A 142477-nucleotide genomic window follows, 5' to 3' on the forward strand; every position below is an offset into this window, starting at 1 on the left:
AGAACTCTGGGGGGATGTTTGTCCACAGCCTCCACCACCAACACCTCATCCTCCAACAGCACTGTGTCGGACTGCCGGACGGGCTTGCTCAGACCCCTGCGGTGTGCCTCCTGCTCCAGGGAGGCTGGCGCCTTTGAGAGTCCTGCTGCATTCCGCAAAAAACTGGTGGGGGGATGCCTGCCCTGTACCCCACTATCCTCCTCAGCCCCGCTGCGAGCCTTACAGAGTTGTGTGAGTGGCTGCAACCCCAAAGCCAGTCAGGGTGGCAGCTCTACCTGCAGTTATTGTAGCAGCGACCCTATAGTGGTGACCTTCAACCCCCGCCGTAGCGGCAAGCCCCCCGGATTGGGCAGGGGTGTAGGGGCAGGGCACCCCATGGGAGTATTCCCCGCTGATGATGATGATTACAGTGTGCGCACAATCTGGCCCGAGGAGCTGTCGAAGAAGATGACCAGGTCTAAAACCCAACAGAACCACCAGAGCTGTGCCGGGATGGGAGTGGGGAAGACATGTGCCGGTCAGAACCAGAACAGCAGCAACGGAACCAGCCCTGTCATCCTGGACTGTAGGAACCTGTTGGAGTTCACCCGGAATCAGATAACAGACCACGCTGGCCGCCGCCGGCTTCAGCAAGGCAAGATGGCCGTCCTGGATTTCATTGGGTCTGGGTCTGGGTCTGGGCGAGATCCGGGCCGGGACTCCCTGAAGAGGCTCTGGAACAAAGGTGGGGAGACAGGGATGGTGGATGGCATGGGGCAGGAAGACGATATGGCATACCCTCGCACCCCCTCCCCCCGCTCCCCCTCTCCCCAATCCCCTTCTTCCTTCTCAACAGCACCGTCAGCTCCCAGCACTCTCCTCAAACCCAAACCCAGACAGAGAGATGCAGAGGGACGGCATTCCCTCCCCTCCGCTCAGTCCCTCCACCTGGTCCTAAACTCACTCAACAGAGAGCAGGACGAGGAGAACGGCAGAGGTAAGGATGTCCAACACTCTTTTTTTGTTTAAGTCTTTTAGTCTATACTAAATGACCAAAAGTATGTGGACACCTGCTCGTCTAACATCTCATTCCAAAATCATGGAATGATTTGGTCCTCCCCTTTGCTGGTATAACACCCTCCACTCTTCTGGGAAGGCTTTCCACTAGATGTTGGAACATTGCTGCGGGGACTTGCTTCCATTCAGCCACAAGAGCATTTGTGAGATCGGCACTAATGTTGGGCGATTAGGCCTGGCTTGCAGTCGCCATTCCAATTAATCCTAAAGGTGTTTGATAGAGTTGAGGTCAGGGCTCTGTGCAGGCCAGTCAAGTTCTTCCACATTGATCTCAACAAACCATTTCTGTATGGACCTCGCTTTGTGCACAGGGGCATTGTCATCCTGAAACAGAATCGTCTAGAATATCATTGTATGCTGTAGAGTTAAAATTACCCCTCACCGGAACTAAGGGGCCTAGCCCGAACCATGAAAAACATCCCCAGACCATTACTGCTCCTCCACCAAACTTTACAGTTGGTCCTATGCATTCGGGCATCCACCAAACCCAGATTTGTCCGTCGGACTGCCAGATGGTGAAGCGTGATTCATCACTCCAGAGAACGCATTTCCACTGCTCCAGAGTCCAATGGCGGCGAGCTTTACACAACTCCAGCCGATGCTTGGCATTGCGCATGGTGATCTTAGGCTTGTATGCAGCTGCTCTGCTATGGAAACCCATTTTATGAAGCTTCCGATTAACAGTTTTGGTGCAGACGTTGCTTCCAAAGGCAGTTTGGAACTCGGTAGAGAGTGTTGCAACCGAGGACAGGCGATTTTTATGGGCTACACGCTTTAGCACTCGCCGGTCCCGTTCTGTGAGCTTGTGTGGCCTACCACTTCGCGGCTGAGCCGTTGTTGCTCCTAGACGTTTCCACTTCACAATAACAGCACTTAGAGTTGACCGGGGCAGCTCTAGCAGGGCAGAAATTTGACGAACTGACTTGTTGGAAAGGTGGCATCCTATGACGGTGCCACGTTGGAAGTCACTGAGCTCGTCAGTAAGGCCATTCTACTGCCAATGTTTGTTTATGGAGATTGCATGGCTGTGTGCTCGATTTTATACACCTGTCAGCAATGGGTGTGGCTGAAATAGCCGAATACACTAATTTGAAGGGGTGTCCACATACTTTTGTACATATAGTGTACTTCTGCTGGTTTTGGACTGTTGTACATTTTTGACAGAAAGTTATGGACACTTAGATAGTTACAGTAAAAAAAAAATCCCCAATGGAGAAACCAGCTTTCATGTCTGACTGCAGCAATTACCATTTGTTTCTGTAAATCTCTTTCCTCCTATTCTTATTCTCATTACTGTCTCTTTCTTCTACCTTTTCCCTGCTTCTCTTTCTTTTAAATCCCCTGCCTTTCCATGCCTATCTCTCTTTATATGTTACGGTATTCTAACATGTTGGGGATTTTAAAGGAACCCGGGGAGAATGACTGTTAATTATAGCCTAGGCTCTGGAGAGAGAAAAAGACAGAGGAGAGAAATGGAGAAGAGTGCTGAGAAGAGGGGGAGATTAGAATAGCTGAGTTTATGTTCTTTTTTCCTAAGGGAAATGGGGTCACTGACACTGAACCCTGTCAGTGGGAGATTAAGCTGTTCTCATTTAAATGATGAAGACCCAAAAAGCTATGATATGTTCTCTATTCTTATTAGTTACATAACTGAAGCCTCCTCCCACTCCGTTAAGAGTTCAGGATGTGTTGATGACATACAGTATAGAATGAAGAATGTAGTGTCAGACATCTTTTCATGTCTGTACCTTTCCCTCTTCCTGAAAGGAGAATATGTATGAAATTATATAAGTATTTTAGCAGTTCCTCAGAGCTGCGTACTTCTTTGCTCTGCGTGTGTAAAGTGAACAGCAATGATACTCATGCTCAAACAAGCACTATAAATTAGATTAATTGTACACTTTCATTGCCTCTCCTTCATTCACACATCTCTTCATAACGCTTTCTGTCTCCAATGCTTGATCTATTTTTGTATGCTTCAGGGTGAATGCATGTCAGCCAGTGATCCAAATCAAATGAAATTGTATTTTCTAACAGCAATCTCTCACTGTATCTGCTCTCCCAGTGCACCTCACTCTGCCGCTCTCCTCCTCGCTCCCGGCCTCCCTGTCAGATGAGAGTGGGATGACCCCTGACGTGGAGAACGCGGTGGTCAGCCCCATCCTGCCCTTCCTCTTCCTGGGCAACGAGAGGGACGCCCAGGACCTGGACCTACTGATGCGTCTCAACATCGGCTACGTGGTCAACGTCACCACACACCTGCCCCTCTACCACCTCGGCTCCTGCCTGGTGCGCTACAAACGGCTGCCGGCTACCGACAATAGCAAGCAGAACCTGCGTCAGTACTTTGAAGAGGTGTTTGAGTTCATTGGTGAGTTGAACAGTATTTACCTTCATGTTCTACTGCACTCTCTATCCCCGTTCCTGTCTTTCAGTCTTTTTCTCTGTCTGAGCTTGAAGTATTTTAGCAGTGAGATAAGGTAAGGATCATGATGATTTATATGTTACGTTTTTCCTCTGATCTCAATCTCCTATTTCAACGTTTTTGACTGGAGAGACAGTTGGGGAGCTATAAATGGATCAAAAGGGAAGATGGGAGAACTGGAAAGTCAGTTAGGGAGCTATAAATGGATCAAAGGGAAGATGGGAGAACTGGAGAGTCAGATCCAGAAAAAGCTGTGTAGTAGATGAATTCCAGCGATCATCCTTGACGGGCATCTGATAGCAACCTCTTTTTATCCACAGAGGAGGCTCACCAGAGTGGGCGAGGAGTGTTGGTGCACTGTCAAGCGGGCGTGTCCCGCTCGGCAACCATCGTCATCGCCTACCTGATGAAGCACACCCTCATGACCATGACTGATGCCTACAAGTACGTGCGGGGCCGTCGTCCTGTGGTGTCTCCCAACCTCAACTTCATGGGTCAGCTACTGGAGTTTGAGAGGGACCTCAACTCCGGGGTCACTCCTCGCATCCTGACCCCCAAACTCAGCGGCCTGGAGACCCAGGTCTGAGAGTGGGAGACGGATTAGAGGGACAGAATGGAGGGCTGGAGGAAACCCGCATTGGGCCAGCCATAGTTTTGTGTAGGAGAAATTAAAGGTAGAATGATGAAGAGGGAAACGCTGATTGACAGATTGGCATAGATGATGAATTGATGATTGAAATAGTGCACTTTTATAGATTATGGGAGAAATTATTTGATTGGTTATTTTATAAATAGGCTCATTTCTGGCCAACCCGATCCTCATCCAATACCATATGTAATTTTGCCAATTTTTATATAATGCTTAGATATCTGGCAGATAGGGGGGCAGATAGCCTAACGGTTAAGAGCGTTGGGCCAGTAACCAAAAGTTCGCCGATTAGAATCCCAGAGCCGACTCTGTGAAAAATATGCCGATGTGCCCTTGATCAAGGCACTTAACCCTAATTGCCCATGTAAGTCGCTCTGGATAAGAGCGTCTGCTAAATGACTAAAATGTTTAAATGTAAATATGATCTCCCAGGATCCACTGTAATCAGATGGCTCAATTGATGCTTGTGATATATACTGTAGCATTACAGATGTTAAGGAAGTGCAATGAGTCCTGGTCTAACACAAGGCCATCTGTTAGTCCTGGTCTAACACAAGGCCATCTGTTAGTCCTGGTCTAACACAAGGCCATTTACAAAATCAATAACGCATGCAGAACCAGAACAGAAACAACTATAGTGACACCCCACCATTCAACTATAGTGACACCCCACCATTCAACTATAGTGACACCCCACCATTAAACTATGATAACGCCACTATACATAGCTCCAGAAAGGTCATTCCAATGCACTTTACCCATCAAAATGTTTGGTCGTTTAAACTATTGCCTCTCAACTGAAGTGACACAGTCCCAGACGACAGCTGATCTTACCATATTGTTGGTTTAGTTCTATTTTTCCTCACTGGGTCATAAATGTCAATGTTATTTTTTTTCACTCTCTTGAGAGTTGTGCAATAGAGCAATGTGTGACTGGTGGAGGAGTGAGCGGATTTAATCGTGCCAATTCTTAGAGAAATGGGGTGAAATCAGAAGCCTACAACACTGTGGATGAAACCAGAGCTGGTGTCAATAGAAGGATGGTCAAGAGCAACAGCAACGATACACAGACGCCGTTGAACAGATTCTGCAGACTGTTATTGAACGGGACTTAGTCATGGATCTATCCATGTTGTCTTTCCAACAGACAATTGTTGGAAAGATATTAGAAGATGAACCCTACACTCTTAGAAAAAAAGGTTCCAAAATGGTTCTTCGGCTCTCCCCCCCCAACCCTTTTTGGTTCCAGTTTAAAAAAACGTTTGGTTCTAGGTACATAGAACCCAAAAGGGTTCTACCCGGAACCAAGAGGGTTCTACCTGCAACCAAAAAGTGTTCTTCAAAGGGTTATCCTATGGGGACAGCCGAAGAACCCTTTAAGGTTCCAGATAGCACCTTTTTTTCTAAGAGTGTACATTGGTGTGTGCTTAAATTAAGACAAAACTGCACCAAAATGTTATTTGAGTGTCCTCCTCATTTGTGGATATATGTTTACCGTTACAGAGGATTTAGTTGTATTTATATGTTTTGACATTTATTTTACATTGTTTGTTACTGCTTAAATTCAACTTTAAAAAATATACATTCAATACATATGTGTTAAAATGTAACATGAATTACTGAGAAGGAAGACAACAGAGACAATATAGAAAATACTCTTGATCATTTCTTGTAATTGTGAAACATACAGTAGTAATGAAAATCAGACTTGAAAGATGAGACAGAAAGGCGGCAGAGAGACAATCCTTGTCAACTTGTCTCCATTTCATTCATGGCCTAGATAAAAAAATATATATATACTTTTTTTTACCAGTTTATTGATTTATATTGAATGAATTACATCCAGTGATTGCCAAACCGAGGACTTTGAGGTCCATAGCCAAACTATTTGGTTGTGTATGAAAATGTAATACAAAGTTCAACTATCCTAGTCTTTAGATAGTATCCATGTTTCAAAGTTCAACTATCCTAGTCTTTAGATAGTATCCATGTTTCAAAGTTCAACTATCCTAGTCTTTAGATAGTATCCATGTTTCAAAGTTCAACTATCCTAATCTTTAGATAGTATCCATGTTTCAAAGTTCAACTATCCTAGTCTTTAGATAGTATCCATGTTTCAAAGTTCAACTATCCTAGTCTTTAGATAGTATCCATGTTTCAAAGTTCAACTATCCTAGTCTTTAGATAGTATCCATGTTTCAAAGTTCAACTATCCTAGTCTTTAGATAGTATCCATGTTTCAAAGTTCAACTATCCTAGTCTTTAGATAGTATCCATGTTTCAAAGTTCAACTATCCTAGTCTTTAGATAGTATCCATGTTTCAAAGTTCAACTATCCTAGTCTTTAGATAGTATCCATGTTTCAAAGTTCAACTATCCTAGTCTAGATAGTATCCATGCCTTTATCTGCCTTGTCTGTCTGCCTGTTTATCTGCTCATCTATCTTTATCTATCCATCCATTCATCCATCCTGGTCTTCAGTTCATTAGTTCTTCCTGATCCGTTTATTTCCTCAAGCTGCTTTCAGCTATACCATGTTTCTGTATATCAGGGCTCTCCAACCATGTTCCTGGAGAGCTACCCTCCTGTAGGTTTTCGCTCCAACCCCAGTTGTAACTAACCTGATTCAGTTTTTTTACCAGATAATTATTAGAATCAGGTGCGCTAGATTAGGGTTGTAGCGAAAACCTACCGGACGGTAGCTCTCCAGGAACAGGGTTGGAGATCCCAGCTGTATACCATGTTATACCATGCTCAGGATAACAGAAAGAGGCAATCCTTTGTAGCAGACTTAAAATGATGCCCCTCATACTCTTATCTTCTGACGTGAAGCCTTATCCCTTCTTTAACCCTCCAGTGTCTGCTCTGTGCTCCTATCTGCCTCTATAGGTTTGAATCTCTTTTACTACACTACTATGCATTGTTCTTTTAGAAATATTGATTTGATCTGTAAAAACAATAACAAAGCTTTATCATTGAGTACACTGTGAATCACACTCTTCCTGCATATTGGTTATAGTTCTCAGCCTTGGTCCTTAAATCCAACTTTAATTTAATACGGAGGGTTGTCAGTCGCCACTGAGTTCCTGTCTATCAGACTATGCCTTGGTTCCTTTTCACACATTTTACATTTACTGATCATTATTGCAAATTATGATCTATTAAGGTGCTGCTATGTATGACATTTGGATATAGATTATATTGATGATCTCTAGGTGTTCACACACACTATTTTCTGATTATTTGACCCCTATAGATGGTTGTTTCATTTGATTTGGGTGCAGTAAGACCTAGTTCGTCCCCATCCTCAAGACATACCAAAGGGTTCAGTTTGATGAGGGTGATCTGAGATTGGTTAGACAAAACCTAACTCATGGGTGGGTGTTGCTGCTGTAAAAAACAACAGAACAACAATATGTGTATTTAAATCTTGAACTTTTGTACTTGAGATTATGGCTTTCATAATACATTTACATCATTTAGCAGACTCTCTTATCCAGAGCGACTTACAAATTGGTGCATTCAATTTATGATAGCCAGTGGGACAACCACTATTTTTTCCTTCTTTTTTTTAATGGGGGGGGGGGGGGGGGGGTAGAAGGATTACTTTATACTATTCCAGGTATTCCTTAAAGAGGTAGGCTCAACCTGAATCATTTTATGCCATTAGTGTTTTGCTGTAAAGGCATAATTTCCCCCAACACATTTTGGTCGAAAACTGCCAGTAGCCCTTTTTCCAAATGTATTTGTTAAGAAATGCTAGAAATCTGAAATCTTAAAACCAAGAATGCCTTTGGTTAAGCTGTGTATAGTTTGGTCTTCCAAAGCAATGTAACATCCATTCATATTCATTTTGCAGTTAAATAGTTTGTCTCTAAATACGTAATTGATTCTGGGATTTTTTTCCCTGCCTACTTCGTACTGATGTGTTGATCTATATTTTTCTACATTTCTGTGTGTTCATGGTGTACACAGATTTGTGTGTACGTGCATCTGAGTGAGATCTTGACTGTGGATCTCAGTTTTGTATGAGTAAATGGTTCATCAGTGCTTCTTCCAGTAATCTATCTTTACCAGGTATTTCTGAAACAATGACCTCCAGCTGCGCTTAGTCTTGCTCTGTATTATTCAATCGCTCACCAGACCTCACTGAAGGTGTGCTGTGTGTCAACACACCATACTCTGCTGTGACCTCCACAATGACTTTGTCTTCCTGCAGTTATTTTAAAGTTGATCTGAATTACATCTTTCTAATGGGATCTATTGTGAATGAGCCTTGTTAAAGGGATGCAGGGTTTATGCAAAGCGGGCGGCCACACAATTCAGAAGCTTCCCTGTGGAAAAATGATTAGTCATACATTAGGTCAAGAAAAGAAAAGCAAGCTGTATAGACGTCACTTTAATCTCTGATTGCTTCTTGAACATTCTCCCTGTAGTTCGCACAAGGCAAAGGACTTAATACAGAACTTGTCATGTGATGAGTAAAGAATCTTCCATTTGTAGTTTGCACATGAAAAGAAGCAAACAATTTAAACAAAGATTTGTTGTATGATTTCCTTGGAACTTGTTGTAAATCTGTGAATTGATGATTTGTGTGATTTTACATCTATTCATGTATGTATTTAAGGATGGTTTTCTATTGTTCTCTAATTTCCTGTTCCAAATATTGACAACAAGGATGATGCTGATAACCGTCTGATGGACAGATTAAATATATCCTCCTTTATAAATGAGGAGGGTAAGAACTGTGCGTAAGATGTGGAAAACCTATCAGAACTGTTCTGTAGTGTTCTTACCCTGTTGCTCTGCTTCCTTGGGAGATCAAACGGTTAGTTCCGCCAGCCTCTGTTGACTTTGCTGTAACCCTCCCACTTTTCCAACCCGTTGAACAATTGATTCTCATGAACAGATAATACTATTTTCATATTGTAGTAATGGGTCCCCTTCCATGTATGTACAGTTTTATCTTCCTGTAACTTTGATCAGTGATTCTTTGTATGGAGTGCAATGTGATTAATATGATGCTGCTATGTTAGACAGGCGTGATCAGAGTGATCTGGACATGCATGTTCTCAACCCTGCTTATATTTCCTCTGATCAAGCCAGATTGCAGTGTACCTGCTCAAAGCCACGGTGCATGAGAATGGATGTGGCATGAGGTATTCTAGCGGATAAGAGCGTTGGGCCAGTAACCAAAAGGTCGCTGGTTCAATTCCCCCGAGCTGACGAGATGAAAAGTCTATGGATGTGCCCTTGAGCAAGGCACTTAACTCTAATTTCTCCTGTAAATTGCTCTGCATAAGAGCGTCTGCTAAATGACTCAAATGTAAATGTGTTGATCTATATCAGTATGACCGTGTGCACACAAACTGTTTGGTTTTCATCCTGTTCATAATTGATGGCTCAGGGGGAGAATCTTTATGTTTGAGAACATTCTTCTGTCCTACAACTTACTGTGATAAAGAAACTGTGATATTGCTGTTCAGCAACAATAATAATCAGTGATATTAATACCAACAATGTTAATGAATAGTTGATTACAGGATTACAATGCTGTATGTTATGAGTATCTTCTACCCAATGTACATAAAGGACAATTAAAAGGGAGAGGATGATGATTCCGCACACATGATTGCACCCCAAAAACATGTGCAGGACAAAAACAGATGGCCGGAACATAAAACCATCCACTGTGTTTCATTTCTGGTAAATATGAAAAACCAGAACCGTTTATTGGAATACATTTTTTTTTTTTTTTTACATAAAACCATGTGAATCTGTTGTGACAATACTTTCTAGTATTACTTTTTATGTATGAATGGCACACACTTGAAAAATCCTTATCTATACTGAACATAAATATAAACGCAACATGCAACAATTTCATTGATTTTACTGAGTTACAGTTCATATAAGGAAATCAGTCAATTTAAAAAAATTAATTAGGCCCTAATCTATGGATTTCACATGACTGGGCAGGGTCGTAGCCATGGGTGGGCCTGGGAGGGCATAGGCCCACCCACTTTGGAGCAAGGCACACCCACTTGGGAACCAGGCCCAGCCAATCAGAATTAGTTTTTCCCCACAAAAGGGATTTATTACAGACAGAAATACTACTCAGTTTCATCAGCTGTCCGGGTGGCTGGTCTCAGATGATCCCACAGGTGAAGAAGCCAGATGTGGAGGTCCTGGGCTGGCGTGGTTACACATGGTCTGCGGTTGTGAGGCCGGTTGGTGGTACTGCCAAATTCTCTAAAATGACGTTGGAGAAATTATGGTAGAGAAATGAATCAGTGTAGATGACGGGGCGGAGACAGGTTAAAGAAGGATTTTCAAGCCTTGAGACAATTGATACATTTACATTTTAGTCATTTAGCAGACGCTCTTATCCAGAGCGACTTACAGTTAGTGAGTGCATAAATTTTCATACTGGCCCACCGTGGGAATTGAACCCACAACCCTGGCGTTGCAAATGCCATGCTCTACCAACTGAGCTACAGAGGGCTGACACATGGATTGTGTATGTGTGCCATTCAGCGGGTGAATGGGCAAGACAAAATATTTAAGTGCCTTTGAACGGGGTATGGTAGTAGGTGCTAGGCGCACCAGTTTGTGTCAAGAACTGCAATGCTGCTGGGTATTTCATGCTCAACTGTCCTGTGTGTATCAAGAATGGTCCACAACCAAGGACATCCAGCCAACTTGACACAACTGTGGGAAGCATTGGAGTCAACATGAGCCAGCATTCCTGTGGAACGCTTTTGACACCTTATAGTCCATGCCCGACGAATTAAGGCTGTTCTGGGGGCAAAAGGGGGTGCAACTCAATATTAGGAGGGTGTTCCTAATATTTTGTACACTCAGTGTCTATATTGTGGACTTTGTTGACTGGAAATGTGCACATGTGATATGTGTGTGCTGTAAGGTGAAATCAACACCAAACATTTTTTTATCAATATAACGGCACATTAGTGAGTGATACTCTGAAGAAGCACAGAGGCTGCTTCTCTCTAACAATCGACTGTTGGACATTCAAGCCATGAATGCCAGTTTGGAAATGATTGAACAGTTACATTATACAGTCAGTGGGACTGTCAAATTGCCATTGATGATTCAGATTTTCACTGAACCCGGATACACCCTGTTCACCATTACATAAGTGTTGGTTGGGAGGCAGGGTGGTGTGATTAGGCACCCTGGGGGCAGATCAATCAGCAGCCCCACTCTGCGACTCACATCCACTGCATGTCGTCTGTGTGACAACAGCCTCTCCAGCCAACAATACTAGACAGGTACAGGCATAGTGAAACTGGGAAACACTTGATGTTGCCTTGCCAAGGACCTCTGTCCTTGGTGAAACTTTGGTTGCATACAAACTGATGATGTCAGGGAAGAGAGGGAGGGGGCTGTGGCAGGTTTCAGTGAGCAAAAAGAACAGGGCGAGGGGAGGGAGGGCCATAGACCAGCAAGGAATCAAGGGGTAGAGAAATTATACTGATACAGGTGTACCTCAATGCAGTTAACATGAAAGTGTTAAAACTAAAATGGCCTTAGAGGGAGGGAGTTTTATTCAGGTGTGTACAATGTGTGTGTTAAAACGAAAGAGCAAGAGTGGTGAAGCTTGAGGCAGTAGGCTATATGTTCACAATCCATATCATGAGAAAAGAGGAGTCAATTTTGCAGTAATCTTTGACATTCAAACTGAACTTAGCCTATGACCTTATAGATGCAGATATGTTTTCCTCTATAGGCTGTTGCTATACTGATGTGTTATAGCTAATTTCCTCTAAAAAAGTACGATATATTATTATGAAGCTGCCCTTATTATGTCTATATCCATCCATCGAACCATATAGTCAAATACAATTCTGCAATCAGAACAATGTAAATGTGAATGTAAATGTTATACAACTAAGCTAAACGAAATTAGGTTGTCTGTCATTTGTAAATACCATGAAATATTTTTACAATAAGCCAACTGCTTTGAGAATTTGACTGTTTGTGGCCCCATATTTCAAACCCTCGTGACAGATGTCTTAGGCCTATGGGTGTGGTTTACCTTCTACGTTGTTGGCATAGATCCATAACTTGCATGCAAATGCAGACCTGTGGAGAACTCACCTGCGGAGCCTCTCCTGCATGCAAATCGGTTTTCTTCAAGCTCAATGAATTATACCTCTATTTATTGAACACAATGCCGACCAAAGCTAAGAATTCATATAATTATTTTGATTGAACGCAATGGGAACGGTAGGAAAGAATATGGGCAATTTTGTTTTTCCTTTTCCTACCAAAGGATAAATGAGGCGCCATTCTTTTCTTGAATCTTTGGAGGTTGACTAGCCTATGAACACCCGTGCGGCTTGCTCGATTATTGTACTTTGCTGGTGTTCATTTTCAAATTAAATGTTTAATATTAGTTTATTATGTATTCGACTTCTTAGAAGACGCCTACTGTAGGCCTAGTCCACAGCCATCACTAAAGGAGCAGAAAAGCGATGATGGATCTTCAATACCGTTTTTTTCTCTAACGTTACTCATACTCACGTCTTCTCTGCCTGAGCCTACAGTACTTTTGTAAGTTACTTCTGACCTTAGTCTTGTTATAAAATGAACAACAGTATGCTAATGTTTGGTTGTAATGGAAAGCTTATTTTAGCAAATAATGTAGGTCTAAATTTTATTGTCTTTAGGATATTATTCCAAATGTATTCATTATAACCTCTCATTTTTGTGTGATTGTTGATCTTTTGGGGGGTTCATGATAGCACACATAAATTCACAATAGCAAAATGTAGACAAAACTATGTGGGTTAATATCCTTGAAATGAGTATTACATGGAAAGTGTTATGTCTCTAGAGCTGGATGTTTGTTAGTATATTTTCACCAACTTTGAGAGGAATAGGAAACATGGTATACCTTCAGCTTTCCATATCAATGTTGTGTTGAAAGGTACATGATGTAAATATCTTGGGCTGTGTGATGCTCTGAGTCTTTGGCCAAGCACAGATAACAAGCCTCTCTGGAGCATCACCTAGGAGACCGACCCTCAGAGACCTGCAGTTGCTTCTAGTTCTGACTGGCTGTATCCCCCTATTGGTCTCACATTAATTAAACAAAGTACCTAATTTTTATAAATATTTATGCTCTTCATTTAGCCAGTTTATATGCTCATATTTCTTTACCAGTGAGTTGCTAACCTTCCCCCCTCTCTCTCCTCTATATTTCTCTCTCTCTTTTTCTCTTCATTCTTTCTATTCATGTCCTACTGCATACAGCACCCAATGGCCCGATGCAATGGAACGATCTTGTGCCTCTGCCTCATGCCCTGTGTGATGATGGGACATCTCCTGGTTTATATCATGGTGTCCATATTTGTCTCCATATCCTATTCCCCTCCCCACCTACCTGTCCACTTTGTTGCCCCAGGGGCCTCTGCCAACTCTGGGGCACTGGCCTCCCATCCCCTGGGCCCCTTCTGGAACGTTCGCCTGGAGGACAGTGCTTTGTGGAACCAGCTTCAGCATCTCTGGGACCGGCACCATAACCCCATTTTGAGGGGCAACTCAACTGCAGGTATGATCACAAGGCTTATCACTGAGCTCACTGAGCCACCAGAGATGGCGGTCTCCTCAGACTGTGGCCCAGACAAGTGCTGGCTTCCTCACCTACCTGACTTCAACACCCTGCCAGAGCAGATGAGGGCTTTTGTCCAGTCCATGCATTGCAGGGTGTACCCCTTCCTCATGGATCAGCCCAGAGTGTGTGCTGGCAATGAGAGCACTGGGCCAGAGACCCCTATGCTCCTAATGGCCATCAAATCCCAGGTGGGTAACTTTGAGAACAGGCAGGCCATCCGTGAAACATGGGGGAGAAGTGGCTGGGTGAAGGGGGAGCTGGGGGGGAGGGGTGGGCTGGTGCGCACAGTCTTTCTGCTGGGTAGACAGGACTCGACAACGGGCCCTCACCCAGACCTTGGTGGCCTCCTGATGCTGGAGAGCCAGCAGTATGGGGACATCCTGCAGTGGGACTTCAGGGACACTTTCTTTAACCTGACCCTGAAAGATCTGCTCTTCTGGCATTGGCTTCAGAACCACTGTCCAGGGGCAGAGTTTGTCTTCAAGGGTGATGATGATGTTTTTGTTAGGACAAGTGCCCTCCTGGACTACCTGCATAAACAGAGGGAGGAGGACGGCATGTGGAGAGCAGATAGGAACAAAACTGAGAAGATAAAGGATTTATTTGTGGGGGATGTAATTCAGAATGCAATGCCAAACCGACAGCCAACCACCAAATACTATATCTCAGAGAGTTTTTACAAAGGTGCGTACCCACCATATGCTGGTGGAGGAGGGGTGGTGTACTCTGGTGCACTTGCCATGCGTCTCAGACAAGTGTCAGAGAGGGTGCGTCTTTTCCCCATCGATGATGTATATCTGGGCATGTGCCTCCATAGACTTGGGGTGGCCCCCATCCATCACCCTGGATTTTATACCTTTGATCTCCCAGAAACAGAGAGGGAGAAGCCTTGTGCTTACAGCTCTGTGCTGCTGGTTCATAAGCGAAACCCTAAAGAGATGCTCACGCTATGGAGGTGGCTGCAGACTCCACCCTCACCATGCTGAAGAAACCATCAAAGGGTGAGGCACCAGACCACGGCCATTAGGCGGTAATGTAAAGTACTCAAGTAAAAATACTTTAAAGTACTACTTAAGTTGTTTTTTTGGAGAATCTGTACTTTACTTTACTATTTATACTTTTGACAACTTATACTTTTACTCCACTACATTCCTAAAGAAAATAATGTACTTTTTACTCCATACATTTTCCCTGACACCCAAAAGTACTTGTTACATTTTGAATGTTTAGCAGGACAGGAAAATGGTCCAATTCACACACTTATCAAGTGAACATCCTTGGTCATCCTACTGCCTCTGATCTGGTGGACTCACTAAACACACATGCTTTGTTTGTAAATTATGTCTGAGTGTTGGAGTATGCCCCTGGCTATCCATCAATAAAAAAAACAGAAAATCGTTTTGCCTAATATAAGGAATTTGAAAATATTTATTGTTTTACTTTTCATAATAAGTATATTTGAGCATTTACTTTTGATACTTAAGTATATTTAAAACCAAATACTTTTAGACTTTTATTCAAGTAGTATTTTACTGGGTGACTTTTCTAAATGACTGGGTCATTGTCTATTAAGGTATCTTTACTTTTACTCAAGAATGACAATTGGGTACTTTTTCCACCACTGCCATTAGGGCGTAGCTTCAATCCTCTGTATTTAAGTTAGTTAATTTACTTGTCATCAAGCCATTTAAGTCTGTTACATTCCAATTCCAATAAAATCAATTCAACTGTCAGTTGAATTTTAGCTTAATGTTCAAATAAATAATTGTATTTTACATGTAGATAGAAACACATTTATGTGAAATTGAGAGGTAGATGTTGTGAAGAGTTATTATAGGCTATTTACAGTTTAAACCATACGGTATTTGTGCTGGCTATTCTCAAGTGGCATGTTTGTTATGTATATGAAAAAACAACCTTGTAATAACAGAATCAGATTTTGTATGACACACTGTATCATCAATCATGAGACTTGCAAATGAATGAATCTGGGAAAAAATGATCATTAAAACAATTTATTGTTTTGCCTCATTTACCATCTCTTCTATTAGACTATGCCATTCTTTTAGATCACATTGACTTTTTATTTTCAACAAAACATTGGCCTAGTTCACTCTACTTAACTGTGTCCAAAAAAATGTCACAGTGTGAAGTTGGTATTTTCACAACTGTAGGCTATCTTCAAAAAACCACATAATAAATATAACTCAAAAATATAACCTGCAGATAGACTAATTCAACACAATCCAGTGAAAAAGTATTCACTTCATGTACTTCAGATGGAAGTAGCAAGGGTCGGTTTTCTCACACAGTTCTTGCAACAACATAAAATCTTTGTTGTGATGTGACGTTTCATTTGACCCCGGAAATAAATCTAAAAGGTCATTCTGAAAAACAGTCGTCCATTCGTTTCGAGTGCGATTGGTGATTTGTTCACACGTAAGTAAAGACTTGCTTAAAACATTTGTTGCAGCTTGCCCCAAGATGGGGTTTTACGAGCAATGCTTTTGACTGTAGTTTAACGTTTTTCCCTCTAGCCAGCAAACGTTTTTAAATCTTAATCGTCTACTGACTGTCAACAATCGCTGGCACGTTAGCTTGGCTAGCGAATATTAGCTGTTGCACACGGACAGGTAAAGTTAGAGGTATATTTGTTTTACTAGCTAGCAAGCACTTTTACAGTACATAACAAGGAAGATGGGTTCGTCGAAGAAACACAAGGAAAAGGGCCGTGATAAGGAGAAGGATGCCGAAGAGCGTGGTCACCGCGAACACAAAAAACACCGTCACAAGGACCGGGAGAGGGACAAGGAACGAGATGGCAACCGAGAGCGGGAGAAAAGGAAACGGTCCAGATCGAAGGAAAGGAGTGGACGGGGTTCCGAGAGAGAAGGTCGCAGTAAAGGGGAGAGGAGTACTGGGGAGCCTCGCGTAAAGAAAGAAAAAGTGGAGTCTGGATATGAGGAGAACACAGGTAAATACATCAGTCAGCCACATATCCACATACACAAACATTCATAGGTACATCCAATCAGTGCGCAATACACTCAAATATAGTCTGACCTATTGCATATATGACATCGAAGATGCAAGGTTTTCTCCTGTGTTTTTCACTTCAATTGTTATTTTCCTCTAGAAATTGCACCACAGTCTGCAAGTGGAGATGCCTCGCTTACCATTGAAGAAACAAAGTAAGTGACAGACACAGACATTGAATGATGGAGCACTGATGATGGTCAATTCTGAATAACTCTCTTCCCTGGTTTTCTTTCTTTCTAACAGCAAGCTGAGGGCCAAGCTTGGTCTGAAGCCTCTGGAAATGACTGACACCACTAAAGGTGAGGTAAACTTGAGCCATGTCAAGTCTCTGACTAGAACTAGATGACCATGTCTATAGTAGTGAGGTCATGTGAGACTTGCTGATTGTAATTTTACTGACTCACCCCTCCCTGTCTGTTGCCCCAGAGCTCGGCACGAAGGAGCAGCCAATGGTTGCAGAGACTATCAACCCAGTGTACATTAAACAGCAGAAAGAGATGAGGGAGAAACTGGCAGCTCTGAAGGAAAAGAGGCTCCTCAATAAGAAACTGGGGTAAGGTCTAACGACAGGAAGGCTGTACGTACTACATCTTGGACTATTGTGGTTAGTGATCCAATTCATTTTATTTTTCTCTTCCTCTCCTGCTGTGGTTTTCAGGAAAGTGAAGACCTTAGCAGAAGAAGACTGGCTGGACGACACTGTTGCCTGGGTTGAGAGGAGCCGGAAGATGGCCAAAGAGAAAGAACTGGCAGAGAAGAGAGTGAGTAGGGAGGGAACCATGGGGGAAGGAGGAGGGCTGTGAGAGGAAGGGAGGTGTTTGTGTGTATAAGTTATGTTGTTATTTTGTACTCAGTTTTTGATTGGTTCCTTTATTTCCTTTCTTTCCCTATAGGCCAAACTTCTGCAGGAGATGGATGAGGAGTTTGGTGTGAGCAATCTGGTGGAGGAGGAGTTTGGACAGGCCAAGAAGGTAAAATCTTCTCTCGTGTGTTGAATATCTCAACTGCTCAATTTAGGATTGTCTTCTGGTTTGTGTGTGATTGCAGGCTAGATATAAACCGCATTCAGGCAATCTGCCAGTACGCCCCCCAATCCCCCCCTCCCCTCCATGGAGTTTGAGACCTGTGACACCACTGCCCCTAAGGGAGGCACTTTATGTCTTGATTCTGTGCAGACTGAGTCGTCAAGCGATCTGACGTGAGAGAATGCCTCTAGGTCTTATGTTCTTCTGCTTGTCTTTGTTATAGGCCGCGTACAGTTCTCGGGACCTAAAGGGTCTCACTGTGCAGCACAAGATGGAGTCATTTAATGAAGGGGAGACTGTCATTCTCACACTGGAAGACAAAGGTGATAGCAGGTTGAAATGTTACCAATAACAGAGAAATATATTAATGAAGACCATGCTTAAAACAGACCCACATCATAAACAGTGGTACATGCCCACCCACACATTGCCCTTTTGTGTCTCTTTCAGGTGTGCTTGATGAAGAGGGGGGCGATGTTCTTGTAAATGTGGGTCTAGTGGACAAAGAAAAGGCTGAGAAAAATGTGGAGTTGAAGAAGAAAAAGCCTGATTACAAAGCCTACGAAGAGGATGAGAGTGTGGATGACATGGTTACGGTAAGGGCGAGAGTGTGGATGACATGGTAACGGTATGGACGAGAGTGTGGATTAAATGGTTACGGTAAGAAAGGAAAAGTGTCCAAACTTAGTTTGTCGTCATTTCTGAAATACTGTCATGTCTTTCTCACTGCTTAATTCAATCTCACTGTCCATTGTCCACCTCTGCAGTTCAAGCCGCGCACTGTGCTGGGCAAGTATGATGAGGAGATTGATGGAGAGAAGAAGAAGAGTTTCCAGCTGAGCAAAGGGGGCTGTGCCGAGGGGGAACGGGAACGGGAGCTCCAGGCCATCAGGGAGACCCTGAGGAACCAGGCCCAGTCCCTGGAGATGCCTGCTCTCGCTATTGCCTCAGAGTACTACACACCCCAGGAGATGGTGAGGACTGAGGAGGTGCTCTGAAGAGGGCATTGGAGGCTGTCTTTTGGATATGTTTGCTCTTGTCTCAGATTTAATGTGTGAATGGGTTTTCTTTTGAATGTTAAGTCTGTGTGTGTGTATGTGTGTGTGTGTTTTGGAGAATTGTTAACACACTAGGAGTTATCATTAATTGTTGTCATTATTCACAGACAGGTTCTTACTTTTTGTTGTTATTACAGGTGGGCTTTAAGAAGACCAAGCAGCGCATCAGGAAGATCAGGAAGAAGGAGAAGGCATTGCCTGATGATCTCCAATTAGATGACACACGCAACACCGACTTTGGCTCCAGGTTCTGCTCGCCTCAGCTTCGCTTCAATCTGAATGATTAGCCTTTTTTTTTTAGCTTTAGTCTGAGACTTTCTTTGTCTCTCTCCATCAGGGCTCGGGGTCGGGGTCGCAAGCAGTTGGCTGAGGAGGGCCAGGAAGAGGTGAAGGAGCGTGTCATCATACCGGGACTAGATGTACCCCAACAGTCAGATGACATCAGGATGGCGGACATGGACATCAGTGATGATGGTGAGGGAGATATCTGTTAGTGGTTTAGTGATGAGCTAAATAAATGAATGGTTCACTCATGCCTGTTTTTCTTCAATATTATGACAACACTTACACTTTATTCTTCCTTCAGAGGACTTCACCCCCCCTGAGCCGGCTGTGCTGGAGGAGGACGAGGCAGAGCAGGAGCTGCAGAAGCAGCTGGAGAAACAGCGAAAGCTCAAACAGAAACAGCTGCTCAAAAACTCTGAGGAAAAGGTGTGGGCTCTACGATGCTAGAATATCACTGTGGCCAAAGATCCTATCCAGTGCATTGATCTCTCCTTTGACAACGGAAAACAGCAAGATTGAGTGGATTACTATAGAATCTGTTGTGATATTTAATCACCAATAAATGTTTAAACATTGTTCTCATTGTCCTGCCCCTCAGGTGGCAGAGCAGGTCCGAGGGCTTGCAAGAGGGGACGACAGTGACGATGAAGACGACAACAACAAGCTGAACATTGTGTTCAACGCCACCTCTGAGTTCTGCAGAACTCTGGGTGACATCCCCACCTACGGCCTGTCAGGAAACAGAGAGGACCAGGAGGACATCATGGTGGGTACAGTGCAAGAGACAGGCTATCGCTAACTGTTTATTTAAAAAATATATATACATCATTAGAATTGGCACATGACCACCTCATAAACAAGGAAGCGATTCCAATTGTATTCTAGTGTGCTCAGTAGAGAGAATTGAAATATCCATGAGCTCTGTGTGTTTGCACTTGAACACTTGGTTTGAGTCTCTTGTATCAACTGTATTCTACTGTTCTAGGATTTCGAGCAGGAGGCGGAGAGAGATGGCGCTGGAGGTTCAGACTCTGACGGGGATGAGAATGTTGGCTGGAGCATCGTCAACGTGGATGAGGAACAGAAGCAGCCTGATGTGAGTCATCCTCCTGCCTTGTAGTCTCATCCATATTCCCATGCATTTAGCAGTAGTGCTGATTTTGGAGTCCCCTAGTGGGTAATATAGAGAATAACATACCATGACCCATAAGAATACGCAAGGCTTTTTCCCCCCTGAACTACTGAAGTGAAAATGTGTCCGCTGGATGTGCTTGACTTGCCTCTTGCTTCTATCTCCTAGTTCGCCACAGCCTCGACCACCATCCTGGATGAAGAACCCATTGTCAACTCTGGGCTGGCTGCTGCCTTGGCACTCTGCAAGAATAAGGGTAAGAGATTGGGGGTGGACAGCCCCACTTTGACAGTATTTGTTTAGAAAAGGACTGTCATGTTTTTGATATATTCTTCTTGTCTCCCTCGTTTCCATAGTTTCTTTCATGCTCTCATACTCTCCTTGTCTCCCTTAGGTCTCTTGGACACTCAAATGCAGAAGATATCCCGTGTCCGTGCTCCTACCGGTGCCCTGCCCAATGATAACTACAGCATTGAGGACAAGATGTGAGCTACCTGTACTTTGTGTGCTTATATGCTGGTTAAATAATCACCACTTTCTCACAGACATTGCAGAAGTTACAACATAAATAAAATGGCATGTATTTAGTAATTTACTGTTTTTTTTAGCTCAATGCCAGGGTTGTGTATGTAACATGTAATCCTAAGTGTAATGTATGAAAACCTGTTAGCATCTCCATCGTTAACCGTCTATCCTTGTTTCTCCAACTCTAGGACTATAGATGACAAGTACAGTCGGAGGGAGGAATATAGAGGCTTCACCCAGGACTTCAAGGAGAAGGACGCCTACAAGCCAGATGTCAAGATTGAGTATGTGGATGAATCTGGACGGAAGCTCACTCCTAAAGAGGTACATTGTTATTTAATCTTCCCTTAAAATCATTGACATGCAGAATGATGATTGTGAATGTGTCAACTGCTGTTTTTAGTGTAGGTAAATGGTGCTCATTGAGAATATTGACACTAATCCTATTCTTTCTCTAGGCTTTCCGGCAGCTCTCACATCGGTTCCATGGGAAGGGGTCTGGCAAGATGAAGACTGAGAGGAGGATGAAAAAGCTGGAAGAGGAAGCGGTATGTCTAACTTCGCTCACTCAAATATTATTTTACGTTGTTTGTTTTGTACTCAAATCTAAATAACTTTTTTTTTTTTTTTTTATTCAAATCTTGGATTATCTGATACTTTCCATCACATATGGCTTTCAATTGAATAACATTTATTTTCAGGCCTTACTAGAAAATTCATGTTGCAGGGCTTGCCCAATTTGAGTTCTTGAGGATATGACCTAGCAAGCCTCTAGTCTAGTCAGTGGTTTCACCGAGTGTGTATTTAAATACCTCTCCCCCCCCCCACCTGTGTCTCTTTATCAGCTGTTAAAGAAGATGAGCAGTAGTGATACCCCTCTAGGAACGGTTGCTTTGCTTCAGGAGAAACAGAAGTCACAGAAAACCCCCTACATCGTTCTGAGTGGGAGTGGGAAGAGCATGAATGCGTGAGTATTTTACAAACCTCTTATTTTTCCTTTCTTTCACCCTGTCTTGTATGTATTTCTAGTCTAATTACAGTGACACTTTTTTTGATTGATTAGACCCGGGATGGGCAACTGGCGGACCTCTTTTTGTAGCCCCCCTTTTTGTAGTTACTCAGTCGGGGTCTCAACTTACTGTTGAGAATAAGAATAGTAGAATACACAAGGTGAAATTTCGAGATTATTTGTGCATCAGCAGTTTTTCCTCTTATGTCGGTCACTGACATACTCAATTTGCCCGTGTCTGCAAAAAAAAATTTAAATTGGTAAATTAGTCTAGCGGCCAGTTATCTAAACTTGTAGGACTCATGGTTGAATTACCGACCGGGGGGCCCCCATTGATTCTGTTAGTCTCACCCCACTCAGATATGATATTAAAAACTGCAAACCTTTCTCTCCCCGCCCATGGCAAAATGTGTGAAATTGCAGGAAATTAACTCTAAAATGCCAATTCTTACAACAAAATGTCACTTGGGGCCCCCAAAAGGCTGGCTGACTGCATGTGTGGGTGTGGATGTGGATATGCAGACCCGCGAGCCACTGCGGCCCCTCATTTGCATTTTACATTTTAGTCATTTAGCAGATGCTCTTATCCAGAGCGATTTACAGTTAGTGAATGCATACATGTTTTTGTTTTTCAAACTGCCCCCCCGTGGGAAACAAACCCACATCCCTGCTGGCCAAACCCTCCCCTACCTTGGACGACTTGTGCGCCGCTCATGAGTTCTGATTGGGTTAAATGTATCCCCCTTTTCTTTTTTTTTGTGTGGCCCCACCCCATCAGTTTCCAATCTGTGGATTACACAGAGCAAGGTTGCAAGTAACAGCTCAGAATATTTCATTTCAATGTTTAATTTTAAGGAGAATGTGAACTGCATAGAGTATGTACCTAGTTATTCTTCACACTACTGTCTGTTTCCCTCTTAATGTTTTGTCTGTAATCCTCCTCTTTCCCCAGAAACAACATCACCAAATAGATGTGGTTGAGAAGAGGGATCTAACCAGTGCCGTGCACCATTACACAGACACTCATACAAACACAGACACAAACTGATGTTTTAAGTTTATTTTCCTTATTGAATAAAATCAAGTAGCTACCTATTACTGTTGTGTGTGTGTAAAGAAAGTAGTTGTTGCTTTTGACCCTGGATTTATGTCTACAATGATTATCATTTACATACATTAAAGATTTGACATGACTTTGTCTGGTTCCTTTTTTATTTCCACCATTTGTTTGCATCATGTGAATGCTTGCAGCTGATGGCAAGTTAAACTGTTAAAATGTCAAGGTACATACCTGACTATTAGTGCTTTTTGAGTTTGGATTCGGTTAGATTATTTTTAAAAATCACGGTTTTTGGTTTCTATCATTTTTTTAACACATTAAATGCATTATGAAATTGCACTAAAATTATTAGCTTTTTAATGGAAATCCCAAAAGAGTGAACATTCATTCAATTGCCAAAACACTGAAAATAGTCCATTGACTCGGACAGGTCCACATAGAAAAATAGGAAATTACTATGAAATTAAATATTTAAGTTCTGTGTTTTATTTAATGACATTGGTTGTGTTTGTAAATCCAATGTGGAGTGCGCTCTGGGTGTTCGTAAATTAAGAGCGTTTCGCTCTGAGTATTCAGCGCGCACACTGACGCTCTGGCGGAGGAGTAGGGTTGATCTGAGCGTTCTGACCTCACGACGGCACCCAAGCTAACGTTGGCTAGCTTGCTAGCTACTTCCAGACACATTACATTTACATTTTAGTCATTTAGCAGACGCTCTTATCCAGAGCGACTTACAGTTAGTGAATACATATTTGTATATATTTTTTTATACTGGCCCCCCGTGGGAATCGAACCCACAACCCTGGCGTTGCAAACGCCATGCTCTATCAACTGAGCTACATCCCTGCCGGCCATTCCCTCCCCTACCCTGGACGACGCTGGGCCAATTGTGCGCCGCCCCATGAGTCTCCCGGTCGTGGATACGAACCAGGATCTCTAGTGGCACAGTTACCACTGCGATGCAGTGCCTTAGACCACTGCGCCACTCAGGAGTAGCACATGCGAGAACACCTCACTGACCATTTTACTCGCCCTAGCAGAGCTGGTTATGATGTTTTTATGTTATCTAGAGCGTTGGTAACTGCTGTTGGCAACAATTTAATTAAACTTTTTTGCCGATGTTTACGGACACAGGCCATATTCAACGGATGTTGAGCGTTCGTAAATTCATCAGTTATTCTGCGCTCTGGCACACTCAGACGAGCGCTCTGGAATCGGAGTAGACAGCCAGCGCGAATTTATAATTGTTTGTTCCTTAAAGTCATCATCTCATTTTTGCTCAGGCAGTAGCAGAGCGCATTATTCTGGTTCAACTGTCTCGCCTAAGTGAAATGGCTGACAACACTGTCAGCCAATCCGATGTCTAGCCAATCTCAACTAGCGGAAGCCACTAAAAGCCACCAATGGGAATGCGAGACAGTCTTAACTAACTGTACCCAACCACCATCGCCCGTTTAACGAGTGGTCCAATCATATTCGCCCTTTGATTTTAGCCCCGGCCCCAACTCGAATTTTTTTAAACATACGGATCATTGTTTATATCACACGGAGAGAGAGTTATGGAGTAAGTATCTTTTATAAGCTTGCATAAAATCTACTGTAATGTTATTGCTACAACTGTGAAGTTGTAAGAATGTACAAGCGAATTGTAAACATTATACAGTGCAATCTCTGGTTACATCTACCTATGCACGTAGCATTGATTTCGGCATCGCCGCGGTAGCTACCAGTAGAATCAGCCACCAATTGTCTGCATTTTCAATAGTAGCTATTTTAATGCATACTATCGCTTACATTCGTGCTTTGTTGTATGGTATATGACGTCTATGAAGTTGTAATAAAGTTGTGAAATCGTGTGTACGTGATGAAGGCTACAGTACAGTAACGTTAGCATTATTTTCGGTTCCAGTGTATGGCACAGTTTTATCCAACATGTATGTAGCAGTATCAGTCATGTATTAGCTAATACATGTATTATGTTAGCTAGTTTAATGGTGTGAAAATCGTGATATTTGCCTTACAATTCAATCTACACATGCATATGGGAATGCAAAGTATTGCAATGTTAGGTAGGCTATTACATTCCCTTGACATTCTGCAAGCATGAATACTTTACAATAATGGAAGATATGCATTGTGTTAATCTTACTATTTGCCCATGTAGATCTGACATGCATTGAACACTACACAACTTTACATGCATGTTTTCCATAAATGCAATGTGTGCTTATACGCCTATGCATTCTTTGTCCTATAACTACATAACTTTAAATCTAATAGCTGTCAATCACCATTCATGCTGCGGCTTGGCTGTAGATTTGCTCTCATGGTGCTAAGAATCCTTAGTACTGTAGCTGAGAGAGCTTGAGAGGATCTGCAGAGAAGAATGGGAGAAACTCCCTACATACAGGTGTGCCAAGCTTGTAGCTTCATACCCAAGAAGACTCGAGGCTGTAATCGCTGCCAAAGGTGCTTCAGCATAGTACTGAGTAAAGGGCCTGAATACTTATGTAAATGTTATATTTACGTTTGTTATTTTTAATACATTTGCAAAAAAATCTAAAAACCTGTTTTTGCTTTGTCATTATGGGGTATTGTGTGTAGATTGATGAGGGGGTAAAAAACAATTTAATTAATTTTAGAATAATACTTTCCGAATGCACTGTATGTAAAAAGACCCCTCTAAATGAAAATAAATATATAATAATTTGTGTGAGGGCAGGGGCAATAGGGGGGATGGGAAATGAATAGACAATGTATGAAATTGAAATATGAACTGTTAAAAAAAAAGTAATGTGTTGTAGAATAAAATGACTCTTATTTTTGTCTACTACAAAAGGGACAGTTTCACCTTAACTTGTATGTTTTAGAATATGGACTAAATTACATCACCTTAACTTGCACAGTAGGTATAAATAGGACATACAGACAGTGTGGCAATTGTGCTGTGATGGTGTGGGGCACACATTATCCTGTCATTTCTTTCACTGTTGTTTTCCACATTTTGTACAGGTGTGGCATTACATTTACATTTTAGTCATTTAGCAGACACTCTTATCCAGAGCGACTTTACAGTTTAGTGAGTGCATACATTTTTAATTTTTTTTCTGGTGTGAGCTGATGTTCAATGTTCCCCTCCTGTGAAAATGTGCAGTATTTATCCTTGCAGACTTTAATAAATTGGTTTTTAATTAATTACATTCGTGTCCAGTTTTCGGTCACAAGGCACCTGTCACTAATTTATAGTGATCCCCTGTTGGACACCATAATGCAAAACCATTTAAACAATATAGCTGCAAGCAGCCATGCCCGGGGTTCAAGCTTAATCTACATTTATTTTGTAATTAACAGTTCCTAGGACTGTGTAAGGACAATGTAGCACATGGCTACTTAGTTATACATTGTTTACATTTGGATGGGTGTGTTCTTGCTCATTGTTTCCCCTCCCACTTTCTCCTTATTTGGCAAAGCCCCCCTTCCTCAACAGAGAAGATTGAGCAGGTTCTTCGGGCACTGATGTTGGGCAATTAGTCCTGGCTCGCAGTCGGCGTTCCAAACTTTACAGTTGGCTCTAACATTCGGGCAGGTAGCGTTCTCCTGGCATCCGCCAAACTCATTTTTGTCCTTCAGACTGCCAGATGGTGAAGCTTGATTCATCACTCCAGAGAACGCGTTTCCACTACTCCAGAGTGCAATGGCGGCGAGCTTTACACCACTCCAGCCAACGCTTGGCATTGCACATGGTGATCTTAGGCTTGTGTGCGGCTGCTCGGCCATGGAAACCTATTTCATGAAGCTCCCGATGAACAGTTCTTGTGCTGACGTTGCTTCCAGAGGCAGTTTGGAACTCGGTGAGTGTTGCAACTGAGGACAGACAATTTTTACGCGCTACACGCTTCAGCACTCAATGGTCCCGTTCTGTGAGCTTGTGTGGCCTACCACTTCGCGGCTGAGCTGTTGTTGCTCCTAGACGTTTCCACTTCACAATAACAACACTTACAGTTGACCGAGGCAGCTCTAGCAGGGCATACATTTGATGAACTGACTTGTTGGAAAGGTGGCATCCTATGACGGTGCCACGTTGAAAGTCACTGAGCTCTCCAGTACAGGCCATTCTACTGTCAATGTTTGTCTATGGAGATTGCATGGCTGTTAGCTCGATTTTATACACCTGTCAGCATAGGGTGTGGCTGAAATAGCTGAATCCACTAATTTGAAGGGGTGTCCACATACTTTTTAAAAATGGTCCTCACAATGGGCCTCAGGAACTCGCCACAGTATTTTTGTGCATTCAAATGGCCATTGATCAAATGCAATTGTGTTCGTTGTCTGTAGCTTATGCCTGCCCATACCATAACCCCACCGCCGCCATGAGAAACTATTCACAATGTTGACATCAGCAAACCGCTCGCCCACACGACGCCTTGTCCAAGAGATTTACATGGTTACCAAAACGTAATGTCAAGGTAAGCCTACACGAAACAGCCCTTATTTTAAGTGTTTCTAAAATCCCCTATGGGATTTCAAACCATTTCCCTGTTTGACCGCTAGGTTTATGGGTATTATGACACCTCCACTGAGGGGCTCTACTGAACCTCAGTGATTCTTGAGCTTGGACACTGCAGTTGGAAATGACGCAACGCGGGCAGCTGATGGTAATAGAGCTCTCCAGCTTGTAGTCCTAAAACCCGGAAATAAGTTATCTCCAGTTCGTTCAGCCATCCCTATGGGGAATAGGGAAAGAATAGGATTTTGGAATAAATGCCTAAAATAAGGTATGAGGTTAACACAGGTTTAGGAGATCTTATACGTTTTGTTGTATGAGATAATAGCAGTTAACATGACCTTTTATGAATTATGAAGCCTTTGTGATTTGTGTTTATTATTACATAAATTCTTAAATTCACAAAGTGACCATTTGCTGATGAAGATTATCTCACAGAACAAAACGTATAAGATCTCCTAAGCCTGTGTGTTACCACATATCTTATTTTCGGCGTTTATCCAAAAACGCCATTCATTTTCCTCATAGGCTTTGTCCAAGGAACCATGCCGGAGTTAGTGCCTACAAAAAGATGCCATTACTATGTAGTGTAGCAGGTCGTAACATAGCAGGCGTAAAAGTGTATCCACAGAATTTCTAAACCCAGAGGCGCAACATCGCGAAACAGACCGGGCGGGGTTTGGGGTTTGAGAAGCGAAAAATATTCCTTAGTTGTTCATTTTCTAAAGGCACAACCTAGATTCGAGCCAATGTCTTAAGTAGTGAACATGTTCTTACTCCAACCTCGTAATAGTGACAAACTGACACGTTTTAATTTTCGTCAAAAACAACTTTATATGGAAGGAGTGCTTTTGATTTGACGGCCTGCACATGTGCAGTTCGGCGCGAGACGACCATTAGACCCGATGAGGTGTTTCTACCATGAGCTTTGCTAGCCAACGTTGCCATGACATCGGCTACAAGTGTGATCGGATTTCTATTGGAGAAGCAGTTTTAGCCTATCTTAATACTGTACTGTCTTTGGTGTATCCATCTCTGTCTGAGCCGGAAAAGAACATGCGCAATGGATTATAGTAATAATATCATAATAATATAATTATAGTCATTGTAGTTACTTACCATGTTTCTGAGCTGAATATTTGCTTAATGAAAACTCCCTTTAGCCCAGCGTCCCATATAGTTCTTTACTTCATTTCTCTTGTGAATGATTTGATTTCGCAATAGAGAAATGGCAAGTTTTTCAATTAGTAGTTTAATAACAGAGAAAACAAGTAATTTCGGTTAATCGCTCAGCACTACTGACTGGACTTCTAACCAGTCTAAAAATAAGTCTGGTTGACAAAAAACGTCTGTTGGGATAGGGTAACCATAGAAGAAAAGTATGCAATTAGATATAAACTTATCTGAAGAAGCAGGAACATCTCTGAAAGAAGTGGAGAAAACCCCCAACACTGAGCCCCCTGGAGGAAGTTTGTGAATGACCTAGTATGCTCCCCAAAGAGCAAAAGGTTAATGTCAAGTTATTAAAATTGTATAACAAATCATTTTGTTGATAAAACGATTTCGAAGGCTCGGCTCTACTGATACATTTAAGTTGTATTTGTTGTCATTTGCTGTCATTCTCAGGGGTGTATAAGCAATATGGCTTGAAAGCAGATTAAAACATTGAAATTCTATTGAGATCAATTTTATAAATTATTATTAAAAGTAGACTTACATTATACAATATGGGAAAGTGGAAAATTCACATTTATGAACCAGTTTTTTTTTGTTGAACTTTATGAGTTATAACATGAAGTGACGGAAGCGGAAATAGCATAACGGCGGGATAAGGAAGTGATATTGGAATTTGTCAAAACTTACATTGATTGCATACACAACCAGTGAGGTAGTTGCTGTCTTCGTGGTTGGAAAGGGGCACGACCCGTATACGATCAGAAACAAGGTAATAAACCAATCTTGATCTTGCTTTATTGAAGAGAAACGATTAAAAAACAACATACGTATACTATTGTAATTGTTGTAAACGTCTACGCTTGCTCTAAATCTCAGATTGGTGGCACAGGAGGAGGAGACCGCGGTGCAGGGTAGGATAACGTTAGGTAGCTAGCTGGCACACAATTAGCTTTACATTAGTAAACATTTAATAGCCATGTGAGTTTAAATTAAATTGTGATCCAAACATTTACGTAGCTAGAAGCTAGTTATTTCTGACTCAAGCTAGCTAACATCAGTTATCACACCCATTTGTTAGCTAGCTATGTTAGCTGCCTAGGTTGTTTTGCTTACTAGTTAGCTAACTCACGAAGTTGTTGGGCGCGCAGTTTCAGACTTCCAAAATAGTGCGCCTGCTGACTATTTAGCAAGCTAGCAATATAGCTTTGCATGCATTTATGTAGATATTGGTCCTGGGCCCGGTTTCTCCGCGCTGTTTCCCATAACCATCGTTATTAACGTTGCACTTAAACGCTCGTAATCGAATGCCTGCCTTAGACCACTCGTAAAACAGCTAAGTCTGTCATTAGATGCTTTTTTTGCCCTCCCGCGTCACTTTATGTACAGTTCTCCGCTAAACAGCCCAATATTGGACTAAAAGAGCATGGCCGGTTCTATGCATAAGCTGTCGCTTAAAGGCGTCCGCATGCTTCCCAGCCAAAACAGTTCTTCTTCGATGGGGTTTAACGGAGGTTGGCATCCAATGTTAATGGTGCATTACCGCCACCAGCTGGACGGGGTATTGAATAACAAACGAAAAAACCATTGCGGGAAAGGGGGATAACGACATCATACAAAGTAAAACACGTCAACTAAGAAAACCCAAACCACTTCTTCAATCACAGTCCACTCCAAAATACATCCCTACACAGGCTCAGGGGCCGGTGATGGCAATACATTCACCGACAGGATCTTTTGCACTGCCTCGGCTGTGAAATCACGAAGACCCAAAAAACATTCAGCGGCTTTCACAATGATTCCAATTTTCTTAGACTTCTTCTCCACTTGTGCTATACAGTTTATGACCATTGCAATAAATAATACAAAGTCCACCTTTTTAACATGTAGCATTTCACTATCCCTCCGTTGATGAGAACCCTTCACTGGTCATGGTGGCTCTACTACCATTGTTTCATCTCTGCCACTCGTTCCTTCCAATCTTCACTGCCTCCAGATAGGAAACACGTTGGACACTCCTTACCCTTGCCACCTCATTCTCCTTCACCCTAACAGGGCACTCCGGGAATTCAGGCGCATGTTCACCCCCACAGTTGCAGCATTTCACTTAATCTGGCATACAATACTCTTCCCTTCTGCACATATGACATGCTAAATGGCATATTATATTATATATATTACCAAATCTTTCACATTGACACTGAAGGGAGAGACTCTTCATCAAAGAACAGTAGCATTTATGAAGTGAATTTCTTTTCTCCTTCCACCATACAGGTCAGTCGACGTGCACCAACCACTCCATCGATCTCTTCAGTTATATCCTCTGCCTTTATTTCTTGTCACCCCAGAAATAACCCCCTTGATAGGTGCCTGGCAATGAAAATTCATACAGGAAACATTCCACTCTGATATCTTTGAGTCTTAAAACACAATTCTTCTGCTCTGCAGACACACACAAAAATCAAAATAAGACCACTTCTTGTGACTATCACCGACTCCACACTTTCCTCCAACACATTCCAGATTTTCCTCGAGGCGTTAGACGGATATCCCAAGTAGCATTGATCCAAAACCCTCACTCCGACTAAAAACCAGTCTAGTGGTTTCCTATTTTTCACCACAGCTTTACTTCTCGTTTCCCTTTTTGTTTGCCATGGTAACACATTAATTCTCACTTTCTGTACTATTAGCTTCACCCGACTCACTAGCAGTTTCAAAGAAAACCTCAGTTTCCGCCATCTTCTCCACGATCAACGTCTTCCAGTCAAAACAGTTTGGAGGAGTTCGTGCATTTATTATGATGACATTTTGTGACATTTTTGTTTGTTTTGGACTTCAGTAAGGTTTTTTTGCACTGTTCGGCCACACAAGTTTTTTCTTGAGGTTAGCTGAAGTCTACGCCCCTTCGTCAGTCATTGGTCAACAGCAGGGATTCTTAAAGTCTGTCATTCAATGAGAGATGCCTCGTTTTCATGCCAAAAACCCCCCCGGAAATATAAAATTTACCTAAGTATTCAGACCCTTTACTCAGTGCTTTGTTGAAGCACCTTTGGCAGCGATTACAGCCTCGAGTCTTCTTGGGTATGATGCTACAAGCTTGGCACTCCTGTATTTGGGGAGTTTCTCCCATTCTTCTCTGCAGATCCTCTCAAGCTCTGTCAGGTTGGATGGGGAGCGTTGCTGCACAGCCATTTTCAGGTCTCTCTAGAGATGTTCACGTCCAGGCTCTGGCTAGGCCACTCAAGGACATTCAGAGACTGGTCCCGAAGCCACTCCTGCGTTGTCTTGGCTATGTGCTTAGGGTCATTCTCCTGTTGGAAGGTGAACCTTCGCCCCAGTCTGAGGTCCTGAGCGCTCTGGGGCAGGTTTTCATTGAGGATCTCGCTGTACTTTGCTCCGTTCATCTTTCCCTCGATCCTCACTAGTCTCCCAGTCCCTTCCGCTGAAAAAAATCCACGCAGCATGATGCTGCCACCACCATGCTTCACCGTAGGGATGGTGCCAGGTTTCCTCCAGACGTGACGCTTAGCATTCAGGCCAAAGAGTTCAATCTTGGTTTCATCAGACCAGAGAATCTTGTTTCTCATGGTCTGAGAGTCTTTTAGGTGCCTTTTGGCAAACTCCAAGCGGGCTGTCATGTGCCTTTTACTGAGGAGTGGCTTCCGTCTGGCCACTTTACCATAAATGCCTGATTGGTGGAGTGCTGCAGAGATGGTTGTCCTTCTGGAAGGTTCTCCCATCTCCACAGAGGAACTCTGGAGCTCTGTGACCATCTGGTTCTTGGTCACCTACCTGACCAAGGCCCTTCTCCCCCGATTGCTCCGTTTTGGCAGGCGTCGGCCAGCTCTAGGAAGAGTCTTGGTGGTTCCAAACTTCTTCCATTTAAAAAATGATGGAGGCCACTGTGTTCTTGGGGACCTTCAATGCTGCAGACATTTTTTTGGTACCCTTCCCCAGATCTGTGCCTCGACACAATCCTATCTCGGAGCTCTACGGACAATTGCTTCGACCTCATGGCCTGGTGTTTGCTCTGACATGCGCTGTCAACTGTGGGACCTTATCTAGACAGGTGTGTGTGCCTTTCCAAATCATGTCCAATCAATTGAATTTACCACAGGTGGACTCCAATCAAGTTGTAGAAACATCAAGGATGATCAATGGAAACAGGATGCACCTGAGCTCAATTTCGAGGCTCATAGCAAAGGGTCTGAATACTTATGTAGATAAGGTATGTTTTTTTTTTTATTTGTAATAAATTAGCAAACATTTCTAAACCTCTTTTCGCTTTGTCATTATTGGGTATTGTGTGTAAATGAGGGGGGGGAAAGTAATTTCATCAATTTTAGAATAAGGCTGTAACGTAACAATGTTGAAAAAGTCAAGGGGTCTGAATACTTTCCGAATACACTGTATTATAATGACATTTTGGGACGTTTTGGTGTTTGGCTAGGATTTTGTAGGCTGTTCGGGCACACATTTTTCTCAAGGCCAGCTGAAGTTCTGGAGCTGAATCTACACCCCTTTGTCCGTGATTGGTCAACTGTAGGGGTGACGCAAGTTTCTTCTTCTTGTCGATTCAGCCCGAAAATCCGTGTGGATTCAACATGGTGAATGACAACATGGAGCATCGATTGACCGAGGAGGTACAGAAGTACCTTCACCACTACAATTCTAGTCATTAATTATATAAAGACCAGCATGTAAATGCAAATTCATGGAGGGAGATTGCGGAGACACTGGGGTCCGACCCAACCACTAGTTTGAAAAAGTGGGGTAGGGTTCGCGACAAGTTCAAGGCAAAGAAAATAAACAAGGGCCGCGGCGGAAATGCCGGTGTAAAAGCTATTCCAGAAATGTTGCTGCTGGCTTGTTCGGCATGGGAAGACTGAAAAGCAACATGCCATCTTCACCAAAGAATGAGGTATGTTATTGTATTTTCTATTGTAGTCGACGAAAAGAGTAGCCATGTTTTGCAAACAATAGCTAGCGCTAGCTACTTGGCTGGCTAGTGGCTAGCTAGCTTAGCTGCATACGTGTGCAGAGAAAGCAAGCTAACTAAAGTAAAGATATTTACAACTTTTGATCAAACATTATTGTCAGAGAAAGAAAATCATAAGCTTCCCACATTGGTAACACCAAAGTCAAAGTTTGGTAGCAAGGTCCAGCAAGTCAAATTGTTGCAAACGTTTGAGCAGAGTTGAGTAGCTAGGCCAGGCCTCCTCAACTCTGCTCAAACGTTTGCTACATTATATGGTCTATTGTAGTCTCTGTTTAATGATATTTTATGTGAATTGGTCATTTTGGATATGTGTACTGAATAGCCCTCTACTTTTTTATTTTTCAAGGCTCAAACATCAGTGAATGGAGACAGCACCTGGTTCTGTTCTCTGCGCCACAGCACTGCCTGTTCACTGGCCCGAAGCATTACCTCTGCCCCCAGTACTGACATCGGCCCCCAGCCCATCTCCCACACTGAGCTGCAGTGCAGAATTAGAAACAATCTCCATGCAGGACCTGGGAAGCTCTATCCTGGGCCCATCTGCAAGACCTACTCCACTGGCTTGCTCCTCAGCGATGCCACAGAGCAGCAGCAGTAGAAGCAGGGGTGTGAGAAGGGAGAAAAGAGCTGAAGACTCAGCCCTTGACACATCGTCTGAGACCAGCCACCCGGACAGCTGATGAAACTGAGGAGTAATTATGTCTGTAATAAAGCCCTTTTGAGGGGGGAAAACTAATTCTGATTGGCTGGGCCTGGCTCCTAAGTGGGTGTGCCTTCCCAAGCCCACCCATGGCAGCGCCCCTGCCCAGTCATGTGAAATCAATAGATTAGGGCCTAATGAATTTATTTACATTGATTTGATTTCCTTATGTAAACTGTAAAATTGTTGCATGTTGCGTTTTATATTTTTGTTCAGTATAGATAAATAGTAAACAAAACATACAATTTTCCAGGAACCATTAAAAAAAAACAAGTGAAATGGATTCCAACATTCTAGTATCAACATACGTGGATAAGGGCGCATGAGTTTCTCATGTAGTGGGAAAGCTGGAAACATAAGGACTTGGCGTAAATTGAGGGTCTTCTGCAGCAGTTTGAACACAAAATAACTCTTGAAACACTCCACCATAGCTCTCTCGGCCGTATGGCCCTACATCCACCATTGTGAACCTGTAGCAGGCATCTTCTGTCTCCATATCTCGCCTATTATGTGTTGCTAGGTACATAAATCTAGTAGATCCCGGGCAATTCACACAACTTCCATTTTCTCACCAGTCAAGTGTCTCTGTGTACACTATTTTATTATTTCTTGTTTGGCTGTAGATGGCTATTACCAGCTCATCGCCCTCTACTGTCCCGGAGTAATATTGACACCCCCCCCCCCCCCCCGTTTGTTTTTCAAGCGAATAGGTAGCATGCGAGTGCACTCGTTCAGTTCACCTAGCCACCAGCCGAACTGAAGCATGCTGACACCTTTAGGGCCCCCGGCCGCTATGAGACCCCTGCTAGGAACTCAGTCTGGGTCTCAACATTTGGTTGTGCATCACCAGTTTCTCTCTTGTTATGTCAGTCACCCAATAACCATTTCAGCTAACAATTTGTTTGTTTGTTGGTAGTTAGTCTAGCCATCGATCTAAACTTATAGTAATCATTAGTCATTCTCACTATCATATTAACGTGGCATGTCATTGAAAAATGTGTAGAATTGCAGGAAATAAACTTTAAAACTAAAATGTTTCAAGCCAACCCCCCCCCCCCCCCCCAAAAACCAAATCTTGCTTAGGGCCCCCAAAAGGCTAGAGCTGGCCATGTAAAGGAGCCTAACGTTACACCTTAGTCCAAGGACCTTACATGTTCTGTTTTAAAGGGTGAATTGTCTCTGGAAGCCAAAACATCAAAATACTCCATCTAAACTCCATCTAAAGTCTCCCGAGTGGCGCAGTGGTCCTGGTTCGAATCCAGCCTCTGTCATAGCCGGCCGCGACCGGGAGACCCATGGGGCGGCGCACAATTGGCCCAGCGTCGTCCAGGGTAGGGGAGGGAATGGCCGGCAGGGATGTAGCTCAGTTGGTAGAGCATGGCGTTTGCAACGCCAGGGTTGTGGGTTCGATTCCCACGGGGGGCCAGTATGAAATAATAATAATAATAATGTATGCACTCACTAACTGTAAGTCGCTCTGGATAAGAGCGTCTGCTAAATGACTAAAATGTAAATGTAAACGTGAATCGATTCTCAATTGTGATATGGTTCTATTAACACAATTCCCTCTACTTTCATATCACATCAAAGTAATTTCACAAATGCAAAATACACACTTTACTGTACACTGTTTTAACCTGTTTTACAGTTGCAGCCTACAGTTTTTTTTTTTTTTTCCAGTGACGTTTGGGGCGTCTGTCTTCCGTTTACACACAGGTGTTTGGAGATGCAGCTAGCTAATTAGCACAGGTAGTCCACTCGGTCTTCCGTCTGTTTTTCGTAAACAAGCGCTGTAACATGGAAATATGGCTGTATGGGAACCCTATAAAGGTGTGTATCAATTTAACCTTTTTTTTTTTTTTTAGAAAATTATTTCTCACCGATATGAAAGAGAAGGTCCTTATGCTTCCAAAACCGTACCGCAAGCGATGCGTGTTCATGTTCAGACCGAGCGTCGCGGATCTTAACAAAACTCCCTACAGAACTCCTTTGTCCAATGACTCTTGTGTGTAATGTAATGGAACTGACAGTCATGATCAAGGCTACGCTAAACATAGAATCACGTGGTTTATTTGTATCTCTGACCACGTTAACTTCAGAACAAAGTTGACCACAAACACAAACTCTTCGCAATTGATGCAAACAAACGGCGTATAAAAATATGCTTAAAATGAACCGAAATGACTGCTTTAAAATAAACAGTAGGCTATAGGCCTATTTTAATCATATTGAAATACATTTAATGTTCAATTAATTTAGTTATATTTTGCTACTTGTAGACTACTGTCTAATTCATTTCATGGGGGAGAAGCCAGACTAACGTGCGCAATGATGTGCCAAATCGGTGATTCAGTGCATTTTTAGTGGGTAAGCGTTAGAATAAGCCGCTTCAATATTTGCAACCTTAGGTGGTAGGTAACCCTCTTGGAGCTGATCCGTCGTCAGTATTGTGAAAATTGTAATGTTAAGGTAAGATTTGAATGGAGAAGGCTGATCCGAGAGCAGCGCTCCCTTTCTTTCGATCCTATCAATATCGACAGACGCTCCAACAAAACACTGCGATCTCTGCGTGGTGTTTTGGGAAACTCGTTACATCGGCCATTGTAGGAAATATGCATCGTTAAAACACTCGTAAGCTTAAGTTCCATTGCTATCGGGAAACCGGGCCCTGGGCAAGTTTAGGAAAATATGCTATATTTATTTGTATATTTACCATAATTTAGGTAAAGAACGTGGAAAGCGTTTGGTTTCAGTTTTGAAGTTGATAATGTCACTTTGGGGTCATAGGGCACTCCAGTCCCAAATACTGTATGTTCTAAACAAATTGTGACACTGCTGTGAATCATATTTAGCTGATGTTTTTAGTAAATTGCTTCATGTTCTATTCAGTTCCCTGTGTGAAGGTACTTAAGGTGATCACTGACAGAAAGCAGCCATGTCGTCAACATCCCAGAAACACAAGGAGTTTGTGGCAGAACCCATGGGGGAGAAGCCAGTCAATGCACTTGCTGGCATTGGAGAGGTGCTTGGCAAGAGACTGGAGGAGAAGGGCTTCGACAAGGTGATGCAGAGTATACTTAACTTTGTTGGAACTTTCATAATGGAACTTTATTTTGTGAATGTTTACATTATAGTCATTTCATATACCACATCACAGTCATAGTAAGTATAGCAAAGTCAGTGCTAGCAAGAAAAGATAATGCATTGTTGTGCAACTTTTACCTAGTGGTTAGTGTATTATCATTCATGTTCTCTTTTTCCTTCTCCATTCTCACTTGCATACATCCACAGGCTTACGTGGTCCTGGGTCAGTTCCTGGTGCTGAAGAAGGATGAGGAGCTATTCCGGGACTGGCTGAAAGAATCATGCGGGGCCAATGTCAAACAGCAGGGTGATTGCTATGGCTGCCTGCGTGAGTGGTGCGATTCTTTCCTGTAGAGAAGCGTTTTTCTTCGGTTTTGGTTGTTCCATTTTATATATCCCAAACATCTATTTACTTCTATGGTCTCACATTAACTTGCACCTCATATGGGCACACTGCACATGAGGCAGTTAAGCAAATTCGTACATCGTAACACCTGGTTATTTTAAACAATAGTCACAATTCAGAGACCTATAGATGCTTAAAAATTAGTAAGACATACTTTGCTGCAGTCATCCATGAGGTTGTTTCACCCAATTGTGTAGATCCGTAATGCTGACCTTTTCTATGATTAATATCTTTGGCCGCACAGAAGCCTTGGGATGAGTTCATTTTTGTTTTTGTGCACTTTATGTTTCACTTTTTGTTCTCTGTCAAAGGAAAACACTTTTTATCATTACGTTCCCTTCATAAAAAAGGTATAACTAATGCCTGTACTTATCTCCAACTCTGACAGTTTGCCCCTGCATTTATTTAAACGAACTTGTCCCTAAATTAATTAATAGCATTTTAAACCATTTTAGACACCACAGAGCTTTAACATCTGTAAGATGTTGCGCTGTTAATTTTTACAACCGAGTTCACATGAAATAATTTTAAGATTTATATTTGTAATTGCCCCATGTTATCTTATGTGTTTGTTTGAAGAGATGTTGAAGAAATGCCTTAACGTTGTAATGCAAAAACATTTATCTGCAATGTTCCTTGAGTTGTGGAGCAGTGCATGCGGATTAAGAAGCTAGCTACCACAAATCACCTTATTTTCAATCTTCACACAAATGAAAACCTAAAGTAAACCCACAGTAAGGAGCACTGTTGTTCCAGGAATTAATTTATGAGCATACTTGTGTTGCTGTCTAATGTTTAATCGTCGAAGGATGGTTTTACTGAAACACTGGTTCATGTTTTTGCATATTGACTGTGAAAGCATGTTAGTTTTTATATTTTTATTTTGAAATTAACAGAAACAACTGCAAGATCTGGACAATTCTGAGTTTGTTTTGTTTTTGAGAAAAAATAAATAATAAAATGACATGCAAAAATATTTTTGTGACAGGAGTGTTTATTTTAATCTTTGATTCCCAAGTCCCCTTTTATTCAAAGCTCTTAATTCGTTTTGGTAAGAAATAGGAACAGTAAAGGTTTAAGTAACACTGATCTAGAAAGAGTAATACAATTTCTGAACTTGATCAGATAAGCAACCTAAAAGACTGGTCGCGAAAATAATCCCATAACAGCAATTTTTATGTGTTATTTATTAAATGTACTGCTTATTTTTGTTATTGTCATATAGCCTTATTAGACATCCACTTGACAAATTAAACCACTTATCATTTATCAAAACAGCATTGATCATTGTTATTGGAAACCCCTCTCTTCATAGGCCGCTGATCTTGTTAAGGCGGCTGACCACCTCTTGTACATCCAGTGCCAGTGGAATTATTTGGATCAGTGTGTATTGACTTGTCCTCTTACTGTCCTACTGGTCCACAGTGGCAAATACACCTCACGCACATTTCTGCAACAAAGCTTAAAAAAGTCACATACAGGACTGTCAAGACATCTCATACACACAAAAAAAACTATTTAACAAAGGCAGATTAGGCAATTCATATTTACTGTAAAGTGTGTATTAAAAGTTCAAAATAATTACAATTAATGTGTAGTTGTCACCCCTCTCTCTTCGTCACCCATTAGCCTATTGAGTTCATTTGAAAAATGAGCTAGGACTATGAGCTGTTTACATATTGTATGTATATCCACTTTTATGTTGTGCTACAGTTCATGATTCTATAAGCTTTGTTGATGTGTTTTAGATGTGTATACTGTATGTATACTCATGACTCCATATATATTTAAATGGTTATGTTTATGTAGATCTACATTAAATGTATATGTTGGTTGAAAATTAACAAATCAGTTTTATCCCAAAAAGAAGGGCGCTAATTGGTCTTGATTTTATTTAGGAGAATATGTACATCTGCAGCCTTTCATAAGCTAAAGCAGGCTACATGGATAAGTTATATTTAGCTTTGTGTATGTGGTGAATGCATGTACATACACTGAGTATACAAAACATTAAGAACACCTGCTCTTTCCATGACGTAAACTGACCAGGTGAATCCAGGTGAAAGCTATGATCCCTTATTGATGTCACTTGTTAAATCCACTTCAATCAGTGTAGATGAAGGGGAGGAGACAGGTTAAAGAAGGATTTTTAAGCCTTGAGACATGGATTGTGTATGTGTGCCATTCAGATGGTGAAAGGGCAAGACAAAATGTAAGTGCCTTTGAACGGGGTATGGTAGTAGGTGCCAGGCGCACCAGTTTGTGTCTCAATATTAGGAAGGTGTTCCTAATGTTTGGTATACTCAGTTTACATTATGTTCTATCTGGACAGTGTAATTCACAACCATCCTGTGGTTTGTCTCAAAGGAGTGCACAGAAGAACTTCTTCTCCCTGAATGGGTTCTCCGAGGTGGGCACAGGGGTGATGAGGGGGTCCTCAATGGCGTGGGCATCACAGTATGCCATCAGGTCTGCAGCCGCCTTTGATACCTGAGGGTGGCAAGTAGTGGGAATCAAGACTGGAAATGAGGGTGTGGGTATTTACCAAAGACTTACAAAGGCAAGTGCAACGTGCCCCCTCAGTTTCAATGAGCAGGATGCCTCTGGCAAGGCTTACCTTGATCCTGCAAAAACTGGCTTCAATCTTCAATTGCTCCACCAGCTTCCTGGCTTGGCCGACACTCATGGTGCTGTTCACTGGGGTGTCTCCTTTCATCCTGTCAAGAGAGCCAATGAAACATATGGCACATGAGTCACACAAACACATTCAATCATTTTGTTTTAGAAAAAAATACACCTTACCCTGACAACTGAAAAGGCAGGTGTATTGCATGACATTAAACAATTGCACTGCATTCATTCTAGGTAACTTACATTTGTATGGATTTTTATTAATGAAAATATACACTGAGTATACAAAACATTAAGAACACCTGTTCTTTCCATGACAGACTGACCAGGTGAATCCAGGTGAAAGCTACTATATGATCCCTTATTGATGTCACTTGTTAAATCCACTTCAATCAGTGTATATGAAGGGGAGAAGACAGGTTAAATGATTTTTAAGCCCTGAGACAATTGAGAAATGGATTGTGTATGTGTGCCATTCAGAGGGTGAATGGGCAAGACACAAAATGTAAGTGCCTTTGAACCGGGTAGTAGGTGCCAGGCGCACCAGTTTGTGTCAAGAACTGCAACACTGCTGGGTTTTTCACACTCAACAGTTTCCTGTGTGTATCAAGAATGGTCCACCACTCAAAGGACATCCAGCCAACTTGGCACAACTCTGGAAAGCATTGGAGTCAACATGGGGCCAACAACTCAATATTAGGAAGATGTTCCTAATGTTTGGTATACTCAGTGTACATTTTCATGAATCACGAACGGCATCCAATTCCACTAAATTTGACACACTTTTAGCTCATTCACTTCAATCTTCCTCTGCTCTCCTCCCTCCCCTCCTCTGTCTGTCTCTCTCTATCTCTAGGGACCAATGGTGTAATTTACTACTTACTTGTTAAAAGCTCTCTGTCCAAGAAAAACAATACCTCACTTTGATATAAATACATCTATAAGGTATAGGACCATTCATACTCTAAACATTGATTATTAGTGGTCTCTGTGTTTAATTGTGTCGGTCTACAATTGATTTGCCTTCTTACGGATAGTCAGCCTGTCAGTTAAAATGTTTTTATGCACTGGCTAGAAGAGAAGTACAATACACTTATGTCCAGAGGCCAGGTATGATTTTCTCCACTATGCCATACCATGCCACTCTAGCTGTAATCTATTAATAACATAAAAGAGGTTACATTCTAATAATTACATCATCAATAGGTTTCTTATATGTTCAAGCAGACCGCATTATGATCCTCAATGGCAGACAGAAATCTCTAGAGCTTGTAGAAGGTATAGAAGAAAGACCTTATTCTTGCTGAAAACAAATAGTTTTAGGTCAGGCTAATAGGATGATGATGACACATTTTCTAGATCTATTTGATATGGCCAGCTTTTTATGGGACCTCGTTTGATGGGAATTCACTATTTGAATGACTCATGTAACCAAAAACCTGGGAGAAATACACAGATATACAGTTGCCTCAGCACACACAGATCCACCCGATGTGTGTGAATATCATCAAATCACATCAAATATGCAAGGGATACAAAGCAAACCACTGCCTGCTTAATACAGATCAAGTTGAAGTGACAGCATAGAGAAGGTTCAACAGAAAATAAATAAATAATGAACAAGAAGTGTGAGGAGAAATGGATAACCGGAGAAAGAGAGAGGCAACAAGACCAGTCCATATAGGAGTCTATTTCTACCATTCTGGTCCTCTCTCTCTCCTCTTAATATTCCTTTCCTTCATCAGCTCCTTCTCATCTTCTACCTTACCCTTGTTGTATTCCTCTTCAGGTGCTTTCTCTCCCTCCTCTTCTCTCCCTCTCGCTCTCTCACCCTCTATCTGCCTGTGTTTGTGATTTGAGTGTAGCTGAACCCCACCCCTCATAGACAGTGTATGCTACACTGTTCTGTACAGTCCAGTGCACTGCAATTCTGCTACAATGAACATCAGACTCCTGGTACATGCATAAGAACCCCCTATGCAGTGAGTGGAACCTTCCAGGCAAAGGGAGGAGGGCTCCATTGGAATCGTTTTTCTTCTGAGAGCTGGATCATACCATCTCTACATGAAAATAGAGGGTAATTAGGCAGATATGGAATCTCACCAAAAAATTCATTGTCATAAGAAAATATGAGCATGCTGTTTTATGTTTTGTGTCCAAAGGCCAAATATAATATTCACTATCTTTGATATGCACTGTTGGAATTTATATTATGTTTGTTATTTGCATCAGTTACCCCCCTCCCTCTCTCCTCTGTTGCCATGGGAACTGCTGCAGTCTCTGGCTCCTTGTCTTTTACATTCTGTCATCATACTGCCCTCAATGGTTTCTCCCACCTTGGCAAGATACAGTATCTTTGTAGTTCCCCCAACCATTGCTGCCCATCACTTACCCCCTCTTGTCTCCACTCTCTCTCCCTTCCCCCATCACGCCCTCTAATGTTACAGTCTCTCTCTCTCTCTCTCTCTCTCTCTCTCTCTCTCTCTCTCTCTCTCTCTCTCTCTCTCTCTCTCTCTCTCTCTCTCTCTCTCTCTCTCTCTCTCTCTCTCTCTCTCTCTCTTCTCTCTCTCTTTCTCTCTTCTCTCTTCTCTCTCTCTGCCTCTCTTCTCTCTGTCTCTCTCCCTCTCGCTTCTCTCTCCCCAGACATCTTGATTTAAACTGGAGAGAATAGAAGATGTGAAAAAGGACAATGGCATGATAATGACATGGATAAAATCTCTTATCATAATGGGAAATTCAGTTGAATCATTTTGAGTAATTATGAACATATTAATAATCATTTCTTTCCACAATAGGAAGCAATGAGATTGTAGCATAGGCTATGGTTTTAACCACATCATTTCCCCTGATCTAATATATGCTATCTATCTTATTTGAAATGTCTACACCAATTCCCATAGATAAAACCTTTCATGGTTACAGATGGAGGTTTGACATCATGTTCTCAACGTCAACCTCTCTGTGCACCCTTTACTAATGAACGCGTTGCTTTGGTCTTGAGGTTTGTCCTGTCGTCCGTGTCGTAGTTGCAGTTTTTCCTGTAGTTTTTGCTTTTTAGGAAGTAGCTAGCTAGTTAGAGTAAATATAATTGTGTATATCCATAAATATTTTAAGATTTTTCACTTTTACTGATCACAATTACGTGTATGTTAATTGTTCATGTATAGTGCTGCAGCTTTGCTATAGACGAAAAGGTGAGTATGAGGGTGTTGCAATTTTGGACGCATTCTAGCCAAGCACTTGCACTTGTCTTGGGCGAGTTAGCCAGTTGTTAGCATGTAGCTAGCTAGTTAGCTAACGTTAGCTTGCTACCTTTGCAGGTGTTTTGCTATAAAGGTAGTTACATGTCAACTGAATCCCAGATAATATAAAATAAATGACATTCTGTTGAAATATATGGGTAACAACCACTGTCATTCGTCATCATTTTGAAATGTTGTTATCCTCATAATGTTTTAGCTAGCTAACTATCTAGTAGCAGATGAGCCTTCTATTAACGTTATTATAAAGGTAAAAGTGCTCAGGCCAGCAGCATTGCTAACTAACGTTAGGAGGCTGTACTTTATTTTTTTGTCATATTGATGGATTAAGTCCTTCAAGCTTTTACAGTTTCCTCTGTCATGCATATAACTAATTGCTCTCTCACATGTCCATTGGCAGTAAAGAAAAAACTCGTAAAACTCATTGTTTGAGACACTATAAATAGTTATATGAAGCAGAATGATTTCTATCTTGTGAGTGATGTACATTTGAATGGTGCCTTTGTATTCAGTATTCATCTGCATTAAAGTCTCAATGCTTTTCTCTCCTATTTTACAGCTTGCTACAGAAATATTAAAGGCCCAGTCAACAGCTCATTATCAGATTTGACTTGCAGTAGACAAAGAACGTTAAGTAATTAATGTCATATTAAGGGGATGTGACAAATATATATATATATTATTTTGCAAGTGTTTTCTTATGGATGAGCAGGCCAATGTTGGAATTGTTGAGTTGGCTTCCTCCAATTAAAAGGGAGCCATAGCCCTCAAAAGAAAAACTATTTTTTTCCAAGGAAGGAGAGAGAAAGAGAGAGAGAGAGAGAGAGAGAGAGAGAGAGAGAGGGGCTTTTGGCAGGAGCCACAGGAATAAGGCAGTGAGTTCTCAGGGAGTGGTGTGGAACGTCAGGACCAGAGACAGGAGTCAGGAAGAGTCAGTGCTAGGTCAGTCGCCATGGGTGGTGTAACGGGACCAGTTTTCCTGTGGCTGCAGGATGTGTTAGGGGTAACTCTCCTCAGAGCCCGCAGGACTCTACTGCAGGCTGCCATCCTCTTCTGCGTTCTAGTGCTGCTGGTCTGGGTAGCCATCTTCCTCTATGGCAGCTTCTACTACTCCTATATGCCCACCGTCAGCTTTTCTACACCAGTGCACTACCGCTACAGGTACTGAGAGACATCATGGAAAGTTTGTTTTGTGGCTTTTTGTCTTCAAATTGGAAGTTAAATCCACTCTTTACTCTCCTTTCACTCACACTTTGAATGGTTTATTTTAAAAATAAATCATTGCTTTTGCATGAGCATTTAGCTACACTTAACAAAATACTCATATGCTGTTGCACCTGATTTTTGTTTTGAGCTATTAGTACCATGTCAATGTAAAAAGTGTAGGCCCATAACATGTCACACTTTTTTTCCTTACCACTGTTTGTTCTAGTACCGATTGTGATGCCTCCAATTCAGTCCTCTGCTCTTTCCCCGTGGCTAACATCTCGCTGCTAAAGAATGGCAAAGACCAGGTATGCTCTTCACATATTAACCATTATTTTCCTCACCCCCTCTATCCTGAGCTAGATTCTAATATAATTTCAATATGCTAAGAAATTATCGCTGTAGTCAGGTATGCTCACTGTCTCTCTTACCGTATTCTACCCCTTATTGTCTTTCCTAGGTTATGATCTATGGTCAGCCATATCGAATCTCTTTAGAGCTGGAAATGCCTGAGTCGCCAGTCAACGAACAGCTTGGCATGTTCATGATTAAGATGTCTTGCTACACCAAGGACGGCCAGACAGTTGCAGCTGTGGCGCGCTCTGTGAGTGCTAAAGTGCTATGTTGATTCTGTTTGTCCTCCTACTAGACCAATCTCTCTTCTGAGCCTCTACAAACATTTCAGTGCTTGGTGGCACATAACTGGATTCTCGACGTAGCTCACTGTAATATATCTACTGCTGTGTTTATCATTCTTAGTATATCGTTTTGGTATATATACGCATAGATTGCATTTGGATTACTGATACAGTGTTATTTGGGTTGTTAACTGGATTCGTTCTGACGTTTAAGATGTATTATTTCTAGTTTTTGATTATTATGTGTGTACTTGTTTGACATTTTGGCTGCACTGTTATGAGCTAGTAACACAAGCATTTCGCTGCACCCGTTATAACATCTGCTAAACTGTGTACGCAACAAATACACTTTTATTTGATTCCTTGAGTGTCCTCCAACATAACATTTCCTCTAATACTTCACAATGTTAGAATTGAACATGGACATTTTTGTTATTTGATGATTGTGTGGCCCTTATATTCTCTACCAGGCTATGCTGCACTACCGCTCTGGTCTCCTGCAGACCTTGAATACTCTACTGTTCTCTCCTCTCCTGCTGACTGGGATGACGGAGCAGAAGCAGCTCGTTGAGGTTGAACTCTTCTCAGACTACAAGGCCAATTCTGTAAGTGTTGCCTGTACATATCAAATCAATTTTCCTCTCCCACAGAGCTTGCACTTAGTTCTTGTCATGCTGTCTGCTCTGGGCCTGCCTACTGAATCAGATCGTCATGATCCTGTGATCACAATTTGCATGTTATCTGAATCATTTCATTTTTATTTGATGTAATTTGATTTACCAAGCATACTTCCCTTTCAGCAGCATTTGATGTTCATGTGCTTTCAATTAAACCATACATGGACGGAACTAATTTATTAAGAAGCAGTCCAAACAAATACAACCTGAGTAAAATGTCCTCTTTCAAAGTGAGAATGAGTTGCCCATCTTATTGGACTTTTAATAATCTCGCAAGCCAGACCACTTAGTCTCGCATTTGTTCAGTTCTGCAAGACTGGCCAAGTCAGACTTTTTTAGGTAATAAGGTCAAAATATTTGTCACTCACTACAGTATCAACCCACTGTTGGTGCGGTCATTGAGATCCAGTCTCGGCGGGTGCAGATCTATTCAGCTCAACTCAGGATCCATGCTTTCTTCACTGGCATCAGGTATAGACCTCCTCCCAATCGTATCAATTATTTCTGTTTCAAATCCAGATTATTTGAGGCCAATTATCAGAATAAATAGAATGTCATTCGTTTTCTTACTGTTGTATCTTCCGTTCTTTTGTTTTCATCCTATTCCCCATCCATCCTTCTCTTTCTCCTTTCTCTGAACCCTTTGTCTTAATAGATACCTCCTATACAATTTCCCATTGACGTCTGCAGTGATCGGCGTGGCCAGCAACTTTGCCTTCCTCAGTGTCATTGTGCTTTTCGGATACCTGCAGTTTATATGGGGGGGACTTTGGCCTCCTGAGCAGGTCAGGGTAAGATGTTGTCTCATTTTCTCCACTGTCATAGGATGTTCCCCATCTATACAGTGGGCGGCAGGTAGCTTAGTGGTTAAGAGCGTTGTGCCAGTAACCGAAAGGTTGCTGGTTCTAATCCCCGAGCCGACTAGGTGAAAAATCTGTCGATGTGCCCTTGAGCAACGCACTTAACCCTAATTGCTCCTGTAAGTCGCTCTGGATAAGAGCGTCTGCTAAATGACAAAAATGTAAAATGTAAATGTAATATATATCTACATTAAAATATCTGCTTGGAGCTGATCCTCAAAACTTCAACTGTGTTTTGTTTGGTTTATCATGTCCGTAGGTTATGATGGGAGACACGACTCGCCTGCAGCGGAGAAGAGAAGAGGCTCGGAAGCGCATGTCCTTCTCACAGAGTGAGTTTGTTCTACTCTACAACACGCATCACACCCATTGTGTAAAACAGACATAACATGGTTAATCTGAATGTGTTTTAGCTCAAATGCCTCAGAAAGATAATGACCGTGTGGCTGAGCAGTTGGAAGAACCTAGACAACAAGCATCAGCAATAAAGAAAGGTGAGGGTATTAGGCTTTCTATAAATATTGGGGCCAATGTGTGACATTGTGGTCAAAATTTCAAAATAGTTTAGAGGAATACAATTGAATGTAAGCAAATTGGCCCATAACTCCACCTATACAACAACATAGGCCTAGGACTATACATCCTTTAAGCAGGGTTCATACAGACATTGGCAAGTCAAATTCAAGGAATTTCAGGGATTTTTTCAAGCATTTAATTGTCATTTTCAAGGACCTCAATGTCATACAATTGTATAATTTATATAACTGATTTTTTTGTTGCCTATGTGGGCGACGCAGGCACTGGAAGTAGTTTGGGGGTGGGGGTGCTGCAATTTTTCTCTTCAACCGGTGGGGGGAGTTTTGCCCGCTGCAGACGGCTAGTCCGCTATTACAGGACTATTACATTTTTTACATTCAGATTTAGATTATGTCGTCCTCATAATAACCGCAATTGGTTTTACTGCAACAAGAGTAGCGCAACACTCTTCAATTGAAATAGTGGGAAACAAATGAAAGTGGCCACATCTCTCACATAAACTGATCAAAAATGAAATTGCAGATAATTATAAGGGAGCAGGGGAACTTATACATTGGCTACAATAATTACAAGGACTTTTCAAGCAGAATTTCTGAGCTCTAAATTCAAGTAAGCTACTTCAAGCCCCTTGTATTGTTTAGAATTGCAGGTGTAACATGGAAAACAAAATGTATTTGTCATGTTATTTTATTTTCCAGATCATATTGTGAATAAGTCCACTAGGATATGTAATTTGTTTTCATTATATCCAGAATAATTAATAGGTATAGCGTTGGGTGTTGCGCAATAGTATATCCTATACAGTTGAGCACAGTAGACTGTGTCCAATCCGAGGCAAAAAGTATGAAAACATGAACTGATTACCTTGATGCTTTTTCTGTTAAATCTAACTAGACACTGCTGTAAATCGAGCTGACCACCACAACAGATTATCAACATCAATTCGCTAGGGAAATTAGAGCCAACGTGGATCCAGGCACAACTGTCTTCACCGGTGTAACGAATGAGACACCATTTTTCCAGCACTTGGGCTATCACAACAGCCGTTCATCACTTGACTCTCATTTGGAAAATGTGCATCCATCAAGTATTATGCATAATTATTGAAGAACCACGCTGCTCCTGAGTGGCGCAGCGGTCTAAGGCACTGCATCTCAGTGCTTGAGGCGTCACTACAAACCCCCTGGTTCGATTCCAGGCTGTATCACAACCAGCCGTGATTGGGAGTGCCATAGGGCGGCGCACAATTGGCCCAGCGTCGTCCGGGTTTGGCCGGTGTAGGCCGTCATTGTAAATAAGAATTTGTTCTTAACTGACTTGCCTAGTTAAATAAAGGTAAAATTAAATTAATTAATAAAAAATGACAGTATCTATTTAGGTTTTAAGTATCAAGGTAAGATGACTATTTTGGCTAGAAGCATTCAATTTTGCAATTGCATACATCATTTTGGATTTGTGTGCCCATGAAAACTGTTTTCACCCTGTAGCTGAAGGAGACACAATGTTACATAGTTACACTGCATTTCTGAGATCTCTATACAAAAAACTGTCCAAAAGCTAGATCCAGGATTCCAGTTCAATGTCTAATTTAACTGATTAATGCTTAATACAGTGCCTTCGGAAAGTATTCAGACCCCTTGACTTTTCCCACATTTTGTTACATTACAGCCTTATTCTCAAATGGATTCAATTGGTCTACACACAATACCCTATAATGACAAAGCATAAACAGGTTTTTAGACATTTTTGCTAATTTATAAAAAAAATAAAAAAAACTGATATAACATTTACATACAGTGGGGAAAAAAAGTATTTAGTCAGCCACCAATTGTGCAAGTTCTCCCACTTAAAAAGATGAGAGAGGCCTGTAATTTTCATCATAGGTACATGTCAACTATGACAGACAAAATGAGGAAAAAAAATCCAGAAAATCACATTGTAGGATTTTTAATGAATTTATTTTCAAATTATGGTGGAAAATAAGTATTTGGTCAATAACAAAAGTTTCTCAATACTTTGTTATATACCCTTTGTTGGCAATGACACAGGTCAAACGTTTTCTGTAAGTCTTCACAAGGTTTTCACACACTGTTGCTGGTATTTTGGCCCATTCCTCCATGCAGATCTCCTCTAGAGCAGTGATGTTTTGGGGCTGTCGCTGGGCAACACAGACTTTCAACTCCCTCCAAAGATTTTCTATGGGGTTGAGATCTGGAGACTGGCTAGGCCACTCCAGGACCTTGAAATGCTTCTTACGAAGCCACTCCTTCGTTGCCCGGGCGGTGTGTTTGGGATCATTGTCATGCTGAAAGACCCAGCCACGTTTCATCTTCAATGCCCTTGCTGATGGAAGGAGGTTTTCACTCAAAATCTCACGATACATGGCCCCATTCATTCTTTCCTTTACACGGATCAGTCGTCCTGGTCCCTTTGCAGAAAAACAGCCCCAAAGCATGATGTTTCCACCCCCATGCTTCACAGTAGGTATGGTGTTCTTTGGATGCAACTCAGCATTCTTTGTCCTCCAAACACGACGAGTTGAGTTTTTACCAAAAAGTTATATTTTGGTTTCATCTGACCATATGACATTCTCCCAATCCTCTTCTGGATCATCCAAATGCACTCTAGCAAACTTCAGACGGGCCTGGACATGTACTGGCTTAAGCAGGGGGACACGTCTGGCACTGCAGAATTTGAGTCCCTGGCGGCGTAGTGTGTTACTGATGGTAGGCTTTGTTACTTTGGTCCCAGCTCTCTGCAGGTCATTCACTAGGTCCCCCCGTGTGGTTCTGGGATTTTTGCTCACCGTTCTTGTGATCATTTTGACCCCACGGGGTAGGATCTTGCATGGAGCCCAAGATCGAGGGAGATTATCAGTGGTCTTGTATGTCTTCCATTTCCTAATAATTGCTCCCACAGTTGATTTCTTCAAACCAAGCTGCTTACCTATTGCAGATTCAGTCTTCCCAGCCTGGTGCAGGTCTACAATTTTGTTTCTGGTGTCCTTTGACAGCTCTTTGGTCTTGGCCATAGTGGAGTTTGGAGTGTGACTGTTTGAGGTTGTGGACAGGTGTCTTTTATACTGATAACAAGTTCAAACAGGTGCCATTAATACAGGTAATGACTGGAGAACAGAGGAGCCTCTTAATGAAGAAGTTACAGGTCTGTGAGAGCCAGAAATCTTGCTTGTTTGTAGGTGACCAAATACTTATTTTCCACCATAATTTGCAAATAAATTCATTAAAAATCCTACAATGTGATTTTCTGGATTTTTTTTTCTCAATTTGTCTGTCATAGTTGACGTGTTCCTATGATGAAAATTACAGGCCTCTCTCATCTTTTTAAGTGGGAGAACTTGCACAATTGGTGGCTGACTAAATACTTTTTTCCCCCACTGTAAGTATTCAAACCCTTTACTCAGTACTTTGTTGAAGCACCTTTGGCAGTGATTACAGCCTTGAGTCTTCTTGGGTATGACGCTACAAGCTTGGCACACCTGTATTAGGGGAGTTTCTCCCATTCTTCTCTGCAGATCCTCTCAAGCTCTGCCATGTTGGATGAGGAGCATTGCTGCACAGCTATTTTCAGGTCTCTCCAGAGATATTCGATAGGGTTCAAGTCCAGGCTCTGACTGGGCCACTCAAGGACATTCAGAGACTTGTCCCGAAGCCACTACTGCATTGTCTTGGCTGTGTGCTTAGGGTCGTTGTCCTGTTGGAAGGTGAACCTTCGCCCCAGTCTGAGGTCCTGAGCACTCTGGAGCAAGTTTTCATCAAGGATCTCTCTGTACTTTGCTCCGTTCATCTTTGCCTCGATCCTGACTAGTCTCCCAGTCCCTGCCGCTGAAAAACATCCCCACAGCATGATGCTGCCATCACGCTTCACCGTAGGGATGGTGCCAGGTTTCCTCCAGACGTGACCCTTGGCATTCAGGCCAAAGAGTTCAACCTTGGTTTCATCAGACCAGAGAATCTTGTTTCTCATGGTCTGAGAATCTTTAGGTGCCTTTTGACAAACTCCAACCGGGCTGTCATGTCCCTTTTACTGAGGAGTGGCTTCCGTCTGGCCACTCTACCATAAAGGCCTGATTGGTGGAGTGCTGCAGAGATGGTTGTCCTTCTGGAAGGTTCTCTCATCTCCACAGAGGAACTCTAGAGCTCTGTCAGAGTGACCATCGGGTTCTTGGTCACCTCCCTGACCAAGGCCCGTCTCCCTCGATTGCGCAGTTTGGCTGGGCAAACAGCTCTATGTAAAGTCTTGGTGGTTCCAAACTTCTTCCATTTAAGAATGATGGAGGCCACTATGTTCTTGGGGACCTTCAATGCTGCAGACATATTTTGGGACCCTTCCCCAGATCTATGCCTCGACACAATCCTGTCTTGGAGCTCTACGGACAATTCCTTCGACCTCATGGCTTGGTTTTTGCTCTGACATACACTGTCAACTGTGTGACCTTATAGACAGGTGTGGGCCTTTCCAAATCATGTCCAATCAATTGAATTTACCACAGGTGGACTCCAATCAAGTTGTAGAAACATCTCAAGGATAATCAATGGAAACAGGATGCACCTGAGGAAAAAATAATAATTAAATCCATTTTAGAATAAGGCTGTAACGTAACAATGTGGAAAAAGTCAAGGGGTCTGAATACTTTCCGAATACACTGTATTATAATGACATTTTGGGACGTTTTGGTGTTTGGCTAGGATTTTGTAGGCTGTTTGGGCACACATTTTTCTCAAAGCCAGCTGAAGTTTTGGAGCCAAATCTACACCCCTTCGTCCGTGATTGGTCAACTGTAGGGTTCTGAATACTTTCCAAAGGCACTGTATATGATATAACGACAACTTACACTGGCATAAATGCAAGGACAGAAAAGTAATGTTTTATGTTACACGATTTTGGACAATTCCGTCAAGACACCAACCATGATAAAGGGTTAAACATATGTTTTAAATCAACTCCTGGTTTTTATTGAATATAGCTATGATCCCCCCTTATATCTTAATGTAATTACATGAAAAAAATTGGCAGACTATTTTCAATGACTTATCAACAGCTGTAACAAGTTGTCCAGTGTAGGAAATCCTCACTGATAACCTAGTTTATAGAAAGATCCATTAGAATGTGTGAGTAAAAGTGTATACACAAGCTATACACAACAGTATATTAAATCAACTGATCTTGATTTAATTTATACTGACTCGTCTCACAATGTGTTAGATTACTAGTTTGGGCAGACTTTGTGTTGTTGTGGATTTGTAGGCCTACTTGAAGAGTGGTTATGGATTATGATGACAGGTTATTTTTATGTTTTGTGTAACATCATGCTATTAATGTTACCATACTGTCTTTTGCTCAGCAAAGTTGCTGTTTACATTATATTCTTGCATTCTGTCTCTACTACAGTTGTAACGGCTGTTTGTTTTTGTAGTGGAGCTGGAAACACCAGATGTGATTGGTTCCCTGAAGGAGCCCTCTGGTTTGCCAGAGAATCAAACAGGTAAGACTCTTTCAGACGAGGATTGTTGACGCTCTGCCTTTTTCCTGAACTACTTGAGTTATTTGTAATAACCTTTCGCTGTTATAATCATTTATTCAGTCTAACTCTACCTCCCTGTGTTAGCTATAGGGTCGTCATCAGATGTGCCTCCGAAGGCTCCTCAGATTAACGAGACCGATGCAAGTGAGGAGGAGCCTGCTGATCCGCAGGATAAAGGTGCAGGAGCAGTCCTGTGGGAGGGACACCAGGTACCTCAGCCAGGGGAATCTACGCTGCGTCAGAGACAGGGACCCTGGATGAGTCTGTGAACCATGGATCATCGCTCAGACATTAAAACGCTCACAGGTCCCTCAATGTGCCTTTCACTGACAGGCAAAGAGAGAGAGAGATTGATGTATGGACAGAAGCAGAAAGATTGACAGACTGACTCCTACAAACTCCCTGCACTCAGACGCATCTGCAAATATTCCATATAGCCTATCCTTTTATTTAGCATGTAATATAATAATAATCATATAATGTAATAATATATGCCATTTAGCAGAGGCTTTTATCCAAAGCGACTTTGGAACATGGCATGATAGCTATGCTCTTTGATTTTTCAAAGATCAACTAGTGTCAAGGTTATAAGCCTCCTTCAGTTAGGCAAATATTTGTAGGATTTAGCTCAATCCTGACTTGCATGTCTTTCAGAGCAATGAAAAGAATCACTCCGGTCTTTAAGCACTTATTTAATTCCCTAGCCTGCATCATTGTAGCAGAGACAGTTGTTCAGCCTTTTTGTTTTACGAATGAGTCTTAAGGAATGTGATTGAGCAGGTACACAAGCATAGTTGAGAATGCCTTTTGTGCCTGTGATTGAAGCCTATGGTTACCATAAGAATCAGAGAGCCCTGAGCTGCTGAATGAGGACCCTGCAGATTACACTGTTACACATTTAATGTTTCTCCAGAGTTATTCATCTTAAACGCAAGGAACATGCATTATGTTTACGCCTTTGCAGAAGGTTATTGGATGATTTTCCTTGAGCCACTTAGAGCTGTTACAGGGACCACCACATGTTGAATTGAATTTATTTGGGCCGAAACATATACAGCAAGATGTACATTGTATTCCCAAAGGATAGCACTTAAAAGTATTTATTAAAGCACTTTTTTCCAAAGTGGACCTCAATATTACTTTGTTTTTAAATACATGTATTTTTTCTGTTTTAGATAACTAATGAGAATTGTGTCAGTATATGAATGATCAGAAAGAATGAAGTCAATTTATACAAATTTCAAACCGAAAAATATATTTGACGCAACTGATTAATGCTCTGGTTGTTTACTACTTTTAGTTTTATCGACTTTGATATCAAATCAGTCATAGTTTTGTTTATTTAATTACAGTGCATTATCATGTTTTTCTTTACCTGCAATTGTGTACATGCAATGATTGCTTTTATGTTATTTATGCTTTAATGCCCAGGTTTTTAAAAAATGCTGTGCACAAAATGTGAATACATTCAATATTTTGTTGTTAATCAGGTAAAATGGTGTATGCTGATGATAACAAATCTGAGGTTATTTTCCGGTGAAGTGGTTCTTTAAGAGTTAATAGTGTCCTAGTAGTAGGTAGTGAATTTTTCACTGAAATATAACAATGCAGTGACAGTGCTCTGTAACGTCCTGGTATTTGATGTGAAATGTGTTTATGACAGGGTTTTCTTTGTGCCAAGTTCACACCAATGTTGAAATAAGCAGCCTCTGACTTTCAGTATCACAACAGCCCTATTATACACTGAACAAAAATATGAACGCAGCATGTGAAGTGTTGGTCCCATGTTTCATGAGCTGAAATAAAAGATCCCAGAAATGTTCCTTATGCACAAAAGGCGTATTTCTCTAAAATGTTGTGTAGAAATTTGTTTACATCCGTGTTAGTGAGCATTTCTCCGTTGCCAAGATAATCCATCCACCTGAGAGGTGTGGCATATCAAGAAGCTGATTAAACAGCATGATCATTACACAGGTGCACCTTGGGCTGGGGACAATAAAAGGCCACCCTAAAATGTGCATGGGGGGTAGAAGGATTACTGTTAGGTAGGGTTTCAAGTGTCTCCGGAAGGTGGTCAGTTACTCCGCTGTCCTGGCGTCCTGGGGGAGCTTGTTCCACCATTGGGGTGCCAGAGCAGCGAATAGCTTTGACTGGGCTGAGCGGGACCTGTACTTCCGCTAGCAGGCCAGAGGTGGAGGAACGTAGTGCCCAGGTAAAGAAAAACATGATAATGCACATGAACTGTAATTAAATTAACAAAACTATGACTGATTTGATATCAAAGTTGATAAAACTAAAAGTAGTAAACAACCAGAGCATTCATCAGTTGCGTCAAATATATTATTTGGTTTGAAATGTGTATAAATTGACTTCATTCTTTCTGATCATTCATATACAGTGGGGGAAAAAAGTATTTAGTCAGCCACCAATTGTGCAAGTTCTCCCACTTAAAAAGATGAGAGAGGCCTGTAATTTTCATCATAGGTACAAGTCAACTATGACAGACAAAATTAGAAAAATCACATTGTAGGATTTTTAATGAATTTATTTGCAAATTATGGTGGAAAATAAGTATTTGGTCAATAACAAAAGTTATATACCCTTTGTTGGCAATGACACAGGTCAAACGTTTTCTGTAAGTCTTCACAAGGTTTTCACACACTGTTGCTGGTATTTTGGCCCATTCCTCCATGCAGATCTCCTCTAGAGCAGTGATGTTTTGGGGCTGTCGCTGGGCAACACAGACTTTCAACTCCCTCCAAAGATTTTCTATGGGGTTGAGATCTGGAGACTGGCTAGGCCACTCCAGGACCTTGAAATGCTTCTTACGAAGCCACTCCTTCGTTGCCCGGGCGGTGTGTTTGGGATCATTGTCATGCTGAAAGACCCAGCCACGTTTCATCTTCAATGCCCTTGCTGATGGAAGGAGGTTTTCACTCAAAATCTCACGATACATGGCCCCATTCATTCTTTCCTTTACACGGATCAGTCGTCCTGGTCCCTTTGCAGAAAAACAGCCCCAAAGCATGATGTTTCCACCCCCATGCTTCACAGTAGGTATGGTGTTCTTTGGATGCAACTCAGCATTCTTTGTCCTCCAAACACGACGAGTTGAGTTTTTACCAAAAAGTTCTATTTTGGTTTCATCTGACCATATGACATTCTCCCAATCCTCTTCTGGATCATCCAAATGCACTCTAGCAAACTTCAGACGGGCCTGGACATGTACTGGCTTAAGCAGGGGGACACGTCTGACACTGCAGGATTTGAGTCCCTGGCGGCGTAGTGTGTTACTGATGGTAGGCTTTGTTACTTTGGTCCCAGCTCTCTGCAGGTCATTCACTAGGTCCCCCCGTGTGGTTCTGGGATTTTTGCTCACCGTTCTTGTGATCATTTTGACCCCACAGGGTGAGATCACTTTTTTCGTATACTTTTCAACAAAATTCTTCCAATTGTAACTTAACATATCCTTCTTTGCTCGTTGAAACATTTGTATGGACAAGGGGTACCTGATCCTAGATCAGCATCCCTACTCTGAGATGCTTTGTACATATGGGCCCTGGTCCCAGATCTGTTTGTGCTCTTGCCAACTCCATCTCCCATTGTAAAGCCATTTTTTTTTTTGAGTAGTCAACAGTTTTACATTATGACCAATCGATAGGTTACATGAAATATACTGAACAAAATATAAACGCAACATGCAACAATTTCAAAGATTTTACAGAGTTACAGTTCATATGAGTTCATACAGTTCATATGAAGCACAGGTCCCGCTCAGCCCAGTCAAAACTGTTCGCTGCTCTGGCACCCCAATGGTGGAACAAGCTCCCTCACGACGCCAGGACAGCGGAGTCACTCACCACCTTCCGGAGACATTTGAAACCCCACCTCTTTAAGGAACACCTGGGATAGGATAAAGTAATCCTTCTAACCCCCCCTTACCCCACACCCCCCTCCAAAAAATTATAATTGTAAAGTGGTTATCCCACTGGCTATAAGGTGAATGCACCAATTTGTAAGTCGCTCTGGATAAGAGCGTCTGCTAAATGACGTAAATGTAAATGTAAATATGAGGACATCACACCAGTTTTTTTTTTTTTTACTGCACACTGAGATCAGTGTGAGATCCAACATCAGAGGACCACACACAAACAAATAATACAGACATTGAAGAAATATATCATGAAAATCTGTGAGAACTGGTTTTTCACAACGTTTGAGAAATAAGTGTCCATGACGTCATTACCAGAGGGTCGTGAGCAAAGCGAGTTCGAATCCATTGCAAATGCTCAGACAGCGGGGCCGTAAAGCTACATTGCATGCTACGAACGTCCTTGCTAACTAGCCACAGACGATAAACGCAAATTTGCTGTACATATAGAAGTAACAATACCCAGTATTATTGGAGTTAGATATTCGCGTTAAGTGGGTGTTCGGTTCCTGACTATGTCAACAGCCGACGATTCACGTTACTACAACGGTACGTTGAGGTTAGCTAGCTAACGTTAGCTGTTTAGCTAGTTGCTAGCTATCTAGCTAACGTTAACGAAAGTAGCTAACCAGCTACCTGTAAACAACAATGCTCTTCCTTGTCAGCGATTTTTCTTTCGTAATACGAAATGTGTTCTGAATTGGATAACTAGGGGTTGACACTATTTATAAATTACTTAACTTGTCAGCTTAATAGGTAGCTAACAAGTTAGTTACATAAAGAAGTTAGCGAGCTAGCAATAGAAAGTAGATAGCTAGCTGTGGTTTAACTTTAGAAGCTAGTTAACTAGCACGTTTATTGGTAACGTTAGCACATTGTTTTACTCTGGACCCATGGCGCGCATGCTAGTACATTTACTATGACAACACATCTAACTGGCTAGTTGGCTAACATTACCACCTATTGCTATTGTGTTATAGACGTAGGTAACTAATTACTGTACCCTACATCAACGTTGAGTAATTTCGTAGCTAGCTCTCTAGTTACATCACAGCATTGAAAGTTGGCTGAAAACGTGTCTGCGTATTACAGCGAGAATGGATTATCTGGGCGATTCCACGCCAGGAAGGGCCGAAAATAAATAATAAATACATAACCTGAGGGATAGGGCTGGAGAAATGTAACGACTCTCAAATTCATAAACAGAAATAACGAATGATCATCCATGATATCAAATTGATAGTTTTAACCATGTTTTGAGGCTATATAGGGTTTGTTTACATTGACTTTGTTTACATTGGAGTGAAACAATCTTATTTTGGATTATGATGGGCTACAACAGTTACCTTTAATAAAACACAATTTCTCACCACCATGCTAGAGTGGCTAATGATACAGTACTTCCTGATGTTGCGCACTATGTTCAGCCAGGGGTAATGGTGGTGGAAAAGTGTGTTTTATTAACCCTTTACACTCGTGGGAATTGGCCTATATGGATAGGGCTAAATTGAAATGTTTCTTACAGAAGAAATATGAAAATGCATAACCATGGTAGCAATTGAAAGGGAACGGTTTGGAGATTATGGGAAAATTATTAGACCAAAGGTGAGGACACAACAGTTCACCTGACACGACTGAATCCAAACATTACACTGTTGATTTTATGTGCATTTTACATTTACTGTACTTTTTGCCGTGTTTGTTGATGAATAAATCTGAAAATACTCTGGATACATTCAGTAACATGATAAGAAGGTGAATGCACCAATTTGTAAGTCGCTCTGGATAAGAGCATCTACTAAATGACGTAAATGTAAATGTAAGAATATTCCTGGAAAATGTGGGATAGTTGCAACAAAAGGCAACAAAGTGACAAGGGTTTGAGTGAGAGGACTAACTGGTGTCTCCAAGTGCCCACACACCTCCAGTGTGCACAGTTCCTAAGTCATTTCAATGCACTTTTATGGCTCAAAGAATAGTCTTCAACTAGAATGTTTTTTTTTTTTTTAGCTTTCCTAGCTGTGCGGTTGAGGAACTAGAGCAAGCACACTTGTAGTTTTGTTTACAGCACAACTCTGCATCCCTGCCATCACACAATTACTGTTGTTTACGCAATCCAAAAACGGTCCATTATAAATCGCAATCTGGGTCAGGTGTTGTGAAAGCTTGTTCATTTGAAAGCTTGTTCTATTGCCAACATGACTAGCTAAGTTATACAATACGATATTACAGTGTTAGGCTTTCACAACGAGGTGCTCAAGTTCAGAACGGCTGTCAGTCAAAACCATACAGCGCTGTGAAGTGCAGAGCTCTGACGTCATGTATAGCATGTTATCATACAGCCACTGCGTTCCAATTTAGGTGTTTATCAGTGCCCAAATCTGCCATTTTCAACTTGTATATGGGTACGAGTGTAAAGGGCTACGACAGTACGCATATTTCCCCCGTTTTTTTAGGCCGGCGGGCCATTAAATCAAGGAAACGGACGCCTTTGCAGCCTGCTTTATAATTTGTTATGTACAAACCCGTCGCTGGGCGACGTGAGTGTATTACCGGCTGTGCAGATTAGGGTAAACGTACCCATTACGCCCAGTTCCATCTTTGAATTACAATAAAAAACAAAAAATGTTCTGTTGTTTGTTTCAACCGATTCAACTGGTTGTTATGTCCATACATTTTGATTCTAAGCTAATCAGATGTTTTATTAAGTTATTGATCGTTTTTTGTAAATTCCCACTAGTGGCCAATTTCAAAGCTGCAAAAAACCTTGGTGTTGAGGCGACCCTCAAACACATTTTTCAGATTTTTTGTACCTTCTCAGATAAGTGAGCATACTTTATGTAAAATTAAGAAATTAATTTGCTGATATATGCACATGATGGCATATTTCATGGACATTAATTACTATCTCTTGCCAATTGAAAATATGGGTTTTTCATGCTATCAATCGTGTGTGGCTGCATGTCACAGTCACACAGTAGCAACATACCTTGGTGAACTACAACAAGGTAATAGATTTCAGGCATTCACAGCTTACATTTCTTAATGCATTTTATGTTATTTTACTGTTAAATTAACCTTGCATTGTTAAACATAAATGCAATTTTTGTAAATTTGACATTTATCTCAGGTGGGTTTAAAGGGTACAGTAGCACAAAAAGCACTCCTATACAGAATGTAAATGACAAATAAATATTGTTCAATATGATCAATACTAACTTTGCATAATATTGTAGTCTATAGTGTATGTTTATACCCCAAACCATTGTTTTCCAAATATTTAATGAGTAGACTTTGCTATTCTGCTATTTCTTTGGGGACTATCTGTTGATCCATGTAGTTAATATGTTATTCAATGCAGTTGTATGGGCTAATAGCAGTAAGGCCAAATACAGTACCAGACAAAAGTTTGGACCTACTCAATCCAGGATTTTTCTTTATTTTTACTATTTTCTACATTGTAGAATAATAGTGAAGACATCAAAACTATGAAATAACACATGTGGAATCATGTAGTAAGCAAAAAAGTGTTAAACAAATCAAAATACAGTGAGGGAAAAAAGTATTTGATCCCCTGCTGATTTTGTACGTTTGCCCACTGACAAAGACATGATCAGTCTATAATTTGAATGGTAGGTTTATTTGAACAGTGAGAGACAGAATAACAACAAAATAATCCAGAAAAACGCATGTCAAAAATGTTATAAATTGATTTGCATTTTAATGAGGGAAATAAGTATTTGACCCCTCTGCAAAACATGACTTAGTACTTGGTGGCAAAACCCTTGTTGGCAATCACAGAGGTCAGACGTTTCTTGTAGTTGGCCACCAGGTTTGCACACATCTCAGGAGGGATTTTTTCCCACTCCTCTTTGCAGATCTTCTCCAAGTCATTAAGGTTTCAAGGCTGACGTTTGGCAACTTGAACCTTCAGCTCCCTCCACAGATTTTCTATGGGATTAAGAATAGAATATGCCATTTAGCAGACGCTTTTATCCAAAGCGACTTACAGTCGTGCGTGCATACATAGGTCTGGAGACTGGCTAGGCCACTCCAGGACCTTAATGTGCTTCTTCTTGAGCCACTCCTTTGTTGCCTTGGCCGTGTGTTTTGGGTCATTGTCATGCTGGAATACCCATCCACAACCCATTTTCAATGCCCTGGCTGAGGGAAGGAGGTTCTCACCCAAGATTTGACGGTACATGGCCCCGTCCATCGTCCCTTTGATGCAGTGAAGTTGTCCTGTCCCCTTAGCAGAAAAACACCCCCAAAGCATAATGTTTCCACCTCCATTTGTGACGTGGGGATGGTGTTCTTGGGGTCATAGGCAGCATTCCTCCTCCTCCAAACACGGCGAGTTGAGTTGATGCCAAAGAGCTCGATTTTGGTCTCATCTGACCACAACACTTTCACCCAGTTCTCCTCTGAATCATTCAGATGTTCATTGGCAAACTTCAGACGGGCATGTATATGTGCTTTCTTGAGCAGGGGGACCTTGCGGGCGCTGCAGGATTTCAGTCCTTCACGGTGTAGTGTGTTACCAATTGTTTTCTTGGTGACTATGGTCCCAGCTGCCTTGAGATCATTGACAAGATCCTCCCGTGTAGTTCTGGACTGATTCCTCACCATTCTCATGATCATTGCAACTCCACGAGGTGAGATCTTGCATGGAGCCCCAGGCCGATGGAGATTGACAGTTCTTTTGTGTTTCTTCCATTTGCGAATAATCGCACCAACTGTTGTCACCTTCTCACCAAGCTGCTTGGCGATGGTCTTGTAGCCCATTCCAGCCTTGTGTAGGTCTACAGTCTTGTCCCTGACATCCTTGGAGAGCTCTTTGGTCTTGGCCATAGTGGAGAGTTTGGAATCTGATTGATTGATTGCTTCTGTGGACAGGTGTCTTTTATACAGGTAACAAACTGAGATTATGAGCACTCCCTTTAAGAGTGTGCTCCAAATCTCAGCTCGTTACCTGTATAAAAGACACCTGGGAGCCAGAAATCTTTCTGATTGAGAGGGGGTCAAATACTTATTTCCCTCATTAAAATGCAAATCAATTTATAACATTTTTGACATGCGTTTTTCTGGCTTTTATTGTTGTTATTCTGTCTCTCACTGTTCAAATAAACCTACCATTAAAATTATAGACTGATCATTTCTTTGTCAGTGGGCAAACATTCAAAATCAGCAGGGGATCAAATACTTTTTTCAAATACTGTATATTTTATATTTGAGATTCTTCAAAGTAGCCACCCTTTGCTTTGATGACAGCTTTGTACACTCTTGGCATTCTCTCAACCAGCTTCATGAGGTAGTCACCTGGAATGCATTTCAATTAACAGGTGTGCCTTGTTAAAAGTTAATTTGTGGAATTTCTTTCCTTCTTAATGTGTTTGAGCCAATCAGTTGTGTTGTGACATGGTAGGGTTGGTATACAGAAGACAACCCTATTTGGTAAAAGACCAAGTCCATATTATGTCAAGAACAGCTCAAATTAGCAAAGAGAAACGACAGTCCATCATTACTTTAAGACATGAAGGTCAGTCAATACGGAAAATGTCAAGAACTTTGAAAGTTTCTTCAAGTGCAGTCGCAAAAACCATCAAGCGCTATGATGAAACTGGCTCTCATGAGGACCGCAAAAGATCTACAAAGAAACCACTACTAAAAGGACACCAATAAGAAGAAGAGACTTGCTTGGGCCAAGAAACACGAGCATGGGTCTGATGATATTTGCCAATTGATTTCTGCTGCCGGAGCGGCATCTGTTAATGGGAAAGCTGTTTTGACTTTGTGGCTGTGTTATCTAGTGGAAATTGGGTCAAGCGGCCAAAAATACAAAAATATAAACGCAACATGTAAAGTGTTGGTCCCATGTTTCATGAGCTGAAATAAAAGATCCCCAAAATATTCCATACACACAAAAAACGTATTTCTCTCAAATGTTGTGCACAAATTTGTTTACATCCCTGTTAGTGATCATTTCTCCTTTGCCAAGAAAATACATCCACCTGACAAGTGTGGCATATCAAGAAGCTGATTAAACAGCATGATCATTACACAGGTGCACCTTGTGCTGGGGACAATAAAAGGCCACTCTAAAATGTGCAGTTTTGTCACACAACACAAAGCCACAGATGTTTCAAGTTTTGAGGGAGTGTGCAATTGGCATGCTGACTGCAGGAATGTCCAACAGAGCTGATGCCAGAGAATTCAATGTTCATTTCTCTACCATAAGCCGCCTCCAACGTCATTTTAGAGAATTTGGCAGTACGTCAACTGGCCACACAACCGCAGACCACGTGCTACCACGCCAGCCCGTGACCTCCACATCCGGCTTCTTCACCTGCGGGATCATATGAGACCAGCCACCCAGACAGCTGATGAAACTAAGGAGTATTTCTGTCTGTAATAAAGCCCTTTTGTGTGTAAAACTCATTCTGATTGGCTGGGCCTGGCTCCACAGTGGGTGGGCCTATGCCCTCCCAGGACCGCCCATGGCCAGTCATGTGAAATCCATAGATTGACTGATTTCCTTATGAACTGTAACTCAGTAAAATCATTGAAATTGTTGCGTGTTACGTTTATATTTTTGTTCAGTATAGAAATCGCTCTGTAATTTCCTGGTTGCTAAAATTCAGTTTGTGAGAGAAAAAAAACAGCCTAGTGCTGTTGCAATTCACCTAGCTTCCACATAGGGGATACATTCTCTGTGTAGCACCTTTTAACAATATGTCTAAAAATAAGCAAAATCCAAAAGGTACTTTTGAGATATTAATATTTTTTATGTTGAATACATTTGTGACAATGTATTTCATAATCTATATATACTCCATATTTTAGAGCACACTATAAGGACTATAGTGACACCACGATGTTGTCTGTATCATGTATGGATCATAGGCTCCCTAGTGGCGCAGCGGTCTAAGGCACTGCATCAGTGCTTGAGGCGTCACTACAGACCCCCTGGTTCGATTCCAGGCTGTATCACAACCAGCCGTGATTGGGAGTCCCATAGGGTGGCGCACAATTGGCCCAGCATCGTCCGGGTTTGGCCGGTGTAGGCCGTCATTGTAAATAATAATTTGTTCTTAACTGACTTGCCTAGTTAAATAAAGGTTAAAAAAAAAACAGGAGGCCTAAAATGACCACTTTCTTCATGATTTTCTCAAATTGTTTTTTGATACAAATGTAAAAAGCATATCAAACATCCTTCCTCCCAATGAGGTTTCTATGTGAGAAATGCCAGAACAATTCGAGATACCCAAAATATTTTCGGCCCTTCCTGGTGTGGAATCGCCCAGCTAGCGCTCCTTCCAAACATGCATGATATCAAATGAAGATGACAGACCAGATCTGGGCCATTACTAGGCTAATAACTGCTGTAGCTTGGTTGAATTCCTTTTTCTGTGAACTCAAAGCTCACTATAGTGACTCTTTGTCCATCAGATCACGATGACAGAGTTGGAGGACAAAAGGTTCGCAACCGCAAAGGCAGGGGACCTTTCAGGGCCCCTATGTATAGTGACCAAGGGCCAGTAGGTCTAGGGCCAAGACCAAGACATCGTGGTAGCCAAAGAGGCGGCGGCGGCCCGGGACCCAGAGCGAGATTTGACGATGAAGATGGCGACGTGGCAATGACAGACAGCAACTCCCAAGATGGATCCTCTCAACACAGATTGTGAGTTTGTCATGCTGAAGAGGGAGAGTATTTCACTGAACATGTTTATAGGTTTGATCTATGAAGTTATCCTTTAAACCTCCTCATGGTTTTTGCCCTGCCAGTAACCCTTATGGAAGGCCAAGTCGCCGTGGTGACGACCGCTTTGACCGGGGCCGCAGAGGTGGTGGAGGAGGAGGTCACAGGGGTCGTGGGAATAACAAAGGAGGGGATGGAGTTGGAGGTGGCCGCAAGAACTGGTTCAAGATGTCTGTGAGTCCACGTTGTAAAATAATTGGGTGGCTTTACAGATCTACTAAGCTGTCATTGATTGCATTGTACTTAGTCAATGCTAAATTGTGACTCTTACAGGTCCCCTATGGAAAGAAATACGACAAAGACTGGCTGATAACGGCACTGCAGAATATCTGCTCCATGCCCTTCACCCCAGTACATGTAAGTGACTGCTGCCTAGTGGCTTTTTTTGTTAGTCAAGCTAGTCCAGAAATAGACTGAGCAGTGTTTCCCCATTATGCATTTAGCAGTGGTGACGCTAAAATATATGTTTTATTTACCTCTGCCACCACTGCTGAAATAAATCCTAGGGGAAACACTGGACTTTGTTCTCTTGTCCCCTGAAATAGCTTCATTTGATTGGCATTCTCTTTTTTCACCTCTGTTTTCCAAAGTACCACGTAGAGGGAAACCGAGCAGAGTTCTTTATTGATGATTCCACCACTGCGAATGCCTTGTTTAAGGTATCACGGAAGATCACAGACAAAGAGGGCTACAAGGTACTATTTTTTCTCTCTCCACAAAACAGACCTTAGGTGGTTTTATCAAATGGTGTTAAGCGGGATATTTCTGGCAGACTGGGCACCAGACATTAACACATTAATAACGCCAGCAGAAGTTTTCGATTAAGCAACAAGGCTGGCGCCAGAGTTAATAGTTTGATGATGGCAGTCAATATGGATCGGACCGTCAATAGGACCTTGAGAAGGGGTCACGGTAAGGCTGTGGTTAATGATTAGGGCTTCAGAAAGGGCTTTCAATAGGAATTCAAGGACATAACCATTTCCCCCTGGGGATAGTTATTAGAAAACATGCCATTCACTCCTCCAACCTCCATCTTGTCCAGGTGACGGTACTGATGAATCCCTGTCCTCCACCCTCCTTTCTTCAGTCTGAACTAAAGCCAGCTGATCTGGAGCACCTGAAGGTAAGACAAGGAGACCGGCTCTTAACGAATAGGAGGAGGAGTGATCGTTTTAATAACATTATTGTATTGGTATCTGAGCCATCAGCAAGGTTATTACTTTTTATTTCCTTCAACTCTACTTAGTAATTGCTCCTATTCTTTCAAGTACCCGCTAATGATAATAGTGCAACATTCATTATTTAGTTTCATGTATAGAGAGGTGTATGGACTGAATCCGTAAAACTGTTTTTCCCTCATTAGCAATGCATGGCTAAACGTTTTGATGTCTCTCAACAAGCCCTGGACTTGAACAACATCCGGATAGACCCAGGTACACGGCAAGAGCAGTTAGTCACATCAGACGTTTTTCAATGTTGTATTTGCATTATATGACATGTATTCTGGTAGTGCCGTCCAACACTCCTATGCTTCCCTGATTTTCACAGACCTGGTATCGCAGAACATTGATGTGACTTTGAACAGAAAGAACTCCATGCGTGCTGTTATTAAGATCATTGAGGAGAACATTCCAGAGGTATGGATGTGGTCCTTCCTTGTAGCTGAATAATGATAGAATATGGATGCCTTCTTCCCCACTGATCCCTTCTCATTTGCTTCCACAGCTTGTTTGTCTGAACCTCAGCAACAACAAGCTGTTTAGGCTGGATGACCTGTCGGAGCTGGTCAACAAGGTTCCCAACCTGAAAACACTCAACCTTTCTCATAACGAGGTGAGGAGACTGGGTCTGGTTGTGGCACAATGGGACCTAACCCCAGCACTGACCTTTACTGGGACTGCACAGTCTCCTCTTACTTTTCAGTTATCCACATAATGAATTTAGTCAATTGACTGGGACAAGGAGTTTTCTCTCTGTGTCCCATCTTGAGAGTAACACCTGGCTGTTTTATTGGATTTTCATTCCAGTTAAAGACAGAGCGGGAGCTGGACAGGATCAAGGGTCTTAAACTGGTGGAGTTATGGCTGGAGAGGAACCCCCTTTGCGACTATTTCAAGGACCAGGCTTCTTACATCAGGTCAGTCTGTGCTCAGGATGGCTGGGTGGGTAATGGTAGGCTGTTGACAGTGTGTCGTGAGATGGATGGCTGGGTGGGTAATGGTAGGCTGTTGACAGTGTGTCGTGAGATGGATGGCTGGGTGGGTAATGGTAGGCTGTTGACAGTGTGTCGTGAGATGGATGGCTGGGTGGGTAATGGTAGGCTGTTGACAGTGTGTCGTGAGATGGATGGCTGGGTGGGTAATGGTAGGCTGTTGACAGTGTGTCGTGAGATGGATGGCTGGGTGGGTAATGGTAGGCTGTTGACGGTGTATTGTGAGATAGATGGGAGGGGGGATAGTTTAGCATTCTATTCCCTGTATTTCAGGGGGGAACTTGAATGTATTCAGAAAACTCCTACTCTGTGGGACATCACGTTATTTATGGATTATATGAGCCGGGAAGGACATGTTTGGTCTGGTACTACTGAATAGTAACACAACGCTCAACTTGGAAGGATCCGGAATTGACTTGTTGATCACCATGCTATCAGAGAGTCACTGAGCCCTCCCACATTACTACAATAACATAGGTGGTGAATAAGTTAAGACTTGACATGATCGGTTCTTAGACAAGAATGTATTGTTCTATGTTGAAATCGCTCAAATAGCCTACTCAATGCTTGTGGGGAAGCACCTCAGTTCAAATGTAAAGCCACATTTATGATTATTTTAATTTAAGGTGCATGCCATATGTGCCCAAGTTGACATGATCGAACCATTAACCTCTTCACGCCATATAGTTCAACATTAACTAGCCAACAAACACATGGTTTTAGTTGAGGATAATGGCTGTGTTTATCATTTCAATTATTTCTACATCCCTGCCCCCTTCTAGATGCAGGTTTAACTGTCTGTCTGTGTACTGTCTTTTTTTTTTGTCTCTCTCTCTCATCTGATCTCACTCTTTCCCTCTCTGAAACTCTGCAGCTGATCTTTCCCCCATTTGTTTTCTGCAGTGAAGATGACCCTGTGCCCCCTACAGACACCTCTGTATTCATTTCTTAAACAAAATCCTGATCATTTAAATGTCAAGAGCCATTACCTCGAGCATACATAAAACTTGGCATGGATAATACTGAACACAGCATTGTGATTGAGACCCATACTTTGGGAAGAGCTTGGATTACTAAAATGGCATTGTGGAAAATAAATCCTTTTGTAGCTCAGTTGGTAGAGCATGGCGCTTGTAACGCCAGGGTAGTGGGTTCGATTCCCGGGACCACCCATAGGTATGATTTATGAACGCATGCCTGTCGCTTTGGATAAAAGCGTCTGCTAAATGGCATACATTATATATATATATTTAAGATTCATATGGGAAATGTGTTGGTACATCCTCATCCTCCCCTATACGGGTCGTAAAATGTGGCCAGTGAAGAGGGCTGGTTAGCCAATGACGGGTAAGATCCCACCTTTGATACCGGGACAACCTAAGACAGGCACAGCCGTGCATCTGGCCACATCATACCTACGTACGTACGCACATTCATACGTACAGTATATGCTGTACGAAGAAGACATTGAAGTGAAGAAGAACACAAAGATTTGCGCCTGGGGTTGGTTTCCAAAGAGCCAAGCAGAGTCCCCAAATACAAGCTTTCTCATAATTCCCTTAAATCTAACATGCCTTCAAGGCTTGTTTGTGTCGCAAGTTGGTAGACACATTGTCAGAATGTAACAGCCGGAGAGGAGAGGCTTTGAGAATGAGGGACACAAAGATGGATGTATCGAGAGACCCTCAATTTGTGGGATTTCAATATATGAAGTTGATTTCCGGTTAAGGATATGACATTTAACGTTTATTCTATGGGCATAAAAAGTGCAGTCACCTCAGAATGGTCACTGATAAAGTCTAGGAGTCTTTTCCTCAGATATCCCTCTCAACATGTTTCCCTAAAAATACAAACTTTGTTTAATAGGGCTTGGATGCCCTATTTGTTTAACCACCCCCAAAATGTTAAAGTTGAAGTGGGGTCCAACATTTATTTATTTTTGGTACCAAAAATGTTTTGTAAGATATGCAGTATCATTCTTGCATCAATCAATGCTAGCAACAGAGGTTGCTGTAGTGGCGCTCAGGGCCCAGCTCTCTATCACTCTTTCTGTTTGTCTTTTTGTTTCTATTTGTGTGTAATTTGTGTATTTTCTTCATCTGAAGGGGATGCTTTGCATGTTCTCCTCAACTAACATGTTTTCTATTCCTTAAGGCTGGCTAACATACCACACAATCAACCTAGTGGAATTGCATCTTCTATCAAAGCTTTTTGTGAACTCCTCTTTGCTGTTTTGGTTTGATCGGGCTTGCATGTCGTGTTCTATGTTACCATAAGTCTTCCCTCTTCCCTTTCTACCTGAAACCACATGGTGTAACTTTAACCAGCCTTAATGTAATGGATTAACCCCCCTGTGCATACCCATGATTCATGTCATTCTTTCATCTCCAACAGTCTCCATCACATTTTACATTTACATTTTAGTCATTTAGCAGACGCTCTTATCCAGAGCCACTTACAGTTAGTGAGTGCATACATTTTTCATACTGGCCCCCCATGGGAATCGAACCCACAACCCTGGCGTTGCAAGCGCCATGCTCTACCAACTGAGCTACAGGAGGCCATCACCACCTCTACAGTCTTTAGATTCCATTTCACTGTCTCTTGGTCCAATGACACGTGTGTCAGACAACTCAAACATGCAACTTTTGACCATAATATCACCCTTGTGGTCTCTACCAAGCACATTGGTCACACCACGGGCCACTCCCAATCACCAGGCCACTCCCCTATGCGTGTGAAAAGCACTGATTTGTCTCTTGTTGATATGGGGCGCTCACAACCAACGTTCACACCCCTACCACCCCTTCCAAGACAACGTGTGTCAGTGTGTTTCGGCGTGTAGGGGGGGACGGTGAGTATCATCACAAAGGGGTGAGTACATTGCCACAGGAAAGGGGGCCGAGGCCTCCCGAGTGGCGCAGCGGTCTAAGGCACTGATCAGTGCTAGAGGCGTCACTACAGATCCGGGTTCGATCCCGGGCTGTGTCGCAGCTGGCTGCGACCGGGAGACCCATGAGGCGGCGCACAATTGGCCCAGCGTCGTCCGGGTTGGGGAGGGTTTGGCCGGCCAGGATGTCCTTGTCCCATCGCGCTCTAGCGACTCCTTGTGGCGGCCGGGCGCATGCATGCTGACTTCGGTCGCCAGCTGTATGGTGTTTCCTCTGACACATTGGTGTGGCTGGCTTCCGGGTTAAGCGAGCAGTGTGTCAAGAAGCAGTGCGTCTTGGCTGGGTCGTGTTTTGGAGGAATCATGGCTCTCGACCTTAGCCTCTCCCGAGTCCGCACGGGAGTTGCAGCGATGGGACAAGACTGTAACTACCAATTGGGGAGAAAAAGGGGTAAAAATCAGGGCTGTCGTCATAGATTGATTTGTCATTGGTTTATCTATATTGTACTGTTCATATTAGTACATAAGGATGTGTCATTGTAGCATTGAGTATGTCTTCACTGATATGCAGAGCTGACTATTTCATGATCAGGCATGGGTGTGTTCTATCCTGAACAATCAGTTCGAAAGTTGGAACCACCAAAATATATGCAGTTATAATGACGAATCAAGTCCATGTTGGTATTTTCTGCCAAGTTCCTCCCCTCATTTCAGTTAACTGTCTGGACAGGGATTATATCAACATTTGGGCGGCTATTAGAGGTCATTGTCCATGGGTGAGGCTGGAGTGCATGAGCATATATATGCATGTGTGGTTGAATAGTGTTTAGGGGGATGACTCCCAGAGTCTTTATATATAATCAGCACTAACTCCTGTCTCTTCTCTTCTGTGTTTTTGTGAATGTCGGACAGCGAGGTGAGAGAGAGGTTCCCCAGGCTTCTCAAACTGGTAAGGGTTCAATCCAACACTTTTAGGATTTCAACAATTGTTTGTTCAACTCGTTTTGGATATTATTATTGTATTTGTGTAGGATTTACATTCTCTAACTCTCTTCACTAGGACGGTCAGGATCTCCCCCCACCCATAGTCTTTGATGTGGAGGTGACTCCTGCCGCCCTTCCACCATGCAAGGTAATACATACACACCATTGGTTCTCATTTAGGGGCTTTGCATATAACCATGTGTGTCAAAACAGGAGTGTTTTATTTGAAATTCTCACCCTTCGACTTCTGTCACAGCCCAGCTACTTCTGCTCTGAAGAGATCAAGACTCCCATCGTTGGCTTCCTACAACAGTGAGTTTGCACTCAGCTCTTTTTATGTTGAATCCACGGACACAAATGCATACACATTACTGTACAAATACACTACACACTGTTATAGATGCGGTAAAGAGGTCAATGGAACTCGACCAAAACAATGGAAATGTCATGGAAACGTGTGGCGGGAACGATGACGAATCTCCTCATTGCCCCCCAGCAAAATTATCCTACATTTAGGCTGTTGTTTATATGTGTATTTCACACTACGTTGAGGTAAACATCAGAGTATAATGCTTGTATGGATGTCAACCCCTATATGTTCATGTTCACTGCATTACAGTTAAAAATTACTTTGACCATCACCAGCGATTTCTGTATGCTAGCTATACTACAAGATCATACGAACGGAAGTTAGCATTTAGCAGTCACTTCTAAACCTGAAAAGGGACATCTAAATGCTATGCAGCGAAAACTGCAGCCAAATATATCAAAATCGTACTTTAGTAACCACATTGTGGCCAGTGGTGTCAAGTACTTAAATACAAATAGTTTAAAGTACTACTTAAGTAGTTTTTTGGGGTATCTGTACTTTACTTTACCATTTATATTTTTGACTACTTTTACTTTTACTTCCTAAAGAAAATAATGTACTTTTTACTCCATACATTTTCCCTGACACCCAAAAGTACTCATTACATGTTGAATGCTTAGCAGGACAGGAAAATTGTCCAATTCACACACTTATCAAGAGAACACGTGGTCATCCCTACTGCCTCTGATCTGGCAGACTTACTAAACACAAATGCATCGTTTGTAAATTATGAGTGTTGCAGTGTTCCCCTGGCTATCTGTAAATTTGTAAAACAAGAAAATGGTGCCGTCTGCTTTGCTTAATAAAAGGAATTTGAAATGATTTATACTTTTGATACTTAAGTATATTTAGAACCAAATACTTTTAGACTTTTACTCAAGTAGTATTTTACTGGGTGACTTTCACTTTTACTTGAGTATATTTCTATTAAGGTATCTATACTTTTACTCAAGTATGACAATTGGGTACTTTTTCCACCATTGTGGGCCTGTTACAATGCATCAATCATGAGGGATTTGACCAATATCCACTTTGTTAGAACAGATGTGTTGAATGTGCTCCAATCTGGCGTCCTTCTGTCCTCCGCGGTCTGCGTTCCATTGGCCTCTTTACCGCATGTATGCAGAGCAAATCTCAACTAAGCCGGAGCCCAAAACGCTCTGATGCACACCAACACACCTTTATTTTTGTTTAAAACAAAAAGCAGCATGATTTGATGTCATTATATTTTAAATGTTATTTTATACGACACAAATGTATCTGCTTAGGTAGAATCTATCTGTACTGATATGAAATGTAAGTTGTTGTATGTTTCTTTTGATGTACGTTTTTAAAGAATAACTTTCCCCCAGATACTACAGTGTGTATGACTCCGGAGACAGGCAGCCTTTATTAGATGCCTACCATGATGGAGCAACCTTCTCCTTGAGCATGCCCTTCACCATGCAGAACCCCTCCAGGTACCCCTCGGCTAGTTATTAATGTTACCTGTCTCCAGCAGCATGCATAAACGGCGTAAAATAAACAGTAATTCAGTATCACCTATTTGTCACCTGTTTCTAAGGTAGTCAGTCAGTCACTGTCTCCCTTTGTCTCTAGGTGCAGTCTTGGAGATTACCATAAAGACAGTCGCAACCTGAAAAAGCTCAAAGATCCCAGTGAGTCTCCCACTTCTGATTTGCTACTTGAGTTTTCAGAAGTGATGGTTGATGTCATCTCTTACAAATGTAGTGTCTGAATAAGGGTAAGGGTAGGTAACAACACATCTGCCACGCTGATCATCAACACGGGGGCCCCTCAGGGGTGCGTGCTCAGCCCCTTCCTGTACTCCCTGTTCACCCATGACTGCATGGCCAGGCACGACTCCAACACCATCATTAAGTTTGCAGACGACACAACAACGACAACGATGAGACAGCCTATAGGGAGGAGGTCAGAGACCTGCCGTGTGGTGCCAGGGTAACAACCTCTCCCTCAACATGATCAAGACAAAGGAGATGATTGTGGACTACAGGAAAAAGAGGACCAAGCACACCCCCATTCTCATCGACGGGGCTGTAGTGGAGCAGGTTGAGAGCTTTAAGTTCCTTGGTGTCCACATCACCAACAAACTATCATGGTCAAAACACACCAAGACAGTCATGAAGAGGGCATGACAAAGCCTATTCCCCCTCAGGAGACTGAAAAGATTTGGCATGGGTCCTCAGATCCTCAAAAAGTTCTACAGCTGCACCATCGAGAGCATCCTGACTGGTTGCATCACTGCCTCGTATGGCAACTGCTTGGCCTCCGACCGCAAGGCACTACAGAGGGTAGTGCGTACGGCCCAGTACGTCACTGGGGCCAAGCTTCCTGACATTCAGGAACTCTTACCAGGCGGTGTCAGAGGAAGGCCCTAAATATTGTCAAAGACTCCAGCCACCCTCGTCATAGACTGTTCTCTCTGCTACCGCACGGCAAGCGGTACCGGAGCACCAAGTCTAGGTTCAAAAGGCTTCTTAACAGCTTCTACCCCCAAGCCATACGACTCCTGAACAGCTAATCAAATGGCTACCAGGACTATTTGATTTGAATAAAGGAAACCTGTTGGTAGTGAACGTCACCATGATTGTGTTCACTCATGTACACAAGAAGTAAAATGAGTTTAATACCTTTACTCTTTCAGCCACACGGTTCCGCTTGCTGAAGCACACCCGTCTGAATGTGGTGGCTTTCCTGAGCGAACTGCCCAAAACGCAACATGACACTGCATCTCTAATTGTGGACGTCAACACCTTCACCGTGAGTAGAATACTCTTATAACCATCAACTCATATTCAAAGGCCATGACCATCATTGATCTCATAGCTTCAATCTCCTGTCTCTCTCCTACTCCTGTAGAACACGTTACTGTCGTTCACGGTCACTGGAGTGTTCAAAGAAGGTATGTTTGTTCAACTTTTCTGACTTGGCTAACATATATTGTTTCCCTATTTTTGTTGTATTTTTTCCCACATTTTCATTCCCCAAAAAGTCATGAACCATGTATGTTTCTTTCTCCTTCTGTCACGACAGTTGAAGGTAAATCCCGCGACTCTGTGAGAGCTTTCTGTCGGGTGTTTGTCACAGTGCCAGCTGGAGGGACAAGGTAGGCCCTAGAGCTAGCCTTTATATATAGACAAAACTCAGCTGGATATGTACTTGGATGTCTTGATCGCAACAAAAATGTTGATACTAATGGGAAAATAATTTCCTCATCTTGTATTCCTCATGTTTCGACAGTCTTTGCATAGTGAACGACGAGCTGTTTGTGCGCAATGCCACGACTGAGGAGATCCGCCGGGCCTTTGTTGCGCCCGCCCCCACCCCATCCAGCAGCCCCGTCCCCACCCTCTCAGCCCCCCAGCAAGAGATGCTCTCTGCCTTCTCCCTCAAGTCCGGCATGAACCTTGAATGGTCCCAGAAGTAAGTGGGAAACAGTTACTTTGCATTAGATTTTAAGTTGGCTCAAGTAGTGACAAACGCTGGCCCCTGTTGTCGCCCCGCTTCGTTTTTTTTGTACAGGGTTTTGTGGGTGGAATATAGCAATATTGCGTTCATTTGTTGGTTCTAACCTACTTGATCAATGCATCTCAGGTGCCTACAGGACAATGAATGGGATTTCAACCGAGCAGGGCAGGTCTTCACAGACCTCAAGGTAAATAAATGGTCCCCTCATATTACTCTGTAAATGAGACCGTAAACATTCCTAGATCCAAATCTTAATCCTAGTAAAGTATCTAAGGGAGCAATGTGTGTTGCTTTAGTTTGACTGAATGTCTGTGTGTTTTACCTCAGATGTTATGTACCCTTCTAGGCTTCAGATACTAAAAACAAAACTTCTGCTCTGTTTCTCCTCAGGCTCATGGAAAGATCCCAGATGTCGCTTTCATAAAGTGAACAGGAATGGTTGTGAAGCTTTTTAATTATTGTCATTGGTCTTATTTCCGTTCATTCTTATGCAGTTTCCCTCCTGGATTACAAGATAACACCGGGATATACTTCATTATTTGTGTACTTATAATTAAAAGTGATTTAACGTATTCAAATCTGCTTGTAGTCATTTCATTACACTGAGTATACCAAACATTAGGAACACCTTTCGAACATTGAGTTGCGCTCCCCCTTTTGCCCTCAGAACAGCCTCAATTCGTCTGGGAAATGAAGCATGTGTTTAGTGAGTCCGCCAGATCAGAGGCAGTAGGGATGACCAGGGATGTTCTCTTGAAGTGTGCGAATTTGACAATTTTCTGTCCTGCTAAGCCAGGGGTGTCAAACTTATTTTAGCTCAGGGGCCACATGGAGGAAAATCTATTCCCAAGTGGGCCGGACCGGAAAAATCATGGTATATATAACTTAAGAACAACAACTTCAGATTGTTTTCTTTGTTTTAATACGATCAACATACAACATAAAGCTGGAGCCTGAGGACAGTGTGTCCAAAATAGTACAAGCACAACATCACTATTAATCATAAAACACGTCAAGTTTATTTGAAAATTCTAAAGAAAAAGAACACACAAACACACAATGCCTCAGTGATTCACAGAAGTATATCACAGATCACAGAACTATATCAGGGTGTCATTTCTCAGGCAGAAATGTAGATAAAAATAATGAAATCCTGTTCCCCAAACAAGTGCAAGAACCACAGAGTCAAGAATAGGTTAAATATACAAATAAAATAAAAACAATTAAAAACAATAGCACATCAACATAAAAACATATAAACATAAAGCTGGAGCCTGAGGACAGTGTCCAAAAGCACAACATCACTATTAATCATAAAACACCTCAAGTTATTTGAAAGTTCTGAGGACAAAGAACACACAAACACACAATGCCTCAGTGATTCACAGAAGTATATCAGGGTGTCATTTCTCAGGCAGAAATGTAGATAAAAATAATGAAATCCTGTTCCCCAAACAAGTGCAAGAACCACATAGTCAAGAATAGGTTAAATATACAAATAAAATCAATTAAAAACAATAGCACATCAACATAAAAACATATAAACATAAATCTGAAAGCGTTGCTCAAACTCCCGTAACAGTCCCGTTATTTTATCTTTGAACCGCTTCATGTCTGCCACATGTTGGGTCGCGCACACATTTTTCAGACAGGGGAAGTGAGCTGCATCACCACCGGCAAGTTGCGTCTCCCACAATGACAGCTTCAACTTGAAAGAACGTATGCTGTCATAATACTGCGTGACAACTTTGTTGCGCCCTTGCAGATGTTTGTTCAAGTTATTCAGGTGCTCTGTAACATCCACCATAAATGCAAGGTCCTGCATCCATTCTGCGGAATGAAATTCTAACACTGGTTTGCCCTTTTCTTCCATGAACTGTTCAATTTCTTCTCGTAAATCAAAGAAACGCCTCAGCACAGCACCTCGGCTTAACCATCTTACCTCAGTGTGGTATGGCAGGCCATAGATGTGGTCTTTCTCTCTGAGAAGGCTGTCAAACTGACGGTGATTCAGGCTTCTGGATCGGATGAAATTAACAGTTTGGATGACCACCTTCATGACGTTATCCATCTTTAATGACTTGCAACACAAAGCCTCCTGGTGCAAAATACAGTGAAAAGTCAAAAAATCACGTCCTCCATTTGCAGATTGCACTTTCTCTCTGAACTTTGTCACAACGCCTGCTTTTTTCCCGATCATTGAGGGCGCACCATCTGTAGCCAGGCTGACAGCGCGGGACCAGTCCACTCCGACCCTGTCCAGCGCGCCGACGAGTGCGGTAAAAATATCAGCTGCTGTCGTTGTATCTGTCAACGGCACCAACTCCACGAACTCCTCGGTGACGGTCAATGTGTCATCAACTCCGCGGATGAAAATGGCCAGTTGTGCAACATCTGTAATGTCCGTGCTTTCATCAATTGCAACCGAAAACGCAATAAATGACTTTACTTTTTGCTTCAACTGGCTGTCCAAATCCACTGAAAGATCGGAAATCCTGTCTGCAACTGTGTTTCTTGTCAGGCTGATATTTGCAAAAGCCTGCCGCTTTTCAGGGCACACAATCTCCGCTGCCTTCATCATGCATGTTTTTACAAATTCACCCTCACTAAATGGTTTTGAAGCCACTGCGATTTCATTAGCAATGAGGTAGCTAGCTTTCACTGCAGCGTCACTGATGTCTCGGCTGTGAGTAAACACAGACTGCTGTTTCTTCAGACCCGCCAACAGTTCATTCACCTTCTCTCATCTCCGCTGTCCTTGAAAGTTGTCATATTTGTCGGCATGAAGACTCACATAGTGGCGACGAAGGTTATATTCTTTCAGCACTGCAACATGCTCTGAACACACCAAACATACAGCTTTCCCATTCAATTCCGTGAATAAATAGGATGACCATTTTTCTTGGAACACTCTGCGTCCACTTTTCTCTTTTTTGACAGAGACATATTGGGGCAATGAGGGTGCCAAAGCACATAATGTTAAAAGTAGAAGCCGTAATAAATATCGCGGGCAAAACAAAGTAGCTCATTGGCTGCACGTGCTTGACCTACTTGCTCTGCCCCGGTATAAACAGTTTGCTTGCTTAACACAATTGCTATTGCGCCATCCAGTGGACGCAATTGGAACAGCAGTTTATTTTATTGAAAAATTGCAGCGCATTTTTATACTTTACAACAACAACAAACAAAAAACCCGTTTGCGGGCCTGATCCGGCCCGCGGGCCGGACGTTTGACACCCCTGTGCTAAGCATTCAAAATGTAACAAGTACTTTTGGGTGTCAGGCAAACTATGTAGTAAAGTAAAATTAAAAGTTGTCCAAAATATAAATAGTAAAGTACAGTACAGATACCAATAAAAAACAACTTTAGTACTTTACGCCACTGGTTACATTGTTGATTGCGCAAACCTTTTGATAAACTTACAAGGATTCAAATGAACTACCATGCCTTTTACTTAAAACATAACATTCAAAAGAATATAATATCAGGATCAAATAACGTAAACGATTCACAGACATGGGGTTATTGCTATCACAGGAAACTTTATTAGGTAACAGATTTGAAAGTATACAGAAAGGATAGGATTTAAGTGCCATTCAGCTTAATTGTGCGTTTGAATTCTATTTCTCTCTTGCCTCTGGGATGATGACAGTTGATTTGAGACCAAATCTCCCTGAGCAGCCAGTAATGATATCAAGTGGGACTGCCCTGCCATCATCCAGACAGTCCCCAAGCCCGGTGGAAAAAAACTAGCACACACTTCTTTGCAGTCTTAACATGTTGAGCACATTATATATTTTTTTCCCACAGTTTTGTACTGCAGCTTATGAAGCATACAATGGCTGTACGTTAAACCACATCTATTTCATTCCGCTGCCTAAGATCATGGTTGCAAAGACGTGAAAAGAAGGGTCAGGTAAACCAGAATGACAGTGAGTAGTAAATAGAGTTCGACGTCTGCGGTTGGAGTGCGCTGGTCCCAACAGGCCTACACCAGCTCAGAGAGCATGTTGGAAGCCAGGCTGCAGCTGAGGCCGGTGCCGTCAGGCTCCACGTTGATCTTCTTCACAACTCCATCCTCCACCACCATAGCGTATCTGAGAGAAGAAATGTGACAATGGCTTTATTGGGGTTGATGCTTTTTGCAAAGTAAAATCCAAATGTTGAGATAAGTGAGTGTTACCCACTCTACAGTGTATTGCAGCAAGTTCAACACTGATATAGTAGAAGACCTCACCTCTGGGAGCGCTTGTTTCCAAGCACAGCCACAATCTGATCATTGTCTAGCAACAGGTCCACTGCCTGTAAAGAAAATAAAATTGGTGTCACATTCACACAAGAGTAAACTATTAAAAGGTCCAATGCAGCAGTTTTTATCAATATAAATCATTTCTGGGTAACACTTAAGTACCTTACTGTGATTATTTTATAGTAAATTAAAATGGTCAACAACAAAAAAGCTTAGCAAAGAGCAATTTCTCAAGCAAGATCTTTGCTAGGACTGTCAGAGTGGTATGAGTGGGGAGGGGAAAACTGAAAACTAGCCGTTATTGGCATAGAGGTTTAGAACTCTTTCTTATTGGTCTATTAACTAATTTACAGCCTGGTGGTGTCACCCAGCAGGCCAAAATTCCATCCCACCAAAAAAAGCTGAAGTTTCAAGTGGTCTTTTACCCTGCGAATCATTACCTGAAGAAATTCAACAAAGGGCATTATCATAATTTTCACAATTTCATAGTATTATTCCAACCTCAGTGTGGAAATATATATAAAACACAGGAAAATCATGTTTTTGACTGCACTGGTCCTTTAAATAAAAATCAAGGCTTTGAAGACATATGACCTTAGTGAATTCTCCAGTAGGATCAGCCAGCATTCGCACCTGCAAAAGAGAGGCAGTAGACATTAACATGCATGTATAAATTCTGTGTACACTAGCACACGTTTGATTAAACTAAAAAAGGTATATTACTTTCATACACATAAGAGATGTGTATGTAACTAACCTGTACCCCCGCACATTGACTCGCTACCGGTACACCCTGTATATAGCCTCATTATTGTTATGTCATTTTATTGTTACTTTTTATTTTATTTAGTAAATATTTTCTTAACTCTTTCTTGACATGCATTGTTGGTTAAGGGCTTGTAAGTAAGCATTTCACTGTAAGGTCTACACCTGTTGTATTCGGCGCAAGTGACAAATCCGATTTGATTTGAGATGTCTTATTTAAACTCCTGCGCAGATAGGGGCTGCGATTACATTCAATCCGAAACCGCAAACTTGACATTTAAACGTAATTTCCATTTGAGCTGACCTCTGCAGCGTTTCCCTTGAATGCGATCTCCGCGAATGTGGTAAAACTGCCTTTAAAAGACTAATTGTCTACAAACACAATCGGACGAATCCCGGCCTAACACTCATGAGATGCAACATGTTCAAGAACAGGTCCTGTAAATGACGAGGATAACACTCAAAGCCACAACCATGTCAGGTCAGACTAGAGCTATGGCAGTCACGAACATTCGTAATTGTCAAGCAAATAACTGTCGGTCTCACCGTAATTGACGTTAATTAACATAAACACATTTAGCATCTCCTGGCTTCCTACAAGCCACTTATGCAGACCATAGGAACATCTACATTTTAAAAAGTATAATAAATCCATGTAATATAGCCTACATCTTCACAATAAATCCATTATTTATTTTAGACAGGTCTAAATAAGCATGATATGAAGAAAATGTAGTCTATTTCAGAAGAACAGAATAGCATACTCTGAGTTGTCCTTATGTTAGGTCCTGATCTGGCTATGCCAAATGGCTGTGGGCTACACTAGTTCATTTAGCAGACAAGATTTGCTTAGAATTCCGTGGCATTATTTTATATTATTTTATAGTATGAAGAATACAATTGAACAAAGCTGAATAAAATAGAAAGGATATTTTCTCCAAACGATTTGAGGAAGTACACACATGCGGCTATTCTGTGTTGAGCGGTTAACAAAGAAATAGGTAGTCCTATATGCTTAATTTAGAGTTATTAATGTAACTTTAGTTGTTCTACAAACATTGGGCTATTTGTTTAGATTTTTTATACATTGTAAAGGCTGCATGATGTGACTAATGATGATTTGAAAAAAAGTTGCTTGAAAGGCATGAGCGCTACTTTGTTTTTTTACGCAGGCTGTACACACATTATCAGTCTCTCATTCACAATTTGACAAGCACTTGATAATGCCTTGAATTTCACAGCGGCGTCCCCTTTGTGTGGCCGTAATGCACCCTAAAAAAATATTTTTGCGGCTAGTGGCCGTTGTGCCCTTGGCCCAGAGTGCTGCGTTGTGCCCTTCTCCCTGAGTGCTGCGCACTCCGAAGCACCTCTCACTCACATGGCTCTCTATCACGTGATCGGGTATTTCTCACAGGCTACAAGTGAAGACAGACACATCGGGGACGCAACTGCGCGCATCCTATCCAATTCCGAGGTGCATATTGAAGATATTGGAAGTCCACTGTCCACATTTACTTTTTGTCAGCCAACAAGATGAGTAGGCCTAACGAACAGCAAAAGCACTAGCCTATGTCAATATACTATCCCCCATAGTACAAAAGTTGACCTATTCTGTGCGAGAAATAAATATTCCAAACATAGTCTGGGACAGTTGTGGGATGCAATAGATCCCAAATTAATACAACTACTAGCATCCCAAAAACGTTTCTACGCAATGTGGCTGATGCAACAGATCAGAATGTTTAGCTTTAAATGTTGATAAACTATTAGGCTATTTCTTCACATTATAAGCGCAGCAATGCGCACATGGTAGTAGGCTATAAGCATGAATGTTCCATTAGTGGGAAAACACCATTATCAAAAGTGACTGCAAATGCGATTATGCATGTAATGCTTTTATTATAAAGGTGCATTTTTATGGTGAAAATTATCTTCCCCAAACTTGAAACTCACACGCTGCTTATGTATGCCAGTTAGGCTCTACACCCCTTGTAAAGCAAATGAATGTGCTTAATTTTAAGAAGTTATTTGGCCACTTTAGTTGTGATACAAACCTTATCAAAACATATAGGCCTATGGGCTAGGCTACATGAGGTGTGCGACTATGATTAGAAAAAGTCGCAAAAAAAAGGCATTGTCTCTTTCCTTATGCTGGGCATCATTCACAAGTGATAATATATAATTCACAAGTGATAGGCTAATAGTGTCACCCATCAGATTATTCTTGATTTAATCTCGTCTTTACATATACTAAATAATATATGTGTGAAATTTGTTTTGATTTAGAATGGACCATTATCATGCACCTGTCTCGAAACATCTATGCACTTAAATAGCGAATGGAGGACGCTTTTCCCGTGGTTTGTTTTCATGCCAGCCAGGTAGGCTATACTCCTGTTGTAAAGATAAGCCATGTGCTTAATATTAGGAAAGTTTATAAAATAAATATAGTAGGCCTAGCCTATAGAAAGCTGATGGGATCCTCTTTTTAAGAGGCCATCACTCTGTTTTCTCGCGCAATTACATAGCCTATAGAAATGTTGCGCAACATGAGCTCATGGGCTCTCATGAAGTGTTTGATTAGATTTTCGATTACATTTGCATTGATGTCAGAGTGATTAGAGGGACAATAGAGTGTGGAGTACCAGGCAGTTAGCAAGTTTAGTCGGCTACTAATGACCATCAGCAGCATCAGAGCTTGGAGAAGCCGAATTACCATGACTAAACGGTCACATGGAATTTGATCACTGCAACAGCCCTAGGTCAGACCAATGATATAGATATAGAGATATATAAATCATTTGGTCAGACCGGTCTAGACTGAAGAGCCACACTGTCTGAAGGATCTTACAATATAATTCAACGAGTTATGGTCTTGATGTAATACATGTTTCTGTTTGGGAGATAAGATATGTCCAATGACTTAACGGGGCAATCTGCAGTTCAAACAACAACAAAGCAGTCACACCGGCCGCCACAGTTTTTTGGTAAACAGCTGAGGAATTGGGCTTGGGAAATGTTACCACTCAAATTCATAGACAAAGCTATGGATGCAAGGACTGACCATCTATGAGATCAAAATTATAGTTATAAACATGTTTTCAGCCTATACAGTGTTTGTTCACCATTACATTGTTTACAAAAAAATCGAGTAAAACAGGCTTATATTTGGGGTTCTGATAGGATACAACAGTTGAACTAAGCTCATGAGGCATTTGTCAATTATATTCTTCAAGAATCAATAGATATTGTTAATTTAAAAGTCAAAAAATGTGTAGCAACTGCAGATTGATGCAGATTATTTCTCAGGACAGATACCTGAAAAGGTTTTCCTGTACCAAGTAAAATGCTGGACATCATCATAACAGAACAGAGATTTTCAGCCATAGCCTGAGGAATACACTGCGTAGACTACATTTAAATTACTATTCAGAAGGCTGAAGGTCAAGGTATCAGCTTGTCATTTTCAAACAGCATTCTGCACCTTGCCTTCTGCTCCATGTTCCTTTCCCCAGGCAGCCATAACGAATGCGTCGTTAATGGAGACGCAGGCGACCTCCTGCACACCCTTGCTCTTCAGCTCTGCTGCCTGCTCCACAAACCCTGGAAGGTGAGTCTGAGGGATACAGGAGCAAGAGAGGACGGGGGGGGGGACGGGGGGGGGGGGTGAAACAGTGATTTCAGATGGTGCATAAGGGACGTACATGGGCTGCGTTTAGATAGGCAGTCCAATTCTGATATTTTCTCCACTAATTGGTCTTTTGACCAAATAACATCAGATCTTTTCACATCAAGAGCTGATCTAATTGGTCAAAAGACCAATTAGTGAAAAAAAGATCAGAATTCGGCTGCCTGTCTAAACACAGCCATGGTGAACAAAGAGTGATAAAGAGAAACGCACATCCAGGTCCATTCATTGAAACTAGGTTGATCTAAATCAGGAGTAGACAACCCTGGTCCTGGAGTGCCAGGTGTGTTGAATTTAGCCAATCACTGACCTGATTAATTAGCTAAGTAGCTCAGTGTGGTGCCTAGTTGGGACACTCCTGGGTGTTCTTGCAGTACTCTAAAATTCTGATTTAGAGTTAGATTCTAAATGGACATTACCTTGGAACACCCAGGAGTGAAGGCCCCTGGCACAGCAAAGAGAACTCCCTTCTTCCCCTTGAAGAGCTGGTCCATAGACACCTTATTGCCTGGCTCATTCTCATGAACCTCCACAGCAGGAAGCTTTTCCCCAACCTAGTGTGTGTGTGTAGAGGGGAGACAATAGTTCAATCAAACACTGTTGAAGGTCAATCAAATGCTATGGAATAACATGATAGCTGAAAATCATTTGAAAGCAAACCATGGTATTGTTAAACATAAATTGCAACCCCTATTCAGTTAGAGATACATAATTATGAGCTTGACTAATTGTGTACTCGTGTACAGCAGCATTTGATGAATAATGTATTGGACCCAGGCAGTGGTTAGAGACAGTTTGCCACAATAACGGCCTTGGAAAGTTACTATTGGAGCATCAAGACTTTGCTTAATGTTAGAGCAGAGTCCATTCAGGGGCATTCACTGACAGCAGCTGGTTTAGTCATGCACAGTGTTGGTGCGTCCACTGACTAGCCTCATACGAACCATCCTAATCGCAGAGGTGTAACCAGACCTCACCTTCTTAAGATACAAATCGCTTTGTCCAATTCACGCTCCAGTAGGAAAAATGTGTTTCTGCTTGCTCCCTCAGAACAATAATAGATCGATACGTGCTTTATTTCAAAAGGGATGTTGTATTTATTTATTTTTTGTTACATTTTTAGTCATTTAGCAGATGCTCTTAATACATTTGTCAATATCAGTTGGGGAAATGTTCGGTTATTACCACACAAATAGCCACTTGTTAACAAAGTCAAGGAGGTCTCTTTCAGAATTATCCATAACTATTACCCTATGAATCATTACCTGAAGAAACGCACAAAAAACATTAACTGTACTTTTTGTGTTGAGCATCCAGAAACAGTTTTGCATGTATTTATGTAAAGAGATTATGGCAAGATATTTGTAGATAATGATATGATAATATTCTTGATGACTTTTGTTTATTATGGGAGAAAATGTGCTGCTCGGTTTCCTTAACTATAATAAGGATTAAAAAAACTATTTTACCGCAAATTAAAAAGTGTGTTAATGGTAAAATATAATGTTCATAAATGTCAATTCACTAATAGAAAAAACACTTCCTTGTTTTCTATAAAGAGTTCGAGCAGTACTTTAAGATCATTCTACATTCGTCAAAAAGGAAAAGCTGTAAAAACAGTCAATACGTGTGTCTTTTAAGGTCTTTGTATAATCTGACTGTACAAAATATTAGGAACACCTTCCTAATATTGAGTTGCACCCCCTTTTGCCCTCAGAGCAGCCTCAACTCATCGGGGGTGTTCACAGGGATGCTGGCCCATGTTGACTCCAATACTTCCCACAGTTGTGTCAAGTTGGCTGGATGTCATTTGGGTGGTGGACCATTCTTGATACACATAGGAAACTGTTGAGCGTGAAAAACCCAGCAGCATTGCAGTTCTTGACACACTCAAACCGGCCCATTCATGTCTTAAATTGTCTCAAGGCTTAAAAATCCTTCTTTAACCTGTCTCCCCCCCCTTCATCTGCACTGATTGAAGTGGATTTAACAGGTGACATCAATAAGGGATCATGGCATTCTACTGGATTCACCTGGTCAGTCTAAGTAATGGAAAGCGCATGTGTTCCAAATGTTTTGTATACAATGTATGTTTTTCCTTGTTCGTAGAATTCCTGTATGCATACTGGTGTTTTGTGCAATATTTATTTTCCCAAAACCCATCCTGATCTCGCGAGCTTACATTATTTTTCGCTATCCGTGTAGGGAAATACAATGTAAGCTCGTGAGATCAGGATGGGTTTTTGAAAAAGATGTATTGCACAAAACACCAGTATGCATACAGGAAGTCTATGTACAAAGAAACAAGAAAAACATACACTGAATGTACAAAACATTAGGAACACCTGTGCTTTCCATTACATTGACTGACCAGGTGAATCCAGTAGATTAGGATGTTTCTTCCGAGGCTATCGATCTACAGCAACAAACAATAAATAAATAAATACAAATGGGAATGTAGGAAACATCTATGGATAGGGGTCGAAGGCGTTAACTGTATAATAATATGTATTTGATAGAAAACGGATTTCATGTCGTAAATCCTTTATGTATACTTCCTTTATGCATCAGATCTGATTCCCTACAAATGAGGTGGTCAAACCTTCCCAATCCGGTTATCTAATCTTACCTACTATAAAAAGCAGACTGACCATATTCATGTTTTTAGCCCCATCAGGACAAATGCCTGTATACATCATGGACTCGAGAATGGCGGCTGTATGCGTCATGGACTCGAGAATAAATAGAATAGTCACATTTTACAAACCTCAAAATTGTCTACAGTCAAGGTCAACAAGGATCGTTATTTTTAGATCGAACATTTTGCTGACTGCATTTATTACCTTGATAGGCATGTTGGCAATGAGCGTGGTGTGTAGCGGTCTGATGCACTGGACGAAACGGGTCCCTTTGAGAATCGCTGAGCTGGAAATCACTAGCCTAAATTGAGTCGAGTCCCTTTAACACCGTTCATTGGTAGCAGATGACAAATGTCACAAAAAGTTTGCTTACACAACTGTTACCCCACCCCCGCGTCCGGTTGCAAGGGAAGCGTCCGGTTGCAAGGGATTTACTAAAAGCTTCCACTCTTTTACAATCCTGAAAATAAAATTGTATTCTAATAGTTATTTTGGTAAATTTGGGGATGGGCAACTGGTGGCCGCCCCCCTTTTGTGGGCCGTGGATTATTTGCCCCCCCCCTCCAAAAAAAACAAAAACAATCAAATGTGGAACTCATCTTCAAGGCTTTGTGGAACAGGCTGAAGAGCAATACACAAGGGACAATTTCTAAATTTGGTTGCGCATCAGACGTTTTTGTCTTGTTATGTCAGCTGACAGTCACGCAATTAGCCCATGTCAGTTAAATTTTTTTAGATTGGTACATTAGTTTAGTGGCCAGCTATCTAAACGTGTAATCATGGTCGTATTACCGACCAGGGGCCCACATTTGATTTTGTTAGACACTCTCACTCAGATATCATTAGTGCTGAGCGATTAAATAACTAAAATTGACCGATGTCGGTTCAATTATTACATTGCACAGTTTCTCTACAGATAAATCAGATCCAGCCTGAACTGTGCGATGTAGTAGGGAGTTGTAGTTTCCAACTGGCCAATATTCTACATAGTTTAGCGCATAAAACATGGTAATTAACTACAATGACCATAATCCATTGCGCATCTACTGTGTCTGGTCTGTTTCTTTTACTCCTTTTATGGAAGAGACAGAAGAATGTAACATTGTGAGGGGAAATAGAGAGCAGTTGCTTCGCGAGGTAGCCTATCTCTACCTGAAAATACATGATCAAAATCAAAATCAAAATCAAATCAAATGTTATTTGTCACATGCGCCGAATACAACAGGTGTAGACCTTACTGTGAAATGCTTACTTAAAAACCCTTAACCAACATTGCAGATTTTTTTTTTAAGTAAGAAAATATTAGCAAAAAATTACAATTCAATAAACTAAAGTTAAAATAAAGTGACACAATAAAGTAACAAGAACGAGGCTATATACAGTGGGTACCAGTACCAAGTCAATGTGCGTGGGTACAGGTTAGTCCCGTGTATTCATGGGTGCCAAGGGAACCAGGCTTCCCCAAAAATGGACCCAAAAAATATATATATATTTAGTCTCTCTGTGTTTCATATTTTTCCTTCAATTTGCAATAGGCTGAATGTATCTCACCGGAGAAAGCATCCGAGCGAGTGAAACAGCATCCTCTGTCTCTCTAGGTGTAGGCCATCTGTCTGATGCTGTCTGGTCCAAACGAGTATGACATTGTTGCTGCCCTCAGCATTGAATGGAATGAAAGGGAAGCCAGCAAGCATTTGGCCTCCCTTGATAAAAAAAGTATAAAAATTAGCCAATCAGTGTTGAGCTAAACTGAACGAGCTCAAATGTGAATGGTCCTGGCGCACCAAAAACAAGTGTCAAGGGAAGCCAGCTTGGATTTTGGTGTCACTCCTATCTAATCGCATTCAAAGCATAAGTCATTGACAGAAACAACTTGAATTGTTGCATCTCATTGTGTTGTTGTCCTCCGGTGGCTAGTAGCTAGCTAGCTAAAGTTGGCCCTTTCCTAAATTAGCCATGGATGGAGATAAGGATTTGGACTTGTGGTTTTACTAAATTGTCATCAAACTTTGTCATCAAAGTCTGGAATTCTCTGGATTTATGGTGCTTTCAAGACAACTGGGAACTCTGAAAAAAACAAGGTTGAAACATGACGTCAGTGATCTTCAGGTCGGCGCTCTAGAAAGGTGCCAGAGTTGCCGACTTGGAATTGCGAGTTCCCAGTTGTCTTGAACTCACTGAAGTCTGAGATTTCCCAGTTCCGAGTTTCCAGTTGTTTTGAACACGGCAGAAGTCGTGCTGGATTGACAGCATGGCCAATGTATTCAACCTTTTCTGGCCCATGGTGTTGAATGTTTATCATTTTAAGCTTGGAAAAGAGACCCTTAAACCCAGACTTGGACCACACCCCCACTCCACTGAATAGCAGGCTAGTGATTGCTTTGCAATGCTTGCAGTTAGCCACTGATTCCTTCCAAACCACTCATTGTTGAATTTGCAATTTCCAACATGTTGTGTAATGTTTATGTCCAATGGTCGATGAGCACCAATACGTTTTGTCTATAATTTCTCTTCATATGACCAGGATTGAAAAGGATTTGCCAGTAGATCGTCGACGTGATTCATGATGATGAAAGTATGATGTTGACATGATCAGTCCAATCAAAGCTAAGGTAGATGTAACGTGATTTGACATCATTTTATTTGTGGCCAATGACCTTGAGCATTCTTGGATGGGCACTTCTAATGTAACTCTATGGCATCACCCAAGGGGCTTGAATGTCCGAGCTCTGCCCGTAGATTTTGCAGTGACGTAGTGTCCCATTAGTGACAGAACACAGCCTATTATTTTTATTATTGTTTTTATTGTTTTGCTAAACAGGTGTGGCTCAAAACAGGTCGCCACTGATCATTACACATGTGCACCTTGTGCTGGAGACAATAAAAGGCCATTCTAAAATGTGCAGTTTTGTCACACAACACAATGCCACAGATGTCACAAGTTTTGAGGGAGTGTGCAATTGGCATGCTGACTCCAGGAATGACCAGAGCTGTTTCCAGAGAATTGAATGTTAATTTCTCTACCATAAGCCACCTCCAACGTCGTTTTAGAGAATTTGGCAGTACGTCCAACCGGCCTCACAACCGCAGACCACGTGTAACCACGCCAGCCCATGACCTCCACATCCGGCTTCTTCACCTGCGGGAAGGGGGAGGGTGGGTGCTGAGGAGTATTTCTGTCTGTAATAAAGTCCTTTTGTGGGGAAAAACTCATTCTGATTGGCTGGGCCTGGTTACCCAGTGGGTGGGCCTGGCTCCTAAGTGGGTGGGCCTATGCTCTTCGACACCCACATAATGCATAGAGCATTTAATCTAAAAAATTATCAAAACCGTGATATTTTTTTCTAATCGAACCGACCTCAAAAAGCACTAAACACTCAGCACTAGATGTCATATTAAAAACTCCAAACATTTCTCTCCACCCCATGGCAAAATGTGTAGAATTGCAGCAAACTTGCTTTAAAACGGCAACATTTTCTCTACACCCCATGGCAAATAGTGTAGAATTGTAGGAAATGTTTTGCTTGCAGGGGAGGTGGGGTGGGGGGGGCAACAAAATGTCACTTAGGGCCCACATAAGGCTGGCTCTGACTGCATGTGTGTATGGATGTGGGTAGCAGACGCACATCCACTGTAACCCCTCATGAGTTCAGATTTTTTGTGGCCCCCACCCACATCAAAGTTGCCCATCCCTGCCCTAACTGAACAAAACGTGGACAAGTATTGGCCACAGGGGTATGGACACACTGATCCTTAGATCAGAGCTGTGAAGGGTTTGGCCGTACATTGAACATCAAAAAGCAGGGCAAAGGTATAGAAACCCTGCCACACACGTATCGATGCGTAAGGGAGATTGGAGATACATGAGCTTGTACAGGTAGATAAGGACAGAACACATTGGGCCTCAAGCAGATATGAGCCAGTACAGATATGAAGTTTAACTTCAAGAGAAGGTGAAAAAATTAAAAAATCCACAGCCTTCCAGACAAACAAATAAGATCATTACATGCTGCACCAACACAGTGAGACTACCTTTCTCATTAAGGATGCACCAATTGAGTGCCTTTTGGCCTGTGTAATTTGGTTTAAAAAAACATGTTTTTCCCATCTCAAGAGGTTAAGTAAAAAAAGGACTATTGTAAAGTGCCAATGAAGTACCAGATAAAGTAACAGGGTTGATGTTTTCATCTTAAGCGATAAATCCCCCTTGTGACAGAAGGAATGGAAGCTTGTTGTGTGACAGAAGGAATGGAAGCTTGTTGTGTGCAACAGGGGAGGGGCAATAGAATGCAAGCTTCACAAAATGTTTTAATTGTTCAAACATTTCATGCCCATCTATGAGTAACAGGGTTGACGTGTTATGCTCAAATCACGGCCAAAAAGAGTAGAACCAGATCACCTACTTTTACACTATGATTTCACTATTATATGTCCAATGTTTCTTTTGAACAATTTTAAGAGGAATAGTTTCACCATTATTAAAACGAGAGTTCAGTTCACGTTAACAGGGTTGACCTTAAAATGAGGAACAGACATAAATTAATCACAAATCACACTAAATGAATAATAATCTTCAGACATTAATGTCAAAGCAACAAAATAACTACTGCTTTACAATGATTTTAGAGAAATGTTGGGGTTGAGTAGGATAAAATCTTCCTAGAAGTCAGAAAAATCTTTATTCATATTAAAAATCAGATTTATTGAATTTTCTATGTGGTTCATATTAAAAGGCACTTCATTTAATAAAACAGGCGTTTTCAAATGTAATATTGGTGCATAATTTCTACTTAAAATATCAAAGGGACTCAAAAGGCATTCTATTTTTGGAACGACCCTGCTGTATGATAATCTATTCAACAGTTTTAATAATAACAAAATTCAATAACTTAATCCCCATATATGGGCCAATGGAGAAGCAAAAATGTGTCTGTAAAAGAGACAATAAGAAGGGAAAATGGGAATAATTAGGTTATTTTCTTTTTTTATTGGAAGATTATCCTTCTGCAGCAAGATAGGTATGAATGAGAATCACAGTACACTTTGGTCTCCGAGCAACAAGGCAATTACTGGCAGTACAAATATATATACCGTTTATATAGTAATATAGTTTATAGAGTATTACATTTTATTATGTGACCTGAAACTTAACAAACCTTGCCATACTACACATGCACACGCACAATGGAATGATTGAAATAACATATATAAATGTATCCCATTTACTATAACAGTGGGTCCTTGGATTGAGTTGTGCTTGACCACTACTCTGTCTTGTCTTTAGTACTGCTATTCCTGTAACAAACCACCTGGTTCAGGAGCAGGCAGCTGAGACAGGCAGCCACTACATGGGTCACAGTAGAGACAGAGCTCCAGTCTCCAGTTTCCTACAGAGAGGGATAAGGCCAGGGGAGGAGGGATGAGAGGCGGATAAGGGAAGAAAGGTATGAGAGGGGAATGAGGTAGGAGAATGATGAGGAACAGAGGAGTGACAAGGGAAAAGAGATGGTACAAGTCAAATGAGAAAACAGGGTAGAATGCAAAGAGAGGCATTGAAAGGGGATGTAATGGTACAGATTTTTTTTAATAAGAGTAATAAACATAGAGAAACACTGCTTTTTCCTTTTCTAAGTGTGTGTGTGTGTCTCTGCGTTACCTGTATAGAGGTGAAGATAAGAGCCAGGGAGCCAGTGAAGACCAGGAACACAGACAGAGGTGACAGCATGCCGGTGTTGCCATGGTAGTAGTTAGTCCCTGCCTGGATCACCTGGACAAACATCCAACATAACACACAATCAACAGCCAGTCTGTACAAGTCAATATAGGCAAATGTTTATTATGACCTCTTTTCTCACCATTGACAAATACCTAAATTATAGCAGCAGACTAATCAAATATTGTACTTCTCCTGCTGAAGTTTGCGAACAATGCTTATCTCATAGGCCAGAGGGGTATACTACAAAGCAAGATCAATGACTTAGCCAGCGAAATATTCTGAAATAATGTTAAATTTTTTTGGAAAGATTAGCATAAAATGGGCACTGTCTAATTGACTCAACAACCAAAAACAAATATCTAAGCTTTGCTTTCTTTAATGGACCAGAAAATCAATAGTTATTTCTGGTTGTTTATCAAAGTTAGCTGGCTAACTCATGAATCCTGCTTTGTAGTATATCCCTCTGCTCCTATAGACGGGTTGGCAGACAGCGTCACGGAAATGATGCGCGCACATCGATGTGGCCGGAAGGTGTGTGTTATGATTCTGAACGGCCAGGTAGCTAGCAACAATGACAAGAAGCTGCCTAGATGTCTGGCCACCCAACAACCTGCCCACTTGACCCCATCCCCTCCTCCAGACCATCTCTGGAGACCTTCTCCCATTCCTCACTTCCCTCATCCCTGACCACTAGGGCTCGGTTCTAGGCCCTCCTTTCCGTTTCCCTTTACACCAAGTCGCTCGGCTCTGCCATATCCTCACATGGTCTCTCCTATAACTGCTATGCGGATGACACTCAACTACTCTTCTCCTTCCCCCCTCCTGACACCCAGGTGGAGACATGCATCTCTGTGTACCTGGCAGACATCTCAGCTTGGATGTCGGCCCACCACCTCAAGCTCAAAAAAATGGAGATGCTCTTCCTCCCGGGGAAGGCCTGCCTGCTCCAAGACCTCTCCATCACGGTTGACAACTCCACGGTGTCCCCCTCCCAGTGTGCAAAGAACCTTGGTGTGACGCTGCAAACATCAAAGCAGTGACCCGATCCTGCAGGTTAATGCGCTACCACATCCGTAGAGTACGACCTTTCCTCACACAGGAAGCAGCGCAGGTCCTAATCCAGGCACTTGTCATCTCCCATCTAGACTACTGCAACTCTGTTGGCTGTGCTCCCCGCTTGTGCCATCAAACCCCTGCAACTTATCCTGAATGCCGCAGCCTGCCCGGTGTTCAACCTTCCTAAGTTCTCACATGTCACCCCGCTCCTCTGCACACTCCACTGGCTTCCAGTCGAAGCAAACATTATCTTTAAGACCCTGGTGCTTGCCTACGGAGCAGCAAGAGGAACTGCCTTACCTTCAGGCTATGCTCAAACCCTACATCCCAACCCGAGCACTCCGTTCTGCCACCTCTGGTTCTTGGCCCTCCCACCCCTACGGGAGGACAGCTCCCGCTCAGCCCAGTCAAAGCTCTTCCCTGTCCTGGCACCCCAATGGTGGAACAAGCTTCCCCCTAAAGTCAGGACAGTGGAGTCCCTGCCAATCTTTCGAAAACATCTGAAACCCTACCTCTTTGAAGAGCATCTTAAATAACTCTCACGGTGCCCCCGACGCCCCTTAAGATGAAATGTAAAATTAATCGTAGGTGGCTCGTTTCAGCTCTTTGTATCTTGTTAATGAGACCATGTCTTGTTTTGAGGTGTTTTGACTGATGTCATGTCTATGCTAATATGGCTAGCTAACCAACAACTGTAACAATGTATTTGAGACAAGTGCTCATTGTGCACATTTATTTATGTTTTCAATAAACATTTGGAGACTAATTATAGTTTACATGTTGTCAACAGTTTAACCAACCCTGTCTGTTTTGCCCCAGAATTGCACAAGCGTCGGTTTTGTTGCTAAACAACCAAGCCGTCTATACCATCTGCTGACTGTACCTCCACTGCTATAAGCCTTGCAGTTGGTTACATTTCCATGCAAATGGAAAATAAAAGTATTGTATGGTATCATACCCGGCTAGCAACAACAGCCAGCGTGCTGGAGGCCTGCATCGCAGGGATGACGTGTTCAGCGACCAGAGGAGAGGTCAGGAGCAACATTACACCACTGTAGGCCAAGAGGAATACCATACCTGCAGGAAACAAGGACAGTTATGACACAGCCCTGGTACAGAACATACACTCATATTCCTGTGAAATGTTGAACTACTTTGTCATAACATTGCCTAATTTGATCCTTTTACCAATGGGATGGTGACTTACCAAACAGTAGCTAATCGAAGTGTTAAAAACATTTAACCTCACCAGTACTGTGAGTATTGATGTAAATGTGCTCTATAGGCAGGGACTCAGGCACATTGGAAGCACATGTATACACAGAGAGGAGTGGTCAAACCTTTGAGGGTGTTACCACTGTAGTGTTGGATGAGGACGCTCATGGCCAAACACTGCATCAACATGAATAGTCTCTCTGCCCAAGCTCTGTGCAACAAACAGACACACACACGTGGGGAAGACGAAAACACAATGTTTTGTCAATAACAGGCTTTGTCCAATTCACTGGTCTGTGCTCATCAGCATCATACTGTAGGCCGGATTAGTGTAAATCACTTTTGTTAAAAAGGAGTTTGTAATAAAACAGATATTAATTGATCATACTCAAGGGGGAAGTTGTTGGTGATGCAGTAGACCACAGGACCTGTGATGGCATAGACCTGCAGTAGGACAGCCCACCAACTGATCCCTGATGTACTCCTGGCCCTCAGTACCTTCCACAGCTGAGGGAGCTGCGCTATAGGGCAGACGGAAGGGTGGAGGAGAGGGAAGGGCATATGAGAGAGGGAAAAAATCTAAAAGGCATAGCAACAGAGAGAAAGAGATATTTAGATATAGAAGCTATGCCTAACAGACGTTTCCCAATTATTAATCCTAGCATAATGTGTGTGAGAGAAGTCAAAGACTGAGGGAGAGATATACGTTTCTCACCCATCACAGTCCCAAGAATGATCCACACTCCCACAGTTTGGCTCAGAACTATCTTCCAGCATGGCACTATTATCACAAAAAAAACGTTTTGTCAGACAACCTATACCAGTAACGTTATAAGAGTGAAGTTGTGACCCAGCAAATTATCATATGCAAATCTGTGGTGGAGGGCTTGTTAAAATGCTACAAACTATCTACTGTAGGCTTTACAAGACCTTCGGCAAGGCTTATAAAAACACTGTATACAAAGCTGCCAAAACATTGTAAAACTTGGTATCAATCACGCCTGCAAGTTTCCTGAGCTTCGCTCTACGCAAGCATCTTTCAATAACAAATCTAAAATGAATATCACGTCAGCAGCACATCCTTGCCGGGCCAACAGGCAAGCAGACCTCACCGTGAAGAAAGTTTAAGTCGACAAAAAAGTAGTTGTAACATTTCTCTGGCATAAAGTATGTGAGTAGAAACTCTTTAGTTGGAGACAGCAGTTCCTCCACCTCTGACGTGTCCATCGTTCTACAGCTGTGTGCCCTTGGAATGTTTCCCCACTGATTTTAGGGATACAGCTGCAAACAGACCGTTCCCCAAACAGCCTTCCCAAACATCCTTGCCAAGTATCTCTCCCACCTCTCACCTAGCACTAACTTTCCAGATCCCATATGTGAACTATTTAACCCATTGAAGCGTTTTAAATGTCAACTTCAATGGGGTGACGTCAGAGTTGGACGTCCCAAGGATTCCAGATAGGGACCTACAAATTATACATTGAAACTGGAATGAGTTTATAATGCGGAACTATATGTAATTAAAGCACTGCACATGGGAAGCAAAAGCTGTTGCACTTCTTCGAGTGTCCAATGAGAGGACAGTCTCAACAAGATCCTCTCTGATCTAACCAATCAAAACCGAGAGACCCGAGCACATCTTTAGGTTCTATTGGTGTCAATGAGAGAGGCAGAGTTTGGCAGATAATGTGCTATTTTCATTTAAATAAAAAAAATGCCTAGGTTTTTAGCTGAGAGGGCTAATATAATCTTCCACAGATGACCCAGGTTCAAGCCCATTGGCCACATAGATAGATAATGTGCCTCCTGCTGTAAATGGTGATGGACTGAGGTATAGCCATAGGTCATAGCGATCTCTGTGCATGAGGCTATGTAGGATGCATGTCTAAAGTGTTGATGGTAAACTGTTGGTATGGGAGATAGTCCGTTTGTGAACTTTTTGTATTTAGTACTAATGTCTTTCAAATTGGGGTTCTTGATGAAATCTGATATGATCTTGTAACTCTGCAGAGGGGTACATGTTTGCTGAGAATCTGCATTATGCAGTTATGTCCATGGACTTACATATTATAACTAATTTAATAGGATGTCTGTGGTTATATCTGACCGATGACCTTTGGTGAGCAGGACAGGAAATATTGTTTAACATGACTGGGAAACAGGACAGCAGCAGACAGACAAACATTCTAACAAACAAATCATGACAGAAGACGTACGAGACCAATGATATGTGATGGTGTCTGCTAATTTATTACAAACCACAAAGCACCTACAATATTTGAATCTACCCCTTGTTTCCTGCAGTGTAGCATTTGTCTTCACAGTGATTTAATTATGAACATTTTGTTTAGACCGTCACATCAAATGAACCATTGTAGCTCACCGAAAAACAGTACAAACACAGATATTCACAGCCATTAGACTTAAACCCACACGAAAAATAAATGAGTGTCAACAAGCATCAGCAAATTGAGTGAAAAATATAATTTAATATTTTAAATACAGTATTTTCCAGATAGGGACCTACAAATTATACATTGAAACTGGAATGATTTTATAATGCGGAACTATATGTAATTAAAGCACTGCAAATGGGAAGCAAAAGCTGTTGCACTTCTTCCAGTGTCCAATGAGAGGACAGTCTCAGCAAGATCCTCTCTGATCCAACCAATCAAAACCGAGAGACCCGAGCACATCTTTAGGTTCCATTGGTGTCAATGAGAGAGGCAGAGTTTGGCAGATAATGTGCTATTTTCATTTAAATCAAAAACATGCCTAGGTTTTTAGCTGAGAGGGCTAATATAATCTTCCACAGATGACCCAGGTTCAAGCCCATTGGCCACATAGATAGATAATGTGCCTCCTGCTGTAAATGGTGATGGACTGAGGTATAGCCATAGGTCATAGCGATCTCTGTGCATGAGGCTATGTAGGATGCATGTCTAAAGTGTTGATGGTAAACTGTTGGTATGGGAGATAGTCCGTTTGTGAACTTTTTGTATTTAGTACTAATGTCTTTCAAATTGGGGTTCTTGATGAAATCTGATATGATCTTGTACCTCTGCAGAGGGGTACATGTTTGCTGAGAATCTGCATTATGCAGTTATGTCCATGGACTTACATATTATAACTAATTTAATAGGATGTCTGTGGTTATATCTGACCGATGAACTTTGGTGAGCAGGACAGGAAATATTGTTTAACATGACTGGGAAACAGGACAGCAGCAGACAGACAAACATTCTAACAAACAAATCATGACAGAAGACGTACGAGACCAATGATATGTGATGGTGTCTGCTAATTTATTACAAACCACAAAGCACCTACAATATTTGAATCTACCCCTTGTTTCCTGCAGTGTAGCATTTGTCTTCACAGTGATTTAATTATGAACATTTTGTTTAGACAGTCACATCAAATGAACCATTGTAGCTCACCGAAAAACAGTACAAACACAGATATTCACAGCCATTAGACTTAAACCCACACGAAAAATAAATGAGTGTCAACAAGCATCAGCAAATTGAGTGAAAAATATAATTTAATATTTTAAATACAGTATTTTCCAGATAGGGACCTACAAATTATACATTGAAACTGGAATGATTTTATAATGCGGAACTATATGTAATTAAAGCACTGCAAATGGGAAGCAAAAGCTGTTGCACTTCTTCCAGTGTCCAATGAGAGGACAGTCTCAGCAAGATCCTCTCTGATCCAACCAATCAAAACCGAGAGACCCGAGCACATCTTTAGGTTCCATTGGTGTCAATGAGAGAGGCAGAGTTTGGCAGATAATGTGCTATTTTCATTTAAATCAAAAACATGCCTAGGTTTTTAGCTGAGAGGGCTAATATAATCTTCCACAGATGACCCAGGTTCAAGCCCATTGGCCACATAGATAGATAATGTGCCTCCTGCTGTAAATGGTGATGGACTGAGGTATAGCCATAGGTCATAGCGATCTCTGTGCATGAGGCTATGTAGGATGCATGTCTAAAGTGTTGATGGTAAACTGTTGGTATGGGAGATAGTCCGTTTGTGAACTTTTTGTATTTAGTACTAATGTCTTTCAAATTGGGGTTCTTGATGAAATCTGATATGATCTTGTACCTCTGCAGAGGGGTACATGTTTGCTGAGAATCTGCATTATGCAGTTATGTCCATGGACTTACATATTATAACTAATTTAATAGGATGTCTGTGGTTATATCTGACCGATGAACTTTGGTGAGCAGGACAGGAAATATTGTTTAACATGACTGGGAAACAGGACAGCAGCAGACAGACAAACATTCTAACAAACAAATCATGACAGAAGACGTACGAGACCAATGATATGTGATGGTGTCTGCTAATTTATTACAAACCACAAAGCACCTACAATATTTGAATCTACCCCTTGTTTCCTGCAGTGTAGCATTTGTCTTCACAGTGATTTAATTATGAACATTTTGTTTAGACAGTCACATCAAATGAACCATTGTAGCTTACCGAAAAACAGTACAAACACAGATATTCACAGCCATTAGACTTAAACCCACACGAAAAATAAAATGAGTATCAACAAACATCAGCAAATTGAGTGAAAAATAGAATTTAATATTTTAAATACAGTATTTTTAAAATACAAATATTGATTTGAATTTTTCCATATTATAAGCTTTAGTACTAGTATTAATTATTATTATTACTGTTGATGTTTAATTTACATTATGCGACTATACAAGGAAATGTGAAACAGAGTTTTGGTAATTTCTTGTATTGCTCATTTACGTCAATGTACACAAACATACTAACAACTACCAATGACTTTACATCCTCAAAATTGTGATAGTCTAAAGTCCCCCCCCCGCCCCCTGTACCTATATATGACAGACAAAGTGGCATTACATAATGCGTATCCTTATGAAAACACTACCTTTTGTATTATTATATTAGAGTTAATATTGACACAAACATTAACTTTATTAAACTGTACACATTTTTTTTTATTCCGTCTTTCAGAAACAAAATAAAAAAATTATGATAGAACAAAACACATAACGAATCAGACAGCAAGATATAGTACAGAGTTGAAACAATTGTCACCTAGTGTTACTTTTAAATTTAAAAACCTGAATTACAATAATGGAGCCACAAATGGTCATCAAACGCAAACATCCACAGCCATGAAGAACAGAACTAAAACTGGAACATTTGTTTGGGAGTTTCCAGACTGCAAAATCTCCTCTCACAGCTAGGTGGCGTAATTGAGAGGAGAGTATGTTAATTCAACATGGTTGAATTAACATACTACTAAAGAACATGTTTTTCTTCAATGCATTATCAGAAGAAGAAAAAATCCATTTCAATAATCAATTTGAAACACATAACATTCACAATGGATTGCATTATTCCGTAGCTCAGCTGGTAGCTCAGCTGGTAGAGCACGGTGCTTGTAACGCCAGGGTAGTGGGTTCGATCCCTGGGACCACCCATACACAAAAATGTATGCACACATGACTGTAAGTCGCTTTGGATAAAAGCGTCTGCTAAATGGCATATTATTATATTATTTATTTCAGTACCAAACTTTCTGAGTTTAACAGTCTTATTTCAGTACCAAACTTTCCAAGTTTAACAATCTAAACTCAAGATTAAAATCCCAGAAAGAAAAAAAGTACTGTAGAAAAAACAGATACTCAAGTATGAATTTCAATTAACTGTGGCAATTAGTCTAATCTATCCCATCATTCATGTCAGGGACTATCTTGACACATTTACTGGATTCAGCTCTCATGGGTTTGTTTGCCATGCTCTAAAGTTTTCAACAGTGAGCATACACAGTCATAACTTATTTCTAGTAATACAGCACCCAACATGTATGATGTAGAGTCTACATCATACATGTTGGGTGCTGTATTACTAGAAATGTTATGACATTGTAGATTGAATTAGCATTTTGCTGCTCTGATTGATTTACGATCAAATTCTTCCTCAGCAAGTGGCCAAAGGACCAACAGTCCAGGCCCTTTACATTTTGTAATTTCTGGTAGCTTACAGACACTGTAATTTACAGACACTGTTGCTTACAGACACTGTAAGGGCTCTGAATAGATAAATGTATATCACCAATCAAGCCCATAAAACTGAGAAACAAGTAAACAAACAAATAGAAACTATGAGAAGGATTAAAAGGATGGTCTCAGTCAGACTGGCTGTAGATTCCCATATGAGGCTGAATGTGTTGCATTTCATGTTGCTCTAAACCCCATTTGGGCACTATTAGGCTTGCAATTCAAAGGTCATACACAGTACGAAGACCTCCAGGTCAAAACAACAGAAGTCCCTTTCTTCAGTCTTTCAGCAGCTGCAAAAGGAGAAGCAAACTGTTCCGCTGAAATGACATGTCATATATAACCGTTTCAATTCCTAATTTTAGCCCAAATCGATTTGATCACTAATAACGGCAGTCAGTTAATGAAACTAACGGTTTTAAACAGCACATTCCATCTGAATCAGAGGGGTTGGAGAGGACCAGCAAAGAGATCTGGAGAATCAAGTATCCAATCAAAACATGCTCAGGAGCCATTGTAGTTCCCCTCTGACCCAATCTTCTTTATTCACTCTGTTATGGCCAGGCTGACCAAGAAAGTAGAACAGTTGCTTTTTTCCCTGATCTTGCCGCTTCAGTGTGGTGGCAACACTGCAAGTTTACAGTGCACCTTCTCGCTCTCTCTCACACATACACTCACACAAATGCTTACGCATAATTTTTTTTTTTGTATGCCTATTGGGACTACTTACAGTATAAATAAAATTGAACAACTTCCAAGTACAGAGACACAATCATCATATTCTCTTTTCTTGGACTAATAATCAATTGCAGAGCCTTATATAAGCTGTTTTTCCACCCCCCCCCCCCCCCCCCCCCCCTGCCACCCAGGTCTATACATATAGCCAGTCATTGCCTAGTCAACACTATTCTTTTTTTTGTATGTAAAGTATTGTATGGCTTTAAAAATATTGCAAGTAATTCCTATGTGTAAATTGTAAGACTGTGTGTCTGTGTACTACTCTTCTGGGTGCATGTTGGTCTGACCCTATACTGAAGTCTTTGTAAATGGTTGTTTCTTTGCCTGTATTTTAGTATGACTTTTGTGTGGAGGGAGATATTGCATTTTTCACAATCAAGACTAAGCCACAAGGTTACAGTCTGGTCTTAGATATCTAACTGCAGTCCTTCAGTAGTTTCTGATGTGAAGATTACCCACTGGGCACACACTGGTTGAATCAACGTTGTTTCCACATCATTTCAATGAAATTACGTTGAACCAACATGGAATAGACGTGGAATTGACGTCTGTGCCCAGTGGATAATGCTACAAATGAAAAACCTTAGGGATAGTGGAAATCTAATATGATTCTGACATTCAAATTTATTGGATGTCTTTCATTGAGTTTCTTCCCATTTTCATGCTGACTAAGTCTTGGACTCTTTCAATGAAGTTTGGCAGTCAGGTATTAAGGAGTTAAACTCCACCATCAACCTCCACTGAGGGCATCTACAACATGTATACATGTTTTCTCCGTTTTTTAAACACAATTTTGAATCTCCGAAGAGGCTATGCAAAAAAATCCAGAGATAATCTCCACATTCTTCATTATCAAAATCTAATAATAACCTCTCCATTCACACCAGCCAGCCATGCCTGTCTCTCATCGTGGCCTTGCATCCGCTCTCCTTGGCTTCTCCTCATCCTCCCTTCTCTCTAGGGCGAGTCCATCATGGCTTCCAGCATCTCTAGGAAGAGTTTGTGCATGGGCACGCCGCCTCGGGTCTTGATGCTGTAGAAGGTGGTGAGGGCGCGACCAGCCGTCTGACGGAGGAGGGGGAGGGTGAGGAGGAGGCGCCCCGCCCGCTGGGGGTCCTCGGGGCGTCGCTGGCACTCCATCTCCAACAGGGTCTGGTGGAGGAGGTCCCTCAGCTTCTGCACCGCCTCCATGTCCTCTATGTACACAGAGTCTGGCAGGGGAGAGGGGGAGCATGGTCAGAGTGTATATCAGTGGGGGAAGAGGGTGTATTTTCTAAACGCTTTCTTTTATCTTTTGGAGAGAGGGTTTTGTAAGCAAACGTGGGTGATTAAGGAACAGGACAAACCGGTCCAGAGTAATGACCATCTTTATATTTGCATAACAAATAGTGCCTTTGTGGGCTAAGCAGACCGTAGGGGTGAATCTGCTGTTTACAGCAATTGTCTGTCAGTCCCTCAGGGCTGGAGTTATTTTCATCAACAATCTCTTCAGAGATTGAGACTATGACACAGATCTTTACTAATCTGTCTTCGCTGATTTCTTGAGTTGTATTTTCTTTTAAATAAACTATTGGACATAAACTGTTGCTTAATGAAACTGAAAGTAGAATAGCGCTTCAAATAAAGCATGTCGTCATATTAGCAACTAATTGTACATATGGAGGGTTCGGTATTTCAGTCTCACCTACTGCTTTCATCACATTTTCATGTTATGACACTCCGCCTAATGCTGATTGTATGGGTATTCTATGGGTATACTTTTGTATAGCTAGTTTACCTGAGTTAGTGAGTGCGATGGCTTTGAGCATGACAAACTCCTCCCGGTCAAGCTGCAGGGAGCGGAAGCGTCGGGCCAGCTGGCTGATGGCTGCGTTGAGCTCTGTCAGTCCAGCCACGCGGGACATCTCCTCGTCAAGGACAAAGTCCTCAGCGAACACTACCTCATCCTCACAGCCCAGGGAGCGGAAGGCCACACCCAGCACCAGCACCTCCAACCACACGGACTGCAGCACCGACATCTGGTCTGCCAGGGACAGCGACAGGAAGCCTGCAAGGGGGGGACAGGGTAGACTGACTGATCAATCACTAGGCAAAAAGATGATACAACGAGACAGCCTTCTAGTCCCTGATTAAGGCATAGTGAACCACTGCTGGGCTACTGATAAGAGCTGAGGGCTAGTTCCCACTAACTTATTTCACTTCACTTTCCATACTTTCCACCATTCTCTTCCCATGTCAATCTCCCTCCCCCGCCAATTCCTCTCCACTGCCCCCCTTACCGGGGATGTGTTTGGCCCAGCCGATGATGACGACCAGCTCGCGGTCCGCGAGGTCACAGAGGGTGGTGAGTGTGCGCTGAGCCGTATCAGGCTGCAGGGGGTCAGGCATGGCAAACAGTTTCTCTGGCTCTGCCACCAGGAGGTGGGACACGATGATGTTGGAGGAGCCTGGGTCACACACACAAACAGAAAGCAAAGGTCATGGCACAACTGATGTCACAAAGAACAAAGGCACTATGTTCATCTAAACTCGTCCTTGTGTGGAAATAGTTCCATGATGTTACTTGATGCTTCTGTTGAGAAATGAGGGCTCTCTGGAAAAATGGACTGCACATTTAAGAGTGTTCTTTCAAGACAAACTCTGAAAATGTATCCTGAATAATCTCCTACCTTTCTCCCCTTCCTTCCTAAGCGGTAGAGGGGCACTCTGGTAGGTCGCATTCTCCACCTCTGGGCGCCTTTTATACTTCTGCCTCCCTCCTCTGACCCGGTCCAGACGGACTCCTGCAACACACAACACCACGACAATGGAGCGAAAGTGATACGGAGAGTAGGAGAGTGAGAGAGTAGGAGAGTAGGAGAGTGAGAGAGTAGGAGAGTAGGAGAGTGAGAGAGTAGGAGAGTGAGAGAGTAGGAGAGTGAGAGAGTAGGAGAGTAGGAGAGTAGGAGAGTAGGAGAGTGAGAGAGTGAGAGAGTAGGAGAGTGAGAGAGTAGGAGAGTGAGAGAGTAGGAGAGTAGGAGGGAAAAAGAGACAAACAAACTCCCTTTGTTTGGAGAAGTATGGAGATAAAAAAAAGGCAGATCTTAATCAAATAACTACTTTTCACACTGCATCAAACAGAGCAGTCCACTAGTCAAGGGCTCTGGATCATATACTCACCCTCTTTCAGCATGCCTACTTTAAGGCACTTGGTGAAGCGACATGCCTGGCAAGCCTTTCTGCGCCTCTTGGTGATCTCACATTCGTTTGACGCCGGACAGCTATATTCAATGTTACCTTAGGTAAGGCAAGGAGGTGGAAAGAAGGACGGAGACAAGGAGAAGAAACCAACAATAGCGATATGAGACTTCTGTCAAAGCAGTCAAGGTCTATCCCATTTCATTCATTATACTGGATTGCAGAAACGCACAGGAAACACACTCAACTTCACCCACACACCCATCCTTACCCTGGATGGTTCTCTTGAAGAAGGCCTTGCATGCCTCACATGAGGCTACACCGTAGTGGTAGCCAGACCCTACGTCTCCACACACTAAACACAGTCTCTTGGGTAGCGTGCTCAGGGCATACTTGCACCGCCCTCCTCCGCTACCTGTGGATCCCTCCTCCGCCCCATCAGCACCCTCCTCCTTGAAGTGGCAGCGCAGGCCCGGTGTGTACAGAGGGGGTGAGTAGCGCCCAACCCCGTCTCCTCTTGTCCCTCCTCCACCACTCTGTGAGGAGTCTGAGGAGGCTCCCCCTGGGCTGGCCCGGCCTCCTCCACCTCCCTCTGGACTGCTGGGCTCTGCCTTGATGTATAGGTCTGACCGACGCTCCCTGGAAGACATGATCACTGCAGACAGAGGGGAGAAAGATGTGAGGGGGGGAGTGAGACAGAGGTCTCAGATTGTCACATATCCACTTCTGTATCACCCTTTCATTACATGTTAGTATCAATAAACCCCTCCAGACAACCAGGACCATCATCAATCCTAAGGAGTCAACATTAAGATAATCAAAGCTGTTGCCTCATCGCTGAATTATATCACTGGCTTGACATCTGACATGTCACGGCGAAGACACCTTTGGCTTGACTGTCAAGCATCAACAGAGAGCTGCATAGACTGAACATAATACCCACTCTGCAATATGCCTCCTTTTCCCTTATTAAAAGCAAAAACAGACTGTAGGCTTTCACAGTCAAAATGTAAGGCACTGCAGTGTAGTGATGGGAGGAAAAACCGCTACAGTTACATATCGGGATATTATTTTGGACAATATTATAGTGGAGTCAAAGTACGTTAGCTAGCGCTGGTCAGCTGCACCTGCGCCAAAAATCGGGTACTTTTGATCATTTAGCTTGTTTTCAGCACTTTTATTTCCATGACTGATCAAAACTAATTTTCTCATGCTCTCGTCTCTCAGCAGTAGACATACACTACCGGTCAAAAGTTTGGACACACCTACTCATTCAAGGGTTTTTCTTTATTTTTACTATTTTCTACATCGTAGAATAATAGTGAAGACATCAAAACTATGAAATAACATATGGAATCATGTAGTAACCAGAAAAGTGTTAAACAAATCAAAATATATTTTAAATGTGAGATTCTTCAATAGCCACCCTTTGCCTTGATGACAGCTTTGCACACTCTCGGCATTCTCTCAACCAGCTTCATGAGGTAGTAACCTGGAATGCATTTCAATTAACAGGTGTGCCTTCTTAAAAGTTAATTTGTGGAATTTCTTTCCTTCTTAATGCATTGTGTTGTGACAAGGTAGGGTGGGTATACAGAAGATAGCCCTATTTGGTAAAAGACCAAGTCCATATTATGGCAAGAACAGCTCAAATAAGCAAAGAGAAACGACAGTCCATAATTACTTTAATACATGAAGGTCAGTCAATACGGAACATTTCAAGAACTTTGAAAGTTTCTTCAAGTGCAGTCGCAAAAACCATCAAGCGCTATGATGAAACTGGCTCTCATGAGGACCGCCAAAGGAAAGGAAGACCCAGAGTTACCTCTGCTGCAGAGGATAAGTTAATTAGAGTTACCAGCCTCAGATATTGCAGCCCAAATAAATGCTTCACAGAGTTCAAGTAACAGACACATCTCAACATCAACTGTTCAGAGGAGACTGTGTGAATCAGGCCTTCATGGTCGAATTGCTGCAAAGAAACCACTACTAAAGGACACCAATAAGAAGAAGAGACTTGCTTGGGCCAAGAAACACGAGCAATGGACATTCGACCGGTGGAAATTTGTCCTTTGGTCTTGAGTCCAAATTAGAGATTTTTGGTTCCAACCGCCGTGTCTTTGTGAGATGCGGTGTGGGTGAACGGATGATCTCCGCATGTGTATTTCCCATTGTAAAGCATGGAGGAGGAGTTGTTATGGTGTGGGGGAGCTTTGCTGGTGACACTGTCTGTGATTTATTTAGAATTCAAGGCACACTTAACCAGCATGGCTACCACAGCATTCTGCAGCGATACGCCAACCCATCTGGTTTGGGCTTAGTGGGACTATAATTTGTTTTTCAACAGGACAATGACCCAACACACCTCCAGACTGTGTAAGGGCTATTTGACCAAGAAGGAGAGTGATGGAGTGCTGCATCAGATGACTTGGCCTCCACAATCCCCCGACCTCAACACGAATTGAGAGGGTTTGGGATGAGTCGGACCGCAGAGTGAAGAAAAAGCAGCCAACAAGTGCTCAGCATATGTGGGAACTCCTACAAGACTGTTGGAAAAGCATTCCAGGTGAAACTGGTTGAGAGATTGCCAAGAGGGTGCAAAGCTGTCATCAAGGCAAAGGGTGGCTATTTGAGGAATTGATTTGATAAACACTTTTTTGGTTACTACATGATTCCATATGTGTTATTTCATAGCTTTGATGTCTTCACTATTATTCTACAATGTAGAAAATAGTAAAAATAAAGAAAAACCTTTGAATGAGTAGGTGTTCTAAAACTTTTGACTGGTAGTGTACTTGGAACATCAAATCGCAATATCGAATCGCAATAAATATAGAATCGTGAGAATCGCAATACATATCGTATCGGCACCTAAGTATCGTGATAATATCGTATCGTGAGGTCCCTGGCAATTCCCAGCCCTACTGCAGTGTGGCTGCCTATTCCCTCATAAATATGCAACAACCAGTAGCCTATAAGACCTCCTGTAGCTCAGTTGGTAGAGCATGGCGCTTGCAACGCCAGGGTTGTGGGTACGATTCCCACGGGGGGCCAGTATGGAAAATGTATGCACTCACTAACTGTAAGTCGCTCTGGATAAGAGCGTCTGCTAAAATGACTGGGGAAAAAAAAGACAAATGGCTGCACACCAGCAGAGAATAATTTGACATAACAATGAGAGAGAGAAGTAGGCGATGGAGAGTGCGTGTGAGAGAACCGTATGTAAAAATGTTAAAATGTGAGAGAGACCATAATCCCAGCTCCAACCTACTCTGACCTCTCCAGATTAGGGTCATTAATCCAGAGCAGAGTAGCAGCAATCCCTTAACCCCATAAGGAATCCCAGTACGGAGATGGACAACACTCTCCATTATGACGCACTGGAACCTACAAACAGCATTAGAGACAGTTGTGCATGGGCGTTTATCACTTAATCATCTGAAGAAAGAGAACTCTTTCAAAATGCAATGCAAAAATGTTACAAAAAAACCCAGAGATTGTGGGATTATGACAGCACACAGACAGGGATTGTGTAAAACGGGGAACCTGTCTCTGAACTCTACACTGTAGGCCACTGGGCCTACCCTTCTCCTCCTTTCCACAGCTCAGCAGGAGGTGTTGCAATGTGGGCCAATGTACTTTGGGTGGCCCAATGCTTCTCACACGCTGTTCACTATGGCCTGTAATCTTTACGTAACACGTCAACTATGACATTACTACCCTGGCCCCAACCCCACCTCTCTACTATTTGTAACAGGAGTTACAGTCCAACTGCAAAGGAGGGAGAGAGAAACAGACACAGATGCTTTCTAGTAAAATATATCCATGCAAATAATTTCACACCCTGATCTAGCTCCCATCTTTGGCATAGGTGACCATTTATTATTTCCCAATTATTTGTGAAGCTATTCAATAATTACAATTTTCTGATAATGATGATCCCAACAGGTAAATAATACTTTCCTGACTTTTAACAAATTAACATATTCAAGAGTGATAAAATGAAGTGCTAACACAGAGATGTCAATTATCTGGCAATGATCTGACAAATGCTGAGGTCTTCACGCCTATTTGTCAGAATGAGCCTTAACAGTATCATCTGTCACCCCCGCTGAACTCAAAATCGAGAGACAACCGGAAGAAGCACCCGCAAGATTCAATAAATGTGCAGTGCATGTGAGTTAGCTAGCTAACTGTGTTAGCAGCTATGCATTTACTAGCTATTTTTAGTTACTTTAAGTCGGGCAAAGCCATTCACGAGACTGTGAAAGAGGCAGGTTGATCAGGTAAAGGAAAGAGTGTAGATAATAAGAAAATTAATGCCACGTCCCTATTATTTTGCCTGACTTTATAAGGAATTTAGCTAGCTAACTAGACAGTATCACAGTTAGCCGTTATAGCAAGTGAAGTTCCATGTGTGGCGTTTGCACATTCTCAGACACAACGAGCTAGCCTTCAAGCAAATATTAACTATCGAGATCTGTGTTGGATGTTCGGTTATCTAGCTGAATGGAAAACGTCAATTTAGTTAACATCTAGCTAATTAGCTAGGTAATCCCAAATTGAAGTTCTAAAGAAAAGATACCAGTAGCTAGCTAGCTAACGTTAGCTAACTGAGCTAGCAATCAATGTGTATTGTTGGCTTTTCTCATCAGGTGACATCAACATACCTCTAGACAGCTAGCTATCTCCCTCAATGTAGCTTGAGTTCCCCAAGTATTTGCTTGCCCTCGGCGATATTATCACGCAGGTTTGTGTTGTTGACAGGCTATTCAACGTAGCTAACATGTTATAACGCGTCTAAAACGTGTCATGATCCTCAAACGTGTCGAAATCGAATGTTGCTTTTCAGACAGGAGGAGATGGGAGGTCTGATGCATAATAGGAAGTAGTTAACGTAATAGTCATTCAATGACAGACTGAGACAAGGGTGCCTTAGTAGCATAGCTAGAAGTCTGGATAAAAAGCAAACACATCATAAATAAACAACTTTAATTTGACAAATAATGGCAACTTTCTGATCTGTGAAATCATTAAACTCCTCAAACTTTTATCAAGTTTATACTCCACAGGCTGAGTGTATATAGGCCTACACTTTGTTAGTGCTTAAAATCAATCAGTTTGACCATATCTACAAAATAGTTTCAGCATATAACTTCACAACTGCATTAATAGATCAGATCACTATTGAACATCCATAATTACTGATGGTTCAGATTTGATTGAAGGATATTGAAGACAAAGCAATTACCTGTGTGTTGAGCTGCAGGAAAGCCGTATTCCTCTCCTCTCCTGGTAAGCCCACTCACTTTCTATTGGTTTAGAATTGTGGCTATGGTCTGGGTAGAACAGTCCGATTATCAGGAAACCTAAGAGGGAAGACGAAACATTTATAATTTCTCCTCAGGTCATGTATTTTTATGTGCATGGACAGGGACAAAACCCATTTAATCTTGGTCTCCCAATTGTTACTTTATCTAAATCTTAACTCCCCCACACACACACGTGTACATACTGTATGTACTGTACACCAAACATAATGGTTGCTTTATCCAACATAAGCCTGGAGATGTTAGTGTTCTTTCTTGTTATAGGGCTCAATCATATTTTAAGTACTCTGTGTAGTTGTTTCAAGCTTATTAGGGTATGGAAATGTATAGCGAACAAAACGTGTGTGTGTGGGAGAGAGATTTGTCAAACTACTCCCTATCTCTAAACCAAATTGTATCAAATTACTGAGTGACTGTCTATCATACACAGTGTCCTGTCATTACATTTACATCATTTAGCAGACGCTCTTATCCAGAGCCACTTACAGTTAGTGAGTGCATACATTTTCATACTGGCCCCCCATGGGAAACAAACCCACAACCCTGGCGTTGCAAGCGCCATGCTCTACCAACTGAGCTACAGGGGACTACATCGTTGACTTCATCAACACCATTTTGTAGAAATTGCTGACAGAGGGGGAAACCATTTCTTTGTCTTTCTCACAGGCACAATTTAGATCATTGCAGTCACTTTTCTCATTCCCACACAAGCACACATACACTTGTTTCTGCACACTACACTCAACCACCCCTCCCCCTAACTCTCTCCCTCTGTGACACATTCCAAAGGTCAAAGTCACAGGAAAGCTTGAAGGACAGATAGAGTAACTGCAATTCGGCCTCCCTCAGACACAAGAACACAGAAAAGGTTTAAGTTGGGTGAATGTTTTAAGAGAGGGGGACAACAAAATATTGGAAGAAATGTTAGGGGATAAGATGACTAAATTTGTATATTATGGGGGGAAAGTGAAAAGTATCTCTGATTTACATGTCTATGTATCAAATAGTGCATAATTATTCATATACATTTTCATATATTAGGTTGAAAATACAGCACCATAACTATTGTTCACATGCATCACAAATAGTTTAATCTAAAGTGAAGCTCAAAAACTGACAGACAAATAACAAGAGTCTAAAACCGTTTCTAGGTAGCGTCATCTTTTTACTAACTCAAGTTCTGCATGATGACAGGCACCATCTTCTACAACATCTAGCACATTATAAAAAGGGTAAAAAGGCTTTGAATGACCATCATGAGCTCTGAGCAAAGTAAATCTATCTTGACAAATTACCCTTCAAACTCAACAGTAACAGCATCAACAAAAGACCCAATTCTGTCTCCTTCCTTTGTCTGGTACCGGTATTTGTTTTTAGTTAACTGTTTCTGTAAATGTTCCTTATCTCAGATTTAGAACTGTTAGAGCACAATTGGTGTTTCTGTGTTAAGGACTGAGGAGTGTGACATATCTAAAGTTCAATCTGAAAGCTTTGCATGTAGCACTGTGGAGAGACAGTGAGAGCAGCAGAGGTGACCTTGGTAACTGATCTCAGACCGGTGAAAGGTTAATTGCAAAACTGGATTATGGCTTCTTAAGAGCAGGAATCTCAATCCTGGTCCTGGAGGGCCATAGTTTGCACAGGTCATTCCCTTGGGAGACTATTCACCTGCATTCTGATGATGAAATGTACTAACTGAACAGCAGTTGAGAAACTGGACTGTGTATGTTTAAACTGAGTTCATAAAGCATAAAAGTATCTTTAAATGATGGTTGTCACTCAGTATGCCATCAAAGACTATTGGTCAGGACTAGCCTTTACCTGGAGAGATAAGGGTGGCAGGTAGCCTAGCGGTTAAGCGCTTTGGGCCAGTAACTGGAAGGTTGCTGGTTTGAATCTCTGAGCCGACTATCTGTGCCCTTGAGCAAGACACTTAACCCTAATTGCTCCTGTAAATCACACTGGATAAGTGTCTGTCTGCTAAATGATAAAAAAAATATATATGTAAAATTCGATGACTTAACTGTGGTAGGCAAAGTCCAGAAACAAAAACTAGTCCACTGCAGACCAAATGCTACAGTAAGGATACTTTATTTGGTTCTATTTCATACCAATCTGTTTGGATTAATAAAAGCCTACATGAAAATGTGTAGGTAACCAAATTGCGCTGACGACTGAGGGTAAAGCTATAGGTTGCTGTAGGTTTGAGGGGATTGACCTAACTCTTTGGGTCAGTCATGATGTCCCAGTGACACAACACACATGCCAAAGCATTCGGTATCTTATTATTACACCAACGCACCGTTACTATTATCGTTCGCGCGTCCCCTTCAATAACGTGGTCACGCAAAGTTAATCAGCTGCAGAATAGAGAGGAACCGCGGGTGCAAATGATTCAGACGGAATACAGACTACAGTAAGCCTATATTTTGAGAGATTTACAATATTGACCATTATCAAGCACTTACTTGTATTTGTGTGAACATCGCAGGAAAGAGGTCTCAAACCAGGCAGTACCGTAGCTACGGAAGCCACAGAACTCCACTATAAGCCACGGTTAAACTCACCGGGTTTTCGACATTGCCACAACAGTGGATGCAGCTCGTGACCAAAATAATAGCCTATAACATTTATTTATGTTTAAATTGCAGGATCTGAGCTGCGATCAGTCGTCTTAGCGCAAAATGTTTCTAAAATGATTGCTTGAAAATAGAAACTATGTTGCGACAATGTATCAAGGGACACAGCGTCGAAAGACTGATTGCAGCTGATAAAAAATTGTCAACCAAATTTGGTATTTAATCCATAGGCATAGGCTATTCTCTTATCAGGCCTGGTCCCGCATATTGATGTTACTGTGGTAGATTATCCTCGCTGCTACAACTGAGGTTCTAGTTACGTATAGCCTATCCCTTGTCCATTCTCCTCCCTCTCTCAATTTGCGTCTGCGGTGTCTCCGTTACGTCCGTGCGCGCCCTCCAATCCAGCCTCCTTCCATCAGCGTCATCGGCGTTGCAACAATGAAAAATGACCTACTGTAGCCTAGCGTCTGCCTGCAGCCTCACTGGTTTAGTGTTTTATACATCGCATATAGAAAATGCAAACCAGTAATATGCCATAATTCGTTTTACAGGTTCAGGGATTTCAATAATTTACATTTGAAACCATATATAAATAGTTGGACCAATAATAGGCGATCTTTTATTTTTATTTTTTATTTTACCTTTATTTTACCAGGAAGGTCAATTAGTTAGGCCTACTAATTTCCATAAAGGCTGCTTTTTGGATTGCTTATGCAGTTTGAAAATTTGTAGGTATAGGCCTAGCCTACTTCATTTCTGAAACAGCTATTTGATTATGCAATCCAAAATAGCTACACAATATGAATTCTGCACTCTTTCCTAGTCCTGTCATACCTGAGTTCCTAATGAACAATAACCAGTTAATTATGGGCCAATTTGCAAAATACATTCTATTCGTACGTGTCTGTAATGCGGTGGAATTCATGTCCTCCAATGGATCAAACGACACCATAGTAAACATAGCTTTAGATGGTATGGAAAATGTTTGCAACCGCGCTCAGTCAACTCGGTCTTGTGACACTGACCCGGCTCACTGCGCTACGTAGGCAACACTCGTCAGCTGGTACGCGGAGTTTGGATCGAGGCCAAGGAAGTGGGGGTCAGTGGACAACTGCAACGAGATGAGAAGAGGAAAAACCGAAGTCTCGAATCCGCTTGGTAACTTGACTATAACAGCTGGCATCGATAGAGGAAGGGAGAGGGGTGCGCATGTGCAATCGAGAGGAGCTCGTGCAATGCTATCGCTTTCATGGAAAAGAGCCGACAACCAATGTCCCCTGTCCCGGAAAAATCTTTTTAAAACAGACCATTTGGCAACTGAAATTATCAAAGTAGTATATTTGTTAAAATAGCTTATCATGAGGAAGACTATATGTGGTAGTCTCCTATAATGCAAATATTTTCCATTAAACATGCTTTAATCAAACCCATCAATCATAAAATAATTAGGTTATAATAATGTATTGTATGTTCATGTGTTAGACCTATGATGTCTGAGAATATTTTCAGAGACACTGCAGAGAGATTGGAGACTGATGTCAGTGTTCCCGGTGTCATTGAGAAAAACATCGACCTTGAATTGAAGGTCATACACTGATTCCGCATGCGCTGCATTTCAAACGGGCTGCATGATGTTGCAGTCAGCCTCCACACCAGCTCCACACACATTATCCTCCTATTGCAAAAACGGCGTTTCACATAGACTATATTCTGGCCTTTTGTTCGTTTTAGGAGCTTGAAGTGAATGTTTTTATTCATTATTGTTAATAAAGATGTTAGACCATAATATGTTTTGCCTAGTCCTTTAAACACTCCTCTTTTGAGGAGTCATGTGAAGCATTGTACGACTTTAGAATAGTTATGGATGAATGTGCTGTATGTCAAAGGAGGCCATGGCCTGGGATGGTGGCATGCTGACAGGTCATATGACCAGAGGCAGGTGTGAACAACAGACACACAGGCACTAAAACAAGCAATCATACAGATCATGCTTTGTATAGTGAAAAGTGTATGCCTACTATAGCTTCCACACAGCTAGGCTGCTCTCTTTGTGATCCAGTTGTAGTGACAAATATAAAGGGGGTTAATTATTTAGGGTGTCCTCAGCCTGTTCTTGTCCATCTAAGGTTAAGTAACTAAGAGTGAACTGAACAAATGGGGAAAAGGGGAATGGTCGAAATGGGAGAAGGGGTGAAAGAGAGACCCCCAGTGATATATATTTAAAAAAAGTTGGCCTTGTCATGTCAGGAAATGTTCCATCGGACAGCAGAACATTACATTCTAGGACTCCCATTCTTCCATGTCATTGCATCTCTGAAGACCGACACCCTCTATATAGTAGACAACCCTATCCTGTCTGAATGGAGAAAGCATACTGATATCTTAACTTTACTCATCCAGTAGCCAAACACACATTACTGTTAGGCCACATGGCATGTCACATGTTGTGTTAGTTATTACTGGGTCATTGTGTAATAGGACACCTGTCACCTGTCAGCATTAGTTTTGAGTGGCAGTATTTTAGCATACATAAATGGTATAGATTTAGAAAGGATATGTGATCAATATACATAAATTTTTTTGCTTTTCAATGTCAGGGGAATCTGAATTGTCACATATGATTAGTTGTTGTATTGTAGCGCTCTCTAGTGGTGTCTTTATTATATTGTCAATTACAGTATGCGCCTGCCTGTCTGTGGTGACGTCTGCGTTCCTGTCCTCGAGCACAAGGTCACAGACTCCACTGCGCATGCAGGCTTGACGGTTTATCAGAGCTGTTGGGCTTGTTCGACATTGCAGGCGACTGCCCACTGACTGATCTACAAATCACCTTGCATCGTAAATAAAGACTCATTATTATTTGTAGATGAGTCAGTCAGTCACAATTTACCCATACAGTGCTTGACTTGGACTGAAATAGCTACAGATACTCATTTTGGGTGCCGGTAGGTACAGGAGCTCCACAATACTTTTGAGCTAATATTCTATAAGAGGAAAGGAGCTCAAGCAGAAGAACATCTGAGGCGCTGGTACTCAGCTCTGGTGAGCTCCTGCCCAAATCAAGCACTGGATAAATCACGGTTTGATGCTCTCAAACTAGCCTGCACTGCAATGTAGAATAAGCCCATTGAGATCCTATTGAATTACTAGAGGGGCTATGTCATGACCCCTCAAAGTTCCAGAATGGTATGAAAATGGCAGCCATAGATGCGGTAAAGGAGTCAATGGGATGCAAACCGTTCCATTGACCAGATTGGAGCACATTCAACAAATCTGATCTAACAAAGTGGATATTCCTCAAATCCGTCATGATTGATGTATTGTAACAGGCCCACAATTTGGTTACTAAAGTCCGAGCAGTTGTTGTTAGGGGTTAACTGCCTTGCTCAAGGGCACAACATTTTCCCAACTAGCTGGCTCAGGGATTCGAACGCTCTTAACCACTAGGCTACCTGCCACCCCAGATTACGCTGAACATGTGTTGGGGTTCACATCCATACAAGCATTATACTCAGCTTTTTACCTCAACATGTGAGATACACATATAAACCATAGGCTAAATGCAGGCCCATATGTCTGGAGGGCAATGAGGAGACTCTGGAACTTTCCCCCACGCGATTCCATGGCAACTCCTTTGTTTTGGTCGAGTTTGATTGACCTCTTTACCTTATCTAAATGGCTGACCTTTTATACTGTCATCCGGTGCATAGGAGCAGGCGTGTGAGACTGTCAGAGACCCACATAGGGAGGGGCTACCAGTCAGGCTTATGCTTTTCATCATCACTTCGGGTCTTAACATGCCTTTTAGCAGAGGGATTACTGCAGCAACCTCACCCAGTGTGTCAGATAACATGAATATGGGATCAACATATTGTTTACAACTCTTCTCTATGTATATTAAACAATGTAATACAATAAACTATAATTTAACTATAGTAAACGAACTATTATCTGTAGTTTATGATCTAAAACAAATTATTTACTATTTATAAACAACTTTGTACCCTCTTTATAAACGATATCTTAATGTAAAGTGTTAGCCTACTATTAAAAGTAGGTGTTTATGCCTCCCGAGTGGCACAGCGGTCGAAGGCACTGCATCGCAGTGCTTGAGGCGTCACTACAGACCAGGGTTAGATCCCAGGCCGTGTTGCAGCTGACCGGGAGACCCATGAGGCGGCGCACAATTGGCCCAGCGTCGTCCGGGTTAGGGGAAGGTTTGGCCGGCCAGGATGTCCTTGTCCCATCGCGCTCTAGCAACTCCTGTGGCGGGCCAGGCACATGCACGCTGACTTCGGTCGCCAGTTGTACTGTGTTTCCTCTGACACATTGGAGTGGCTGGCTTCTGGGTTAAGCGAGCAGTGTGTCAAGAAGCAGTGCGGCTTGGCAGGGTCATGTTTCGGAGAACGCATGGCTCTCGACCTTCACCTCTCCCAAGTCCATACGGGAGTTGCAGCGATGGGACAAGAGTGTAACTACCAATTGGGGTAAAAAGTACCCCCCAAAAAGTAGTGACAGTACATCCACAATGGACTCCCTCGCTGAAAACTGAACCATTTGGACCATTAGGTCTCTATTCAATCTATATTGTTGAAGTGTTACAGAGCGCATGCTAGCAATGTAAAGGTCATTTCCTATTGAGCCGACATCTGCAGCGTTTACCATGAACGCAGTCCCCGCTAACACAGGAACATTGACTTTAAATTTCAATCACGCTGTAACGCTGAATTTCAGCAATACGGAATGAATAGAGCCCTTAATCAGTAAAGCTTTACAATACAGATTTATGTTCATATGTTAAATGCACCGAATTATTGTAATATATACAGCACTTTCATTTATTAAGGGATTCTATGTTACAGGAGGGGGTCGCAGTTCTGGAGCGACCCACTAGGTGTCATCCTCCGACAACCTTAGGCACCTCCTCACTCACAGTCTGGACTAATCATTATCCTATTGGTGTCACCTGTGTCTACCTGTTCACCTGTGTATTTATGCCCTCACTTCCCTGTGTTCCCCTGCTCAGTTTTCTCTGTTAGTTTCTCTATGTCAAGCAGTACTACGACTGTCTAAGAAGGAAGCTAGCGGTGGTTTAAATCAATTAAAATTGTTTGCAACTAATATAGAGAAGAGTCGGAGCAGTGGTGCGGGCGCTATTCTCCTCGCGGAGATGGCGAAAAATGCAAATTTTAGGGCGATTCCCAGGATTGGGATCACGAACGCAGTTAGATTTGCGTGGAAGGAGAAGGACATGGAGCCTTTTGGAAGGGAAACATTTGGGAGGACTTTGTTGATGGGAGTGTTAAAACTGGCGGTAAAGGACGTGATGTGCCTCCAGGCGAACCCCTTGGAAGGGGCTTATGATGTGGTTTTTCACACGGAGGGGAAGCATGATGAGGTCATGAAAAAGGCGAGGGAGGTGGAGAAGGCCAGGCCGATGTGCCACTACGATGTGACAAGCTTGGCCAAGAACAACTTCAGAGTAATAACAGTAAACATGTATAACCCGCATGTTAAGGATGAGTAGGTGAGGGCTTTAATGGGGAGGTATATGGACAATGTCTCCTCGGCAAGGCTCCTCAAAGACTCGCTAGGGTTCTGGAACGGGAGGATAAGCTTCCAGGATCTGTTGAGGGAAGACCCAAAGGGCCTGGGAGGTTACCTTCATCCTCCAGCTCTGTTCTCCCTGGGGGCTGACAGGGGGACATTGTTTTATGCCCGTCAGCCCCCTTTCTGCAGACGATGCATGGCCTATGGCCATAATTTCGCCTCATGTGGGGCGAAGAAATGCAGGGTGTGTGGGTCTGAGGCACACGAGGCGAGGGACTGTGACGAGTCGAAGAAGTGCCACGGGTGTGGATCGTCAGCACACCTGTGGAGGGAGTGGACGGCTCGTCACAAGTCGTATGCAGCTGCAGCTGGTGGGGGAGCAGGGGCAGGAGCGGGGGATGGAGGAGGAAGAGGAGGAGGAGTTCCAGACCCAAGCGCAGGGCCAGAGGCAATACCATCGACGACGGAGGAGGAGCCGAGACCAGCACCGGGAGGAGAGGGGGACGGGCAGGGGACTGCCGTAGCAGTTCTGGAAGGAGAGGTGGTGCCGGAGATGGAGACGGAGGGGAGTGTGGGAGAGGAGGTGCCGGAGACGGAGGCTGTGGAGGGAGAGGAGGTCGGGGAGGAGCCAGCCACAGCCCTGGGAGGAGAGGAGAAGGGGTGAGAGGAGGGGGCCGGAGTGGGGGGAAAGCGAGATGTCGAGTGCCCAGGGGGATGAGGTGAGGGAGATGATGGAGGAGCTGGTGATCAAGGGGGGCTGGGTCTCCCCACTGCCGGCGTCTCCAAAGAAGAGAGGGAAAAGGAGGGGGAGATCCTCGGACAGGAACAGGGAAATGGGTGGTGGGGGAGAGGGGTGGCCAAGCGTGTCATGGGGGAGAAGGGCGATCCCCTGCACTGTTCCCAACCTGTTTTGAAATTGGGGTTTTGGAGGTGGATGGTGGTGAGCCCAGGATGCAGGGAACCCAGGAGCCAAACACCATTCCTGCATCCTGGGTTGGAGAGATGGAGGGGAGTGGGGGGGCATCTGGGGGGGAGTCGGAGTCCCTACAGGAGGACATGGAGCAGGGGAGCATCAGGTGAGCCTCCTGTTTTGTTTAGTTTTTTGGGGTTTAGTAGGTTGTAATTTGTGAAATGTATTATGGCAGGGATTATTTTTGTTACTTTAAATGTGCGGGGAGTAAGGGAGGATGTTAAAAGAAGGGCGGTTTTGATGTTTGTTTTATACAGGAGGTTCACCTAAGGGATAGTGGGGATGTAATAAGGTTTAAGAGGGAGTGGGACAAGGGAGAGTCGGTTTGGGGTATAGGGGGGTGCACTCATCGGGGGTAGGGATTTTGTTTGGGAATAGGGAGGTGAAGGTGGAGGGCACTTTGGTAGGTATGCAGGGGAGGGTTTTGGGGGTGGATGTCACAGTAAGGGATGATAGATATAGGGTAATTGGGGTGTATGGGCTACAGTTGGTGGCAGGCAGGAGGGAGATGGTGGACTGCCTGGCGCCGCTGTGTGCCACGAATAGACACTTGGTGATAGGGGGGGATTTTAAATATAGATATAGGGAGGGGGAGGGACAGTAGTGCAGGTGCCATCACCGGGCTAATGGCGTGCCATGGTCTGGTAGATGGGGGCCTGCACACTGCTCCGACGATGGCAGGTCCAACATGGCGCAACTCCAGAGGGGTCGAGCGGAGGCTCGACTATATTTTTCTATCCAGGTCACTGGGTCAGTTGTCTGGGCGTTTGTTGCCTGTGTTTTTTTCGGATCACGACGGGGTGCTGCTGCAGGTGGGGGCACCAGTCTGCCTCTTTGGTAGGAGGTACTGGAAGTTAGAACGGGAGGAACTGGATGAGCAGGCTTTCGTTAACGGTTTTGTTGATTTCTTTAGGGGGCTTGAGGGCCTCCGGTCCATGTGTGAGGGGGTGTTAGAGTGGTGGGAAATAGCAAAGGTGAGGATTAGGGTTTTTATAATAGGATATTGTAAGAGGAAAAAGAGGGAGGAAAGGAGTGAGGTGGATCATATCCAAAGGCTGCTCGAACTCGAGCTCGAGGCAGGCAAACTCGGCGGGTCGGTAGACTGGGAGAGATCCTCTGCCCTAAAGCTCGAGGCAGGCCAACTCGGCGGGTCGGTAGACTGGGAGAGATCCTCTGCCCTAAAGGCGCAACTTAGGGAGGTGCATGAGAGGAAGGCTCGCCCTTTCCTGGAACGTGCGCATAGTGGGTTTTTAGAACACGACGAGACTTGTTCCGCCGTGTTCTTTAAATCAGTTAGGGGAAGACAGAGTAGGAAGGTAATGTACGGGGTTAGGGAAGAAAACGGTAGAGTAGTGAGAGAAACTGAGGAAATGGTCAAGGTGACCACGGAACATTTCCGAGGTTTTTTTCAAGAAAGGGCAGTAGATGTAGAGCAGGGAAATGTATTTTTAGAGCACCTGTCCCGGCGAGTGCCAGAGGACATTAGAGAAGCGATGGAGGATCAGATCTCCCTCGAAGAGGTTGAGAGCGCCCTCAGGAGGATGGGAAAAGGGAAGGTGCCTGGGATGGATTGTCACGATCGTCGGTAAGAGAGGAGGACCAAGGCGCAGCGTTGAATGCGAACATATTTATTATAGGTGATACACGATCAAAACAACAAAACGATAACGTGACAGTCAACGGTCTAACACCAACCAACTAGAACAAGATCCCACAACTATTGTGGGAAAACAGCCTGTTTAAATGTGGTTCCCAATCAGAGACAACCAGCCACAGCTGACACTCGTTGCCTCTGATTGAGAACCACACTGGCAACATAGAAAAGAAACAACTAGACCTACAACACAGAAATCTACACACCCTGGCTCAACATAACAGTGTCCCCAGAGCCAGGGCGTGACAGTACCCCCCCCTAAAGGCGCGGACTCCGACCGCGCCAACCAAATACCACAGGGGAGGGACCGGGTGGGCACTCCGCCTAGGCGGTGGATCCGGCTCCGGGCCAGATCCCCGCTCCCTCTCCAACCCCCCAAAGTACCCCTGGTCCGGTCTGGCCCCGCTGGCCGGAGCTGGACTGCACATTGGTGGAGCGGATTGCTCTAGCTCCGGCGTGAAGCATCTGACCGGTGCCGGACCAGGCACCGGTGGAACAGGCACGGGACGTGCCGGACTGACGACGCACACCACTGGCTTGGTGTGGGGAACAGGCACGGGCCGTGCCGGGCTGACGACGCACACCACTGGCTTGGTGTGGGGAACAGGCACGGGCCGTGCCGGGCTGACGACGCACACCACTGGCTTGGTGTGGGGAGCAGGAGCGGGCCGGACCGGGCTGGCGATGCGCACCACTGGCTTGGTGTGGGGAACAGGCACGGGCCGTGCCGGGCTGACGACGCACACCACTGGCTTGGTGTGGGGAACAGGCACGGGCCGTGCCGGGCTGACGACGCACACCACTGGCTTGGTGTGGGGGGCAGGAACGGGCCGGACCGGGCTGGCGATGCGCACCACTGGCTTGGTGTGGGGAACAGGCACGGGCCGTGCCGGGCTGACGACGCACACCACTGGCTTGGTGTGGGGAGCAGGAGCGGGCCGGACCGGGCTGGCGATGCGCACCACTGGCTTGGTGTGGGGAACAGGAGCGGGCCGGACCGGGCTGGAGACTCGCACCATTGGCCTGGTACGGGGAGCAGGAACAGGCCGGACCGTACTGGGGACACACACCACTGGCCCTACGCAGGGATCTGGAACGGGCCGGACCGGACTGGTAACACACCCCAGTACCCTTCGCCGTGCCTCTACACCTTCCATCCCCTCTTCGACCAGTGGCCCCCGTAACCTGGCGGCCTCCTCTGCCAACCCGCTGGGCCGCTCTGTCGCGGTCTCCTGCTGGCCCGTCGTCCACGGCGTTAGCCCCCCCCTAAAAATGTTATGGGCTTCACTCCTACCCGTGGACCAGGTCTCCATACTTCTCGCCAGCCTTTCGCCCTTCTGCTTCCACGTCAAGCCCCTCTCTTCCTCACCCGGCTTGACCCAGTCGAGGAGGCGCTGGATATCCGCTAGGGTTTTCCCTGGCGATGGCTCCTGGACCCGCTGCTTGGTCCAGTTCTGGTGGGATCTTCTGTCACGATCGTCGGTAAGAGAGGAGGACCAAGGCGCAGCGTTGAATGCGAACATATTTATTATAGGTGATACACGATCAAAACAACAAAACGATAACGTGACAGTCAACGGTCTAACACCAACCAACTAGAACAAGATCCCACAACTATTGTGGGAAAACAGCCTGTTTAAATGTGGTTCCCAATCAGAGACAACCAGCCACAGCTGACACTCGTTGCCTCTGATTGAGAACCACACTGGCAACATAGAAAAGAAACAACTAGACCTACAACACAGAAATCTACACACCCTGGCTCAACATAAGAGTGTCCCCAGAGCCAGGGCGTGACATGGATGGGCTGCCGGCAGAGTTTTACCTGAAGTTTTGGGGGAAACTTGGTCCGGTAGTCCTTGAAGTCTTGAAGGCAATCCTCGACACGGGGGTCCCGGGGGGATCGATGGCCGTAGGTGTGCTGTCACTCCTTTACAAGAAGGGGACGCAACAGACCTTGGCAACTGGCGGACGTTGACCATGCTGTGCGTAGATTATAAACTGCTTGCGAAGGTTCTAGCGGACCGGTTGCGCACAGCCCTTCCCTACATCGTCCATGAGGATCAGACGTGTGGGATAGAGGGCCGCTCTATTAGGTGGAACCTGAGTTTGATTAGGGACTCCATCGCTTGGGTAGAGGAAAGAGGGCTGCCGTTAATGGTAGCAGCACTTGATCAGGCTAAAGTCTTTGATCGAGTGAATAGATATTTTCTTTTCAGGGTGTTAGGTAGGTTAGGTTTTGGGGAGAAGTATATAGGGTGGATCCGTGCTTTATATGTCGGAGCAGGGTGCCGGGTTAATGTAAACGGTCACATGGGTGACGTTTTTGACCTCGCGTCGGGGGTCAGGCAGGGGTGCCCGCTCTTGGCACTCCTCTTCGTTCTGTACATGGAGCCTCTGGGGGCTGCCATTAGGGCAGACACAGGGGTGGAGGGCTTGCTTATCCCTGGGAGCGGTGGGCTGCACGTTAAGATGACGCAGTACGCCGACGACACTTCCTTGTTACTATGCAAGGACTCGTGCCTGACTAGGTCCCTTGCCATCATTGGGGAATTCACCTGAGCGTCGGGAGCAGTTCTCAATCACGCTAAGTCTTCCGTTAAGTTTTTCGGAAGATGGCGTGGGAGGACGGATGTACCTGGGGGGTTATCTCTCTGTATCGGGGCCCTGAAGATTCTCGGGGTCTTGTTTGAGACCTCCGGCTCAGCGACGCTGAACTGGAACAGGAGCATCGCAGTGGCACAGAGGAAGCTGGGGATGTGGAGGGCTAGGTCGTTGTCCTTTATAGGCAAGGTCCTGGTCCTCAAGGTGGATGGGGACGGTTAGGGACAGGTTTCTGCTCTGGCTTCTCATAAGCCTCTTTAAACGGGGGTTGTGGGAAGCTAGGCAGAAAATGGAAAGGACAGGGAGAGAAGGGGGTGTGGAGGGGATAGTGAGGAGGGTGGAGCAGAATTTGAGGGGGAGAATGAAGAGAGAGGAGAGGAAGTGGGGGCAGCATACTGCTCGGGAGAGGTGTAAGGGGGGGTTAGGGTTAGTGTAGAGGGGTAGGGATTTAGGATTTGTGTGTGTGTTTTTAGCTGGGTATAAAGGGGGAGGGAAGGTGCTCCCCTGGGGTGTAATTTCTGTTATTGTTCGGTTTTGTGGGTGTTTGATATATATTGTGGTGGGTAGTTTTGTATTGTTATTTTTAGTGATGTTGGGTTTGGGAATTAATGGTGTGTGTAATGTGTATGATGATGTATGGTGTGGATTTTTGAATAAAAACGTTTAATCACTACTCAGTGTCTGATCGGAGACCTATGTACAGGTACTTGAGAAGTGTTCGATCTGTTTCGTTATTTGTTTCAGTCATGGGTAGTATTTCGTATTTTGGCTGTCAACCAGTTTTTGGAGACTTATTTGCTCCGCCTTTCTTTTATCATGATAAGTCCGTTATTTTGTATTTTGGCTTCGGGACCACCAGTAAAGATCCTTGTTTCACCATCTCTGCCTACTGCCTACTGTACATCCCGCACCGCACCTGGGTCACACTTCACACCAACCCTTACAATTCTATAAATTCACTCTTCTTGGAGTGATATTTTAATGTCTTAGTATGGGAGCTTTGCCAACTCCATACTCCCATATGTCCAACTTGACTCATAAATTGTAGATGCCTAGGCCTATTATATGTAATCAGATGAAGATTAATTAGAGCTAAGATTATTCATGAAAAACATAGCTATCACAACTCTACCCGCCCTTGTAGCTGTATCCTGAGTCAGTGACTGAATAGATGGGTGAGGTTACTGCAATAATCCCTCTTCTAAAATACTTGTTTTAGGCCCGAGTGTTGACATATAGCCTAAACCCACTGCTGGTCCCTCCCTGTGTGGCTGTATAAAAACTATGCTCTGTCTCACTCGCACACCTGTTTCCACCTGATCCTCTCTGAGCAGCTTCACCCACTGAAGGAACATGGACCAGAGCCTCATCTTCGCCATCTTGGCCCTGCTCCTGCTTGGCCTCTCCCAGGCCCACTCTCCCCTGGTAAGAGCTGGAGCCCTCGGCACTGCTGAGCTCCTCTCTAAAGTTTCAACTCACTGTAGTGTTCAGAATCACTCATGCAGTGATTGTCTCCTCTGCAAGAACGGCCCATTGAGGATGGTAAGTCTTCACTCTAAATGCACAATACTGTTCAGTGCTATATATCAAATCAAATTAAATGTTATTTGTCACATGCACCGAATACAACAGGTGTAGACCTTACCGTGAAATGCTTACTTACAAGCCCTTAACCAACAATGCAGTTCAAGAAATAGAGTTAAGAAAATATTTACTGAATAAACTAAAGTAAAAAATGAAATAAAAAGTAACACAATAAAATAACAATAACAAGGCTATATACAGGGTAAATGTGCGAGGGAACAGGTTAGTCGAGGTCATTTGCACATGTAGGTAGGGGTAAAGTGACTATGCATAGATAATAATGAGTAGCAGCAGTGTAAAAACATATAATAATCAAGTCTACTGTATATTGAAAATGTACATATTATTTGTCCAATTTACAACACTAGCTAGAAACACAATGCTGAACTAGCAAGAAAGATTGAAATACAGCAGTATGGCAGCTGCCATGTAACTGTACACTCCTGTTCAGATGTCAGGACCAAATAATCTAACACCTTAGACATCACTACAAGGATCCTTGAGGCAAACAAAGGTAAATATGATTTACTCATAAGCTCACAAGTCAGTGTCTGATTAAGATAACGTCTACAATCCATATCTTCGTTATGTGATCCACTCGACTCTTTGCACCAAAGGATGAGCCAGATGCTGATGGAGGGAGATGTAGCTCTACCCAGGACCAGAAATGCCATGAAGTGTTGGGGCAACAGCAACTACTGCAGATGGACCAAATCCTCCTCTGGACTGGTGGAGGTGCCATATATCATAAGACGTTTACTTCTGTAAATGAAAATAATTATTACATTTTATTTATAAATTGACATAGCACATTCATTATGTATTATTAAGCCATGAACACATATAACCTGATGTTATGATGTGATAACGCAAGTGAGACAGAAGTCTTCATCACAGATGACTCCGAAAAGGCTATGATTGAGATGTCCATGAAATCGTTTCACACAAGAACCTGCATTCACTTTGTTCCATGGAGTGGCCAGTCAGACTACATTGACATTCAGAGTAAAACTGGGTGAATTGAGAACCACATGTCCACACACTGGGCATCTACCATGAGCACAACAGGAGTGACAGAGACCAGTATGTCAAGATCAATTGGGAAAACATTTCTTAAGGTGACAACTATCCTCTCACTCTCATGGTCAAGTGCCCATATATGAATCTTTAAAAACGGCGTTATCTTACCTCAGCAACATCAATAAATATCAGAAGTACTTTCACATATACTGATACAGTTGAAGTCAGAAGTTTACATACACTTAGGTTGGAGTCATCTATATCCACAGTAAAACGAGTCCTATAACGACATAACCTGAAAGGCCGCTCAGCAAGGAAGAAGCCACTGCTCCAAAACCGCCATAAAAAAGCCAGACTACGGTTTGCAACTGCACATGGGGACAAAGATCGTACTCTTTGGAGAAATGTCCTCTGGTCTGATGAAACAAAAATAGAACTGTTTGGTCATAATGACCATCGTTATGTTTGGAGGAAAAAGGGGACGGCTTGCAAGCCGAAGAACACCATCCCAATCGTGAAGCACGGGGGTGGCAGCATCATGCTGTGGGGGTGCTTTGCTGCAGGAGGGACTGGTGCACTTCACAAAATAGATGGCATCATGAGGAAGGAAAATTATGTGGATATATTGAAGCAACATCTCAAGACATCAGTCAGGAAGTTAAAGCTTGGTTGCAAATGGGTCTTCCAAATGGACAATGACCCCAAGCATACTTCCAAAGTTGTGGCAAAATGGCTTAAGGACAACAAAGTCAAGGTATTGGAGTGGCCATCACAAAGCCCTGACCTCAATCCTATAGAACATTTGTGGGCAGAACTGAAAAAGCATGTGCGAGCAAGGAGGCCTACAAACCTGACTCAGTTACACCAGCTCTGTAAGGAGGAATGGGCCAAAATTCACACAACTTATTGTGGGAAGCTTGTGGAAGACTACCCGAAATGTTTGACCCAAGTTAAACAATTTAAAGGCAATGCTACCAAATACTAATTGAGTGTATGTAAACTTCTGACCCACTGAGAATGTGATGAAATAAATAAAAGCTGAAATAAATCATTCTCTCTACTATTATTCTGACATTTCACATTCTTAAAATAAAGTGGTGATCCTAACTGACCTAAGACTGGGAATTTTTACTAGGATTAAATGTCAGGAATTGTGAAAAACTGAGTTTAAATGTATTTGGCTAAGGTGTATGTAAACTTCCGACTTCAACTGTATCTATCTACAGTCGTGGTCAAAAGTTTTGAGAATGACACAAGCATTGGTCTTCACAAAGTTCGCTGCTTCAGTGTTATGAGATATTTTTGTCAGATGTTACTATGGTATACTGAAGTATAATTACAAGCATTCCATAAGTGTCAAAGGCTTTTATTGACAATTACATTAAGTTTATGCAAAGAGTCAATATTTGCAGTGTTGACCCTTCTTTTTCAAGACCTCTGCAATCCGCCCTGGCATGCTGTCAATTAACTTCTGGGCCGCATCCTGACTGAAGGCAGCCCATTCTTGCATAATCAATGCTTGGAGTTTGTCAGAATTTGTGGGTTTTTGTTTGTCCACCCGCCTCTTGAGGATCGAGCACAAATTCTCAATGGGATTAAGGTCTGGGGAGTTTCCTGGCCATGGACCCAACATTTTGATGTTTTGTTCCCAGAGCCACTTAGTTATCACTTTTACCTTATGGCAAGGTGCTCCATCATGCTGGAAAAGGCATTGGTCGTCACCAAACTGTTCTTGGATGGTTGGGAGAAGTTGCTCTCGGAGGATGTGTTGGTACCATTCTTTATTCATGGCTGTGTTCTTAGGCAAAATTGTGAGTGAGCCCACTCCCTTGGCTGAGAAGCAACCCCACACATGAATGGTCTCAGGATGCTTTACTGTTGGCATGACACAGGACTGATGGTAGCGCTCACCTTGTCTTCTCCGGACAAGGTGTTTTCCGGACGCCCCAAACAATCGGAAAGGGGATTCATCAGAGAAAATGACTTTACCCCAGTCCTCAGCAGTCCAATCCCTGTACCTTTTGCAGAATATGAGTCAGTCCCTGATGTTTTTCCTGGAGAGAAGTGGCTTCTTTGCGGCCCTTCTTGACACCGGGCCATCCTCCAAAAGTCTTCGCCTCACTGTGCGTGCAGATGCACTCACACCTGCCTGCTGCCATTCCTGAACAAGCTCTGCACTGGTGGTGCCCCGATCCCGCAGCTGAATCAACTTTAGGAGACGGTCCTGGCACTTGCTGGACTTTCTTGGGCGCCCTGACGCCTTCTTCACAACAATTGAACCTCTCTCCTTGAAGTTCTTGATGATCCGATAAATGGTTGATTTTTGTGCAATCTTACTAGCAGCAATATCCTTTCCTGTGAAGCCCTTTTTGTGCAAAGTAATGATGACGGCACATGTTTCCTTGCAGGTAACCATGGTTAACAGAGGAAGAACAATGATTCCAAGCACCACCCTCCTTTTAAAGCTTCCAGTCTGTTATTCTAACTCAATTAGGATGACAGAGTGATCTCCAGCCTTGTCCTCATCAACACTCACCTGTGTTAACGAGAGAATCACTGACATGATAGCAGCTGGTGCTTTTGTGGCAGGGCTGAAATGCAGTGGAAAAGGTTTTTTTGGGATTAAGTTGATTTTCATGGCAAAGAGGGACTTTGCAATTAACTGCAATTCATCTGATCAATCTTCATGACATTCTGGAGTATATGCAAATTGCCATCATCAAAACTGAGGCAGCAGACTTTGTGAAAATTAGTATTTGTGTCATTCTCAAAACTTTTGACCACGACTGTATACTTTACTGCCACTGCCTTCAACTTCCAGAAACAGGACACTAACAATCTGAATATGCCATATGACAATTAATCTGTTATGCTAACAATAAAACCCAACTTTGCTTTTCAAGCTTTGTAAGACATGATGACACACTTTTTAAGAGTCAATTGCCACGGCCTACTGTTTTGATACTGTTATTTTCTCATAAAATGTGTCCCTCTTCCGTTTTAGGCCCTGGCTTCTCAATTGAGAATGGGAAGGACACCGTCACTCCCATTCCTAACCCATCTGTGAACATAGGATGTTGACGTTCAGAGGATCAAATCAAATTTTATTTGTCACATGCTTCGTAAACAACAGGTGTAGACTAACAGTGAAATGCTTACTTACGGGCCCTTCCCAACAATGCAGAGAGAAAGAAAATAGATCAATAATAGAAAAGTAAAACACGTAATAATAAAAGTAATAATAAATACACAATGAGTAACGATAACTTAGCTATATACACGGGAACAGTAACGAGTCAATGTGCAGGGGTATGAGGTCAGTAGCCCATTCAAGCTTAACATCCTTATCATTTATCGCCCTCCAGGTTGCCTTGATAAGTTCCTTTCCTGAGGATGGCTCACCCCTCACAGTTCTGGGTGACTTTAATCTCCCTACGTCTGCCTTTGACTCATTTCTCTCTGCCTCCTTCTTTCCACTCCTTTCCTCTTCTGACCTCACTCCCTCACCATCCCCCCCTACTCACAAGGCAGGCAATACGCTTGACCTTATCTTTACTAGATGCTGTTCTTCTACTAATCTCACTGCAACTCCCCTCCAAGTCTCCGACCACTACTTTGTATCCTTTTCTCTCTCGCTCTCCTCCAACACTACTCACTCTGCCCCTACTCAGATGGTAATGTGCCGTCGCAACCGTCGCTCTCTCTCTCCCGCTACTCTCTCCTCTTCCATCCTATCATCTCTTCCCTCTGCTAAATCCTTCTCCCTCCGATCTCCTGATTCTGCCTCCTCAACCCTCCTCTCCTCCCTTTCTGCATCTTTTGACTCTCTATGTCCCCTATCCTCCCGGCCGGCTCGGTCCTCCCCTCCTGCTCCATGGCTTGACGACTCATTGCGAGCTCACAGAAGAGGGCTCCGGGCAGCCGAGCGGAAATGGAGGAAAACTAGACTCCCTGCGGTCCTGTCATCTTTTCACTCCCTCCTCTCTACATTCTCTTCCTCCGTTTCTGCTGCTAAAGCCACATTCTACCACTCTAAATTTCAAGCCTCTGCCTCTAACCCTATGAAGCTCTTTGCCACCTTCTCCTCCCTGCTGAATCCTCCTCCTCCTCCCCCTCCCTCCTCCCTCTCTGTGGATGACTTCGTCAACCATTTTGAAAAGAAGGTTGACGACATCCAATCCTCATTTATTAAGTCAAATGACACCACTGGTCCTGCTCACACTGCCCTACCCTATGCTTTGACTTCTTTCTCCCCTCTCTCTCCAGATGAAATCCTGTGACTTGTGACGGCCGGCCGCCCAACAACCTGCCCGCTTGACCCTATCCCCTCCTCTCTTCTCCAGACCATTTCCGGAGACCTTCTCCCTTACCTCACCTCGCTCATCAACTCATCCTTGACCGCTGGCTATGTCCCTTCCATCTTCAAGAGAGCGAGAGTTGCACCCCTCCTCAAAAAATCTACACTCGATCCCTCCGATGTCAACAACTACAGACCAGTATCCCTTCTTTCTTTTCTCTCCAAAACTCTTGAGCGTGCCGTCTCTAGCCAACTCTCCTGCTGTCTCTCTCAGAATGACCTTCTTGATCCAAACCAGTCAGGTTTCAAGACTGGTCATTCAACTAAGACTGCTCTTCTCTGTGGCACGGAGGCTCTTCGCACTGCTAAAGTTAACCCTCTCTCTCCTCTGCTCTTATCCTTCTAGACCTATCTGCTGCCTTTGATACTGTGAACCATCAGATCCTCCTCTCCACCCTCTCCGAGTTGGGCATCCCCGGCGCTGCTCACTCTTGGATTGCGTCCTACCTGATAGGTCGCTCCTATCAGGTGGCGTGGCGAGAATCTGTCTCCGCACCACGTGCTCTCACCACTGGTGTCCCCCAGGGCTCAGTTCTAGGCCCTCTCCTATTCTCTCTATACACCAAGTCACTTGTGGTCCTCTGTAGCTCAGCTGGTAGAGCACGGCGCTTGTAACGCCAAGGTAGTGGGTTCGATCCCCGGGACCACCCATACACAAAAAAATGTATGCACGCGTGACTGTAAGTCGCTGTTGGATAAAAGCGTCTGCTAAATGGCATATTATTATTATTATTATTACTAGGCTCTGTCATATCCTCACATGGTCTCTCCTATCATTGCTACGCAGACGACACACAATTAATTTTCTCCTTTCCCCCTTCTGATAACCAGGTGGCGAATCGCATCTCTGCATGTCTGGCAGACATATCAGTGTGGATATCGGATCACCACCTCAAGCTGAACCTCGGCAAGACGGAGCTGCTCTTCCTCCCGGGGAAGGACTGCCCACTCCATGATCTCGCCATCACGGTTGACAACTCCATTGTGTCCTCCTCCCAGAGTGCAAAGAACCTTGGCGTGACCCTGGACAACACCCTGTCGTTCTCCACTAACATCAAAGCGGTGACCCGATCCTGCAGGTTCATGCTCTACAACATTCGCAGAGTACGACCCTACCTTACACAGAAAGCGGCACAGGTCCTAATCCAGGCACTTGTCATCTCCCATCTGGATTACTGCAACTCGCTGTTGGCTGGGCTCCCTGCCTGTGCCATTAAACCCCTACAACTTATCCAGAACGCAGCAGCCCGTCTGGTGTTCAACCTTCCCAAGTTCTCTCATGTCACCCCGCTCCTCCGCACACTCCACTGGCTTCCAGTTTAAGCTTGCATCTGCTACAAAACCATGGTGCTTGCCTATGGAGCTGTTAGGGGAATGGCACCTACTTACCTTCAGGCTCTGATCAGACCTTACACCCAAACGAGGGCACTATGTTCATCCACCTCTGGCCTGCTAGCCCCCCTACCTCTACGGAAGCACAGTTCCCGCTCAGCCCAGTCAAAACTATTCGCTGCTCTGGCACCCCAATGGTGGAACAAGCTCCCTCACGACGCCAGGACAGCGGAGTCACTGACCACCTTCCGGAGACACTTGAAACCCTACCTCTTTAAGGAATACCTGGAATAGTATAAAAGTCATCCTTCTACCCCACCCCCCCATAAAAAAAAAAGATTTAAAAAGTGGTTGTCCCACTTCCTATCATAAGTTGAATGTACCAATTTGTAAGTCGCTCTGGATAAGAGTGTCTGCTAAATGACGTAAATGTAAATGTAATTGAGGTGATTAACTATTTAGCAGTCTTATGGCTTGGGGGTAGAAGCTGTTCAGGGTCCTGTTGCGCTAGCAGAGAGAATAGTCTATGACTTGAGTGGCTGGAGTCTTTGACCATTTTTAGGGCTTTTCTCTGACACCGCCTGGTATAAAGGTCCTGGATGGCAGGGAGCTCGGCCCCAGTGATGTACTGGGCTGTACGCACTACCCTCTGTAGCGCCAAGTGGTCAGATGCCAAGCAGTTGCCATACCAAGCGCTGATGCAGCCAGTCAAGATGCTGTCAGTGGTGCAGCTGTATACCTTTTTGAGGATCTGAGGGCCCATGCCAAATCCTTTCAACCTCCTGAGGGGGAAGAGGCATTGTAGTGCCCTCTTCATGACTGTGTTGGTGTGTGGACCATGATAGATTCTTAGTGATGTGGACACCGAGGAACTTGAAGCTCTCGACCCACTCCACTACAGCCCCGTCGATATGAATGGGGGTGTGCTCAGCCCTCTATTTCCTATAGTCCACAATCAGGTCCTTCGTCTTGCTGATGTTGAAGGAGAGGTTGTTGTTCTGGCACCACACTGCCAGGTCTCTGACCTCCTCCCTATAAGCTGTCTCATCGTCGTCGGTGATCAGGCCTACCACCATTGTGTTGTTGGAAAACTTAATTATGGTGTTGGAGTCCTGCACGGCCAGGCAGTCGTGCACGACTCCAACATCCGCCACGCTGACCCTGAGGGCCACCCGTGTTGAGGGTCAGCGTGGCGGATGTGTTGTTACCTACCCTCACCACCTGGAGGAGGCCCGTCAGGAAGTCCAGGATCCAGTTGCAGAAGAAGGTGTTCAGTCCCAGGGTCCTTAGCTTAGTGATGAGCTTGGAGGGCACTATGATGTTGAACGCTGAGCTGTAGTCAATGACCAGCATTTTCACATAGTTGTTCCTCTTGTCCAGGTGGGAAAGGACAGTTTGGAGTGCAATAGAGATTGTGTCATCTGTGGATCTGTTGGGGCGGTATGCGAATTGGAGTGGTTCCAGGGTGTCAGGGATGATGGAGTTGATGTGAACCATGACCAGCCTTTCAAAAGCATTTCATGGCTACAGATGTGAGTGCTACGAGGCGATAGTCATTTAGACAGGTTTCCTTGGCATTCTTGGGCACAGGGACTATGGTGGTCTGTTTGAAACATGTAGGTTTTACAGACTCAGCGCATGCTCTGAGTACGCATCCTGGTAATCTGTCTGGCCCTTTGGCCTTGTGAATGTTAAACTGTTTAAAGGTCTTACACACATCGACTACGGAGAGCGTAATCACACAGCCGGCCTGAACAGCTGTTGTTCTCATGCATGGTTCAGTGTTGCTTGCCTCGAAACGAGCATAGAGGGCATTTAGCTCGTTTGACAGTCTCGTGTCACTGGGCAGCTCGTGGCTGGGTTTGCCTTTGTAATCTGTGATAGTTTGCAAGCCCTGCCACATCCGGCGAGCATTAGAGCCGGTGTAGTAGGATTCAATCTTAGTCCTGTATGGACGCTTTACCTGTTGGATGGTTCGTCGGATGGGCGTAGCGGGATTTCTTATAAGCGTCCGGATTAGTGTCCCGCTCCTTGAAAGCGGCAGCCTTTAGCTCAGTGAGGATGTTGCCTGTAAACCATGGCTTCTGGTTGGAATATGTAAGTACGGTCACTGTGGGGATGACGTCGTTGATGCACTTATTAATGAATGGTGACTGATGTGGTAAACTCCTCAATGCCATCGGATGAATCCCGGAACATATTCCAGTCTGCGCTAGCGAAACAGTCTTGCAGCTTAGCATCAGCTTCATCTGACCACTTCCATACTGAGCGTGTTTGAGCTTTTGCTTGTAAACCGGAATCATGAGTATAGAGTTATTCTCAGATTTGCCAAATGATCAACAACCTGTATCAGTGCAGTGAGTATGAACTTGTTTTCTTTTACAATTTGCTTCCCAATTTTAATTTCCTTAAGTGTTCATAAGTGCAAATGGTTGCAAAATGAGTATCTTCATTTCTCTATACCAGGCGGTGTCAGAGGAAGGCCCTAAAAATTGTCAAAGACTCCATTCACCCTAGTCATGGACTGTTCGCTCTGCTACCCCACGGCAGGCGGTACCGGAGCGCCAAGTCTAGGTCCAAAAGGCTTCTTAATAACAGCTTCTATCCCCAAGCCATAAGACTCCTGAACAGTTAATCATGGCTACCCGGACTATTTGCATTGTCCACCCCACCCCACCTCCTATTTTACGCTGCTGCTACTCTCTGTTTATTATCTATGCATAGTCACTTTAACTCTACCCACATGTACATATTACCTCAATTACCTCGACTAACCTGTGCCCCCGCACACTGACTCTGTACCTCTACCACCTGTATATAGGCTCCCTACTGTTATTTGATTTTACTGCTGCTCTTTAATTATTTGTTATTTTTATTTTTTACTTATCTATCTCTTTACTTAACACTTATTTTTCTTAAAACTGCATTGTTGGTTAAGGGCTTGTAAGTAAGCATTTCACTGTAATGTCTACACCTGTTGTATTCGGCGCATGTGGCAAATAACATTTGATTTGATTAAGACATATTATATGTTGTTTTTCTCATTTCAGGTATGTAGTTCGTTAATTGAGGAACTGAGAGAAGATGGTTGTCTGCAATATAATTCTCAATGACTGTGTTATTCATTCTCAGTGTGCCACTGTATCTTCATTGTCCTTAATTTACTGACAGTCTCTTTCTGTTCCTCAGGAAAACAACGCAAATGCTGGAAAATCTCTCACACACACACAAAATAGTATTCTGATTATTTAAAAAATGTGTTGTTTATTTTACATGACAGTTGTATGTAATACATTCAAATAATAATACTCAAAAATGTATACAATGGCATATGCTGTACACAGTGCACACAGTAATAAAGTCACTAGTGTAATACTTAGGCTAGGTCATGCAAGACCAGATATGGTTATTGGCAGAGACAGGATTTACTCATATCTTGCATTTTCCTATTATATACTAAAGCTTTGTTCTCTAGAGTTTGAGCTCCAGACATTCAGGGAAAAATTCATTATGGGAGAGTTATTGTCATAAGGTTTTTTTTCCCCTAAAGGAAAACAATAGGAATTGATTCAGAGTAAAAAAAAAAAAACGTATGTTGGTGTGCTTCACTGCTGATTCTATCTAAAGGAAACAGGGCTGTGTAGTTCCATGATTGCCCAGTAGGGAGCGCTCACTCCATAAGCAAACATGGATGAGAGGGGCACATAAGATTGGGTTCCTAATTAAAACCCTACCAAGGCAACATCAGGTTAATGCAGTGAAGTTTTGTTAGGATTATTTGAATAAGTCACTCTGTTAATACATCAAGGCTCACTCCATATTTGAATCAGGCATACACGACATACACACACTCAAACAATGTTTATGAAACATGAACAGTGTAGTCAATAAAGCATAATCAATCAGGTTCAGTTCTTCTCCCATAACTTCTTCTTCCCTTCATCCCTAAAAAGAGCAGAGTCAGGGATTTCTAGCTTGACAGTTTCATAATTATGTTTTCATTATGTTTATCCACTTTCAGCATGCTCTGAAAAACATACAAACTCACCCTTGAGCATTTGGTTCATCCATCCTTTGGTGGAGGTGACGGTGGATTTTCAGGGGGGTTTATGTCTCCATTGGGCTCTTTCTTCTCAGGCTTGGTGGGGCTCTTCTCTGGGGGTGGTCTTCTGGGCCGTCTCCTCTTGGGCTTCCGTGAGCGTGTAGAGACGGGCTGTGCTGGATCCAACAGGGGATCCAAATGTAATTTTCCACTCACTGCATCTGAGGACTCATCAATGTATGCCAGGTTCTCTCCAAAGTAGTCCAGAGGCTGGGAATACAGGGCATCTGGGAAGATGTTCTCCTTATCGACATCCTTCTCTTTTTCCTCTACTACCCGCTCATGCTGTGTGACCTCTGACCCTGTCTCAGATCCAGACTCTGACTCGTTGGAGGAGTAAGAGTATGAGGACGATCCAGTCTCTGATTGGCTGTTCAGCTGGCCATTCTCCATCACCCTGCCCCCCTCCCCAGGGGCCCCAGTCCCAGACACATGGCCTGCCCCATTGCCTCGGCTGCGAGGGCCATGTCGACGCTTTCGTCGTCGTCGTTTGAAGGGGTCGTCAGGCATGCGGAAGTCCACCGACATGTTCTGAATGTTCTGACCCCAGTCAGTGGTACGGGCTCTGAGCTCCTCCATCTGGGAAGAGAGAGATGAAAGACATCAAATCAAATCACTATTTAAAGAGCATTTAGTCATTTAGTCATTTAGCATTTAGAGGAAGGGAGGATCATTGAGGAATAGAACAGGTGGCTATAGGTGACAAAGTGTACAGTGCTGCCCATTTGCTTGTACTTTCCCATTCAGGGCCCAATCAGTTTTTACACTCACCTCAGCCCTGGTCTTCTTGGACAGGACCCGAAGCCAGTTTGCAACCATGGACAGGATGGAAGCAAAGTAGGCCAGGCCCAGCAGGATCCAGAACCACACCAGGGGCTTGTACCAGTGGTCCTTGCCACCATCTCCACTATCACCTGACAGAGAGAAGCAAGAGGATAGTGATAGATAGGGGTTTACAGGTGTAGACAATGGATAATCAGCAACTTTACAGCTTAGTTTACACATGACAGATGTGCTGTTAAAACCTATAGTCTAGATGAGGAAATTATGTCAAAAACCATTATGCATATTTAATCCCTTTTTTTAGGCACTAAACTAGATACACTTAGGTTAGAGTCATTAAAACTCGTTTTTCAACCACTCCACAAATTTCTTGTTAACAAACTATAGTTTTGGCAAGTCGGTTAGGACATCTACTTTGTGCATGACACAAGTAATTTTTCCAACAATTGTTTACAGACATATTATTTCACTTATAATTCTGTATCACAATTCTAGTGGGTCAGAAGTTTACATACAGACTATGTTGGCTGTGCCTTTACACAGCTTGGAAAATTCCAGAAAATGATGTCATGGCTTTAGAAGCTTCTGATAGGCTAATTGACATCATTTGAGTCAATTGGAGGTGTACCTGTGGATGAATTTCAAGGCCTACCTTCAAACTCAGTGCCTCTTTGCTTGACATCATGGGAAAATCAAAATAAATCAGCCAAGACCTCAGAAAAAAAATTGTAGACCTCCACAAGTCTGGTTCATCCTTGGGAGCAATTTCCAAACGCCTGAAGGTACCACGTTCATCTGTACAAACAATAGTACGCAAGTATAAACACCATGGGACCACACAGCCGTCATACCGCTCAGGAAGGAGACGCGTTCTGTCTCCTAGAGATGAACGTACTTTGGTGCGAAAAGTGCAACTCAATCCCAGAACAACAGCAGAGGACCTTGTGAAGATGCTGGAGGAAACAGGTACAAAAGTATCTATATCCACAGTAAAATGAGTCCTATATCGACATAACCTGAAAGGCCGCTCAGCAAGGAAGAAGCCACTGCTCCAAAACCGCCATAAAAAAGCCAGACTACGGTTTGCAACTGCACATGGGGACAAAGATCGTACTTTTTGGAGAAATGTCCTCTGGTCTGATTAAACAAAAATAGAACTGTTTGGCCATAATGACCATCGTTATGTTTGGAGGAAAAAGGGGGCAGCTTGCAAGCCGAAGAACACCATCCCAACCGTGAATCACGGGGGTGCCAGCATCATGCTGTGGGGGTGCTTTGCTGCAGGAGGGACTGGTGCACTTCACAAAGTAGATGGCATCATGAGGAAGGAAAATGATGTGGATATATTGAAGCAACATCTCAAGACATCAGTCAGGAAGTTAAAGCTTGGTCGCAAATAGGTCTTCCAAATGGACAATGACCCCAAGCATACTTCCAAAGTTGTGGCAAAATGGCTTAAGGACAACAAAGTCAAGGTATTGGAGTGGCCATCACAAAGACTTGACCTCAATCCTATAGAACATTTGTGGGCAGAACTGAAAAAGCGTGTGCGGGCAAGGAGGCCTACAAACCTGACTCAGTTACACCAGCTCTGTCAGGAGGAATGGGCCAAAATTCACCCAACTTATTGTGGGAAGCTTGTGGAAGGCTACCCAAAACATTTGACCCAAGTTAAACAATTTAAAGGCAATGCTACCAAATACTAATTGAGTGTATGTAAACTGACCCACTGGGAATGTGATGAAAGAAATAAAAAGCTGAAATAAATCATTCATTTCACATTCTTAAAATAAATTGGTGATCCTAACTGACCTAAGACAGGAAATTTTTACTAGGATTAAATGTCAGGAATTGTGAAAAACTGAGTTTAAATGTATTTGGCTAAGGTGTATGTAAACTTCCGACTTCAACTGTATACACATACTTCCATTAATGTTTGTAACTGGTACCAGGCTACCTTCAGACCAGTGAGGCTTGTGGGCATCCTAGAGCACAACATGTAAGTATTCGTGAGAGTCTCACCTTTCCATAGAGGGGTTAGATTAGTGTGTTGCCAAAACTGTTTGGACACTACAGACAAAAGTTGGCCGGTACCGACTTCAGACGAGTCCCGTGGCGCTTGTGGGGGTCGTAGAGCAAAACAGTGTTTATGACTCCAATCTTTCCATAGAGGGGTCATAATAGTTTGTAGGCCAAAACCGCTACAGACATATTCGTGAGAAGACCGATTTTCGGGATGTCTCATGGTCTGACAAGCACTGCTGCAGCTCTGCTACCTTTCACTACAGATGCGGAAGGCCGAAATCGGCAGATGCGGTGGATTGAGACGCAGCCCATGCAAAGATATATCTCTAGATTAAACAGACAGATTTTTATGGGGATTTTTTTATTATGCTAATTAGATTTCCGCGGGGTCGTGGACATCGACTCTTGGGGTTTATTAAATTAATCTCACATAAGTGAACATTACAGACTGAGCTGCTGGAAAACTCTAGGGGGCGATGAAACCACACAGATGAGCCAATTAATAATTCAACTTTCATACAAAGATTGTGAATAATTTAAATAATTTAAAGAGTAAATTAAATGTCCAGTTTAATCAGTGATTGTATTTTATCACTCATGACTCCTAAACTACATTAATCCGGAGTAGCAGGTATTTATGTGTCTGTTAATGGGTCACAACAATGAAAGAGTGTTTCAACAATGAAAAGAGCGTTTTGACCTTTTGAGACAGATTCCTTGACCCAACCCCGTCAGTGGCTGAAGTACCTGCAACATAGTCTCCAAAGCCCACTGTAGTCAGGGTGATGACAACAAAGTAGGACGCCTCCAGGAGAGTCCACTTCTCCACCTCCTGAAACACCAGCGTTGGCACGGCAACGAAGAGTGCTACCCCCAACAGGATGGAGAGGACGGCTGAGATGACTCGAACAATAGTAGGACTCACCTTCCACTTCTGAGAGGGAGACAGGAAAACATGAAAAAGAGGGAAAGAAATGGAGGGACTGAAATACTGAAAGACCGAGATAGACAGAGGAAACACATTAAACCAAATATTTAGTGTCTCACCGCTAAGATAAACTCTATTTTGAGGATGGCTTTCCTCAGCCCGGTCCCCAGATGGTCTCCAACTCCAGCCAGGAGGATGCCAAACAGAGGGATCCCCACCAGGGCATAGAAGATGCAGAACAGCTGCCCGCCTTCTGTCTTCGGGGAGATGTTCCCAAAACCTGAGGATGATGGTTTGTAGAGCTTTAGGATTGGGATAAGTAGTGTCAGTGTGTCACAATAGATTAAACGTAGGGGAGATCAGGCTGCTGACTTACCGATGGTGGTGACGATGGTCCCAGAGAAGAAGAAGGCGCTGGCCAGGTCCCATTGGCTGGTGAAGGTGGAGGAGTTGCTGCCAGGATCCACACCTGCACCCATAGCATCTGCCACCTCCTGGGATGGGAGACAGTCAGGAAGTTAAAGTGACAGGTCAAAAAGAGAGAGAGAGAGAGAAAGAGAGAAGACAAACAGTGATGGTAGTGTTCGTACCTGAATATTTCTGTATTTGCATTGTACTGCAACCTAACTATAGAGGTCTCATTGGATTACATGACCGATGCCTTGGACACCCCGAAAGTCTAATATCCCAGTCAGTTATATTAACCTGTTTGTTCTGTAGGTGTGTGTGGCCTATGTAGGGTACCTCTATGAGGGCCTGCAGGATATCTGGGCTGACGCAGGTGTAGTTCTCCAGGAAGGCTCTGCGTGTGTCCTGCAGCTGTATGTGCTGTCCCTCCTCATGGGGAGCCTCCAGGGCCTGGAACACCACGGCCCCCAGCACCAGGTACAGCAGTACCCCTGTCAGGATACCAAGGAGGGTGGAGCAGCGCATGCTTGCACCTTCGTTCAGCCCCAAAGAAGCACGCTTCTTCCCCCCGCTGCCAGTGCTGGAGCGCTCTGGGGCCCAGCTGCAGAACAAACAGACCAAACGCAGACAGCAATCCCATGGAAACAGATGTCACCCTGACCACATTAACTTAACTGCAAGGTAATCATTAATCGGAAACTAAACATAATGCAGACTGCAGCCCCCACCATATTACTGACTGGAAACCTATAAGCATGTTGCTGATGGTTACACTATATGTGTAGGCTACACTCTTAGAAAAAAAGGGTTCCAAAAGGGTTCTTCGGCTGTCCCCATAGGAGAAACCTTTTTTCCTACAAGGCAGAACCCTTTTTGGCTCGAGGTAGAACCCTTTTGGGTTTCATGTAGAACCCTCTGTAGAACGGGTTCTACATGGAACCAAAAAGGGGTTTTCAAAGGGTTCTCCTATGGGGACAGCCGAAGAACCATTTAAGGTTCTAGATAGCATAATTTTTTAAAAGAGTATACTGTATACAGACAATCCTGTCTCACTGGAGCAGAGGAGCCTAGGGTTGTTTTTCAGTGGCATCATGGATGCAGTATGAATTCAAACCAGGAATGGACCTGAACTCTACCAGAGATGTGTCTAAGTAAAGGATCATTACTATCTACCCCACTCCTCTTCATCACCCGGTTACCTCTCTCTCTCCTTCTCTTCCGCCCTATTCCTCCTCTTCCAGCTGCTCTTCCCTCTGCGGCTGAGGATGGAGATTCTGGACCCGTAGCTGTGGGCCTGGCCGTCCTCCTCACAGCCCGAAGGGGGGGACACTGGGTGGGTTATACCAAGAGGTTGGTGTTGATGGTGTTGAACAAAATAAACGTTATGTTATTGGACCACCAGGTACTGAAGAGATTACTCATTCATTTATGACAACATTACAAAGATCATATTAAAGGTTAGTTATTATGTATGAGATCAATAAACTTCGAACACGACAATTCCCTGTTGTTCAGAATTGTTCGTTGTTGGTTTTCCATTGATGAAAGAGGTTCCCTACATCACTGTTTGCCAAAGAAAAAATGGGGTTCAGCACTGCTACATTATGCTCTTGATTGTGAGCATAACGTTACCAAAACGACAGAAAATGAGTTGCAACAAGAGATCTATGTAGGTGCTTGCTGTAAACCAAAACCCTGTGTGAAAGAGATGCATCTGTTGTATGTTCTATCTCTAATGGATCACATTGTAGGGGAGAAGTTGATATAATGGTGGATGGAGCAAGATATACAAACATACAAAATGCAGAGTCAATAAACATAAAAAATGCTGCGTTCAAGACAACTCGGAAACTCGGAACCTCTGAGGTAAAAGTTAGATACGTTATTTTGCGTAGAGCTTCCTATTGGTTGATTCAGATACTTTCCAAGGGGGAAACTCTGACCTTATCTTTCTACAACGAATTTCCAAGTCGGAACTTTCAGAGTTCCGAGTCGTCTTGAACGCGGCAATAGACAAATAGAGGTGTGCTTCAGCCAGCAGAGTGGGTTAGAGCACAAAGAATGTGTGTGTGTGTGTGTATGTGTGTGTGTGTGCACGTGCCTCCGGCCATGTCTGTCCATTAACACAGGGGAGAAACATTATTCTACAACAGGCATGCCACACTAGCAGGATCGGCTGTGTGAAGAATTAATAGTATGAAAAAATGTATGCACTCACTAACTGTAAGTCGCTCTGGATAAGAGCATCTGCTAACTGACTAAAATGTAATGTAAATGTAATACCCCATGATTCTCAGGGCCTGGATGTGATGTGACTGGGCTGAATTATACATTCAGTGTAATGTCCATTCCAAGCTGCCGAGTGATTGGGTAATTTAGTCCTTGATACAGCTATAGATTTCTAGTCAGCACAGGTTCAAGACCCCAGGGACACACTAATGCTGTACAGTTACATGTAGGTGTAATATTGTCTTCTGTCAGATTTTCTGTATTGACGTTGTTCTTTAGGCTTACACTCTATGTACTGTGATAGGTTACATCTGTGCTTTCTCTCTCTCATCTTAGATGTAACATTGCTTTTGGTCCTCTGTAGCTCAGCTGGTAGAGCACTGCGCTTGTAACGCCAAGGTAGTGGGTTCGATCCCCGGGACCACCCATACACCAATAAAAATGTATGCACGCATGACTGTAAGTCGCTTTGGATAAAAGCGTCTGCTAAATGGCATATTATTATTATTATTTATTATTTATTATTATTATTATTATTATTACAGCAACTCCTCTGGGCCTGATTTAACCTGAGACCAATAACCTGTCACCCACACAGTGAAATTTACACTACCCAGCCAAACAACTTCAGCAGCTGCTCGGGATACACAAACAAATGCACAGACAGACAAGCCTTTCATCCTAACGTGCAGCTATTTTGCATGTGCACACAGATCAAAATAACTGCCCTTCAACCACCCCTTTAGTCATGTGCTTTAGCTCACATATCAATCATTAGCGACAGTTAAGTTATGTTTTATAAAATTACAAAAGCTGTCGAAAGGCCTTTTCAGTGCCACCAAACAATAATTTCAAACTTTTAACAAGGTTTTCTTTTAATTTTCTTTATTAGAATCTTTCCATTTTAACATAACTGCACAGTTATAGAAAACCATGAACAGATTTAATGCCTTACTGT

General features: G+C 42.9%; 11 protein-coding genes across 19 annotated transcripts in view; 6 read left to right on the forward strand and 5 right to left on the reverse strand.

Moving 5' to 3' along the window:
* Positions 1–4067, forward strand: part of LOC311099601 (dual specificity protein phosphatase 10-like) — a gene marked incomplete at both ends in the record, with an annotated part of 4076 nt that extends 9 nt beyond the window's left edge. The window contains 3 exons of the mRNA XM_084140313.1: positions 1–976; positions 3122–3427; positions 3802–4067. The exon at positions 1–976 is cut by the window's left edge and continues 9 nt beyond it. Of these exons, the coding sequence (XP_083996439.1) occupies positions 1–976; positions 3122–3427; positions 3802–4067 (1548 nt within the window). The remainder of the gene's footprint in view (positions 977–3121; positions 3428–3801) is intronic.
* A 9348-nt stretch (positions 4068–13415) lies between these two features.
* On the forward strand, positions 13416–14756 carry LOC311099604 (N-acetyllactosaminide beta-1,3-N-acetylglucosaminyltransferase 2; the record flags this gene model as incomplete). The annotated part of the gene is made up of 1 exon (XM_084140316.1): positions 13416–14756. One exon carries the CDS (start codon positions 13416–13418, stop codon positions 14754–14756), a length of 1341 nt encoding a protein of 446 aa, XP_083996442.1.
* Positions 14757–16140: 1384 nt separating this feature from the next.
* LOC311099598 (U4/U6.U5 tri-snRNP-associated protein 1-like) lies at positions 16141–23036 on the forward strand. The gene is made up of 20 exons (XM_084140310.1): positions 16141–16744; positions 16907–16961; positions 17053–17108; positions 17236–17362; positions 17468–17570; positions 17703–17780; positions 18058–18157; positions 18285–18430; positions 18602–18808; positions 19030–19139; positions 19230–19366; positions 19479–19603; positions 19776–19943; positions 20163–20273; positions 20478–20565; positions 20704–20794; positions 21023–21158; positions 21293–21382; positions 21680–21801; positions 22796–23036. The coding sequence occupies exons 1-20, from the start codon at positions 16468–16470 to the stop codon at positions 22812–22814; spliced, it is 2346 nt and encodes a 781-aa protein (XP_083996436.1). The 5' UTR covers positions 16141–16467; the 3' UTR covers positions 22815–23036.
* Positions 23037–29232: 6196 nt separating this feature from the next.
* On the forward strand, positions 29233–38745 carry LOC311099620 (barrier-to-autointegration factor-like). Of its 5 annotated transcripts, none has more exons than XM_084140340.1 (3): positions 29233–29352; positions 37169–37340; positions 37571–38745. In XM_084140340.1, exons 2-3 carry the CDS (start codon positions 37215–37217, stop codon positions 37715–37717), a joined length of 273 nt encoding a protein of 90 aa, XP_083996466.1. In that variant the 5' UTR covers positions 29233–29352; positions 37169–37214; the 3' UTR covers positions 37718–38745. The 5 variants fall into 5 exon arrangements, with proteins under 5 accessions (XP_083996466.1, XP_083996468.1, XP_083996469.1 ...); XM_084140342.1 differs by lacking the exon at positions 29233–29352 and adding an exon at positions 35988–36109; XM_084140343.1 differs by lacking the exon at positions 29233–29352 and adding an exon at positions 36560–36646.
* A 1385-nt stretch (positions 38746–40130) lies between these two features.
* Positions 40131–40485, reverse strand: LOC311099623 (guanine nucleotide-binding protein G(I)/G(S)/G(O) subunit gamma-3; the record flags this gene model as incomplete). Its single annotated transcript, XM_084140345.1, has 2 exons — positions 40131–40259; positions 40387–40485. The coding sequence occupies 2 exons, from the start codon at positions 40483–40485 to the stop codon at positions 40131–40133; spliced, it is 228 nt and encodes a 75-aa protein (XP_083996471.1).
* Positions 40486–44513: 4028 nt separating this feature from the next.
* On the forward strand, positions 44514–54943 carry LOC311099608 (seipin-like). Of its 5 annotated transcripts, none has more exons than XM_084140327.1 (10): positions 44514–44821; positions 45093–45174; positions 45327–45470; positions 45975–46109; positions 46555–46652; positions 46837–46972; positions 47301–47373; positions 47455–47535; positions 52988–53081; positions 53205–54943. In XM_084140327.1, exons 1-10 carry the CDS (start codon positions 44613–44615, stop codon positions 53248–53250), a joined length of 1098 nt encoding a protein of 365 aa, XP_083996453.1. In that variant the 5' UTR covers positions 44514–44612; the 3' UTR covers positions 53251–54943. The 5 variants fall into 5 exon arrangements, with proteins under 5 accessions (XP_083996453.1, XP_083996449.1, XP_083996451.1 ...); XM_084140323.1 differs by having other exon boundaries at positions 53013–53081; XM_084140325.1 differs by having other exon boundaries at positions 53013–53081; positions 53211–54943.
* Positions 54944–57221: 2278 nt separating this feature from the next.
* LOC311099599 (nuclear RNA export factor 1-like) lies at positions 57222–75327 on the forward strand. The gene is made up of 21 exons (XM_084140311.1): positions 57222–57600; positions 64501–64732; positions 64837–64984; positions 65084–65167; positions 65401–65505; positions 65853–65933; positions 66174–66243; positions 66359–66447; positions 66536–66643; positions 66838–66947; positions 70825–70861; positions 70973–71044; positions 71153–71208; positions 72619–72726; positions 72866–72924; positions 73932–74047; positions 74147–74189; positions 74321–74393; positions 74528–74710; positions 74882–74942; positions 75146–75327. Exons 1-21 carry the CDS (start codon positions 57567–57569, stop codon positions 75182–75184), a joined length of 1908 nt encoding a protein of 635 aa, XP_083996437.1. The 5' UTR covers positions 57222–57566; the 3' UTR covers positions 75185–75327.
* Positions 75328–78273: 2946 nt separating this feature from the next.
* On the reverse strand, positions 78274–86760 carry LOC311099616 (peroxiredoxin-5, mitochondrial-like). The gene is made up of 6 exons (XM_084140335.1): positions 86302–86760; positions 83878–84012; positions 83255–83386; positions 79600–79638; positions 78994–79058; positions 78274–78853 (listed from the first exon to the last, which is right to left on the reverse strand). Exons 1-6 carry the CDS (start codon positions 86311–86313, stop codon positions 78745–78747), a joined length of 492 nt encoding a protein of 163 aa, XP_083996461.1. The 5' UTR covers positions 86314–86760; the 3' UTR covers positions 78274–78744.
* A 4301-nt stretch (positions 86761–91061) lies between these two features.
* LOC311099615 (mannose-P-dolichol utilization defect 1 protein-like) lies at positions 91062–95577 on the reverse strand. The gene is made up of 7 exons (XM_084140334.1): positions 95197–95577; positions 94800–94865; positions 94473–94605; positions 94210–94295; positions 93828–93946; positions 91754–91864; positions 91062–91484 (listed from the first exon to the last, which is right to left on the reverse strand). The coding sequence occupies exons 1-7, from the start codon at positions 95309–95311 to the stop codon at positions 91362–91364; spliced, it is 753 nt and encodes a 250-aa protein (XP_083996460.1). The 5' UTR covers positions 95312–95577; the 3' UTR covers positions 91062–91361.
* Positions 95578–100989: 5412 nt separating this feature from the next.
* On the reverse strand, positions 100990–112338 carry LOC311099606 (steroid hormone receptor ERR1-like). Its single transcript, XM_084140318.1, has 8 exons — positions 111860–112338; positions 109313–109430; positions 104333–104716; positions 104044–104160; positions 103554–103667; positions 103164–103331; positions 102662–102931; positions 100990–102095 (listed from the first exon to the last, which is right to left on the reverse strand). Exons 3-8 carry the CDS (start codon positions 104709–104711, stop codon positions 101842–101844), a joined length of 1302 nt encoding a protein of 433 aa, XP_083996444.1. The 5' UTR covers positions 104712–104716; positions 109313–109430; positions 111860–112338; the 3' UTR covers positions 100990–101841.
* Positions 112339–134902: 22564 nt separating this feature from the next.
* Positions 134903–139836, reverse strand: LOC311099614 (potassium channel subfamily K member 4-like). The gene is made up of 7 exons (XM_084140333.1): positions 139627–139836; positions 139259–139376; positions 139002–139162; positions 138702–138888; positions 135918–136060; positions 135093–135725; positions 134903–134989 (listed from the first exon to the last, which is right to left on the reverse strand). Exons 1-6 carry the CDS (start codon positions 139813–139815, stop codon positions 135108–135110), a joined length of 1416 nt encoding a protein of 471 aa, XP_083996459.1. The 5' UTR covers positions 139816–139836; the 3' UTR covers positions 134903–134989; positions 135093–135107.
* Between the last annotated feature and the right edge of the window lie 2641 nt (positions 139837–142477).

This window comes from Coregonus lavaretus (genome assembly GCF_964263955.1).
Source record: "Coregonus lavaretus genome assembly, chromosome: 24".
Taxonomy (NCBI): Eukaryota; Metazoa; Chordata; class Actinopteri; order Salmoniformes; family Salmonidae; genus Coregonus; species Coregonus lavaretus.

Coding starts and splice junctions, on each gene's coding strand:
- LOC311099615 (XM_084140334.1), bottom strand. CDS start 95,311: ATGGACACGTCAGAGGTGGAGGAACTGCTGTCTCCAACTAAAGAGTTT. Junction 94,606..94,799: donor CATTCTTGGGACTGTGATGG/GTGAGAAACGTA, acceptor TCTGCCCTATAG/CGCAGCTCCCTCAGCTGTGG. Junction 91,485..91,753: donor TTATCTTCACCTCTATACAG/GTAACGCAGAGA, acceptor CCCTCTCTGTAG/GAAACTGGAGACTGGAGCTC.
- LOC311099620 (XM_084140340.1), top strand. CDS start 37,215: ATGTCGTCAACATCCCAGAAACACAAGGAGTTTGTGGCAGAACCCATG. Junction 37,341..37,570: donor AGGAGAAGGGCTTCGACAAG/GTGATGCAGAGT, acceptor ATACATCCACAG/GCTTACGTGGTCCTGGGTCA.
- LOC311099599 (XM_084140311.1), top strand. CDS start 57,567: ATGTCAACAGCCGACGATTCACGTTACTACAACG. Junction 74,394..74,527: donor GTGCCAGCTGGAGGGACAAG/GTAGGCCCTAGA, acceptor ATGTTTCGACAG/TCTTTGCATAGTGAACGACG. Junction 74,711..74,881: donor AACCTTGAATGGTCCCAGAA/GTAAGTGGGAAA, acceptor AATGCATCTCAG/GTGCCTACAGGACAATGAAT.
- LOC311099614 (XM_084140333.1), bottom strand. CDS start 139,815: ATGCGCTGCTCCACCCTCCTTGGTATCCTGACAGGGGTACTGCTGTAC. Junction 139,377..139,626: donor TCCTGCAGGCCCTCATAGAG/GTACCCTACATA, acceptor CTCCCATCCCAG/GAGGTGGCAGATGCTATGGG. Junction 135,726..135,917: donor CCAAGAAGACCAGGGCTGAG/GTGAGTGTAAAA, acceptor CTCTCTTCCCAG/ATGGAGGAGCTCAGAGCCCG.
- LOC311099606 (XM_084140318.1), bottom strand. CDS start 104,711: ATGTCTTCCAGGGAGCGTCGGTCAGACCTATACATCAAGGCAGAGCCC. Junction 104,161..104,332: donor CTTCAAGAGAACCATCCAGG/GTAAGGATGGGT, acceptor GCCTTACCTAAG/GTAACATTGAATATAGCTGT. Junction 102,096..102,661: donor CATCGCACTCACTAACTCAG/GTAAACTAGCTA, acceptor CTCCCCTGCCAG/ACTCTGTGTACATAGAGGAC.
- LOC311099598 (XM_084140310.1), top strand. CDS start 16,468: ATGGGTTCGTCGAAGAAACACAAGGAAAAGGGCCGTGATAAGGAGAAG. Junction 17,109..17,235: donor AATGACTGACACCACTAAAG/GTGAGGTAAACT, acceptor CTGTTGCCCCAG/AGCTCGGCACGAAGGAGCAG. Junction 18,431..18,601: donor GTGTGGATGACATGGTTACG/GTAAGGGCGAGA, acceptor CCACCTCTGCAG/TTCAAGCCGCGCACTGTGCT.
- LOC311099608 (XM_084140323.1), top strand. CDS start 44,613: ATGGGTGGTGTAACGGGACCAGTTTTCCTGTGGCTGCAGGATGTGTTA. Junction 44,822..45,092: donor CCAGTGCACTACCGCTACAG/GTACTGAGAGAC, acceptor TGTTTGTTCTAG/TACCGATTGTGATGCCTCCA. Junction 45,175..45,326: donor TAAAGAATGGCAAAGACCAG/GTATGCTCTTCA, acceptor TGTCTTTCCTAG/GTTATGATCTATGGTCAGCC.
- LOC311099616 (XM_084140335.1), bottom strand. Junction 83,387..83,877: donor TCACTCCTGGGTGTTCCAAG/GTAATGTCCATT, acceptor TGTATCCCTCAG/ACTCACCTTCCAGGGTTTGT. Junction 79,059..79,599: donor CTACTGGAGAATTCACTAAG/GTCATATGTCTT, acceptor TTTTCTTTACAG/GCAGTGGACCTGTTGCTAGA.